The 144,179-nt window shown below is 40.9% G+C and overlaps 1 protein-coding gene and 1 long non-coding RNA gene across 10 annotated transcripts; one reads left to right on the top strand and one right to left on the bottom strand.

The window, feature by feature from the left end:
* Positions 1–17,583: 17,583 nt before the first annotated feature.
* SATB1 (SATB homeobox 1) lies at positions 17,584–111,544 on the bottom strand. Of its 8 annotated transcripts, none has more exons than XM_056335319.1 (13): positions 92,308–92,786; positions 92,146–92,215; positions 89,140–89,375; positions 85,145–85,321; positions 84,186–84,312; positions 83,335–83,458; positions 65,304–65,415; positions 62,152–62,606; positions 53,278–53,490; positions 44,750–44,905; positions 22,491–22,694; positions 21,909–22,004; positions 17,584–19,293 (listed from the first exon to the last, which is right to left on the bottom strand). In XM_056335319.1, the coding sequence occupies exons 3-13, from the start codon at positions 89,348–89,350 to the stop codon at positions 18,817–18,819; spliced, it is 2,352 nt and encodes a 783-aa protein (XP_056191294.1). In that variant the 5' UTR covers positions 89,351–89,375; positions 92,146–92,215; positions 92,308–92,786; the 3' UTR covers positions 17,584–18,816. The 8 variants fall into 8 exon arrangements, with proteins under 8 accessions (XP_056191294.1, XP_056191298.1, XP_056191291.1 ...); XM_056335323.1 differs by lacking the exons at positions 92,146–92,215; positions 92,308–92,786 and adding exons at positions 85,959–86,058; positions 87,317–87,462 and having other exon boundaries at positions 89,140–89,268; XM_056335316.1 differs by lacking the exons at positions 92,146–92,215; positions 92,308–92,786 and adding an exon at positions 111,411–111,543.
* Positions 111,545–111,563: 19 nt separating this feature from the next.
* LOC130147731 (uncharacterized) lies at positions 111,564–116,620 on the top strand. 2 transcript variants are annotated; one of them, XR_008821311.1, is made up of 3 exons: positions 111,564–111,700; positions 112,682–112,863; positions 113,503–116,620. It is a non-coding gene; the product is annotated as an uncharacterized LOC130147731 (long non-coding RNA). The 2 variants fall into 2 exon arrangements; XR_008821310.1 differs by having other exon boundaries at positions 111,565–111,700; positions 112,682–116,620.
* The last annotated feature ends 27,559 nt before the right edge of the window (positions 116,621–144,179 follow it).

The following is a 144,179-nucleotide window of genomic DNA, read 5'->3' on the forward strand; positions in this document are numbered from 1 at the left end:
CAAATGCTAGAGGTTGCCGTTTGGCTGCAATTCATCTTAATGTCAGGATTTGGAGAACAGGTTGTACTTCAGCAGAGGTATCAATTTCCATAAGTCAGAATCAGAAGTTGTGTCACCTGTCTTGCCATCTAGCTACTAAATCTTTCAACCGTCTCTTACACGCATGCACACATGCTGCAGTCACTAGTTATGGCTGCAGTACTTGCTGGTTTCACTTTTACAGTTTTCCCCACCGCTGTGTTTGTGCCAGAATCAGCAAGATCTTTTTCAAATGACTCCTCATTCAACCGCTTTCTACTCAAATTGGTTTCCTCGTTATTAACCAGACTGCCATTGCCATCCACACTTCATCACGTGTGAGGCGCTTCAGTTTAGTCCAACTCCCAAAAACTTAGAAAAAGTTGAAAATGTAAGTAGGACTGACAAAATTGACAGCATAAACCTCCGCGTAGTCTTCTGTTGGCTGTTTTTCTTGCTGTTTTTCTCTTAAGAATGCAGTGCATGTAGACTGCCTTGTATATCCAGACAAATCCAGACCTGATGAACAAGCAGGGCTGTAATGTGAGAGGTGAGTGAAGTGAGTATGAGTAAGTGACTAAATCTGTAGGAACTGAGAAATGTTCCCACTGGCTGAGCTACCAGCAAGGTGTGAGATTTAGCATCGTTGGAGAATGACTGCCTTTAAACTAGCTCAAGCCCTCTCTGAATGTGGCTGGAGGTCTCATAGAGAAGCAGCTCTGGGGGTCCACAGACCATACCTGGTCTTCGCAGGTCACTGCACAGATTTTGTTCCCGGACACGTGCCCTGCACCATAGGGTGAGCAGTTCCTGTGGTGCTACCTTCCCTGTCCTCTGTCCCTGCCTCATCCTGGCACAGACGCTCACTGCCCTGCTCTGCCACTGCCCCCTGCAAGAGCCCATCCTCCAGCGGGCTCACCACAAAGACCAAGTGCCTCCTCCAAAGAATTCTGCTGGGGTTTTTTTTTGTCTGGTGTAACCTTTCATGAAGAAATAGAAATACTCGCCGAAATGAATAAGCTGTACACTTCACAGAATGTTTCTCAAGTACAGCTTTCTCTACTATGGCCAGAACAAGAAATACTGAATTCAATGCAAAATTAATTCAGCTGTTTTTCAGTCTTTCTTGCTTTTCTCCTAACAGGTCTTTGGACATTAAGTGATGTCCTTTTGGGACAGACCTTAGGAGATTCCTTCTTGTAACTTCTTCATAATCTTCATAAGCTCAAATTTCTTTTCTTGAACATGAAACTACACATATTCTGATCCTTTTTTTGTTCTTTACCCTTACACGAATTCTTTTAAAATGGCTATTCTACATCTCTTGTCTTCTTCTTTTCTGAGAAAAGAAAACACACTGCACCAAACCTTATTCTACATAAAGCTGGGCTGGAGCCATCCTACTATTTGTTAGGGCTGATCTGTTCAGATTATTTATTTTTTTTCAGTTTATGAGCAATGTAATACCTGACCCATTCACAGACAGACATCCAGGCATCAGGCTTCATAGCCTCACTACCAGTAAATATATAATACAGTAAAAACTAAGAATGTAGCAAGATCAAAAGTGTAAGCAGAGTTCATAGTGTCCAGCTGAACTCATTAGTTGTATGAAGACAGATGCCCCAAACCATCACAGGAATATATATGCATGCAATTTAATTCTGTTACACAAATATTTTGAAATTTAATTGTGGCACTTCCTAAACTGAAATGTCAGTCATTCATTTTGGGGCTGTTAAGCAGTAAAATACCTGTGTGCTCCTATAGGAAACATAGGTACAGATTTCCTGGCTCATTTTCTGCTATAGATCTAGAAACCTTCCCTCCTCCTTATTTTTTCACATTTTTTTCTCTTTAGGTATGTAAGAAGCACATTTGCACAGCAGTCCAATACAGCCTGTGTAAATCAGCATCACTCCATCCAGACAAGCAGAGCTGCACTGATTTACACCAGATGAGGCACCAGCTGAAGATGGTCGTAAATTTTGCGGTGGTTTTTGACTTCAGACTTGCTCCTTTTTCAAGGATGTGTGTGATGAGATCTCTCATGTAGACCACGGACAACTGTACTATGTTGTTCCTTTTGAGAAGCTGTGTGTGTTTGTGCTACATATGGCTCCTAAAGATGTTTTTAACTGTCCTGGATAGTTCTACTAAGTTGGCAATTAAGCATAGCTCTGAAGAGACACAGTTTTCTTATTCTGACTCTAGTTTTCCATGCTTCTTTTTTTTGAGTATTGACAACCTTAATGTGTGACATGTTAATCAAATAAACACTACTTCAAGCAGTGCATAGCTGAACTTATTTTTTAAGGAAGAAAATTCTTCTCTCTTAAGCATCACTGAAAGCTTATGCACAGAAAAAAGGACAGTTATCTGCTGAACTATATCAGCATCCTCTGATATAGCCATCTTTAAAGCACTCCTTTGGGTAATAGTACTAATTAAATCCTGCAATGCTTATTCAGTCTTCTGTCCATAAAAACTCCCACTGATGGGATCTGAGAGTCCTCTGAAAAGCAGGGCTAACTTTATTTACGTGTGTAGATACGGGTGTGTAGATACGGATTCAAACGCCTAACGTCACAGTGTCTCTTGGAAAATGTTGGCCTCCATGCTCAAGTACTACAGAATAAGAAACTTCAGAGATGGACTAACAATCAAATGCAGTCTTTCTCGACCTTTTACCAGTATAAAGGTGCACAGTAAACTACAGCATATACTGCTGGGTAGAATTTCTTTCAAGGAAAAAAAAAAAAAAAGCAGCATTGAAACAATAAAAAAGGGAATCAATAATGACTGATTCCACAATATAGAAGGAATTTGTGGGACATAAGTTCAAGGTAATGCACAATTACAAGGATAAACTATTTCAAATATTCATACATAATGCTCTGTTCCAAAACATTTGCAACTACTCTAGAGAAAAGCTGTACGCAAAGCCATCAATACCAGAAAAAGTGGTTTGTTGAAACATTGTTTTGATTTAAAAAAAACATGGAAAAATTAACTGTACAGTAACGTGAGCTGGTCCTATTGTACATGGATAAGTACTTAAAACTTTGACACAGTTGGGTGAATGGCACATGACATAATGGAGTTTCTTCGATGACCTACAGTTAGATATCTAATGACCCGTCCTGTCCAGGTTTCTGTGATTTGAGCAGTAGGATTTTTTTTACCTTACCAAATTAGACCTTGTTGGGAAGGGGGTTATTATTTGCCTGGATCTTACCAGGTTTTGGGGGTGAGTTCTATATTCCCCATTGCTGTTTACATGCCAGTCATTGTCAATGTGACCTTCTTCAAAACATCTTCGCAATTCCACTTGACCTTGCCGGACCCTCGTACCTCTATTTTTGAAAGTCTAATGCAAAATCAGTGGGACTGTGGCTCCTAAGACACAGATCTTCAAAGCTGCCTGTTTACATTTTGATGATTTGGATTTCTAAGTCGCGAATGTTAAGCATCTAAATCCCTTTGGCCTTGCAAAGCTAAGAGGACTGAAGAGAAATGGGGATGGTTTCTGTATAGCACTTGGAAGAATATCAGGTAGTTTATTTTTGCCTGTTCATCCAGCTGCTCAGCCATTTACCATCCTAATAAGTCTAAGCAGGCAACCTTCTGTTTCCCTAAGGAGTCTAGATTGCCTGTGGCTACGTGGATTGGTCTCTAATAGACAAAATATCCTGTACGCAGAGGAGATTGTGCTGGTGCATTGACATTTGCTCTGCGAGAGGAATTTGCCATTGCTGTCCATCTCCTCAACTGTTTTGCAGGCCATTTTTGTCCCTTCTGCAAAGGCTGTGTATCCCATATGTTAGCCCCCCTCACCACCTGCAGAGGTAAGCCTTTCCGTCTTGCAGGTGTGTGAGCACTGTCATGTCCTGGGATGCAGGAACTCTGCACCGTGCCGTGGGATTGGGGCTGATGCAGCTCAGGCATTGCCCTGGAAAGCTGCTTGGCATGCAGTGTGCCTGCTGCGCTTGGCAGCCTGGTGTTTCATGGCTAATCAGCATGTGCTGGAGCACAGACAGCACAGTTTAGAGTGGAACTGACCCCCAAATGTCCCTTTTTGGAAAAAAAGCAAGGGTCAGATTAAAGTAAATCTCATGACCCATGTGTCTAGGCTGGAAGCTCTCTTTAGTCTTGCTCCCGACTCCAGGTGTCCCCTAGCATGGCAAAGGCCAGCTGGGAGACTGTGCAAAGAGAAGGGTGTCCCCTCCACGGCCATGCCACCCCTTTTCCACAGCCCTCCTGGGCTAGCTGGTGGGCTGGCAATCCCACAGGATAAACCATGCTCACCCCCTGGCCTGCCGCAGCTTCATCTCTGGGGACAGCAGATGCTTATCTGATGTCAGCTATAGCAGTTTGACATTAATATCTCAGCAATTAGTATCTTTACAAATCAGTCATGAACTGCAGTTTTAAACTGATTTTAACAACCAGAGGACACTGCCACTTGGAAATGAAAGCGAGTTTTTCAACAGTAATATTTTAATGAATAGGAAAAAGAACCTGCTGTACCTGCTGCTGAGCACTTTGTGTCGTGTTTTCAAGAAAACAAGACTTTTGTTGCATTTTCTCCTTTTTCCCTTCTTAGTAGTAGAAGAACAATTTTTCTGACTGGACACAACACAGTAGAGAAACTCAGGCTTGTAATTCTCTTGAATAGACAGTGAGCTTGCAAAGCAATTATGGGCTTCTGTGGATTAGGATAAATAACCTCTCTGAACTACGGTGTTGTTACATACAAAACCAAAGTATATCCTACAGCAATCTCTGCTGTGCTTTGGTCTAGCTTGAACCTGCCAAAGACTAACTCGAGATGTGACTTTTTTATAAGCTTAGCAATAAGTAGACATATTTACAACATTTCCAAACATCTAAAGCAATGCTTGCTCTTCCTCACTCCTAAGGCACAAGGAAGGTCAGTGGTGGTGGTTTTTCCTGCCAGGGGGTCCAAGGAGACACTGTTTTAGCATGATGCTGTGTTCTCAGGAGTACCTAGAAGGAGCTGAAACTGTGTCTGGGAACGGCAGGAAACCAGCGAGAGGAAAGCAAGAGGACATGAAAAATTCCTTTTCCCATTGAAATTTTGAAGGAGTTTTAGGAAAAACAAACGCCATTCTCAATATTTCCAGGAAGATGCCAGGGCATGTGATTAACTGAAGGTCCGCTTGGATCTTGGTGATGGGTGGGTACCCAGATGTCATACCCTTGATTCCTCTTTACCCATCTGTCTATCATGACATTGCTTTTATTCCCTGGCACAGAAAGAGATGTGCCCGTATCCTCTTTCAGGCTTTTGGGGGATCTCAGTGGCAGGGGTAGGAGGAAGGAGCAGATCTCATGTTTCAGTAGTCTTCAGGGGCTCCTGGCCTCTGGACAATGAAAATAGGAAGTTGGAGAGTTAAAGGAGGTAGAGGGTAGGCAGAAACAGAGTGCTCCTTCATGAGCAGCTTTTGTCCCAGGATCAGGCTCCAGCCTGCGGCTGCGGCTGCTAAGAGTGTGTGGGAATCCCACTGCCAGGCCAGGGTGCTTCATCTGAGCTCTTGTCCACTTACCATCATTAAAGAAACCACAATCTTTTAAACGAGACATGACTTAACCGTTACTTTCTGGTTATGTTCCAAATGAGTAATCATATTTTACACAGGTTGCACACTCTCCAGGGACGGTTTTTGATCTATACTTAGGATACTCACTATTAATAACATGGACCTTTGCAGAGGTAGGTGATAGCTCATTAACATTCTTCCCAGGACCTTCTATGTTTAGATGTTGTGTTGATAATGCTGTCTTCTGGTACAAGTGCTCAGAAATAAAACTCTAATATAATCGGCAAATTAGCTGCAGAATAATAAGCTTCATTACAGCTAGCCAGCTACTCCAGCCTTCTGCTTTTATCAATGAATTAAAAGCTCTTCATCTGCAGTTATTACTGTAACATGACACGGCAGCAATGCTGAACAGTTGAGAAGGCGATTTTGCTGCGATAAGCACGGTCCCCCACAGACCCTGTGGTTCTGTAGCATGCATCCCTAGCCATGGGTTTGTTCTCCATAATCAAAGATTTCATTTAAAAATAAAACTGTGCTACATCCAGCGCGCCTGTACAGGCAGCTTGTAAAATGGCCCTCCGGTGCAGGACAGAGTCGGGATGTCGGCGTGAGCCTGCGGGCAGGCAGGAGGTTACCAAGCCTCATTCGGTCACCGCAGTCCTCCACGTATTTTGCGCAGGGGACAATGAGAAGGGGCTCAGGTCCCTGCACAAATTGGAACCGTAGTAGTCGATGTTTAGAAAACCCCTAATTTCTCTTTGGACTTCTGGATTTCCCAGTGGCAATTTGTGGAGAATGGAGTCTTCACTGCCGTCAGTGTTTTTTCCTGGGATTTGTATTTGTCCTAGGTAAAGATTGTAACTTCCGATCCTTCTCCTTTCTGAGATTTAGAGATCTTTACGCTGACATTTTTTTTCTGTGATGTATTTCCTGTGATGTTTTCTAGAATCCCGTCTGGCCTCTTAGGGCTGGTATGACTGAACCAATGTACAATGAAAAACAGCTTGAAAAAGAATTTGAAAGAGAATTTAAAAGTAGTTGTCAGCTCAAAATCTGATTGGAAATCCCTACTGATTTCAGCAAGCGTTACCCCAGGCTTACGTCTCCCAGGTACCTAACTACAACTTTGCTCATTTTGAAAGGGGTCTTGTCACTCCCTGACTTTGGCGATAGCTTTGGCTACACTTTTCTAGGTGGAAAGTCCTTTGAATGGCGGTCACCAGGCGCAAGGACACGAGGGCCTTGTGGGAGTGCTGGCAGATTGTTTGCCTCGGGTGCTTGATGCCCAGGCCTGAGAAGGTCTATTTGAAGCAAGAAGTCTGCAAGAAGTTTGCAGAAACTTCTACTACATTTCTTCTATAGAATGTCTTCCTGCATTTCTGCTGCTCTGAGCAACGGCAGCAGCAATATGGCATGTTGATGGCTATTAAGGTTGGGAACTGCTGTGAGAAATGGGAGGAGAAGGTAAGCCAAGAAGAAGATAAGGGAGAGGTGTTATGTTGAGGCTGGACTACAGTCACACTCTCCCCACTGAAACTTTTCTCAGGTGTAAAAAAAAAAATAAATCACTAGGTACTGTAATAGCACACTAAGGAAACGGGCGTACAAAACCTTTTTCTGAGGAGGAATTCTCTTAAAAACCTCATTCTCCCACTCTCTCTCCAATAAATCTAGTAACAATATTTTTGTTAGTCTTCTCCCCCTTCTTTCTTAAACTCAGAAAGTGTTCTTGCATGGTACATTAGCTGAGGCACTGGAAGCAGCCTGTATTATAGCTAAGGACAACTTAATACTCCCTGCTGGCACAAATGAAGGGTTGACATGAAGGTGCAAATGAATATCCAGCAGATGCTCTTTAGAATGCATTACAGTTCAGGAAAAGTTTTATGTAGTCATATGTTATGAATTTAAAACTGTGAAAAACCCATCTCTTCAACATCTACAAAGTCTTTTTTCCTTTTTGGAAGTTTCCAGCCTTTAAGCTTCTTGCTGTAAGGATAAGCATATGCGCTGAGTGCACCCTATGGAGTCAAGAACTTGGAAGATTTTTACAAAGACCCTAAATCTTTTTTAAAATGAAAAACCTGAAAGCAATCTCAGCCTGAGTCTCAGTGGCTTTTGAATGCTTTAGACACGACTACACAGTTCAGTATCTGGAAAGGAATAGCTGCTTTTTTTTTTTTTTTTAAACTGAAAATTATATTTCTGAAATAAATGCTTTTGCTGAATTTGATTTTGTATCTGTGAGGAAAGCATCATTTTCCAATGAAAAAGTTCAGCTGTTATGCAAGAGTGCCTAAAGAAAATAAATATTTTTTTTTAGTTTGCATGACTTTTGTGCATGCATTTTGAAATACCACTTCAAAATGAAATGTAATTTTGAATTTCTTCCAGACCTTTTTCTACTAAAACTTTTTTTCCACCGATTATTTTTTTTTTCATAAGAAAATGTATGGGATTTTTGTTGTGTTTTGTTTTGTTCTAATGAGCTTTAATAATGATTCATACCAGAAATCACTTTATACTGGATCTTTACTGGCACATGCCACAGATAGCATGTATATTATACGTTGGCTCCAAAAACAACCAGTCCAATCCAGATAACATTAGCCTTTGCAGGTGCTGGTGGAAGGTAGGAAGGAAACGTTTTGCTCCTTGGACAACTCGGCTGCTCATTGCCAAGGAGCTGCTGCAAAGGGGGCCTGGTGTCGCCAACTAGCCAAACTTCTCCTCAGCTGAATCACTAACCCTGCTGATATGCCAGCATTTGTGGGCTTCCAGGTTTCTGTGGCCTTCCTGGTCACTGATATCCTGCGCTGGATGAAGGCCAGCTACTTTCATCCGGGCCAGGGCAATAGTTTTCCAAGGGATGGTCCCTCCAAGAGCCAGTTAATATCTATTGTATTCAATCCTTCAAGGAATTTTTATTCGGCTTCACTGGGGCTGAGTGTTGGTTTGATTTCTGTTGCACATTCGTCTCTGTGTAAAGATGAGGCAGGACTATTTCTGCGCCAAGGAGAGGCCCATCATTGCAGGAGACAAGAGAACAAACATTCTCACAGTATAATCAATCTTATAGAGCAGATGGATACAGTAATTAGAGCAAAAACAATTTTGCCAAGAATATTAACATTTCAACAGTTTATCAGAAAGGGGGTGTTGACACCGGTCAATAATTTTCTGATTATTGCAAAAACATCTTAAGTTGTTGACTATTTTGTGCAAAATAGGATAGACTAATTTTGGCCTCCTGACCTTGTTTACAGCAATGGGAGGTAACATTGCTACCAAAATCTTTTTTAAAAAAACAAACAAACAAACATGTGTTTTTCCATGATTTGAAGGTATCATAGGCCATAAAGATGTATGGGGTTTCCAAAGAGCATATTTATTTATATTTTACTCAGTCTCATGATACTTGGGTGCATGTTGCAAACATTAAACAACTGTTGCCAACAGTTAGCACAAGTCAAGCCTACCCATTCCTCCCCCTCTTCCCATGAGTAGATGAGATAAACATCATGCCTATGAGCCCAAAAGGAAGACTAATAATAAAAGAGAAAAGAATCCAAGTCCATCAAAGTTTAAAACACTCTCTTCACTGGGGAGTAAATAGCTTCTATTTGATTTCTACCCCTGAGAGAAAACCTGGCAAATATTTGTGAGACATGGGAGGAGATACTGGAATAACGTGCGTATAGATGAAGGGTGGGACATTTTACTGCCATTAGTGTATCGTTCAGCTATCTATTTGTCTTTTATTTCCCTTTTTCCTTCCTCTCTTTATTGTTTCTTCCATTTTTTCAGTCTCCAGGCAATCCTTCCTGTTCACGTTTCCCCCCCGTGCTGTTCCTCACTTGTTTCTGATGCTGTTCTGGTGCACTGAAACAATTTCCTGCCCCCATAGGCAGCCCTATAGCTCGCAGTCAGGTGTTGTGAAAGGACTCGGGGTGCGGATATGAATTATCTTTGTGTTTTGCTTTCCCTCAATGAGCCAGGCTCTGGCAGAGGCCAGGAAGAAGAAATCAGCAGGAGGAGGGAATTTCCGTGATGTCGGGAATGGCCTCCAGCCTATTTGTGAGACCACAGTGCTGGAGAAGTGTATAAAAGACCACATAGACAGGCAGAAAACTGCAGTTACAGCTGCTCTTCTTGCATGTTGCATAGAACTTCTTACTAGCAGCAGCAGCAACACTTTGCAGCTATAACTTCATAGCCCTAAACTATGGCGGTACAGATGGTTTGCTACTGATGAGCAGTACTTGCAGCAAAACCAAAGAGTCGTGGCCTTAAATCAAGTACTTTTAGGCCCAGTCTCAGTATCTGGTGATTATAATGGCAGCTCCTACCATAAGTCAGAGCAACAAAGACTCTTTCAAGTTTTGCTTGGTGGCCTCTGACCTCTGTGGGGTCACAGCAGAATAGAGGGCTGTCATGGCTGAGCCAATGTTTTGGCCACACGTATTTTTTTGCCCAAACACAATCTTATCCTCGGGGAGTGAAGTGAAGAGGTACAGTCCAGTGGCCAAGAGTGCGTCTTAGAAAGGGTGAAAGTTGGTATCAAATCACTGGATCCTCCTCAGCAGGAAAATACTTATGACATTTGGCACATTTGCTCTTTTGTTTTTCTTCTTGACATTATTCCAGTGGGTTTGGTGAAGACACACCCCAAGGCAGCCAGCGAAGTTCAGGAGGCAGGTTTGAAAGAGCCTGCCATAGATCTTTGCTCAGCAGGTAAGTTGGAAGCCAGGAGCTGGAGGATCCCAAGTCTGAGACGGCTCCAGATATCTTTAGGTTGTAGGTATATCTGCCCCAATGCCTCTTTAATAACAAGCTGAGGTGTGAAAACTAAGAGGCAGAAAGACCATTCCTGTTGTGTCTCTGCCTTTTACTCATTCGCTGGCTGGGTGCAAGGTAGAGCTGCCCCAGGCTACTCTATCTCATGACCACACTGGGTGGGAGTTGCCTGTGGTGTTTCACTTCCTTTCTTAGAGCAGCCATGAGTTTTATACCGTGCTGTCTAGAAAAGAAAGTAGTTTTTCCTCTTGCCTTAGCAAAGTAGCCGGAGACTGTCAGGAGAGCGGCTCAGCAGCTGCAGTAGAAAAAGGGCAGCTGCTACTCAGAGCTCTCGCAGCTGCTCTGTGCTGGACCCGGTAGGTTTAAAAGTCTGGACTTAGAAGTCCTTGTGAGAATAATTGTCCCATCTACTAGCTTGTCTGGCAGCGGTTGTGATCAACAGCTGACGTATTGATTAAACAGGGGAGACAATGGGTAAGCAGATAGACTTATATATGCAAAAATAAGAGCAAGCAAAACTGAAGCTAAATCACTGGAAAGCTACCCCTTTGAATTTCTAAAGGTCAGGAGTGTGGATCAAAGATCAAGCAGTACAGGAAGTGGCAGGGGAATAAATGCCCTGAAGGGCCTGAAACAGCCCGAGTTTTGGCCTTCAAGGTTTGTGCAAAGCGTCTCCCAAAAGGAGGTGGAAAGGAGGAGGGCAATCTGAAGCCAAGCCCTAGGGCAGATGGTGGCAGATGCTGCACGCTGGAGCAGTGCTCCACGGGACACGATGCCAGCCCGAGGGTCTGCCTGCACAGGAATGATACATTGGATTAGGCTATTCACCCTGGCTTCAGGAATGAGCTGTATCAAACGTGAAATGCAATCACATTGCTTTGATCTGCTTACCCACGGTGCTTTTTTTGTCCAACAGTGTGCTCGCAAGCAGTGTCATGCTCATGTGCTATGTGGCACCTTGGGGTGGCATCCCCAGCTATGACCGCCCCTCTGCTTGTGAGTCCCCTGAGTGTGTTGCAGAAAGCCCAGCGATAACTGCAGGAGACCTGGGATCAAACCAGCACATTCCTGTGACTCTTCTCCCAGCCATCCTGTAATGCACCCTAAAAAGCTTGGGAGTGATGTCTCATGAGGGGATGATGCAAATATATACATCCATTTTTTTTTTTTTCCCAATCATCCTGGAAGCCCTCACATACCTTTCCCTGGTGTGAACCTTCCCAGTGGGCTTTTGAAGAAAAGACAGGAACAGGTCAGCTAAACCTGAAAGAAGTGGGATGTGCTCAGGGAACGCTGAAAGAAAGGTGGTACCACATGATAAAAAATGGCCCAGTTTTTAGGCAAACAGGGTCAAAGGAGCCTTACTTTACTCCTGCTGCAACCAGAGCATGGTCGTGAATAGTGCCTGCACTGGTACCATGGCAATGGCCAAAATGATTTGGGTATAAATTTTTATGTTGGCATGTGTGGGAGGGAATGTTTTGTAAATATGAAGTGACATACTCCTTAATGAAATTATTCAGATAAGTTGTTCTAAAATCTGGCTAAGATCAAGATAGGAATAAAGTACACAAATTGCATCTAGCATACCTGACCAGGAACACAGTACAAATTTCAGTCCACTCAAATTCGTCTCACTTGTGAATATGGACGACTCAAAGCAACCATGTCCCTGGCTGGATGCTGGACACTGTCCATATGGATACCATCATTGGGTCACAGCAAAAAACCAGTACAGTGTAATCTTCACATGCTGTCCGGCACTACCGAGTGGAAAGCAGGCCTTGGCCTCTTTAAAATGAGGTCAGATCAACCCTTTGCTTTCGCAAATTCTTTGAACCTTTTGTAAGCCGTTTGTGCTCTTGGTATGAAGGGGTGCGTACAGCAGTGAGTTCGGCAGCTGAATGTGCAGAAAACTGCTCCTTTTTGCTGTTTTTAATCCTGCTGGTTGATAATATCAAAGATTGCCTCTAGTTTTGTTAGAAATTTTGCATTTTCTTTCTCTACTCACCTTCCATGCGCCACTTACAATTTTGCAGGTACTTGCTAAAGAAGCAAGCTGCCACTGCCTTTTTGCAAGCCTTCTATGTTTTGCAAGCCTTCTCTATTTAATCTTTCCTCTGAAATAACTCCGTTACTGTGTTTACTCCTGCATTTTTGCAGGACATCCAGTATGTGAACCACAAAAGTGCTCTTCACTTTGTTTTTCCTGGTGGCTAACTCAGATCCCCTTCAATTTAAACTAGTCTTGCACTTCTTTAGTCATCTCTAGGCTTAGCTACCCACAATAAGTTTTTATCTAGGTATTTCTTCTCACCTTTCCTCCTTTTCTGTCTCCTTCAGTCTCTCAGTTGATATTATTAGGCTGGGATACAGCATTTTGCCTACCAAGGCAAGCCAACAACAACACCTGTACTTATTTTGCAATCCAAGCTGTCATGCTGGTAATGATAAAGAATCACCTGTGAAAGGACATCCTGGTTTACCTTTCCCTGCCATGGTTTGTTCTGAGGTAAGTTATTTTCTAATTTGCTTTCCCCGGGTAAAAACCTTGTCTGTGGATGAAAGGCTGTGTTTAGGTTGAATGGCAGAGTAAAGAAGAGTTAAGCCATCTTGGGGCATGCTACGTGCAGGGGAGTCCCCTGAAGATGCAGCAAGAAGGGGTGAACAGCTGTGAGCATTGCTGCTAGTTACCAGGAGGTGTAACGTGGATGTGGAAGTGCAGCAGCATCTGTAAGGCTGGTCCTGCAAAGACTGTTTATTTTGTAATGTGAATAACGAAAGAGAGTGCTCTTTGCTTTAAATTCTGTTCTGGGACAAAGTCCCCTGCAAAGTTAGCAGGACTCTGCATGAATTTTTCTGGTCCCAACAATTTCAAGTAATTGCAACTGATGCTTTAAGATGATTATTGCAGTATGAAATCTCTCTCTGAAGCCTCTTGGGGCAACTTGCTCCAAAACTTCAGAACTGTGTGTGCTTATATAAGTCTATACACTCACAGAGGTCATGTTTTTCTGTTCTCTTGCACTATGATAAACATCTGGGCCATACAACACATTTGATTTTATTTGTTTGTAACTCCCATGGCCCATCTGGTCCAAGGAGGAGCAGGGCTGTAGGAGACAGCTCAGATAAGTAGGCTTGAGGCTGCAAACATACTGCTTGTGGTTGGATGTGATCCTTGAGGAAAATGAGAGGGTTTACAGCCTGGGTGTTGCTTTAGCACATTGTGTGGGTAAGCAAGTAAGCTGGAAAGAGAGTCTTAACTGCATCTGCCACAGTTGCTGTCAGTCTGCAGCTGATGGAAAGACTCCTGTGTGTCCTAGACACAGGGGCAGCATCAGAGGACAAACTGCTAGCAAACCTCTTTTGCCACAGACACCTGAGGAGGCTCTTGTGTTACCCTAGAAAGTGCCTTCCAAGGCAAATCCCCTGACTGGAGACCATTGTGCACTTCAGGTCAGGAGCATTTTCCAAGGTAGTACCTTGAAGTATTTCTGGGTACCACTGTAGCATGGCTTGCAAAAAGAGCCCATTCCTCCATGCCAGGGTAGCTACTGTGGTTTTACTGACGCTCCACCTTTCTCTGCCACCTTCCTTTTCCCTTTTCCTGCTCTAATCTGAGATGCATGTCCCCTAGCCCCCTCTGCTCCGTCAGTTCAGAAACTTCTTGCCTGCCGGTGGATTTGCTGCAGTTGTCACTCCCTTTCCGATGCAAGTGGCCTATTCTAGCAACTCTGCAGGGCTCACAGCATGAGTGGTGATGATAAAGTGTAGGTGACATCAGATAGATACAGTCCTTGCTGTCTCGTATTAAACTGTGGCACACACACCTAAGTGGTGCTGGCATGTAACCAGGCATGTAACCAGGGCAGGTGACATTTGGGCACGATGACCCAGAGCAGGAAGGCGCCTAGGCCAGGCCAATGCAAAACAATGTGGTGTGGGGTAGTGGGAGGAGTGCCAGCAGCAGAGCAGGCAGGCAGGCTCCTGTATGAACCTGAAAGCAAACAAACTCGCTGCCAAGTAGAGCTACTCCTGCTCCAAGGAGGATCACTTATTGCAGTTTGAATTATTAGCTCATTTGTTGTAGTAAAAGACTGTGTGGACACAAGGCACTGTGAAGGGACCAAAAATAAAATTACATCTGTGTGCAAAAAAAGGCCTGGGAGGATATTTCTATCCCTGCTTCACTATGGGACTGTTACTCAAAGCACGATATAAATTGTTATGTAAAAATCAAAATACCTTTGGTCTCTGCAATATACCTGACACCAAAGCACAAGTTCAGTAAGTTAAGCAGAACTGCTAATACTTGGTGCTCAAGCAGATCTTCTGTAGTATCTAATTTATACTGCTCAACATATGGGGCATTCGCTTTGGCAAACAAACTTAGCAATATTTGGTGCTTTCCCAGCACACAACTGAAGTACTGACTCAGTAAATCACTGAAACAAAATCACTGGTTTGGGGGAATTTTCCCTTCTTTCTTCATTTGCTGCACCTTCCCAACGTAAAGAAGAAAAACTAAGTGGAATAATTTACCTTAAAACCAGCACATTTTTTTTCTGCATCATCTGACCAATTTATAGTAGCTATACAGAACACAAATCTGAAATCCTGCATTGTAGGGAAGGGAGTCTTTATAATGATTAGCAACCTTTGTATGTGTGACTGGGGCTTGAGACTGTCCCCAAGCCATGGACTTCTTGGAATCTGGGGCCTCTTTGGTTTTCTTTCAGGCTTGAAAAACACACACTGGGGTCTCTAGCATATACACATAAATCTTGTCAGTTAAATATAGATTAATGGGAATCAGCAGGGAGTAAAAATACTCCACTTTTTATGGTAAACACCATAAAACACGGTAAATACTTCAGTTTTATAGCAAAAACTAAGTCCTGCCATTCCCACTCAGCACTCGGTTCCCTCTTTTTTAGGCATTTGGCTTGCTTTGCAGCTTATATTTTATTCCTAGTAAGCAATATTCTTTCCCCATACTTCCCCACGTATAAACGAAATACTCATTTTAGACATGCTCAGTGAAGTCCTACTTGGTGAGTTTTACTAACAGCTTCCCAACTAATAGTGTTTGGGTGTCTGAATTTGTGTTCTTCATTACAGAAGTTCAGTCTGGTTTCTTAATCTTGGCAGAAATAGAAAAGGGGGGTTTTGGGCTGTTGTTTTATTTTATTTTATTTTATTTTTGTAGGATTACACCAGATGGTGAGAAACAGGAACAGAAAAGGACATAAGGTAATTTTCTAGGTAGCCTAGCCAGTCCATGAGTCAAGGTGGCATATGCTTGCAGTAGCTTAACTCCTAACAGTATAAATCACTCGCATCCACGTAAAGTTGGGATCCTTAATACCCATAGCACCTTTGAAAATGCTGCTAAAGATTTAACAAAAGTGCTTTTGGTCACTTAGGCCAAGTTAAAAGACTGTACTCACAGCCCTCCCACTGGGACACAAAAATGCACTGATTCAACCCTCCGTGCAGGTAATATGTGACTACAGAGGCTGAACTACTTGGAAGATACCCTCAGCTATGCTAGGAGAAAGAAAAACCAAGATAATGGAAAAGAAACAGCTATAATAACCATCTGCAAGAGCACATGGCCTCTACTTCAGCACCCATAAAACTTAAAAGGATAAAAGAAAAGGAAATTGCTTTCAAAATGGAAAAGACAATTTTATAAACATTTCTTCTTATGCTTTTGTAGGGTGCTGGACTTGTTGCCCTGTTTCTGGTATTAGGAGTATTAGCTTTTAGTGCGGAGAGCTGTATTCCAGAAAAATCTTTCCTTCACTTTCCTTTCTGCCCAGCATAGGTACACATATTAGTTTAAAAGTGTTTGGTTTTGGTTTTGTTTTTTTTTTCCTTAGGCAGTCCTATTGCAATGGTCACTTGGCACTGCAGCCACCCCAAGGGTGCCAGTGGCATTGTCCTGCATCAAATCAGCGTGCATTGCCTGGGCTACATCTCATGCTGTCCCACGGCTGTGAATGGCTCCGAGCAGCTGTGTGGCTGTACAGAGCAACGATCCCATTTGAAATAAGTGCAGAAATCCAACGGTGACCACAGTGGCTTCCCTGGACTAGGCTTAGGTTTTTCCCTTTTGCAACCAGCATGGCTTTGGACTATCAATAGCTTTGTAGCTACTACGCATCCCTTATGCAAGGGTATAGTTTGACTGTTTTCCTTGGAATGCAACACCAAATTACACATCCCTGGTCCCTCCTAAGGCTCTTTTCTTTCAGCTGGACTGGATGCCAAGCCCAAATCATGGTGCAGCCCCAACAGTCCCTGGAGCAGCCAAAAGGTGCCACAGCTGGGAGCTGCTCAATGAACCCCAAGGGTGCTGAGGGAGGACCTAGGCAGCCTGCAGCAGTTTTGAATGTGTAGAATGAAAACCTGCTTCGGTGACCAAAATGTATTTTCCTAAAGAACTTAACGGACCTAAAATTAGAAATTGGCTGCAACCTGAGAGTCATTTGTGCCTTTGAAACTCATCTTGACTTTTGCAGACTTTTAGTCATTTTAGAAGAATCGAATCCCGAATCACACTGCGTGTAAGTTGTTTCTCCTCCAGGAGAAGAGAACAGTGTGCACTCCACAGCTTTCCACCGCAGACTTCTCTTTAGCCTAGAGATGAGCCCTGCATAAATTCAGACCTCACCAATTATTATGGCTTTATCAAGAACCTTATTAGTGATCATTAAAAATAATCTTGTTTAGAAGAGGACCGCTATGTGCAAAGCCCATCCTTCCTATTTACTTCATGATTATTAATGTTTTTTTTTTAATGTTTATACATTAGTGCAAGGAATAGTGTTAGCATAATTCTAGTGTAAAATAAAACCAGCTGTATCCATTATAAGTGCATTACTGCCAGGAACTGTAAATATGTTTATGCCTGATAGCCTTTTGACTCAATAATAACCTGCTATCTCTGTTGGGCAGGCAAGTTTTTAAACCAAGAAAAGACAGGTTATGATTTTCATAACCAAACTGTGTTCCTTTTTGAAGTATGTTATCTAAATTCAAATTTTAAGACGGTCATTAAAAAAATCTGCCTGTGATTTTAAAGAAGAACAACTGAAATGTTGTCTTCAAAGTGGTGGCAAGAAGGTACAATGTGCACTAAGAACAAGTTATTCCTCCCAGATACACACACACGCAGACAAACCCTGCCATATCATACCATACAAACAATTTTAATTGTGTAGTTACAGTCAATAACCACTCCTAGTCAGAACATTTCTGCATAAAGAAAATTGTGATACACTTATAAAAACAGCCAGCTGTAACAAAATAACTGGTGTTTTCATAGCAATAAACTCATAAAAAAGAAATACACCTTTATACAGAAAATTTATACAGCTGTAGCTTTAAAATTGATTGTAAACCAAAGGAAGACACATTGCAAACATCAATTATTTTCACATTAATTGCATAAGTTTCTAAGGTGATCTATTAGTTTTATTTACCTAAGCTTATTTGCATGATAGTAAAAATTGCATACAACAATAAGAGTGAAGCTTATAGTATGAATTGCTTGGATAACATAGAGCACTTTTTATAGGCAACTGTGTAAAGCACATTTTCTCTATTTAAAACTTTTAAGACACTTTGTTTTACTGCCCATCAAAATACATTTATAAATAGAAAAAAAAATCAGTATGATAACAAGAGAAGCAATATTACATTTAACGGAAACTTCCAAAAAAATTAATTACAACATGATGCTGCAGGATCTACAAATAAATAATGAGGACTAAATTGTGTTTCACATTTTCTTTTTCATTTTCTTTAAAACCATGTAACAATGAGAATGGAAAAAAAAAAATACAGTGACCTTTACTTCCAAAAGAAAACAAATCTGAATTACGGCAGTGCCATATAATACAAGGCATTTGTTGGCATATGTTATCTTTAAACTGCATTCCACAGTCTATAGTTCTTTTGTAACATACAATAGAACAAGAGTAACAAACTCTTTTTATTTTATTTTTTTAAATAAATGTGAGTTTCCAAAGATCAAGTGTGGAGTGCTACAGTAATAATTGAAAAACAAGAACAAAACAGAAACGAAAAACAGTAAATCACAAAAGTTGTAATGCTTGTCTGAAGGCTCCAGAATCAAAATCACTGGTATCATGCTTATTGGGTACACTCACAGTGTATCCAGTGAACACAAATTAATATCAAACAATCCTCAACGCTTCATCTGTTGCTGCGAAGCAGTTTGTAAAAGAGAGTAAAACATCTAGTGCAGTCTGCATTATCCTTTTTTCAACTTTTGTGCAAGTTTTGGAAGATTCATTGGCCAAACAATGAATAATAAAGGTTTTTGACAGAACACAAGATGGAATTTTCATTTCATTAGTAAATACCAGTGGCACTGTTGAAAGAAAATAATACTTTTAGATCAGTCTTTCAATTCAGCATTAATCTCTGTGTTCCCTTCTACCGATAACTCTTCTTCTAGTTTAACTGAAAAAAGCGTGTTTGCATTTTTGTCTTGGATGCTGTCTTCTAAATCCTTGAGCAACTCTTCTTCCTTATACTCTGCAACATCCACCTCCAAACCAGAATTGTCCTTCAGCTTCCCATGATGCTTGAGATAATATCGCTGGTTCTGAAAGAACTTGATAATGGTGTACTTGGGCAGGTCAAGCTGAGCGGAGAGAGTCTGGATTGCTTCTTCATCTGGATACAGGCCTACATCTTGTATGAAACTCTGTAGGATCCCTAGGGCTTCAACAGAAATCTTTGTTCGCGGTCGGGGTTTCTGACGATTTTCATCCTCAGATTCAGCTGGTGATGCTACTGTCGGTTGCCTTGGGGGTAGTCTGGGACCTGGTTGCTGTTGCTGTTGCTGCTGTTGTTGTTGCTGTTGCTGCTGCTGCAAGACAAAGCACAGCATTTTTTTTGTACGTGTATTCTTACTTACTTTTTGTGTTACCAAGAAAATCCGGGGGGCGGGGAGGGGAGGGAAATTGCAAAGCTATAAACAAAGGCTTAGTAAGTTTAAAGAACATAAAGAAAAAAAAAAAAGAGGGGGAAAAAAAAAGGCCCATTATTGCTGAACCAGAATTAAAATACGAGTTAGCAATTCTCCGTATACCTCATGTGTCTGCATGTGTGTGAGCAGAGATGGGGATAAAGGGATGGTGGGATACAGACCGAGAGGAAGAAGGAACACTCTGGCTTTGTTTGACTGAAAGCACCAATGACATGACATCGGTGAGGTTTAGCTGACAAATTTTAATGAACATACTCCACGAGTCAAGTGCAGACAAGACAAAATGCTAAGTAGATGATATAGTATAGGATTAACTTGACCAGCTTAGCCAGAACTGTAGCAAGGGCAAAGTGAGAAAAGTGCCAGATGAGGGCAAACGCACAGGAGCTCTGCCAGCAGCAGCAGCTGCTGCCCAAAACCACGGGCTGCAAATCTCTAGCAATAGCTAGACTAAGGGACTGAGGGGACCGGGGAGAAGGAGAGCATTTTAGCTAAGTGCGGAAATATCCCACTGCTATCTGACCCTTAACATGCACTGAAGTCTTGTCAAACTTGTAAACGTTACGACAGAACGCATTAGCTGGAAGTGCCTAACGTCACGCTGCCAAACCCAGCCGTGGCAAGGACAAAGGGATCTGGAGGTAGGAGATCTGTACTTTCTCTTCTGGCTCTGACCCCTCTCGCCCGTGGTCTTGGAGAGGGCCTGTCTTGCCAGCGTTCCAGTATCCCAATGTATAAACGGGGAACAAACAAATTTACCTGCTTCTGTATTTGTGCTGGGTATTATTTACTTAATATTTATAAAGCACTAAGATGCAAAGCTCTAAATAAGTTCCACTATTATTATTAGAAGGGAACATGCTGCATTCCAAAAACTCAGGCAATAAAAATGAGCCAGTGTGCACATCAGAAGAATAAGATAAAGCAAATCATGATGTAAATTATTAACAAGAGCTTAAAATGAAGTTTTGCAAGCATGGATTCAGAAACATTCTTAAAAGGTGAGGCACTGAGCCCTAGGGACAGAAATGTTTTTCTCGGTTACCACCAGAGTACAGTACACTGTAAGATCATGTTTAAAATCAAAAGTAAATTTATCAGCTCCTGTTTTTGTTGACAAATCTTTTGCTTCACAGCACAGGAAGCACCGGTTAGTAAGATAGTTTGGATCAGCAAATTTCTTGTCATATGGTACAAACCACCAGTTATTATTAAAAAACCAGCAGCAGCAAAACAAGCAGTCGCTATCACTACATTTCATTTCCCTCTGCGAGCCTCCCCTCAACAGTTTGGGGGTTTTTTTTGTATTGGTAGTGCTTTCCAAGCTTCGAGTTGCAGCTCACATGCAGACCCTAAGAAGCACAAAATACTGTATGAATAGTATAAATATCGGAGGAATTACAATTCTGTCCACTTTGCCGTGCCAGTTGTGGTTGTGGAAGACTTTGCATAGGTCTCAATACCTGGTTTAGAAGCCACTGTTTGAAGTGATCTTCTTCTTGTAAGACCTGACACAAATACTAGTGGAGTTAGGGCGCTTGCCTCATCCCTATTCACATCCTTTTGTGTCCTGTGGTCAGTGAGCAGTCCCGTTCAAGGCTTCAGTCCCAAAGAGATTCAAGACTACTCCCAGCACATTAAACTGTTACAAGATTGGAGGCTTTGTATATACAGTGTGAAAACTTGGGTCTTAGCTACGTATTTATGCACCTACAACAATTACCACGTAGAAGAGCAGAGACAAAACTCAGGTCCAATCTCCCAATCCTTACTCTTACAAGTCATATTAAGAGATTACAATGCAACTGCTTATGTGAATAATATTTGTGAGATCAAACACACAACTTTTGTCAACAAGGCAAGCAAATCTAAGTAAATGGCATAGTGGCTGAATGTTTATACTGTGCATAAGCTTCTCCTTTTATCCCCTTAAGAAGTGATTTTATTAAAAACAATGTACATTTTCAAACAAGTGCTGTTTTATTACTTAATATAGATCTTTCTCTCTCTTTTTGCTAAATCAAACAGCAAGTTTCCAGACTTTCACAATTATTTTAGTACTTGATATCCTAAGGGATTGTCTTATTCAGTTTGCTTTATCTTTAATATACACACGTGTTGTTTCTGGCTGCGAGATAACTCTATACTTCCTAGCTTTGTAAATATTTTTCTGTATAGGTAATACAAACGATACGCCGGGTCTCAGCTGAGGTTGGGAAAGCAGAGGGTAATAGCTGCCCTTTAAGAGGGAACAGTTAATGGGTTGACTTCAGGTCTTTCCTGAGAAAGGATCAGAGCCCCCAGCCCAGCGAGACGGCAGTCCGCACTGCTGACCTGAGCTGCAAGACTCAGCAAAGCAGCCAGCCGTGTGCGAGCCAAGGGGGGGTGCAGCCCCCCGGGGCTGCCCTGGAGCAGGGTGGCTGTTTCCAAGCCCCCAGGCGTGGGTCCTGCGTCCCCTCCTCTCTCTCCCTGACAGTGCCCTTGTGCCAGCTCACCTGCGGAGCAGCACCCAGCCAAGGTCCAGCGGTCAGCAGGCCTGGTAAGAAAGCGCCTCTATGCTCTCCTTTCCCAAGGGTGGTGGGAGAGGGGCTCTGAAGGAAAAACAAACAAACATTGACTCCCCCCAGTCTCAACTGGGGTTCAAGCGGGATGAGGAATCCCCTTCCCTTCATGCCTACCCGGGGCGAGCCGCTGCTGTTGGGGGTTTGAGCTTAGCTTTCCAGCAGCAGCACAAGGTCCTCCCGCTTCGCCGGTTAAGGCGTGTGACAACGGGTGCCAAATGCCTCTGCCTGTCGGTCCTGCTGCCCGCGGGGACGGCCGGCACAGCAGCTCACCCTGCCCGGCCCGCGGCCCAGCCTGTCCACGCACGTTTGTGAAAAAAACACCGAACCGAAACAAAACCCGTGGGTTGTCCCACGCTCTCCTTCGAACTCGGGCGGCGGATGGCAGCGCGCTCTTATCTCACACGGGGAGACCTGCGTTTAGCCTGGCCGGGAGGAAAGCAACACTAATTTCCTTTGCTACGTTTAAAGCTTTATTTACTTAGCGCTCTGTGGGATTGGCCAAGGTAAACTAACCTGAATCTGTTCTGCTGGCACATGGATAATGTGGGAAGGCCTGTCACCATGGTGATGAACTGCATTGCTTTCTTGTTCATAAATGGCATCGCGTTCAGGCTGAGGAAGACTGAGGAACCTTCGGATCATGGAGAGATTCTCCCAGAGGGTCCTGTTCTCTGGTGAGGGATCTTCTTTCCAACGTAACAGCTCACAGAGCCACCCCTTGAAGATAACACCAGCAAAACATTAGTTTTTTTCCTCACTTCACGAGGGGCAAAACGAGGGTGAAACGTGTACTTTAGAGGTGCTGCATTCTCTCACGCTCTCCCCCGGCAGTCAAGGGCTGTCGCTGTACAGGCTGGGCTTAAAGCACACCCTGACACGCCGGGAGGCTGCCGGGCAGTGTCACGGACCCTCGCTAACCCCGAGCGTTTCGGAAGGCACCTTCCCGTCGGTCCCGCACCACAGCACTGCCCTTTGCCTGCTTAGAAATGAGGCGGCTGATGAAGGCCGAATCCCTTAGACGCTCCCCTCTGCAGACGGGGGGGTCACTGACACCAGCATATTCTCTGTGCCGCCTGTTTGCTCTTACGCAAGGCTACACCCATCCGAGAGTATCGACACCGTGTTTCAGGAGCCAGCAGGTTGCTTGCTGAGCAGTTTTTAAAGTTTTGGTACTACCACTCAAACCAAGAAAGTACTTTGAATACCTGCCTTGAGTGTACGGCTGCCTAATGCAAATCATGGCAATTGAGGAGCTCCCTAATGTCCTTTCAAAAGACAGGAATCCTTTGACTAGACGCAGCCAAGTAACACCTCCTTCCTATCTGTTACAAGTAGAGCTGCCTCTGCAGGTGAACTTATTTCAAGTGATAGAGGATCATCTGTTTCAGGATTTTTCTCATCGACCCAGAAAAAAACAAACTCTCCGTTTTACCTACACTATTAGAGCTTGGGGGAAGTGTGGGGGGGTGGGGGTTGGAGCAAGATCCCCTCCAGCTTCGGATACACCCTTTATATACCATTTCCACGTCACAGGACAGCACGTTGCCTAAGAGCTTACCCACTCTAACGCAGACGTGGGTTTGGGATACATATTACAAAGTTGGCTACAGAATCCCCTGCGAGAACTGCAGCGGTTGCTAATCTGATTTTAAACGAGACATACAAGTTCATCTTGCAAATTTAACAATTGTTTTCTTACGTCTTCTTAAAATTTAATAGACAATTTTGTTCTTAATTGTGCACTGGTAGTTTTAAAAGAAGATGCAAACACTCTAGCTAAGCACAGTGTGTATCAGCAGCAATTTTTTGGTATATTAATATTTAGAAACAAAATATTACATGTATAAAACATGCACACTTCCTTTCTTTTAGCTTCAAGGATCTGTTTTCAAAACTAGGTCCATGCAATTTTATTTCTTAATGCTGTAGGAAAGATAATGTGACATTTTATTGAATCAACAAATAATATAAATGTACAGAAGCTTTTAGATCCTTTTTATATGTACTGGTAGTTGAAAATGGTTTATGCAGACTAGTTGACTAGTAGATACAATGGATACATAGATACAATATAGATATGTATTTTCTTGAAGACATTAATCTCTTTAGCTAAGAGTTAATAAATGCAGTGTAAAAATATTACCACGATAGGAAGAGATGAAAGTAAACAAATAATCTTAATGCATTCATATTGTATATGAAAATATTTAGTGAGGTGTATATAAAAATTTGAAGTATATTCTCTTGGATCTAAGTGGAAAACTGAACAAATGACACAGGAGGAAATGCCCCTGAGAAACAGAAATAATCAAAATGACAAATGTTAGAGAGAAGGTGGTAGCAGAGCTGAGAAAGCAAAAATTTAACTGGTGCCAAAACCTGCCTGGTGCTCACTAGGTGTGCTAGGGAGCGAGGAGAGAGGGAAGAGAGTGGTGGCAGCAGAAGGGTCCTGCTGCATCCCAAGGATGGAGTACACCCCGTTCCTTGACCACATGCTAAGGGCGGATGCCCACTATTGCCCCAAGGTTTAGCAAGCTGACCGTGAAATGCAGCCAAACGTCTTCATATAGAGCACATAACATACAGCCTGTCCCAGCTGGAATCGTATGGCATGTTTTTAAAACAGTAACAAGGGTCTGTGGATCCTCCCTCCCCATCAGACAGTACCCTGGGATATGATAGCATATACAAACTCTCCCTGCCTGCCCCTAACAAAATCAACGTGTTGCTCGTGGTTCTCTGCTGACATTGCTTCCATGGGGATACGTGCTGGATTAAGCTCAACAGCAGTATTAGTTTTCTGTGGTGAGTTAAAAAGAAGTGCAATCAGAAAGCATAGGTAGTTTGTTGGGGATGGAGGAGAGAAGATTAAGAAGAGAAATAAATCTAGATCTTTGAATTGAAAAGCAGTTATCAATCAAAAAAAAAAAAATCAAACAGCCCGCCCCTGAAGCATAAAAATTGTCCCTTGGTTGTCTGGAGTCTGCACTGCTTCACATCAAAACTGTTGGTCCTCTTTCTAATAGTGGTGAAACAGAGAGCAGAGATGGCTATCACGGCAATTTGGTGAAAGTAAAAAAAAAAAAAAAGATAACCTGTCCCCTCCCATGACACCCCTCCAAGGTATAGAGACAGACTGGAAAAGAAACTGCACCATGCATTTAGAAGCTGCACACATTTTGCCTGGTGACCTGTCAATCACAGATTTTTTTTTGGAAAAAAAAAAAAAAGAGTAGAAACTCTTTTAAAATGTCCAGTAGTAAAAATAATTTCTAAGCAATTACATTTTATGCTGATTAAACATATTTCATAACAACAGGTTTTGTTAAGTTAGAAATTCCTTCTCCCCTTACTGTCTTTTCTGTTTGTATATTTACTAGATCAGATCTTATTTTTATTAATTACTGATGGCTAATATATTTCCAGTATTTTTCTATCAACTTTTGCACTGAAATAATACTTTTAACTCCTTACCTAAAACTGATTTGATAAATTGTAACCTGAAGCACGTCTCTGTTAGCCTTTCAGGGAAGCAGCAATTTTGAGATACTGAAATCAGATGCTTCTGACACAGCACACAGGACAAACTGCTGATCTACCAAAATGTCTCGTTTCCATTGGCTTCATCATATTTTTAAAGGAGTAGACATACTCTGATGAAACATATGATGGGCAACATGGGAAACAGCCGATAGAATTCTTCTCAAATTAAAGGGTCAGAAATAATTTTTTGGTCTTCATGGTTTATTTTTGAAAATATTTGTGAAAGTTGATCTCACAAATATTCTCAGATGACATAGTGAATGGGCAGTAACAGAGCCTGTAGGGGCTTACTTCGCTAAGAGACTAAAAGCTTTGTACCAATATGCTTTCTTTTTGGTTCAAAACAAGAAACAAACCCATAAGTATTTCATCTAGTTTCTGGTTCAGAATTCTGTATACGACATAAAGCTCATTCATAAAATTCAGCTAAATGAGAATGTATGAAATGTTTTTGTAAATTTTAGGAAAAGTAATCATACAGACTTTACTAATAGTGAATTTTAAGTTCTGTAAAATTAGCAAGTTTTGGTTTTGTTTGATCTAAAGAAGTATGAATACTGTAGTTAATGCAGTTGAATTCACAAGCGAATGTACCAGAGTTGATTTATCTCCTCTTATACTCATTTGAGTCTAGAGCAATTTCTGTCTAATTCAAACAAATTATTCTGAAAGAGGGCTTGGGCCACTGGTATTTTTTTGTCTTTATAGTCTTACAGGAAGTGAAAAGGACCAGAAAACAACAAGGAAATATTTATAACTCAGATTAGATCACAATCGGTTTATACAGCATATATAGTATGTTGTTAAAAAAAACAGCCTGAAAATAATTAAGCTGATTTATCTATGCAGCAAGGCAAACTCCCCAAAACTCCACAATGACATTGGGAACAACCTTGATTTTAAAACAGTAAATTTGCCAGGCAACATTACACTGAATATAAAGAGAGTACAAAGCAAAATATAAACATTAGCCACATGTAAATATGTTTGGAGAACTTTCAGGATGTTACTACTTTTCAAACTGACAAAGTTTAATTTGACACCTTCTGTTCTAAAACCTTTGTTTCTATTCAAAATCACGCCTTTAGCTGCTATCAATCACTATGCTCTCCCTATTACTTAAAATACTGGCATGGGCCCTGGATAAGCTGAAAATGCCATGCAGATGAATTCTGAGATAATATGTTCAAACCTGTTATATACAACACAAATCCTGTAAAGTTATGTATTGTAAACCTACATTTATTGGGAACTAAAAGTCTTAAATCCATCTGCTACAAAGAAAATACTGTTATGCACTTTCAAGTAACCAACCACCATCTGCAAAGGTCTTGCTACAGTAAGCAAGAAAATGGCGAAAAAAAAAAAAGATGCTAAAACTAAGATATTTAAAATAAATAAGAGTCTTCTGTCTGGTTTTCTGAGACGGATTTAGTGAAGAAACATAAGACATTAGAGGAAAAAAACCTGTGAAAGCCGAACTGCCAAACCATTGCAGGAAAAGCGCAAAGAGGATAACTGCCAAACATTAGACTCTGCAAGACCCATGAACATGCTTGTTTTAAAGAAAGCATCTATGCATTTTATCTATGCATCCAAACGCTATTTTATTCAGTCTGACCTGTGCTGTGTCTAAATAAAATCTTCTGCTCTTTCACATACAGTTTCAAACAAACTATCCTTGCATGCGGGTATCTTTCTTATTTAAAAAAAAAAAAAAAAAAAAAAAAAGATATTTGAAATCTGCATTTAAGGTGTAAACACCAACCGTAACTAGATCAAAGAGGGCAGCATTACAATCATGAAAGATGTTCTCTGGGCAAAGCTTTCCAAATCGGCAACAAACACATCTCATCAGGGAAGAAAGGGCTTCAAGGTGAAGCAACTGAAATCTTTTGTTTGGTGAATTTGTTATAGTGATAATAATTTGCCACGTGATGAAGATTTCTCACAGAATAACTAACAAAGGCTCCAACATTTTTGAGAAGAGCTGTAATTTGAACCTAAGAAGGCAAAAAATTTCCCAGTACCAAGTAAGATTACGAAGAGGTTTTCTTTGGTATATCATATGTAAGATTATTTTGCATCATTCTCTGGGGCATACAGTATAATAAAAATATATGGTCTTAAAAGAAATCAGTCTAAATAGGGAGGTATTTGATACAAACATTTTAGCAGAAAGTGTGAATTGCATTTCAGCATCTACTGTGAACAAAGACTAAGTACATAATCCATTAAACAGTACTTCTAACTCAAAAAAATTGAGTATTGTAGACAAACTAAAGTAGGCATTTTGAATGAGCACATTTTCAGCAACTAACTATAAAGCTAGCAATTTATCATTCAGCAAATAATTTTCTACTTTTAAAAGAATCTGTAAGTGTTACTTATGCTAATGAAGACTGTTTTTAATCTGCCCACAAACATGCTAATAGAGGGCAATTTTTTTTTTATTTACAATGCTGAAGGCACTCCAGTTTACAGAACACAGATATAAAATTACACTTGGCAAAATGGGCTCTTAATTGTCTGAGCAACCCAAATCCCTCACCTTTAACACAAAAGCTTATACACAAAACAAAGGAAAAGAACTCACGGACTAAACTTTAAATATTGACTTTTTCCCCTTCAAAAGCCATCTAACTTGTTTCACAAATCTCGTTTTTGTTCCAAGTGCCTGCATTCATCATAGATATTTCCATTATTTTTTTTCAAAACAGAATCCATGTACAGAAGCAAAGAAAAAAGGCCGACATCACCACCACCGTATATGCATATAGTCTTAGTCTTGGGCATTAAACTTATAAGCTGCTCATTGCACAGAAAGGTTGCTTTTGGAAAAGTCATAATAGTTTGAATGAGATACATAATGGTAGCAAAGGAGTACTGAAAGCATTTTAAATTATTTACTAGGTTAAAAGGGTGAAATGGTACTTTAAATACATCAAATTTCATCATCTGGGCCATTTTTTGGTGGCAAAGTGGTATTGATCTTTCCAAATGCTTAAAATTAACTATTTCCAGAAGGTCATTATTTGATTAAAGGCATTAAAGTTGAGGGCAAGAAATGATGCACTTTGTCTTCTTTCCCATTCAAATAATCGTGTAATTTAATCAGAACTATCCCTTCATGTCCTGTAATAAAAATGTTTGTCTTAAGATATTGTTCTTTACCTAACATATTAACCTTTAAATGTTATGAAGTTCTTAAGAATAATCTCTGCTTAGAGAAGATTCTTCCATAATGCAATGAAAGGATCGCCAGCATTTAAATTGATAAGGCCAGATTTCCCCTACACATTGATTGGAAAACGCATTAAACCCTTCAACTGAGATTTCCCACAGTGTTCAACAGGATCGAAAATTCAGGGAGTTCTGAATCAGTAAGCTCATACATATAGCATTGAGAAGCAAAATAAACAAACGTCAGTTCAGCACAAACGAATATGACAAATAAGTAACAATGGACACTGCTTTAATTTATCTGGGAAATGTTGTTTGCATTACATTGTATTATCTGGAAAAATACAGCAGGGAACACCCACCACAGGGTAAGAACAGAGCATTTAATTCAAATTCACTTTCAGGCTGAGATTACTTAAATCTGCCTTCTTTCTGGGTGAAATACCTGTGGGTTCAGACATAGGAACAAGCCTAGATAACGACAGCGGTCCTTTTTAGCCTTAAATGTTCTTCTGGAATTTCCTGACTGCAGGAAAATTTATTCTGACTGCAGGCTTAGCTTTCCTAAAAAACATAAATTGTCCTGGTTATCGCCTATGCAAAGCTGAATACAGCTAAATGCTTCACAGAATTGAAGTCAATTAAAAGAAAGGCCACTGGATATTTTTATAAAATTTCAGGAAAACTAATAATGTACCGGACTTGGTGGATTATACTGACCAACACGTTTGCTAGTGAAAATCTTTCCAGCTTAGCTTACATTTGCAAATAATTTTAAGCATTCATTGACTTCTGTGAGGCACAAACTTTTGAGTAATTTTAAAAACTGCTGTGAATGTTCAGTACTTTGGGATTTTGTTATTTTTCTCACAGAACTTGTATCTTTAATTCAAGAAGCAAAAGCTGGTTTTCAGCCTGTTTCAGAAGATGAGTAGAGATACCAGAATATGAATGCCTCTTCTTGAGACATGGCCTAAAGTGATAAAATATGTCCCCAGAAAGATGGTTGCCTTAGTATTTTATTTACACTAATCAGCCTTAAGTTTCAGGCTTTGCCTTTGAGCATTCCCCTAAATCACAGGAAGTTTGAAACCTGAAGCTGTCCTTTATCTCCAGATATTTCTGGTTTATCTATTTTACGGGCTTTCATTCCTAGAACATTGAAAGTGGAAGCCAGATGTGAATTTTAAGTAAATCTGTATCTGCCATCATAATAGGTGGGATTTAGCAAAACAAACAAACCAAACCCCCCCCAACCTCACAGGGCTTTTCAGAAGAAAGGTAAACTTCACTGGCAGGAAAAACTTCCTTTGAAGAATACTGAAACAGATTATGCAGTTTCCTTAAATTTCTTATCCAACCTTATTCTATATCAAACCAATCTTATCCAGCTACACCATCTGCCTGTATGTTACCTCCACCTCTTCTCTGGGTTGTGAAAAACAAATGACCAAGCAGCTGGCAGTGGTACTGAGAGTGCTTCACCAGAACCTTTTGGTGGATATAAAATATCCACTATCTGGATATTTTAGGGGGAAAGGATTCTTAACATCTATTCTTTCCTCTGCCTTTTCTTCTCTCTTTTGTAACACTTGAAAATTAAATATATATTTCTATTCTTGTAAACTTCCAAACAAATAAATAAGAAAAGGAAACTTGCTAAAGCAACCTCTAAAATTCAGTGACAAGCAGCAAACGAGTACAGAACCAAAATGACCTGGAGAGCTACGGCCCTGCTCCCACAGCCTCGTCTGCTGTATTAGACCTCTCCTTCTACCTGGAGCCACAGCGAGTGGCTAAGAGGCGAAAAACATGACACATTAAGGTCCAAGGCTGTATCTAAACTGGTGGGTACTTCCTCGTGTTATAAGCACTTGAGGTGTCCTAACGACTCATGGGAAAAAAACCCACCACCCTAACCCCTAACTCTAAAACTGACTAAAAACATTAAGCATCATTGGTTTTTAGTTGAGTACAGAGGGAATTAAAAAAATCTAAATGAAGAGCTTCTCCCAAGCTTGGCTTCTCTGCTTTCAGCCTCTTCCACCTTTCCTTTCCCTTGTTCAAATGTATCCTTTTTACAGTATTGCCTTCAATCACCTAGCAATGACAGACAGGCACAATCCCTAACCAAAAACATTAAAACGCATGTCTTTAAAAACCTTACATAAAATGCAACTACATTCATATGTAAAAAGAAGAGGGAAAAGTAACAGAAGCAAAAACCCCGCTGATGAAGCTTTATTCTTCTGCCTTGCTCTACTCCATGTCCTTTCACACACACTACTCAACTGGCACTGTAAACCTGAGATACATGTGACAAAAATGGACTTAAAAAAAAAACAAAAAAAAAAACCAAACCAAAACCCACCACATCAAACCCCACCAACTAAACAAAAAACACCAACTGCTAATTAAGTAAGTCAGTCTTAGTCTGGTACATTGCTTTTTATAGTATAGGCATATAAAATGGGTCAGTGGGTTTCACAGAGGGTGACTGGTAATATATGGCCCTTTATCTGTTATTTAAGTAGAGAGAAGTACTGATTTCACTGTAATACCAATGTTTCCCTTGAAAGTAAATACAACTCTAAATCCAGCCACGATCCTTAATAGCCCATATTTATTTATTCTTAAACATGCAATCGATTTTTCTATGGCAGCTATATCTGCAGTTTAGTTAGAGAAGAGTCTTTAATAGAAAAAGCCTGGCAATTTCGAAAATCTTTTTACTACTATCAATTTACAAGTGAACAGCAAATGTTTATTATTACAATGCTTACAGAGATCTAACATTTGCTTTGGGGGAAAGACCTCCAGTAAAAAGGCCATAGGGCCAAAGTGTCACTTCCGTAATTACTTATATGTGTGTATATCAAGTTGTTAGATTTATTTTTTTAAAAAAAGATTATAATTTCCCAGAAGGAGTAATTTAAATCCATGGCTTCTTGTCATATGTTTTTTTTCTTTCCAGAATTCATTTTGAATCAGGGGAAGATCTACCACACACCGAGGAATCACAGGCTCGTAGATATTTGGACTTCATTGTAAATTCAGTTCAGCTGACAAGATGTTCCAACAAGCGAGATCATTCCAAAAAACACACAGCTCAAATCCGTTCTCAGACATCCCTTCACATTTTTATGGCCTAACTATATGTTTTCATATAGATTTGAATTAGACATTTAAACATTCTGAGACAAATTCTTTCAACTTGTCTCCTGCAGTTCAGCTGGCTTCTGTGGCTCTCAGCTTCATCCCGAAGAACGCTTAATGCTCTGATCATGCCAAGGGTGAAAGGCATCTTAAGGAAATTGGAAAGAAACTTCTCCCTGACTTTCCTCCAGATTTTGTTAACCACAGAAACGGTCAGAAAATGAATAATGCTCATTACCCAATGCAGTTTTAAAAAAATATTTTTAAAATCCACACCTGTGAAAGACCGGTGCCTCCTCACCCATGGGAAAATAGATGCAGTGAAGCCCTTGGAAAGCTAAAATGCCCTTACTTGTGGTATGGTTGCTTAGGGCATAGACTTAAAAGAACAGGAAAGCTGGATCAAATGGGAAGCTGGAGAGATCAGCCTTCTCCTTCCTGGGTGGGAACCAACACAAGACTGTTTTCAGGTAGTTTGCCGTCAGGATGGAACAATAAGGGAAAAGCTCCTAGAGAGGGCAGTTCTTACTGTTAGACTTCTCCTCACTGACCAAGAAAAGCACCAGCCCAGCTGAGCCCAAGCCAGGCAGCATCTTCAGCAGCAGCTCCTGCCCTTAAATCAGGCGCTGCATGGAGGCACGTTTCTTCCTGCCCTGATCCCTCCAGCCCATTGCCCAGGTGAAAAGGATCAATGCCTTTAGTTAAACTCTCTCCTCATGTTAAATAAGAGTAGCAAATGATTTCTCAGAGGTGAAGCAAACTGGCTGCCCCACAGCAAAAAGAAAAAGAATCTCATTTAAGCCCTTCATAGCTTTTTTTAAAAAAATAACTGTGTTTTATATAAACAGTGGAAAGCAGAGCTTTCTCTTGCATGTTACATATACTAGAGATGCTAAGCACCAGGCTCAGCATAATACCTAGTCACCTTAGTAAATCTATAGATGTATCTGATATGTTTGCAAATCTTGCTCAGTTGGGGTCCAAAACTTCAGGGAATTCTGCTACGGTCCACTCAGTCCAAACGCCTTTACTTTACAAAGATCCTGAAAACTATTTTCTTATGTTTCTCAAAAGCCATCCTGAAGTTAAGGGAACATGACACTGCACAGGAATAAAAATGAGATGACCACTGAATAACAATGTCTTTTGAGATAAAATCTGGCAGATTTGGAATTAGGTAAATAGTTGCAAACAGGAGTTTTCCCCCACTTAGCTAGCTGCGTGTTTGCCCTAGCCTGTTTGTTACATGCCAACAGTCTGGTGTAATTCCTAACCAAAAATCTGAAGTTTGACTTGGAGGTTAAATTTGCAGAAAATAAAAGAGATGGCCACAATGAGAAATTATCAGGAACGATGAAATTAAAAATGATGTGGAACAAAACAATGTATCTTTTCTCACCTAGCACCTAGAAATCCTGTAACATTCTTTCAGGAGTAATGTGTTTTAAATTCTCCAGTTTAACATTATGAGAGAAAACACGTATCTGTATTTCTTACTTCTTCCTTTGCCCAGCAACCCTTCACCTGAATCGCCATCGGTCACTCCTTTATCAAACTGCTTCTCGGACGGTTACTGTGTATTTGTGTTTGCCTAAGATGCCTTTAATCTTTGTGGCAACGTGTTTAGCAGCTCTGGGTTTTTCAGGAGGGGTTTTACTCTGTCATTTCCTGTTTATTTAGGGGTTCGGCTCACTGTTTGCTTGGTACCCTGCTTCCCCCCCACCCCCCTGCTGGGAACCCCGGGGCTGCTCACTGCCTCCTCAGCCTCCTCCTCCTTGGCTCTGCCACTACAGCTTTGTTTCCATTTCTGTACATCATTAACTCTCATACGGCTCACTCAAACTCCCCCACCACACCCCGCCACCCCTCCCCCCCTTTTTTTTTTTAAAATAGTGCTTTAGTTTCCATGTTAAAACACTGATATACTCAATCTTAAAAGCCTCCCAAACGGGCGATCTGTCCACAGCAGGCCCAAGCAACCTGAGAAACCAAGAACCCAGCTCTTCCCCCAGCTAAATCCATGTTGCCACGTGGGGAACGGAATGATATTCCACCCACGAAGCCGGCAGCGCTGGTGACCAGTGGTGACCAGCCCCCGGCTCCCCACCATGCAGCAAAGCCCCAGGGCACGGGGTGCCCACGCTGCGCCCTCTTACCAAGGGTCACTTCTGCAAAGTGACCGTGTGCGGGGTGCACCCGGGGTGGCACTGGATGCCAGAAGGTGGGAGACAGCGGTAGGAGCGGAGAAAGAAGCAGGTGGAGAGAGTGGATGGTGTGTACAGGAGAGGAACAGGGTGGGGAAAAGTCAAAGGAAGGCTAAGAGGAGCACTGTAACGAGAGGGATTAGCAAAGGTGGCAAGAAGAAAACAAAACAGAAGGTGAGGATCCAGAAAGCGGGAAGAGAGATTAAGAAAATCCATCCTGCCAGAAACAGCACCTCTAGTCAGGCAGACAGCAGGTGCTGCCTGGGGAAGAGCTGATTCACGCATCTGGAGCGAAGGAATGAAAACACCTCTACCTAAGAAAGAAAACCTAAAAATAAAAACGATTCGAAGGAGGTGGGAGAGGGTGCCATGCTTTTTTTTTATTTTGGCAACCCAGTGCCTTACTCCAGACTCGTTTTTGAGGTACCTGCAGCCATAGCACCTCCGGGGCTTCCGCTGCACCCTCAGGACGAGATTTCCCCTTTGCTCAAGGTCCATGAGGACCCCAGGGGAGTCAGTACAGAGGTGGCACTGCCGTGCCACAAGTGACACTAATGGCACACCTACGCCAACCTACTCCAGCCCAGCTCTGGGGGATTAGTAACGCAGTCAGTAACTGCTGGGGAAGTGGTATGAGCATCGCTCGTTAACCCTTTCTGCAGCAGTCTCTGGGGCCAAATTCAGCAGTCTGTAGCCAAATTTTCTCCTACAAGCTGTGCCTTCAGTGACTTTCAAAAACGATCTTACTTTCTTAGACTGACATTGAACATTGAGTCTTACAGTCTCCTGCGCTTTTGATATTGCTACTGCATCACAAATCACTGGCAATGGATAGAACAATCTCTTACTAAAGCTCCTTTTTTTTTTAAAAAACCTCCTCTGGAAGCCTTATTACAGATTAGATTTGATGAATTTCTATCAGATGCACTGCACCACTCCTCTCGCCTGACAATACCTGCAACAGCTTTTGGGGAATCTGCTCAGTTGCATTCTCACACTTACATTTTTTTCCTTGCTGTAAGAATTGTTTTAGAACCTTATAATTAAAGCTTTCTATTAAAATTGCATTAATTTTTTCTCTGTGTAGGAAAAGTAGCCAACAGTGATCTACTAAAGAGTAGATGGTTTCAAAAAACCCCCTCACTAAGTATTGAAGGCTGCTTAATTAGGGAAAGCTGAACAATTTAACTAAAAAAAATGGAATTACAAAAAAAGCAAGACAATTTACAGACAACATTTAGTTTTCTGAAAACTAACAATAATCTGTTTTCATAAGAAATAATGGAATGGTTTAATAAAAAAATTATATTTTCCATTTGCCAAAATTCTAGACACTTTGAGGATTCTTTTCTAAAAAGAATCTTTTCCCTGAAGGAAGAAGTAGAGGGAAGAGTTAGCAGAGAGACAAAATCCGTGGTGAAAAACTTTGGCAGAAAATGTTATTTCTACTAAATCCAGGTAGCAGTGAAGACTACATTTTTGGTTAGAAGCTCTTCTTAAAGTGAGGTGTTTGCTGGCATGTTATTTTGAAAAACAGCACAGTAGGATGACTCCTTTAATAAGCGGGCATAAAACCCAGAGACTGGAAAGTCGCAGAGAGAGAGACAAAACCCCTGTGCGATATTGGATTTCTTTGCCAAAGCAAGGAAGGTTTTTAATAAAGGTCATGGAGAAATAAACTCCAAAGACGGTAGTGTCTCTTTCCCCCTATATGTTTACTCTTTCATTTCACTCTTTTACAGCGAAAGGCAGACCTTAACATGCGCACACACACATGCACACACAAAAGGAAACAACAACCAAAGAGGAGGGGGGGTGGAAAAAAAAAAAGCGCCTGAAATTTTAGTTACACCACATGTGGTTTTCATTTGTGAAAAATGAACAAGCTGTTTGTGGTTAAACTGTCTAATCTGCTGTTATCAATCTAGCGCTGCATTCAAGATTTACAGGATACATCAGCTTCTGTGCCACATTAGCTGTAAAAGGGAGAGGGGGTGGGAGGAAAAAGGAGGAGGAGAGAGTTTATCCTGAGGAATAATATTTCCAATGCAGCCACACTCACACTACATCTGGTTGTGCTGGTAGCGGCAGTTAAATTGAAATATTTCACAGCGTGTGTCAGAAACATGCAGAATGGTAATTATGACAGATCTGATTAAGCCTGAGTGCCACTAGCTCCCTGGCCAGCTCCGGTTGTGCAGGTGTGACCTTGTGCGTGCCTGCGTGTGTAAATAAAATTAATTACAAGCGAGAGGGCGAAGGCTTCGGTGACATCACAAAGCGGAGAAACTCCCAAGGGGGAGACCTAATGGAATATTTTCCCTCAGTCTAATAATACAGTTCATATTGACTTGAGGTAATTAGTGGGATCATTAAAGCAGTTTTCCCGGCGTATTTGGCTGCCTGATCAGATTAGTGAAAATGTTCTTCAGAACAAGCCCTGTGTGGTCTGCCAGAGAAGGAGGAAATAAAAAGCAACAAAGCATATTTTGGAATGATAAGCAGCACTGGACTTTTTGCACGGCATTTTGCAGGGCTGGTCTCAGGAGCCTGGGCGCCCAACTCTCCTGACCCATTCTACCTTTCATCCCAGGCGCACGTGCTCCTGCCGCGCGTCATCTAAGACTTTTTAATTTTTGTTCCTCTATCCTTCAAAACCACACCACCCCTACCCCTTGCTGCTTAAAAAAAAAAATAAATCAGGTAGAAGCCTTGTGGAAGTGCTAGCCTTAGAAGAACTACTTTAGAGTAACCGGGGGAAGGAAGAAGAATACCTATGTGATCAGCTCCCCCCCCACCTCTCCCCCAAATGCTAACAGAAGATTGAAGGCACCAGTTTGAGAATTAGTAACATTTTCATTCCCTAACAAGCTTACCCCAGGAAAAAAAAAAGGAGAAAAAAGAAAGAAAAAAGTTTAACTATGATATAAAGTCTTCCACGGTAACAGAACACAGAGCCCTAATCAAGAAATGGACCATTTGTTTAAAAACAGTCTATTGAGCATGCTCTACCTTGCAAATGGAATATGCCAAGCTCTGTCACAGATGGCAAGCTTTGACAGTTCCCATCCGTAGCGTCGATACTCGACAGTTCAGCACAAGATCAGTGACATTCTGTCTCATTAGAGCCACGCTAATTATCACAGCTAGTTTCAGGGGAAACCATGTGTTGCAATGGTCAATTTGAAGGAGTCTGTGCATCAACAAACTGGTAATAAGGATCAGACACCTTATTATATGACAGCATGCTGCCTATGATCTGATTTACTGAATCAGAGGTACTGAGGCAACACTGAAGCCTGATGGGTTATAGAATGCGTGTACACAATGCGTATCTGAAATAGGCTTTAAAAATAAAAAGGAGCTATATAGAAACAAAACAAATAAAAATTTTTAAATGGTGAAGTTATAACAAGGACTTTTTTAATTTGTCATTAAGATATGCAGAGATGTTCAAGATCTTGTCAGCCAGTTTTATCTTTAATCAAATCATATAAGATAAATAATTCAAAATTAAAACTGTAAAATTATGGATTATGCTAAATTATAATTCATTCCATACTCTGATTTTTCAGTTTCAATAACATGTACCAAACATTCCTTATGTTGAGCCGTCTTGCTGCTTTAACAGAATTTTGTATTTTGTAAAGAGCTTTCTCTACTTGGCTCTCTTTTTTCATTTGTACATTTAATGACTTAAACTTGTACTTCTCCTTGCTTCTCCCACACGCTCGTTCTCCTCCCAGCAGACAAAAATCATGCAACCAAGAACCCCCCTTTGCTGCTTCTGGCCACCTGCAGGGCTGCATCCTGCCAGGTGCTCAGCAGTCCCAGCCCCAGCACCTCTCCAAGACGCACAGCAGGCTGAGGCCATGAAGGCGTTAAGGATTAACTCCTGACCAACACAGGGCAGGTGTGCATCACATCCCTCCAGGGAAGCCCTCCTCAGGGCTCAAATATAGCGTTTTCTGAAGCTGCTACCAGTTCTTTTAACAGCCTCTATGCGGATTGTGAGCAGCATCTGAACCGCTCCTCTGCCACCCACCTGGCTGGGAACCTCAGGCTGGAGCCACCCTGACCCCATGCGAGAAGCATGCTCAGGAAGCACACTTTGTCATCAGCGTGTCAACAAATCCATCCTTTGCCTTACGTGTCGAAAGGGCTGCCTGGCCCCAAGGAGCTGTTTGAAGAGGTCAGTATAATCCTCTTACCACTTAAGGATTTTCCATTCTGTACCTTTTTCTTTGGCTTGAACTATTTCACGTTTTAATGCTTTTTTTTTTCCCCCCCTCTATGCAGATTTCCATGGGCAATTGCACAGATACGAACCACCTCAGAGATTTTAAGGTTTCTCTTCAGCGCATCTTTGTTGACTCAAGAAGTTGCTGTCTACTTTGTACTAGAGGGAACCCAAAACTCCCTGAAGTCAACCCACTCCACCAAGGTCATACTAATAATGTGGGATGTGGCCAGGATCAAGACCAGCCCTTCTCCAAGTCTACTCAGACTGAGCAATAAGTGAGATAACTGAACTCAATTTTTCTACCCCCTTTCTGAGAATTAATTTTAAAAACTTCCTAAGGAAATTTCCTGAGGTTTTAACCTTTACTTCTGAGAAGAGATATGATGAAAGAAATTAAGACATGGGGCAGAGGAAGGACCTGGAGCGCTCTGAGCATTCATTTTGTTCCTGCAATAAAAACCCAACATCTCTGCCTCTGCCCCGGGTGAGACAGAACACACTATGACTCTGCAACACAGTATTTTGTGAAAGAAACAGATCAGCTCTATCTGCCAAATTTCACAGTCTCACTGAATGACACGCCGCTTTATGGGGCCATTCTTGATCACACGCAAAGCCCGTCTTGCTTTCTCAGTTCACACTCTTCCTCTCCCATCCCCACTGACACCCGATCCCATCCTGACTCCTGCTGCTCATGGCACCTCTTCAACTGCCAGAGCAATCACCCCCGCGTAGTGGAGGGGGGAGGAAAAGAAAATAAAACAAGGTAAAATAAATAAATAAAAAATAAAGTAAAATAATAAAAAAGAGGCTGTTGTGTGGTGTACTTCTGCAGCTAATGTTTTCTAACTCCTGCATCTTGCCTTCCCACCAGGGCAAGGGGTATATTTCCAGGTTGACCTGTGCAACAACAGCAGACCTCAGAGCACGTTTCGTTTCCACCTCGTGTCTCCCGTGCAGTGTCCCTCCCCGCTCCACAGAGCATCCATTGTACACCAAAGGAGGGGGAACGAAGGTTTTGAAGCCAAGATTTAAACCCAGGAAGTGACTCAGCTGCTCTGGGAGACAAAGGCGGACAAAGACTTGACAGAGACGCAGGGTGACAGTTGAACAGTCGAGCCCCCTCCTGCCCCCCAGCCTGGACCCCGCTGGGGCAGCCTGAGGTGCAGCGCCCTGAGGAAACAGCTTTGGAAATGAATTTCAAGACCCCCCTCTTAAAGCCACATTGTTACCAGAGGGTTACTCCTGGTGATAAAAAGGTTTCTTTTCCCCCAGCTGGAAAAACAGTTGAATAGGTTGTTCTATATCTGCAGTAATGGCATGTAACATCTTCGTGCCAGATCCACAATACCGTGCTTGTTCAGTGTGGGAAGCTGTTTAAAAATGACTTTCCTAATAGAGTATATAGCTTAGTCTCTAGATGGAAAAAGCCAGATCAAAGATATAGCATTTATAAAACTGCTGGTTAAAAAGATAAAAGTGAGATAACAGACATCAATTTTTTACTATAAATCTCTGGGTTTACTACAACATTAAAATTTCCAGTAAAAGCAGGGTTTTATATACCTGAACTCTAATGGCCTATTCTGAAAATATTTATGTCAGGAAAAGCATGGTATTTGCATGCCAAAAGCAATTTTAGTGCCAATGTTTAGCATTCCCTTCCCATTTAACTCCTTCCCATCTACTCAGGAGCGGTAGATGCTCTGCCTCGTGCCTCCCCAGGCAGACTTTCGGAGGAGGACGCTCCAGGTGCATACTAAGGCATAAAGTCAAACACTTTCTAATAAAATACCAACTGCACAAAATACTTGCCTGATGGCTTCGGATGGAGTCTCGAGCATGGTCTAAAGCAGTGATTTTCACCTCCATGCTTTGCATGCGAAACTACTCATTTCCAAGGGGCTAAGTGCCTAACCAAAGTGAATGAACGGGACAAGGAGGACTGGAAACTAGGCAACACAATGCCACAGCTCAGAAGTAATGGGTCAAAACTCTCTGTAATTAGGTGAGGTTTCTGGAGGTATGGGCAGTACTTCATTAGTTTTATTCTAAAGTAAAAATCAGAGTATGATTCTGTGAGAGCCAAGTGTCTTGCCTTCAACGTACAGGCATTCGCATTCGGTGAGAAGGGAGGGTGTTCAGCACCTACCCGGTCACACACAGAGCGGTTGGTGGGACTGATGCTGCAGAAAAGTATCAATTTTACCTATTTATTCTACTATAAACTTATTTAGGTATAACAATGCAGGCTAACAGCCTTACACTATAGTGCACGGGACTCTCAGAGGTACAGAAGTTGGTATTACTTCAGTGTTTGCAAACTTTAATTTCTTACATTTAAGAGAACTTTAGCAACGTAAGCTGATTTTCAGCAAAGTTTTGCTTTCTTCCCTGCTTCACACTAGCATGTGCAGGCCACAGCTTCTCAGGGTAAGCCGGTAACACAAATGTAACTCCTCAAAACAGAACAAACGTACAGATAACACTACAAGTCTCTACTTGCCTTATCTCTTGGGGCTCTTAAGTTCGGGGGATTTTTTGTTTGTTTGTTTGTCTTTTTTTATGGAATAAAATTAGATTTCAGCATCTGTCACCATCAAGAAAAAACCCCGTCCCTGGCTCCCACATGAAAACATTGTAACCAATGCACAGTTACTGAACCATGGTGCCTTAATGATCATTATACAAATCAACTTTTTTCTTGTTTGAAATAACAAAATTAAGAATGTGCTTTCGTAATTACTTGAATCGGACTGTCACGTTATAAATGTAATAAAACCCCAATATGATTAAAATGTAAAAGTAATGTATACCACAGAAATTTATAGATCTGTGGATTCTTTTCATTTTGACTTACTCAGGTGTGCTGATTGAATTTTAGTAAACAATATTGTTAGTATTGCCATTCTACGACTAAAAACCAACAACCTGGGAGCAGACACAAAGCACTTGGTAAACCTTTCTGTCTTCCTTTTGCACGCATTTTTCTAAAGCTGTCTTTTCAACATAATCTAACCAAAAAAAAATATGTAGGCCTATTAGGCAGACAACTTGCAATAAAACCATAAGATTTTAAATACTGACATTAGGTGTTATGCCCATTACAGTTCTAAAACTCCCCAAAGATAAGATGTATTCAAGCAATTTGAATTAGAATATCTTCCTTAGCTCCTTAGTATAGCCATAGTAACTTTTAAAGTGTATATTTTGAATTTAACAGAATTTTAATTTATTCTGCAGATAATATATCGAACCTTTAAAAACACAGACACTTTAAGAACATACAGAATGCATACATTCTTTTACAGGGAAAGAATTCAGCATTTGAAGGTATCGTTTAACTAAGTCCCCAAACGCGTTCAAACCTCTGTACCAAACAGTCCCTTTTCTTCGGAAGAGCCAACAAGCCACCAGCAAAGTGCACCATTAAACTACAAGCCTGCAAATTGTCACTCACCTAAGGCAGAGCACGATCGCCCTAACATCACTGCAACCTCTTCCTGCTCCCATCACCCCTCCCTCGCCCTGCGCTATGACCTGCGCTGCACCCAGCCCCGGCAGCCAGCTGCTCTGTCCAGCACCAGCTCTGTATGAGGTCCTCCGCCCATCAGGTAACTCTTGCCAAAGGCACTAACACAGCCCAAGGGAAGATGCTCAGCTTTTTACCTCGACGCTACCTAAAGAGAAACTTGTGTACTGCATCGTTTAATAGCTCTTCTGTACAAAGTGCTCGAGTCAGCAGAACATTATCTGCAGTCTCCTGGCTCAGGCAAGCCCAGCCACCTTGCAGATGCTGGCTGCTTAGATACCCAATCTAATGTTGACCCAAATCAGATCCTTTAAAAAAAAAAAAAATTTAAAAAAAAGTTGTTAAAAGGCTCTCCAGCAAACAACTATTTTTGTCCACTGGCAGAGCTGTTTTAGGTCACACGCTGTTTTATACCGTAACTCCAGATTACACTCAGGACTTAATCAAGTTTTTATACCCAAAATAAGATAAGAGCAGCAACGTTCAATTTTAGTGATTTGAAAACAAAACTGTTAACCAATGCATCACTTTCTAATATGCATCCTCCTAACTTTTCACTATAACTAGAAGTGATTATCCCAGGATTTCCAGTTCTGAGCAAGAAACCAATATCCCCACAATTTTTTTAAAAAAAAACAACAACCAACAACGGACCTCTCTCAAGAGAGGTTCTCTTGAAGAGTATGTTTGAACAAACCTCTTTTTTATGCAAGGGAGACTTCTTTGCCCCAAGAAATATTTCTCTGTACCACTGACAAGCTCCAATGCAGAATTTTTTACAATACAGGCATCCCCTTTAATATACATGGCTTGGCTATATATTTAAATCTTACTAATCATCTGACTAGTCGTCTGGTTAAAGAAGACCCAACACATCCAATTTATCTAAGAGGTTACTTCTGTGAAGCAGCTGTCTACTACAAATGGCACTTTGGTTAACTACAGACCTGAAAACTTGCTTAACACATAAATCAACATTGCATTGCCTAAATTGAGGAGAAAAATAACTTCCCAGGTAACAGGCATAATCTCCACAGTAACAGGGAAAAGAACCACGTTCGGTGGTGTTTGTTTTCTATACTTGGTAGCAAAGTTTGTAAAAGAATCTACATTTCATCCAAGACTCTAAAACAACTGCACCACATCCTCTGGAAGCTTTTGTGCTTCACTTTGATTACTTGTCCCTTTCAAAGTCAGCATTGGAAGAGCTGTCACACCTGGAAATTTTAAGACTACACACTAAAATAAACATACCATCACAGAAATCACATCAGATCAAAATTATGTGGACCAATAGATTGGCTTCATACCTTAGTTTTGCGGAGAACTGCAATGGGAAAGGGAAGCTGTAAAAAACGGACAGTTCTCTAACCCCAAGTCTTGACATGTAACTAAAGACATCTGAGGAGCACACAGGTTGGAAGCTGCTGTAACATTCTATCATAATTAGAAACGTTTTAAGAGCCCTGTAATTTCCAATCAAAATTACAGTAATTTCTGATATACAAGCCATGATTCATGACAGAATTTTTACATTCCATGGGAGATTATAGTGGCCTGATGTATGACACACTGAGTACAGCACTAACATAAACAATTCAGTTTAATGTTTAAACAGCACTTGGTGTTTAGAATCCCACAATAAAAGAAACATATTATTGTAGAAATTATCACTTTGACAGTGATTGAAGGGTAGGCAGGCATGTGGCCTATAAAGCTATAATTTTTACAGTCCACAGCTTGAGTTTAATCATTTTGATATAACATTTCCAAAATATCTCTTTAAATGCTCCTTACAGCATATAACTTAAGAAAAAACATCCTTTCTGTACAGTGAAGTGGAGTAAACTCCAAAACATGAGCAACGCAGAAGTCAAAAGTTAAAAAGAAAGCCAGCACTAAAATGCTGACAGCCCAAGAAACATTGATGTAGGTGATAGTTATCAGCTTCCACTGGAAGATGCTGTATTTTTCTATGAAGTAATTTTAGAAAAGTAAAGGAATAGTGATTAAGTGGATTTAACATTTAATCTAATGAGAAAATTCAACACTGCAAGCGTTGGTGCCTTTACCATTTCTTTAAGTGTTGGTATAATGGTGGTTCTAGCCTTTCCCATTTTTCTCTCAGTTTTTTCCCTTCCTTCTTGAGTGCCTTCCCATTTAAATCAATGCTTTTCTAAACTCTGGTGATCTTTCTCAGAAGACATGTCACTTACAATAATCACACCCAACAAGTGCTTGCTGATTTCCCTCTCTCACCACTAAACTTGACAGAAATTCTTCCGTTGAAGAAAACAGAATAGGAAACCACAGAACAAGGGCTTAAAACTGAATACACGATGTATATGTATGCACACATGCAAGTAACCAAGCAGCCATCGTATTCCACAAAGATCACACGTGTTTTCTCAGCTGTAACTCAGTATAACTGTAATTTGTTGAGTATTTTTGGGGGGTTTGGCATGGACGATGCTGCCCCACCTGCCATGCACAGACTCACTGCAAAAAACACCACCAGCATTCCCTCTTACAGCTCATGTAATTGCAAGACACCAAAGCCTCGAGATTAATTCGGCATCGATACATAGCTCACCCACAGCTTTTGCCACATCCACGCCAGCTAAGAACTGATGACTGACGCTTTCTGAGCTGCGCAAGACCCACAGGTGCACAGCGAAGGCATCTCACTGGCGGGGAAGAGGGAAGGATGCATCTCGGGAAGCCGCTTCTCAACCCTGCCTGGTCAAGGGTACCCAGAGGGTTACCTTTGACTCAGGAAGGAGCTCTGAGGTGTGGTAACGGGCTAGTGTGCTAAGCCAGCTGCTCGTTATAACGCACACAGAAACAGAGCAAAACTGGGGGAGGACATCATCACACCGCACAGGGAGACCGCTGCGCCCGGAAACTTTACCTGGCTTTTGGTTGCCGCAACCTTTGCAAACAGTGCTTGAGACACCTTAGCTCTCTTCATTTCCTGCTGAATCTCGTCGTAAATGGAAGCATTAATGTTCATGGAATTACTTTCTGTTTTTCCATTCCTCTCTGTGGCGATAGTAGCAGTTTTGACCTAGAAAATATATTTTATGAGACATTTTTCATTATAAAAAAGTTATTTTCCTCCTTTTCCCTCCCCAAGTAGTTCCCTTTCCATTTTATTCCTTTTATTCAATCTTGCTTTGATATTCTTTCAGTTTTTCAGAGACTTAACATTATTATAAGTTATCCATGGTTCAGGCAACTGGGAAACAAGAAAATTCAGCATATTTTAACAGGTGAGTGCATCTGCAATAGGAGTTATCATTAACTGACCGCTGCGAATTCCAACAACATAAAACAAATCAGGTGGAAACCTGTCAAAGAGCCTTGTAGAGACTTGTGAACCTTTACACGATTTCTTTGCCCCACGCAAATTAAGTGAAAAATGTAAGCGCAGCATAAAAGAATCTCTAACGAAATAGAGACGTGACAGATATATCTTGATTCATGCCTTATGTCCAGTACTCTCAAATGCATGATAACATAGAAAAGTTGTGGCTTTAGATTTAACTTTTAAATATTATCTTATCAGTTTAATACTCAAGCTGTTTTTAAGAAAGCAATAATTTAGAATAATATGTATTTTAACCACTAGAATAATATGTATTTTAACCACTCAGTCATGAAATCAAGATAGGGCTTTCTTAAATCAATTCTAGTTGCATTTCACTTACGTAAATCTAGTATTTATTCCTCTTGCAGTCCAGGTTAAAAGAAGATAACATGAAAACGAAACAGAATGATTATACTACCACCTCCGTGCTGCATCTGCAGCATTAAGGAAAGCAACAAAAAATGCATCAGTAGTAACATGATATTCAGAAGACTATCCTTTCCTCCATCCTCTGAAAATGATGGAAGTAATGGGTTTTAGTGCAGTTTCTGCAATACCGGTTGAGAGGTACAAAAAATCAGCAAGTACTCAGCTTATCCTACAATATTCTCAATAGTTAAGGATAACGACTTTCTTTAGCAGCTACTCTTGTAAAGTTTGCCCAAGAACAGCGGACCTAATGGAGCACTAATCCTAAAGCGGACTAGAAGAAAAGACGGCCTGTATTTCTGCCAAGAACCTACAAGATGATGACGCAAAATCAAACCTTTAGATTCCAACTCAAACCTACTGGTTCATGCTAAGGCTGTTGAGAGCTGAATTTAGCCATTCAGAAGTTACATGTCTAGTCTGAAGTTAGTCATTCAGGCTACCCCTCAATTTAATGGACAGAGCCTGGCGCTTCCAGGGGTGATTCACCCTGCTCTTAAGGAGGCGCCTAAACCCACACTTTCACTATCAGTTTAATCCCGTGCAAGTCAGCATTTTCCTGTGCTCTGAAGTCCTTTGAGGTTCAAAGGGAAATCATGACAACATGATAACTCACTTGCCAATCTCACTCTCTATGAGCTTTCACATGTCACAGCTCTCACGATATGAGAGTCAAAGGTTTTGGATGAGACACGTACTTAGGCAAATCATCGGCCCATTTTTTCCTAGAAATGTCACACTCAATTTGTGTTAACTATCTTCCATACTGCTTTTAAGATAAAATAATTTAGCCCAGAAACTGGGAGTGCATGCCACTTTAGCTGAGCCTGGTTTGTCTATCAGGCTTTTTGGGAGTTGTGCTAGGACATGCCCATAGGCTGCAAGGGGCGAAACCCCAGCAAGGACAAGGCATCCACGTACACTTCCACCTGCCTCCTTCTGGCAGGCATTAGATTTCTGGTGCCTGAAAACAGGAGTCCTGAATAAAAAGGGAACTGAAGAAAATGTGGCACACAGTTTGCTGCGTGATTTGCTTTCATCTGAAAACAACTGGTACTTTGAAACCACAACCTGGAGAGTGAGGCATTTCCTTTTCTGCAGTGTGACATTTTACAGACAACGCCACAGCAAAGGATGGCCAAGCCGGGGCCAACAGCTGCTCCGAAACATTTGAGACACCTGGCAGCAGGCAGCGTGAGCAGCAGCACCATGAACCTCCCTTCTTCCCACTGCAGAGCAGGCAAACACATGCCTCACACTGGGCAAATCAGCATGGGGCCGCAAGAGCAGGTGCATCTCCTGAACATCATACAGTGAAATCATTTGAAAATTAGGAATTCCATGGCAATTTTATAACCTTAAAGGACTCACTAAAAGATAACTGACAACCAATGGGGATGTTAAATATACAACTGGAGACAGCCTCCTCTGCTTGCATCTAAAACTCAGGCTAAGCTAAATTAGAAAATGAAAATTGATGGCTTTGTCAACACACCTTCTTGGACCTCGGGTTTAAATTTTGGCAAAGTTATTTCAGTCCTTCCCAAAGAAATATTTCTAACTGGTAACTAATCTTTGAAGGCCCTGAGGGGAAGATGAGAAGATGAAGGTATTCAGCTAGCCTACACAAGTCCACGGTATCTTTTGGGAAGGAAACGCTTTGCTCTTGTGATCCCGATCTCAACATCTTTTTTTCTGTAAGCACACTGCCTTTTTGATTGCTACTCAGCTTCACAAGACAGCTTCACACGGTAGCAGGACTTCATAGACCACTTAACTGACCTGTGAACACCCAGATCATCAAAACCCAAGACTCACACACCATGTTGGAGACATAATTCAAACTGTGCATTTTGGTCCACACTTTTCAATGCCCTATTTAATACAGAGATGCATTTAACCCAGTGGAATTACTGAAGATACTCATTCTGGTTGGCAAATCACGTCTATCTCTGTACGGGTACAACAAATTCAACCGCATCTAATACGTCACTGAAGTTAAAACAAACACACAAACTAAAAAATGTCTATTGCCTTCTGTTAATATTGAGTTAGGAAGCGAACAACAGAAAAAAATAACATCTGCATCAAAAAGCCATATTAGCGCAAAGAGCTTTGGGAGAATAAAAATCTTAAAACTATAAAATGATGAGTTTGGGGATTATTAAAGGTTGTTGTCCACAATCATACCCTCTCCCTTTCCAATTTACATCATTGGCCAAGTATAAAAATTCTTCCCCCACCTCTTAATAATTTCTTTTCAAAGATCAGGTATAGACTCTGGCTGGAGTCGATGGACCATTGGTCTGCTCTGGTCTGATGAATTCCATGCAATAATGCTAATTAACCTCTTGGAGAATATCCATACATAAAACTGTTTCATAATTTATACATAGCAAGCATCTAGCTTGTTGTGTTGAATTTAGAATTGAGTTCAAGACAGAGGCTGTTTGAAGCTGGGTTGAAAAAACACCCTCCTCCTCAAAAAAACCCAACAGAAAACAAAAAAGCCCTCAATGGTACAACTTCAGGACTTGGGAGAGGAGGTGGAAAAAGTATTCATTTTGGAGAGAAAAACAAAACAAAACATAATCTCTCATCTCATCCACACTTAAGCAGAACCTCCCACCCCACCCACGCTTACAGCCACATTTTCTGTTTAGGAACGAAACCACAGATCAGCTAAATTTTTTTACGGTAACCAGATTTTGCAAACATTAACTGAACAGGGGAGCATTATTCTACAAATGTAACACACTGAGAATGAGAAATTTGTTTGGCATCTTCCTATCACTGATCAATTTGGTCTTTTAAAAATATTTGAAAAAACCCAAACCACATCCATCCCCTCCCAACCTGCCCAGACATATATTCTCATCAAATAAGACTGATTACAGTAGCAAGAAGTTCTGGATTAATTCAATTTTCCAAAACAAAGGTTATAGAAGGAATAACCCATCTGAGGAGGTTTTCACAAACATGGAAGTTCGTTTCTTCCCCCTCAAAACTGAAACAAAAAAATCTTTTCTAACACATTCTCATAAGTACTGTTTTAGCTTGGGAACAAAAATCTTCTTTAATCCTGGTTTAGCTTTTAATATTACATTGTACATTAAAATTCATAAAGTAGTTCATTCCAGGCAAAACAAACTACTTTTCAGTTCTGCTCTGCAAATAGCACAGGAGGTACAATAAATGCTGTTGCTTTCAGAATAGCTTTTATCAGGACAAGGTTTACTACTCCATTATTACAGTGGCGCCTGGAAGTGCAGTTATAGTTAAGTGTCAGGGTTTCCATTAACTCTCCTCCATGGTGATTTTCACAGGGGGCTGAGAGGGTTGCGTTTATTATTTCGTTCAGTTTTACTTTCATTAGAATGCAACTTGGCACAAAGACTATCAACCTAAATCTCAAATTTTGAACACTTAAAATTAAAAATTTTGCTGGTGGTGACGTATGGTATGTGCATGTGGCTGAACTCCAGGGTTCCGCCGCCAGGTTTCGCGGCAGTTGGTGATATCCAGAGGTGCTTGCTATGGGGGGTCACTGGTCCTCAACCACCAGCAGAGCAGTGTTCTTCTCAAGCCCAGTCTTTCAATAGTGACAATCTCTGGGACCCAAGCTGAAATTATTTTACCACCACGGAACTGTAATTTATCTGTAGTCAGAGGGAGGCCAGGATTATATTTATGAAAATGAAGGTTTTTGTCAATTGATTACCCTGAACCATGACTCACGCAAGATTTATGGATACTTCTTAAAACACTGCCTTGTTAAAATTATATTCTCCTCTTGACGTGACACGTACTCTTTTTACACAGGATGATGATGGGCCCCAAGAGTTCGCACAAATTTTCTTTGGGAAATATGGGTAGCAAGAAGGATTTATTCCTAAGTTTTGCTGAAATAGAGACTACTTGCCCTGAGAAGGAAGGGTTCATGACTACAGGATGGCTAACAAGCTTTAACTAGAATATTTTGGAAAAGAAAATCTGTGACTTGGTCACCTGTCTCCATCTACCCTTCAAGCTGTATTAAGGAGGGCAGAGTCCTCTTTCCCCCACACCCCGAACTGCCCCAATGTGAGGAAGAGGCCATCCCTAGCACCTCCTTGGGAAATTCCATCCACCCTGAACATAGCTCCACACTCAGCATCCTCTAAAGTATCCCCACTTCCTCTCGCTCTCACACAACGTGTGACTGACTCATTCTCTGAACTTTACTTAGGGATACCCAGAAAGGACCTCTGGGGCGTGAGCTGCAACACGGAGGTGTTGAAGAGGGAAAAGAAAAAAAGTTAAAGGAAGGAAGAACAATAAAGGACCTTTTTTTCTTCCTTCTAGGTTGGAGAGGTTAAACTATGGCTCCACGAAGTACCTACCTGATGGATATGCTAACGTTTAGGAACTCCAGTGCCCCAGGGAAAAGCCTGACAGACAGGCTTCTGCCCCAGGAGATAGCAAGATGAACAAGGTCCAAGGAAAAATTCCTGCGTGCACTGTCTCCTCACGCTCAGTCTGCCAGTGTGGAAGATAGTAGCTGGCTTTTACAACTTGACCAGCGTAGAGGGCTATACATGTATCCCAAAAGCGTATGCGTTAGAGGCTAACGATTTCAATTTAAAAAAAAAAGTAAGATTTTGCTTTTTTGTTTTAAGTCAGAGAGAAAGGGAGAAGTAAGGGGGACAAAGAGCTTCTTAAAGGATTTCAAAAAAGAATTGGAAATAATCCAGATACATTAGCTCAAGTAGCAACTAGTAAGAATGCTGTAAAAATGAGATAAACTCAACACAGTTCCTTCTAACTCAGGCACCAGGGTTTATGCTTGGTGAGTTCTTACTATCCTCTCAGACCCCCAAGGTCCCGCTTTCTGTTTTTGCATGCAACAGTATGCAAAATTCACACAGAACAAGCTCAGCTGCTAAATGGTTAAGTCTGCTCTACTGTCTGGGCACCAGTTGGCAACACAAAAATGCAAAATAGATCCTTTTCAGGATGTTTATTTTCACATCCTTCCGAAACTGATAACTTGCAATTGCAAAATAAACCTTCATGTGTGGCATATTAGCTCCCATTTTTCATGGTTTCGTAGTTTAATTGTTTCGAATGTTACACTGGCCTAAAGATTTAACATTAAATATGTTGGCTCTTGTATAAATTCTGTTGTCAGGATAAACGGTCTGTTTTCCCTTTCAATAGTTATCCAAGAAGCTCACAGCTAAGCTAAAAAAAATATTATACTGTACTCCTGTATAGTGACCTTTAAATAATTGCTTGTAATAAATTTAGTAGTAAGGACACTAGTAGTTTTATTTCCTTAGTATCCAATATTGAATAAACTGTGGACATTTGACGGAGTATCAGAGTAGTAGTTTGCATTAATAATTTTGCAGTATCCTGACTATAATTTATTTCTGGTACAATTTTTCAAGTTATACTTGCCAGCTCAACATGTATAATAATTTCATCCTTATTTCTAGCATTAAGTATTGTGCTTCTGCTACACAGATATTTCCATTTTCAAACTTAGGGCCCTGAACACTTAGTAGCAGGTGGTAAGTACTTCATGTCTTTATATGTGGGAAATTCTAGCAATGTATAAAAAGGTCACACAGAATTCCAACTCAGAGGTTTCTACATCCTCAGTCCATCTACTAGGTAAAGTGCGTATCTTTTGATAAGTTACAGAGAATAACGTAACAACTAGAAAAATAACTGTTTTGTTCTGTAAACCTCAAGTATTAGTCTGTAAGGTTTCCTTATTAACCTGTTTTCCTTTTGAAAAGGATCAAAACAAAACCATATGCTGTTTCCACTTTGAACTGTCACAATTAGGTTAACTATACTCCTGACTCCCACTAAAAAAATGAAATGTGATTATGAACAAGACCACAGTAGAGACAGATAGATCCGCCCCGCCCCGACCCCTACATTTGGACTTACAGTACGTTTTGTCAGTTAAGAAAACCCCTAAGTCTCACTTTCATTCTGGCTGCAAGGGATTTATAGTTTAAAGTGTGAATTAAAACCAATACAAGGACTACCTCTGACTTGACATCCTTCAGGAAGGTCCTGTAATTAACTCTGTTCTTTAGCTGTGAAATTGCCCAAGACCACTTGAGACGGAGTGAGACATTACCTTGGCAGAACGAGGTAAGTTAAGAAGAAGGGTTAGCCTTTGCTCTGAATTACCTGGGCTGTGGGAGCAGGTACAGATATTAAAACAAACTCAAATGTTATTTTAAACACAGTTATCTATATTTAACTGTTTCCCACTAAAGCATTACTATGTAAATAGATTCTCATCCTTTATCTTGAAGAGTATCTACAGAATATTTCACAGACTAAACTCAGCTGATAAAAAAACTAGACCATTAGCACAGTCTGTTCTTTCTGCTAAATTTTTTTTCTGTTCTTGTGAAAAGTACTGCATCAGGTCAAAGTGATCTTCTGCCCTCCCTTTTCCTACGATTTTGTTATTTCTTACTTTAGTGTGGTCTTTAGTATCCATTAGCTGTAAGAAAATCAGGAAAATAATCTCGAGGAATTTATAGGATTCAGAATGGGTGTGGCATATAGTCATGGGCACAAGCCTAAGCCTGGTTAGCAAAAACCTGTGTTTACATACTCAACCATCACAAAATTCCCGCAATCCCAAGACCTTGCTTTGTACAGCAAATCTGGACTGTGTATACAGCATGATTCCCACATACCTGCAGATCAGTTTGTTTTGTCCTTGCATAGGTACAACTTTGAGCTACACCAATGCAGAGTATTTCAGAAAAAGATAGTTTTCTGGAGTGTTTCGTTCACAAGTGTTTCTTCCTCATGGAAATCCTATGCATTCCTATGACTCACACCTGTATTCCTCGTGTACCCTAAAACTAGCATCAGTTTCCTCTGACAGACACATCACACAGATCCTTTCGGATCCCACTCTATCAAACTTTATAATTTTGGGAGAATGAAACCAGTAGTCCCACTAGATTTTACAGAAATCACCAGGAGTTTCATTTGAACAAATACAAAATGAAGCTTTAATGAACATATCCAAATCTTGCAGAGCGATGGATATAGCAAGTCTGTTATGTTATCCAGTTGTTAGTAGCTCAACTTGGTGAAAGTGTGCCCAGAATTTTGGGATGGAGTCTTCTTAACTCCATCCCTTTAGTTTTATCTGTTCATTTTCCGGAAGATAATTTTTAAGGCATTACGATGTACTCTTACTTCTGCTTTCATTCCCACTCAGTTTAGTCGTCCAAATCCTTCAAAATCCCTGTTTCAACCTCTAACACTAAAAACACCACCTGAGAATTACAGGGGGGGAAAACAGCTAAAAGCCAGCATCTTCCAGGCCCAGTAAAGCTCATATCTCGGTAAAATGAGCAAAAAAAAATAACCTCTGTAGGGGCCATAACGGATAGAATTTATCTTAAAACTAGAAAATCGGTAGTAATAAACTGCTACTATCATCCATTATATTTCCTAAATTTAATTTGCGATATGCACTGCAAACAACGATCCTGCGAGCGTTTAAAAAACGCAACAGTAAAAGCTTTCCTCTTTTTAAGAAAGGTATCACCCAGCAGGACAGTGAGAAAACGCAACAAGCAAATCTCAAAGACAGAAGAGTGGTTTACTTGTGGAGGCCGGCTAGGTGGTGTGCTTATGAGAGGTGCAGGGCCCATTGCAGAGGCTGCGTTCAAGCTCCTTTCCCTTTCGTCCTGGTAAATGCGATCTCGTTCAGCTTCTGGCAGCTGCAAGAAGTTCTGCATAGCCCGAAGGTTTACCAGTAAGGACTGCGAGGCAGTCTTGGGATCCTCTTCCTTTCGGAGGATTTCTGAGAGCAAGCCCTGTAGGGAGGGAAAGAAAAAATATGCTGGAGAGTTAGCGGAGGTGAGCGCCTGCGAAACTGTGGTCTGCAAAGCCACTGCCAACCAGTCCTCTTTCTTCTTTCCATTGGGCTGAGAACGAGAGCAGTAAATGCACCATCCACTCCACATAGGAATATATTAATGGCATTTTAGGTAGCAGAGAAGACAGCCTCAATTGTACCCTTAATTTTATTAAGCATCTGTTTTACATAAACTGAATCTGTCTAATAGGTCTCCTTCTTTTGACCGGCTTAACTTGCCATGAAATCTTTCACAGTCGACAGACAATCACAAGACGTTCAGAATAAGTGAAATACAGATAGTCCAGAGGCCTGACACTGGGGCGTTCTCAGACAAAATGCATAGCCAACCTAAAAAAATATGGCTTTCCACATTTCTAGCAACTTGAACAGCTCTTTGAAAGGAAGTGATATTTCACAACTAATCTGAGATGATAAACTTGTAACTTTCCTAAAGTAGTGCTTAACTAACTCCGGCCCATAATTTTTAGAAGTCAGCGTTTTGTTCTGAGAGTTGTATATTGGAGTTTAACAAGTGAGGAAACTCGGTGTTGGACACTCCCCCTCCTTCACCTTCCTCTTCCTCCCACCCTCCTCTTCTCACTAGCACAACCCTAATCCTCACCTAGTCCATCATCTGGGCTATTTATTTGAGCACCTGCTGTGCAGGTCCTGCTTCCTGCGTCCATTTACCTCTGTTGTCCTTTGACCGCTTTCAGAGTCCAGCAACCACAGATAAAAACAAGCACTGGGAAACGAGAGGGAAACAGCATAGAGGGCATCTGCAGCAGCAAGCCAGAGACGGGCAGGCTGCAGACGACAGCACACCGCCACAGCCTGCACAGACCACACCAGGCTTCCCACACAGTCATTTCACCTCAGACCTCAGCAATGGAGCGTGCCTGGCGGTCTGGGACACCTTATGAACCTGTGAGTGCAACTACAACTTTAATGTCAACAGGTTCTTGAAACCTCCCCGCTGCCAAATTCTCCTTTTAAATACGTCAGGCGTACAAAATGCTCTACTGTGCTGAAGTAACAAGGTGGTGATAAATTAACTTTTGCAAAACGAAATGCTAACTTCTTTTTGGAATAAATGCTGTTGCCATGCTGGGACAAGGAGAGGGTTGGTTTAAGAGGCTTTTATTGCTTCTGTAACAAGGGAACAAGGATGTGATTTTAGAGAAATAAGACAACCCGGTGTTTCTTTTCCTAAAGAACTGTTGCAAGTTATTTGGGATAATGGAGGGGTGAATGGAGGGAGGGAGACAGGCAATGAAAAAGCTAAAACTATGAGAGGCAGTCCTGACTGAAGATACCATTCCTAAGGGAGTGCAACAGAAAGCTACAGCCCATGCATCAGCCTCTTCTGCAGGGAAGTCTGATGCTCACAGCACCTATAGGAGTTGTCACCTTTCTCAAAGGTCCTACCCTATCAGGCAAAAGCCCCTTACAAAGGTGCTGCAAAGCCACTGCTCTCAGGCAGCCACGCTTAGGCAGGGTCAGAGCCCACCCAGTACCGCTCTGATCTCTGCATTTGCCCTGTCGCCCCTCCATCCCTCCTGGGCAGTGAGAATGGAGGTGTCAGTCACCACACTGGGGCCACTGTGGTCCTCAAAGACCTCTCTGTGCCTGCCTAACTAAGAGGGAAATGAGATGGAAAACACAAACAGTCTTTCCAGCACTAAGCAGGAAAAATAATATGAAGAAGGATTAAAAAAATAAAATAATCCTGGGAGATACTTCCTTAGCGCTATTCTTCATCCCTCGTATTTTCTGGTATCCAGGCAGAAACTACTCAGAAGGTAAATAAACAAGTTACAGAAAAAGTGGCATCTGGGAGGAGTATAAGTTTTAAATTTTTTCTTAATGATTATTCTAATAGTAAATTCACTTATTAGCAAATATGGGAATCAAATTCTCGTCTACCATTTGCTTCCACTTCTAAGTACTCAAACCCACAGTTACCACTGTTTTGCCAGTGTTAGGGTTACACAACCCATCCTCCAAGGGAGGCAAGAAATGATTTTGTGCCATGGAGACAAGGCGAAGCTGTCTGCAAAGCACAGGATGTATACAGTAAATGGAACAGAATCGTTTAGGTTGGAACAGCCCTTTAAGGTGAGTCCAGCCGCTAACCCAGCACTGCCAAGTCCACCACTAAACCACGTCCTGAAGTGCCACATCAACACGTCTTGTAAATACCTCCAGAGATAGTGACTCAACCACTTCCCTGGGCAGCCTGTTCCAATCCTTGACAACCCTTTTCGGTGAAGAAATTTTTACTAATATCCAATTCAAACCTCTCCTGGCACAACTTGAGGCCGTTTCCTCTTGTCCTATCGCTTGTTATTTGGGAGAAGAGGCCCACACCCACCTCGCTAAAACCTCCTTTCAGGTAGTTGTAACACCTGATTTCTGACTGCTACTGTGCTGAAAAAAACATCATCAGGATTAAAAAGAAGAAAGAAAAACTAAACTCAGCTGGACTGATCATTGGCAGAAAAGGAGACACTTTACCAGCAGCCAGCCCACTGCCGGCCACAGTCAACGTCCTTGAAAAATACTTTAGCCCATAATAAAAAATATTTGCTCATATAAGCCTTTGCCACATAGCAGGCAGCTAAAAAAAGCAGAAAAGGCTGGTTTTCTTGTGTAACTTTCCCTGTCTCAGTGAAATAAGTAAACAAAGAAAAACGGGTTTTGTATTTTTCCAGCGTTTGTCAGTGTAACCATTGCTGCAGGACACCTCTTGGTGATTAAATGCCATTAAGTATTCATTCCCCTCTCCTTCCCCCATCACTTCCATGACTCTTTGCATGAGCTGGGAGCAGAGCACAGGAATGCAGAGCGAGGAGGGGAGATGAGAGAGCAGGGAGAAGGCAAGGAGGAGGTGTTTGCTTCTAGGAGCTTTGAAACTAAAGGTCAGAATACGTGAGGAAGTAACATGAAAAATAAAGTGTTGTACCAGGTGCAGGCAAAGTCTTACAATACAGTTTGCCTGCTTCAGATATTACTCCATTGCTACTGCCTCAATTTTCTAAGCATAAAACTTCAGCTAAAGATCATTAGATGATGTAAAATGGGAAAATCCTAGAAAGAGAATATCAGCTCTTGCATCCTGTCCCATGCTGATGTGCAGAGATTCACCATTTGTTTTACCAGTCTGGAACTGGTTTGCCAAGACGTAAGTCTTGGTGTGATCTCCCGATGTTGTACCTCAGGTCACATAGAAGTTAAATGCTGTTTTGCATAAATTATAAACACTGTTAGGCTCAGAGTCCTCCTCAGTGTTCCTCCCTTGTATTCTTTTTGCACTGGAAATATATTTTTTTAAAATGTTACCAGGTCCCATCAAAAAAAGGAAGTTTCCATGTCATCACAAGTATAATTCATTACTAACTACAAAAAAATGTTCAATAAATATTATCAGGGCTTTCAAAAGCTAATTATGAATTCTTTAAAGATGGAGATAAATGAAAGTGTCTGCCAATATGAACAAAAACGCTGCTTGTCTGGCCCCCAGTTTGTCTCCTCTTTGAATGTAATCACCGATTCGAGTAGATTTTATCAGCCTGATAGATCTTCAAAGCTCCCAGAAGAAAAATGCAATTTGCCCCAAACTCTCTGAAACATGCAGAACATCCCTGAACACTATCCCTCTCCATCCCAGGGTGCTCCCATCCCATGTCCAGGTGGAAGATTATTCGCAAGCTCCACCCACAAGCCTGGATCCCTGCCAAGTAAGTTATAAGCAGACACATTTATCTATGTCGCTTAGTAGCAAGAGGAGAGCTGTCATGATAGTGTAATAGCACCTTTTTACCTTTTATTCAATAGTGATATGGATAGTGTGCTTTTTCTTAAATTACACTACGAAGAATTATATGAATACAGTGGCAATTTCTGTTATACTTAAGCAGGCAAATTTCTCTCTACCACATAATTTACAGAACTCAAATTCAATAAAACATTACATGATGGTCCATTACTGTTATCAATTTTGAATAATCCATCTTCATTTTTCATTTTACTGGAAAATAAAGTGTGCCAAAGACAAAGTGGAAGGAAAAAAAATAAAAGTGCCTGGGAAGGTGGTTTGTGTAAACTTAGATTTTGTTTTAAAATTGCATGGAGCTGTTTCTTGCATCCAAGCATTCTCCCTTGAAATAGCAATTGCCCTGAATTTGCACAAGCACAGTCCTAAATACACAGAAGTTTCCACATATGAGAAAAGGCATTATGCATGAACGGAAGGCAATGTATTCTGGCAGCTAATATTTTAAAGCAGCATGGGGGTGAAGTAGAAAGGAGGGGGAGAGAAAAGGTATCTGGCAGAAACACTGAGAAGTACTCAAAAACCTTGAGATGAAAAACTATCACAAGTGGGAAGAAGAAAAATTACAATAGTCAAAGATGGCAAAAGCAGCAAAAAGCACTCCCCCTCCTTTTGCGAAGATGGAGCTGAGAGGTCATCTCCATACGGCAGCACCCGAGTCCATGCAGCAAATGTTACGGTTGAAAGTGTACACAAACAGCCAGGCAGCCCCGAGTTACGGTTCCAACCACAACCATGACTAACACGATTCCTCGCTCGCGCAGTACATACACGTCACCCTGCCCTGCGCCAGGTTAAGCTACACCTTCAAGTCAAATGTCAGCCTTGCGTGGGGGAAGCCAAAGCTTTGCGTTTCCTGACTCGTGTTTACATTGACAAACACAGGACAGAAATGGGTAGAGGAGTTTGTTTATTTGTTTAGGGCTCCGAAGGTGGTTCAGCTGCACAAAACACCAAAAGAAGAACAAAACAGAGTAGGCAACCTCCCAGTTTGACTGCAAATTTGCAGGGGCAGTCTGAGCCTGACTGCTGACGGGAGGCTGTGGCAGAGACAGTGGGGCACTGCGCCTTGGCGAGCTGCCCCCATGCATCCGTGCCATCACCTCGTGGCTGCGCCATCAGAAAAAATGCCATTTTCTGCCCAGCAGAGTGCAGGGAAATACTGAACTTGCCATTTCAAGAAAGCAGAGGTGTCTGCACAGTGCACTGGCATCAGCTGGAAGAAATGTTTATTAATTTGGTCAAACGGCAGCTGAAACAAAAGCAGCTCAATTTACCAAAATTACCCTAGCAAACAAAGAGACTGAAAGACACATTTGGTAGCCATGCTTGAGGTGAAACTCAGACCTGCTAGTACAAATCCTGACTCGACAAACTTCCATGGTGCACTACTAAGAGGTGCTAACAGGATTCAATCTGCTTCTCTGCAGTCAGCAAGCTGTGAAATTTCACGTGTGGAGAGGTGCTCCACCCTCTGAAACTGCTTCTGCTCCCTACAACAACTGTTCTATTGTGTCTGTATATATGTTAATTTTCTTTCAAGTTAGAGCTATCTGGACCCTTCTTTGATTAAACTTTGCGAGGCACATTCCTGAGAACTACACATTTTTGAAACTACCTTTCTGAAGTTAAGGGTTGCTGTTGAAGTTATCCAAGAAGATATTAAAGACATCCTTTCAATTTTCTGAGGTGTGGCGGGGGGGGGGGGGGGGGGTGTCTACCTCATAAATAGATGATAATTATTTAACAATAAAAGACACCTTAGTTTTCAGAAGTAATTTTACTAAATTCTTTCCTTTGAGCTAGGAAGAAGTAGAAATATTTCTAGTTGACATTTTTGCCCCCAAATCAAAAATTTTTGAAAATCAGAGCCAAGTGTTCAATTACCAAGTTGAACTACTACACTAAGCTGGTAGAACTCCCCTTCCCACACAAAAATTCCAGCAAATTCTGTATTCATACTGCAGAACACAAGTCTGTAAAAAAGAAGTGCCAACACCTTCAACCAATTACACCAAAGTCCATTTTTATTGCCAAAATATTAAGCTAGATTACTCTTATAGTTCACTTCCTTCCTTAACTTTTACACTGAAAGCGAATCTCTCCCCGCATCTGAGACCATATCTCAACATCAGGGGTTTTTTGCACAGAACTCCTAACCAATTTCAGTGAGATCTTCTGCCTTTAGAAACTGATGGCATGATATGCTCCCTGGACACGGCTCAAATATGCTTATGACAGTTTCAAAAATGTCAGTTGTAAGCCTGAGTTAGCTTTTCATCTCAGAAAACAGCAGATAAATTTAAACAAGCATTTTCACTTGCTCTAGACAAAAAAAAAAAAGAAAAAGATATTACATCAATATTAGAAAATAACATGTAAATAGCATTGGTTATTAAAGCACTGCCCTAGTTTTAGTTAAATGTGACATATCCTTAAATAAGCTGTGATGAATTCCAAAGTACAGCAAGCAGAACAAATGTAAATGTTTTCATATGAGAATCACAAGTATCTCTGCCTACGTTTATACTTGGACATTAGCTGCTACCATGGGTAAAATTAACAATTTTCAGTTCTGCAAAGGTGAAATGTGCCTACAACAAACTCTGGATTTCAGTGGGGCTTTGCTTCATATGAAAAGTATGCTGAGATATTTCTTGGCAACGCTGAGGCTAATATTGTCTAGGCTCCTAATATTTTTCCTTTCTGTTCCCTACGTTTGCCACAATATATAACAAATACTGGAAAGTCTTATGTAGCTAACTGCAAATACTATTTGACTAGCTAAGACTATTTGTAGGATATAGGGATACTACCCTGCCTTTTTTCAAGTAGATCTGGTTGACAATTGCCAAAATATATTATAGGTATATGTCGCATCTCTTCAGGCGATTTGTTTTCAACGTTCATTTTGGGGTTTCCTCCCAGTTTTGGGTCACTTTGAACATGTTTTACCAAGCTGGTTAACCACAACATCTGTGGATGAATTGAACTTCAACCAAATATTTAGTAACATTTGTAGTAAGAAAAATATATAGTAAGCAAAAATCAGTATTTGCATTAGAAACCTGGTTCTATAGCTGCATTTATCACATCTCAAAAGCATCCTCTCATATTGCATCACATAAATTCAATGTCCAGTCAGAATCAATCATCCTTGTATTTCAGGTAACAAATACTGCTCATGCACAAATGATAGACCAAAAGTTGCATGCAAAACTAGCTGACAAAAACTGAACAAATTACTTTGGAGGGGGAAGAAAGTGCAGAGAAAACAAGGTGATTTTAGGCATATCTGAATAAGAACTAAATATATAGTAAACTATTTTCTGAATTATTTGCTTGGATTTTTGTCCAGGTAAGATGGCAGCTGCAAGCCATTGCAACTTGAAGCTACTACTATTACTTCAGTACTTTATAGTATCAACAGTTAAAATATTAAACATTGTATTAAACAAAACTCTATGTCACTTACTTGTAAATATTACAAATGGTACTGCCTGGACCTAACTTACTTAAGTAATCCTTGCATGAGTTCATGTATCCCAAGAAATTTGGTACGAAAGACCCAGATCTTGAAAACCTCCTCTGCTGTTAAAAGGAAAGACACAAACACACAGAGCTCTACAGAAAATTCAGACAATGACTTTACTTTCTTCTAGCTAGAGGAGGATGTAAAAAATTTTAAGGCAATAATAATTCAGAACAATTACAAATGACATGCTTATTCAAATCTGGCATCAATGCATTTGAACCAGAATTTGTATTTTCTAAGGTATGAAGGGAGAAACATCAACATTGCAAGAGAAGCCCAAATTATGATTTTTTTTACTATATTCTACCATGGACTAATACTTGTTCATTAGGTTTAAAAATGTGGAATCTAAAGCAAACTTAACAATGTCTTTGTAAAATATTTTCTATTTACAAAACTGCTATTTTATTTTCTGTTAAAACAGAATACAAAGATTTTGAGATCTTATTATTTGCATTGGATATACTGTAATTTCTTCCATAATTTCTGCTTGATTAAATTCCATGCAACATGGCATTAAGTTAAATTCATAGAGCAGAATAAATTATAACAGGGTTAGCTTCTAAAACAGGTGTAAAAAATAACACATTTTAGTGTTACTTATCAGCTTTGCTAGGGCTAGCTTTTTCTGCATTGAAGAGCTGAAGTATATGTTCTGACGTGGACATCAGCAATCTCAGCAACTACTGTTTTTTGCAACAAACTACAAAAATACATGAAAAGAGTAGATGATCTAAAAATAAAGCTTTTAATTTTTAATCTTTTCAGAAGCCCGAGAAGATGTTATTAAGACTTTCACTAGAAAATACTAAAAAGAAATGGAAACAAGAATAAAAGACCGTCTCCATACACCTGTGAAAGAAGACAGGTTGTTCAGTGCATGCATGTGGTCAATACGCGTATACCTTTGCAACACAAAAGGCAATCTGTTGGGTGACTTTGTGAATGGTTCTGCACAGAGCTGCTCATATCCTTTCCAGAGAAGACTCAGCTATTCATAAACCATCACAACTGGAGAGGAACGAAGGTGTCTGTAAGAACAGCAGGTATTTCCACAAACCAATCACTGAAGATTTCTGTACTGTATCAACATGGACACTGGTCCTGCAAGGAAACGCGGTTCCTTCACAGGAGCTAAGTGACAAGGCAGAAATGAGGAGAGAGACATAAAAGGTGATAATGACTAAATAGAGAGAGAAAGAAAGGGAATCTTGGATTCTGAAAAAGTAAGGAAAAAGATGACTGACCTGAGTTCGATTAAAAGCCACACGTGCAAATACTGCCTGTGAGATTCCTGCTCGTTTCAGTTCGTCACGGACCCACTGGTAGATTTCGGAAGACACCTCTGTGTTTGTTGAGACCTGCTGCTCCAACGGCTTGTTCATGGATCTACTGACAGGAGGAGGGTGGTTCAAGTACTGTTGGTTTAAGGACTGCTGGGCTAGAAGTCTGTTCACTGCATACTGCTGGTTCAGCAACTGGGCCATTACCAACTGCTGATTTACCAGCTGAGGGCTAATGGGAGTAGATACAAGTCCAGGGTGCAGGTTTGGAAGCGGGGTCCGGACTGATGGTTGACTACCATGAGAAAGCTGAACAGGGGATGGAGGCTGTTCGGCTGTGTTCCCTGGGACTGGCTGCTGACCAAAGTTGACATGGTTGGCACCTTGCTGGGATAGTTCAGAAAGGCTATCCATCTCAACTACGGTGGAAAAGAAACATCAAAAAAGCTAGCATAAGACTGAAAATCACAAACTTCACACTCCTTGCAAGACATTCTAATAAAAATAAACACATATCAAATGGCACACATTCGGGATCAAGCTTAGTGAACTTTCAGCCTAGATCAGCAGGCCCATAACATCACTGTTGCGGCTATTTGCCTTCAAAATTTACCTACAAATACTGGCGTAGTAAATATTTTCTTAACAAAAAAAAAAAAACAAAAACAAAAAACCAAGTGCCCATCATCTTCACTGGGCCCTCGGAGGAACCAACAGAACATCAGAGGCAAAAGTCACATGCTGGAAGCCATGTACAGCAAAGGAGTAACTTCCCGTAAGCTTTGCCAAGGTGCAACGCAACCGAACGGCAAGCGCACGGCTGCAGAGCACATCCCTGCAGCAAGGGATGCAGGGACTTCAGACAAGGTGGTAAGCAACTAGAGAAGGGGCAAAGACATGACATGAGAAACCACTCTATGTGCTGCAGAAGATGCAGGTGAAAAGGCAAGTGCATCTGCACAAAGGGTAAGGAGGGCTGTTACGGGAAAGCACACCCTGACCAGAGAGAGAAGCCCCTGGTGACTGGTTTTGTTCCTCCCATGGTGTCCCTGCCATGACATCTGCAGTCCCCAGCCACTTGAAATCTGTAACAAGCAGGGTGGGGTGTGGACCTCCCCATGCTCTGCTAATTTCTAGATGCTGCATCAATTGTATGGGACTGCTAGGAACTAGTATAATTTATGTAAATTACACAGATGGGCTGCTTTATCTTGCAACCATGTATGCATGGTTTTTTTCAGTGACTTGCAACATGGTTGAATTTTTTTTCTTATATTAACTCATCTGCCTTGACACACCCTCCTTTTTAATTAACAACACAGTTTTTTAAACTACAAGAGTTTTTCCAGCTCCCCTCTTGTGCACGATAAGACAATATAAAATAACTCCAGGCTGATGTAAAGGAGTCTCCTTTTTATCAATGTATGTCACTTTTTCATTTTAAACAATCTCAGTTCTAGAGCTTTAGCAATGCTGGTCTGGAAATAGCCTTAAGAAAACATGGTTTATTTAAAAACCAAAACGCCAGTATCTTCACAAAAGTGTCGTAGCAATTTTTTTGTTATGCTAGTAAAGCGTAAAGCATATTTCTTAAAAAAAGGCAGTGTCTGAGCTTTTCATAGTAATTATGATCTCCACTAACAGTCATTCTGTGTAAAACCACCCTTTCCTCCACAGGAATGAGCGCTGGAAGAAGATATCGGCACCTGGATTCCCACCTGCAGCCCTGCCTTCCCCCTCACTCCTATCATGGGCAGAAATCTAAAAACCAAAAAGCAAGCCAGTAGTTCTGCACAGTGGTCTGGTGTCCGTAGCCTGGACCAGCCCCCCAGCAGAGCACCCGATGCTCCTCACCCACGTGGCATTGGGGGCAATGGTGCCTCTCCCGCCAAGCATTAGGATACACAGGAACAGACACACACACACACACACACGTATGTATGGTTCCTATGCATTGGCTTCATTGTCCCCTCATGAATGGATGGTGAACCTGTCCTGGCAGGTCATGTAAGGAAATTTTTGCAGGGGTTGCCCCATGCAGGAGCGCTGCTGCAATGGAGGTGGGAGAGGCTGCTGCGGAAAGGTTCACCCTCCCATGCAGGCACTCTGCTCCTCGCACAGGAACCACCCAAAACCAAGTGAAGCCTTACCACTGACCTCGGTGGTGTCAGAGGAAGGGTTTGGTGTTGCACAGAAGGTACAAAGCAGATAAGGAAAGAAGCTGCCTTTTTTTCACTAGCGGGAAGTAGAGATCAACCCAAGTGGGCCATTCACTTGGAATAGTAATTCAAGCAATTATCACAAAAGTGATGCATTGTCTTCATTACAGCCTTAAGCTATAAAAGGCAAGGAACCAGTTTTGGTAGATGAATGATTTTGCTTCAAATACGGAAAGCTAAGTCAAGCTCAAAATTCAATCCAAACTGAGGTACCATTTCTTCATTCTGTTGACAACTACATAGAAATTTTCTGACATAAAATGTTCAAAACTGTGTTAACAGGTTTAAGAAATAGTTTTAAAAACGGACAACGCAGAAAGACAAAAAGTATTACAGAATTAGTATGTCCCACTGATGGATTTTTTTTTCTCCATTATTTTCCTTGTGCTTACTACAACAAGCAAACAACTGTTACAACATCTATTTCTTAAAATGAATTGAAAATGGCCCCAAAGTTAGAGAAAGATAAGAATTTATAAAATTATAGCATTCTTCTTGGAAGGCAGTGATAGTTATAAAAGCCTGATTCTTTAAATATACATTAGCCAGCGCAAGAAAAAAATACACACATTAAAAAAAATCAGTCCATCACAGTTCCAGGAACAGGTTTTTTAAACAATTATTCTGGGTGGTAGAAGATCTCTAGATTTACAGAATGACAGCTTCACATCTCTGGCAACTCAAGTCAGTTTGGCTGTTTCAATAGCAAATATTTATTTAAATGAATTCTTTCACTATATATGTACTTTCTACATCTACTCATCAAAAGCATCCTAAACTCATCGTGAAGGGACCTGGCTTCTTATATGACTGTGACAGACCTCAACGTGACACATAATGGTATGTATCCACCATCACGGCTTTTTTTTCTTTTTCTTTTTTTTTTTTTCTGCTTACCCATCATATCTTTTGCCTTCTTGAAATGTTTATACCACCTTCCAAATTCCTGACATTTTGCTGCTGAGACATTTGCATAGTAAGTGCTGTTCACAATGGAAGAAATCATACTCTGTGTGAAAAGGGGAGAAGAAAAAAAATCTGTAATACAGAGCAGTACAAGTCAAAGCACAAATTATTTCAATTGTTGAAACCATTATATTTTTAGAGTTTGAGAACCATATTGCATTTTTAATCCTATCGTCCAAAGCTTTTTAAAAAACTTTGAGCATAATTGAGCATAAACCCTAACCAAGGTATATTGTAAATGGGAGCAAAAAAAAAAAAGCAGATGTACTAAGGGAAGAACAAAGTTATCGACCAAGAAATATCAGGCAATGGGATGGGCTCTGGATGGAAGACGCTAATCTTGAAAGTGCATTTTGTTTGTGCTATTTCTGCTTTTAAACTTGACTGACCTTTCACATACCCACACAAGTTTACAGGCATACAAATCCTGCACTGACTCCAAATATGAAAGCAATGCCCCAAGTTACCCGTGCCCATTCCCTTTGTGCCACCTATCACAGGGTGGACCCCAGAAAATCATAGGATGCATGTTAATCTGAACAAACTATTTGCAGGATAAAATAAGGGAGCTTATAGTAGAATAAAATATGTATGTATCAACCCAAAATGAACCCAGACTTGCTTTTCCTAAACAGGGTACTTTAAGTGATTCGCAGAAACAGGCTTATGAAAAGCACTTATTGTCAGGTCTAATTCTGTAACTGAGTATTAGCTGTAAAATAGACCAAAGGATGATAGAAACAATTTTTTCTCAAAGGTTCTCGAGATATCAGATAGCTACAGTGAGAAATTTACCTTCTGCTCAGTTTTGACCAATTTTAAAATAGTGGAATTTACAATGCATAAAACTTTCAGTTCCAGTACATTCTTTTACAAAATCAATTAAGACTAAGCCTTGCAAAAATGAGATAATGCTTCAACTTGAAAATTATACTCAGTATATGATGTATGAACAACAAAATTAGCAAATATAATTTCAATAGACTGAACTTTGCCACCCTTTCAATTTCTATGTGGAAAGTAGTCACTTTTAGCTTAACTACAGGAATTGTCCAGCGTATTGAGAAAACAATGACAGTCAAGAGGACAAAGCCCTGATTATTATGTTTCTTCACTATTCAGCATGTAACATTTAGCTATGTGCTGCTGTAAAATCGATGTATAGCATCAACCCTTTGTTACACAAACTGCAATAACCACTGGAAGAAAAAGTTGGGAATAAAAATGCAATAAATATTACTATAAGTCTTCTTTTATAAGGCTAGGTCAGCTTCTGAGTAAAAGTACCTGGATTATTGATCTTAGTGAAGCTCACTAAACCATTTTCTAACATATTACTCAGTAACAAGCTATTTGTGGAGGCTTAGAACTGCTAGAGTGAAGCAGTATTATTTATGTCAAACGTGGACACCCTCTACTCACCAAGCAGCTATTTTAATGTTTCTCTGAATCACCAAAATTCTTACCATTCCTTGATATTAATCTGGCATTTCTGAAATTAGCTTGAAGCGTTTTGTCAGTGGTATAAAAGGAGAATGAAATCTTAATAGACTACTGCAACTCTAGCCTGAATGACCTGAACCAAGCTCAGCTGAACCCAATTTCAATTTCCAATATAACACCAGTATCATTAATGTCTAATACTTCCAAAATTATTGTTTAAGCCCTTTTAAAGATTAAACCATTTTAATGGCACATGTTACATAAGACATGATTTAAAAAGTCTCGTGAATCTGAACAGGTAAATTCTGTGAATGCACAGTTACTGTATATGCAAAACCTGCAGATCCGCATGTGCAAAATGGGGAACTGCACATGTAATGGGCCACCATCCCATATGAGCTTGTGCATATTTTGTGGACGTCATTTAGACTTCCAGGTGGTTTTCTCTATTTTTCTCTGCCCCTTTCAGGTGCCTTCTCCTGCCCAAATAACATTAGGAAGTATGAAAACATGTGTATTAGTAATAATTTTAGTAAATTACCTATTATTGATGAAGATGTTTCTCTAGGGTTTCCTAGTCCACTCTTCCATGTCATTTTACAAAGAAGATATGCCAATGACATGGCAGTTTGTGACATCCCCTGCTTCTTCAGGAATAAATTTAATGCAGTTACTTTATTTTACAACCAGATAGGGGACTGGTGTGTTTAAATAACACTGGTAGGAATTTTAGCTGCTTTGACACAACATGAACGTCAGGCTCTGATGGCTAAGATTGGGGTTTTACTCCAGCTCTTCAAAGTAGATAAAATAAACCCCACAGAAATTATCAACACATTTAAAAATGAAAATTATCCTGCTTTTTCTTCAAGAACACTTCATGCAAACATTCAAGTGATATTACCTACGCTAAGAATCCTCATCAGGAGGAATCAATGATTTATTTACTAATTCACTGAAGGCAAAATTTTACAAGCCAGATAAAATATTACTACCTTGTTAACTCAGAAAATAACATGACAACATTGAATTTCATTGTTTCTATGCTTTATTTATTGTCATCAAACCTGCAGTCACATCAGTGCAGCAAGATGCACTTTGCTATAGAAATTCCTATGAAATTCCTATTGCTGTAGAATTCCTATATGTTTTAACAGCAATCTACATATATGAATGCCCACTATGTTTAGGGCCTAAAACTGAAGATCAACCCTGTGAGTTAGTGGTCTCAGAGAACCACGATCTAGACTGGAGGCATATTAAAGTTTTTCTTATTTCCCGGGTCATTACATGTGAGGAGCTCCCCATGTCTTGGCTTATACTTATCAATAATCAAAACGAAAATTATTATATTTGAGGCACATCATATTCAGGTACTACTGTACATAGGCATTCCTTATCTGTAAGGCACAGAGGCAGACGCTTTCCATGGACAAGGATGATGAATATCGATATATCATACAAATACTCAAATGCATCACATTCATCACTCATAATCTGATTTCTTTTTCACACGTCGCAAAGAAAATTGATAGAAGGCAAAAACTGGTCACAGATCTGCAGTCATAACGTATCTCCTAGAAGTTTATCCTTGAAAGCTGTGAGATTTCCAGATCCCAAATTTCCCTCTTTACCCCCTCTCCATCCCCACCCCCGCAACCACATCACTTGTAGTCCTGTTCTGAAAACCAGGAGATCTCATCTGAAATGGTGCCACCTTCACAGAAATCCCACTATTCTGGAATGATACCATCTGCTGCAGCCCAAGTGCTCTTTTTTTAGCCAAATAAGTTAATTATAATTAGGCATCCAAAAACTGTGTGGAGGTAGGGGTAGAATTCGTTCTGAAGTTCAGCTGAGGTTCACCCAGCATAGTTTGAACCAAATCCCAGTCTCTCAGCAAGACTGAATACCCGAGATTTGAAAATCAGACACCATCATCTCTCAAAGAAGTTGGGGAACTCCCTGGGGAAATACCTTAAACCTTAACCAGAACTCTTTTCACGTGCCCATCAAATAAACCCCACTAAAATGGCAGCACCCTTCACATTGCAGCAGAATCTAATGCAAGGGGCATCCTGCAAGACACGGGCAGGACCGAGCCTTTCGTGCCGGCTGGTCGCTGCAGCCACCGCTGCAGGTGCTACAAGGGAGGCATTTCTGAGTCATTGCCTCTAACACTGCTCTCCAACCAGGTGAAGTATTGTTCGATCATCGCTAAAAGTATACTGTTGTCCTTTTTGCAAAACAACAAAAACAATGTTAATCAGGTTAATTCAATCATCTAAACCAAAACTGTTCATGCTTTTCTGCCAAATCAACCAACCACAGCAAAATCTGTTATCAGTGATTGCTCAGCTTCCAGTCAAAAAAGCTTTTAACCCCCACAGTCCCAAAACTTCCCCTAAATAACCTTAAAATTATTTTCATATGGGCAGAATGAGGTTGTTTTCATGCCTCATGAAGGGGTAGTTGGGCTGCAGTATTTACACAGAACAAATACGTGCTAGAAGACTTAGCAGAGAGTAACAGACACAGCAGCTTCCTAAAACAACTCGGCTGAATTAGATATCGGGGATTCCTCTGCAAATGAAATATTTCCTTCAAAAGGAGCATTGTAACCAAAACTTCTTTAGGCCTTCCAGGTTGTTTAACTAGGAAAAAAAAAATCCGAGCTTTTTTGCAGCTCATTCATCGGTGTTTAAAGCTTCAAGCCTGCTCAGTGGAAGGGGCAAGGGCTGCAACAACTTATTTACACAATTATCTAAATACGATTAAACAGCTGATGGACAAATATTAAACTGGAAAATGTATAGTCATTTCAGCTTAATGTAATCCTCTTTCTGTAAACACCCAAGATGATTTTTTTTCAACCAGAACAGTCCTGACATCTCATAAGCCTAAGGGTGAATAGCAAGAGATTGTTTTTGATAGTTATAAATATTCAAAAGACATGCAGACCATCTGCTTTCATAATACAGGTAAAGCAAGACTGAAATGGTGACTGCTGTATAAAAATGGTTCTTTTAACAAAGTCTTCCTCTCCTCGAAAACTATAAAGACAGATGTCAAAAACTGTTTACACAGGGTAATCAGGAGCGTGCAAAATGTAATATTCCTTTTATACACAGTGCTTGCTAAAGAGATTTTTTTTTTCTTTTTCTTCCCATCTGTGTGTTGCAACACATTTCTACAAGTTAAAAACATTTTTTCAAACAGAGATCTCATGAATACCCAAAAACATGCTATCTGGTTTCTGAATGCTAATTAATTTCAACTAAGGAATCTGATTTTTTTTCTGTAGGAAGGAATGCATGCTTTTGAAATGGAGTACTTCAACAATAACAGACACTGAAAACAGAACACCCCACAAGTTTAATTTTGCACTAGTTTGACACTGGCTATTTTCACAACTGTTTTACATTCAAACCCGCATCTGCTAAATCTGGCTATAAGACAGACAGCAACTATTCTCCAGCTTTTCAAATGAGATTTTATTTATGTTTTACTATTTGTCAAGTTTTTCAGTATAAAGCCTTGTAACAACATAATGGTTTTGTCAAGTGGTAAGTAGAAGACACCTCATCTTCCAAGCAGAGTATGAACAGTGCTGCCCATAAACCCTACAGTCAATTTTCAGAGCTGAAACACTAATCTTGACAGTAACCTTTTAATGTATTATATTAATGGCACAGAGGCTTTAAGCACCTTTTTTATAATTCTCAATAAAATGAACATTTACTGAACAATCTGTCAAACTACTGGCTCCATTTTTTAAGGCCAAACTTTTAAGGCTCTATTCTATTTTCTCTTTCATAAATCCTCTACTTTACATCCCTAGACATCAACAGGGTAGCATGTTCCAATGCTGCAACCCTTAAGGAAAAGGAAAAAAAAAAAAAATAAAAAAGAAGAGAGACAAGCTACGAGGCTTTTGTCCCCAGACCTAGTTTGAATAGTGATAAAGTTGCAGAACAGAACAGAACTTAAAGATTGGGCAAGGGGGGGAGGGATCTTTTCACAAAGGACAGAGGAACTTTGTTTCCCCTATCCTAGCCACTATCACTGGCTTTTGTTTGCGTGGAAATCACAAGCATCAGTTTTAATACAAGCTGAACACTTAGGAGCGCTTATTTCTCAGGAGGTTCTGCGTTAACATTTTTCAAATGAGAAGGGAACATTCAAGCCCCAACCGGATAACACAAGATTATCCCCAAATCAAAAGATTTTAGCCTGTCGGAGCCTACACCAGCCCACGTACTGCAAAAACCCAACCAGGGCAGAATGTTGTTCCTAGTGTTCTGGTATGGCAGAGAATTATCATCTGCCACTCCGAATAAAAGCAGACCAAACATACCCAGCCACTAGCTGTTTTTTTGGATAAGGAATCACGAAATGGACAGTTTAATTGAGTATGAAGAATTATGTTAAATTCCTTGGTCTATTACCTTGAACTATAGCAAGTAATGCAAGGGAATTTGTTGTCATATGCCCTATAAACACGTAGGAAAGGGAAAAACCCACAGAGGAACAGAGAGGAAAAAAATTTTTATGCCTTTGGCATTGCACTTGGATGGTTATCTGACCTCCATACTGCTGCCAGAGTCAGGCAAAGTAAGGTTCTGCATGGCAAATGCTGGTCATTTAAGTTAAAATCACCTAAAGGCAGATTTAAAATGATGGCACAAGCTTTTCTTCCAATACACAAGCATGTCTTTCCTCCTTTCTCCTAACCTTGTAAAGCCTAAATTATCTCCTCCTCCTTTTCTGCCTTATGTTGTCTTTAAGTATTATAAATGTATGTATTAATGTAAACAAAGATACATTGAATGTAATGCGGGAAGATATAAAACCAAAAGAACCCAGATAAAATATACATCTATGAACATTTATTTATATTCGTACAGAAATATACCCACACACAAGAAGATTTTGAAAACCAGAAATGAGGATTCAGCATCTGAAGGAACTGATTCTTGCACTGATTATTTTTACCATTTTGTAATGTAAATTCCCGGTTGCTGCATGACAGAGCAGCATTCTCCCAATGTTTTCCAAGCATCTCCCACTGACAGATATAAATAAAGCTCAAGTAAGCTGCTTCCCAAGATACTAGTCTTATATCTACAAAGGTTAAAAGTCTAAAAGAGAGAAAGATAGGTAGGAGGGAAATGTTAATACAGATTTAAAGAACTTCATAACTGCTTTACAAGCTTTATGGCATAGTGCCTTAGACTTAAAAAAAAAAAAAAAGAAATCACAACCTCAACCTATGTAAGATAAGGACACGTAACACATTTTTGTCTTCATTGGCAGGTGTCCGACATGGATCTTTTTAAAAATCCTGATTTTTATTGCATGCTATTTGTAAATGGCAGGTACTTAGTACTAAAAGTCCTGGCTAAATCCTTCCTAAAATCAACCTGGATGAAATATAAACTGCAAAATAATCAGTATTTAGTAAGTTAATTCTTGGTTTACTTTATGGAATTAAAATGGTCCTATATTTTGAGGGGTGAATTACTGCACTCTAAGATTTTGATTCTGCAAGTGCCTTTGCCAGAAGAGCTCCGAAACCTTAGAGCTCCATGGGTAAGGAAAGCACTATCCATTTCGGCAGGAATCTGCTTGAAGAAAACTTGTGAAGTAGATTGCTTTGAACTGCTCTTTTAGCTTGAATTAGGAATGCACATTTTCGAGGGCTCTCCCCATTGCTCCTACTTCGGTGCCCATCACAAAGCTATCTTGGGGCGTACAGGCAGAATTTCTGCTAGACGAAGCCAAACCCAGAAGCTGCGCTCCAACCATGGCTGGACTTCAAGTCCACAGGGTAAGTTCCATCACTCCTTCTCACTGCCATAATGTGGAGACAGGGTCCTCAGCCCCTTGCCAGGTTGTTGCTGTTCCTATTCATGTGGCAATGCCACATGAAGCCTGTGTGCCTACATTCACCTCCTCTCCTTAGGACGCAGGGAACGTGAGTATGGGAAGCTGGAGCCCAGAAGGACAATCCAGATCATACGCAATGGACGCGTACAGGGCAAACCAGCATTTCATGTACAAGAATGGGGTAGGTGGGGCCTTGGAGATCTCACAGACTGATCCAGTAAAAATCCAGAGTAAGAGGTACTTCAGCCTTCCTCTTGGGTGGATTGCTTTTATTTCCAACTACTCTGTTCCAGCCAGGTCAGAGTGCTTCTGACTTGTTTCCTATCTGGAAACACTAATCCTAATGCACGTGCTTCCAAATGCTATCCTAATGCAAATGTTGTGTGTGATAAGGGGACATTTTAGCTCTATTAATGCATTACATTCAGCTGTAGGCACAGAAACCTCTTCCAAAAAAATGAAGTATATACATTCTGCTGATGGAGATGTTGATAATTGTTCTATCTTTAACCAGCCGCAATGGTTGTTTTAACTACAGTTTCTGTTAAAGACTCTTCAAAATTGCTTAGCATTATCCACCACGTTAAAGAAGACTTCCTTGCTGGGAAATAGGACATGATTTTCAGCATGTCTCTTCTCGGATTCCACTGTTCTGCTAGGCAAAGCATCAGATGTCTGGCATCAAGTTGAGCCCTAAGGCACAATGTCCAGACAAGAAGTCATCAGACTCAGTAGCACTAACAGTTGTCTTGCAGAATTTCTTTTGGCGTTCAGGATAAGCCTTTTCTTTGATCTCTTTTCCTTTTTCTACACAAGTTTTTGCAGATTTTTAAAGCCAAATGGGACCATTTTGAGCATCTGTTTGGACTCTATATAAAAGAGACCCTAGAAGCTTATCTAGGAATTTCTAAATTTGGCCAAGTTACCTGTGGCTGAGATAGAGCAAACATCTGATATTGATCTGAAGATTTCTTGTGCTGGATCTTTCACCACATCCCATGGTAACCTCTTTCACTAGATAGGTACCTTTTTTATTTTATTTTATTTTTTCATGTATGACTAGTTTTTAGTTTGAACTTCATTGATTTCTGCTCCTAGACAGTACATCTCTCAGGCCTCTGATTGCTTGCTTAAATACCCCTCTAGTGCCAAATGTAACAACCCTTGCCTATCCTTTGTTTAAATGGTTAAGTGTCAGATTTATTGTTCCAGGCCATGTGCCTCTTTATGAGCCACCTGTACATCTGATTATTCTTAACCACATAGACCCAAATGCTGTGAGGATATTTATGCTGCTAAAAGCACACAAACAAACTACATTCTGTCCCGAGAAAAACGTAAAAATTTGTCAGGAGAAAAATGAGTTACACTATGAAATTTGCTATGGATTCTTAACTTCTGCTAAGTAAAATCTTATGAAAGTGACATTTTAAGCAGCTATGTTAGCCAAGATACTAGTTTCACCTCTGTGTTGCTGCCTTTCACTGACAAGAGTTTGTCAAAAGTATAGATGCTCTGAAGAATTCATAAAAAGATGCAAGTCTCTATGAAATTATCACAGAACAGAAATATTCCTGCTAGCTTTTCATGAGGAATACGCACAGGCACTTTCAGGGTCTATTTATTAATTTTTTTTCTTAGTTACCCCTTATATTGAAATATAATAAATCTAAAAAATGTAGCTCGATCAGGTCTAGTACACAAAGCTCCTTGTTACAAAAAGTTCAGAATAAGGAACAGAGCTTTAAGAGCTTGGGGACATACTAGCTGGCAAGTATATATATATGTGTGTGTGTGTATACATACAACCCCCCACAATTCTGAAAAAGTCTAGATATACTGATTCAAATACAAACACACTACATAAACTTAGGGAACTGAAATCCCTTCCTCAACTCTAGAAAGGCCATTGACACTTAGGCCCTTCGCGTGTGCTTCAGTTTTTCATCATTATGAAACCCACCCTTCTCCATGAGTTCACTAAAAAGTATCAAATCCTTTGGAAAGGTGGCACAGTCAGGCACAGGTTATGCTTTAGTGCAGTTTTCCCCCTCTTCTGGCACAAGCTTACAAAAGAACTGCAACTCTCAGTGTAGGAAGTCTTAGTACTTCAAAAATAAAAATAATTAAGAGACCGGTGTACATGAGGAGAACCTTTCATCTGTTCCCACCCCTGGGGAACAGAACTTTCCCTTTTGAGTAGTTTGTTCCACGGCTTTAAGGCAGGTCTGAGGTTGCTGCTGTCCTGAAAAACCTGTCCTCTGATCGCTGCTGCAAGGCACCAGGGGAATCTGATAGTATTTGTACTGTTCTTAAAGAAGTGTCCGAGGAAAGACAGACAAAGCTCACCCTCACGTTAGGTTCTCTTACCATGTTTCTTGGAAATAAAAAGGAAGAATCTAATTGTTAATTAAAAAAGAAGGGGAAAAAAAAAAGCATTGGGGAGGGAACAAGCTCTGAGAGTTTTGCTCAGAGCCTGTTTAAAAAACACATCTCCTAAGTTATGATTAGAGTGAAGACACGCAATGAGTCTGGTCTGACAAGGCGAGGGTTGCTGCTCTCTTAGCATTGCCTCTCAATAAGTGGGTCCTGCTTTGCTTTCATTCCCGTCAGGTAAAAAATTATTACCAATTCAAGTAATTTTCTCCCAACACATCTTTAAGCCTACACCCTTGCATCCCCTAACACAGGCGTACCTCAGCTTTAAGTCTGCTGACAGTGACGCTACTGCACCTACAGCATTTGCTCAGCTTTTGGTAGGTTTTATAACCATGCTGATCTCCGTGCCTCCCACCACCGCTAGCAATAAATGAACCAGTCAGGGAAGGTCTCTGCAAACCAGTCGCAGCAGTGATTAAGATGTAGACATACATATCTCCTCGCCCTTTAAATAGAAGGCTTAATTGGCGATGTGGATAGCAGCTTCCTAATGGACAGAAATTAAACTCCATTTAATTCCTGAGCAGACACTTCCAATGCACAAGGTTTACCACACATTTGGAGTGAGGAGGGAGGGGGGAAGGAAGGAGCCGCACGCACAAGTCTCTCTACCTCTGACAATCACTGAGGAAAAGCAACATGAGGACCAGAATGGCATAAGTGTGGCAGGTGTGAATTGACCTGCACTGGCAAAGCTGTGAGCTGGGAAACTTGCAAATCACATGATTGTGCAATACTTGGCTCCAGTCAGTGCTATCATGTTCTTTATAAAAGAAAAAAAAAAATATCTTAAAGACATGTACATCAAGTTAAGGGATTAACTGTCAAGTGACATTACTGAAACAGAGACAATATATTTCTTTATTGTTAATGAAATTCAGTTAAAAGTGAAGGAAGTGATAAAGAAAGTACTGTTTTGTAATGTATTTTACATAAGAACGTAATATAGAAAGGGAAGTGCAATTAAATCTTAATGTGGACTTTTTTATTTTTAGTTTATCATCTGGTTTACATTTTGAGCCCCTTTGCAGCAGTAAATTATGCTGGCATTTCGTAGGGAATAACTGCCATGTTAATTTAGTTTAATAAAATAACTGACAGAAAAGGGGGAAAAGCAGCAAGAAGAGACAGTACCCCCACACACACGCACTCCTTATCTTTAGCTAAGTATTCAAATGCTTTCTCTATGAATTGTCCGTGGTCCAACTCCAGCACCATGTAATAATACAATACATTACAACACAGTACAATACAATCTTGGGTTTCTGTAGCGCCCTTCGTGCAAGCATCCCAGGGTGCTTTACAATCATTATGAGTTAAAATTAAAACTGAAGCACATACAATTCCTAATAGAATCATTTTAAAAATGCTAAACAGAACAAATAACTTTTAAGTCTAGATTTAAAAGTCCCAACAGCCAGAGCTTTCCTTACTTCAATTGGCAATGAGATCCAAAGCTAGGGAGCAAAGCGACTAAAGGCTCTCTCATGTTATGTTAAAGGATCTCTCATGTTGTTTATACTTGTGCAGTACTCTACAGCCAACAATTTGCCAATAAGAAGGGGAAAGAAAAAAAAATAAAAAAGAGACTTATTCGCAATCTTGCTTTAAAGGACACTGGAGGAGTGGCTTGTTAACCCTCTAATAAAGTTATGGGGAAAAAAAAATAAAAAAAAAAATCAGTGTTTGCACTTGGCCATGATTGCGTTAAGAAGTATGCAAGAAACATGAATGAATGAATACAGATTTCTGTAGCAGTGCATTACTTGACTGTTTCTTAACCCACTGAACGTAAAAATAAAAAAAAGCAGCGCATAGGTTTATATATATATATATATAAAGCAGAACATCATCACAAATATTTAAAAAGCAAGTTATTCTATAGAACATTCTCAGGACCACTGAGTCGAGTAGGGCTCAGTTCTACAACACGTGCACATTTCAGAAGCAAAATGTATCAGAAGATAATGTGCCCTGTTCCTTTTTTGTTCCATCACTTCCCTAAAACTCGAAGTCCATATGATGCAGATAATCATTCACATGACACAGTTCTCAAAATTGCTGAGATACAACCCCAAGTGGTTAGCACACAAAGTGGGGAGCACAGTTCCAAAAATGTTACTCTCTTAGAAACACATGAATTTTGTACTTTGTTCACAGGACAGCCCGGCAGAAGACAGCTACTTACATCCTCATACAGCTGACTTCAGGAGTGTAAAAGAAAAAAAAAAAAAAAAAAACCAACAAAAAACACTACTAGCACAACCCCTCTATTGGACTCCTCACTTTTTCAGAAGCAGAAACAAGGCCTCATGCAGCGCGGATACTACGGAACACACTGATGCTGCAGAGTCCTCTGAAGTCAGAAACTGCATTTATTTGAGAAACAAGGTATATTCCCCTCCTCCCCACAGCAAGTCCAGGCCCCATAAGTGGGGCACCCTCATTATAGTTAATTCTAATGAAGAGGCAGAAGAAAATAGCTATGTTTTTTCTCTTTTAACAGGGCACTGCTCAGATAAAACAGCTGCAGACAGACAGATAGAGCTTTAACACAGAGAGTTTAGGTCATCTAAGGAACATAAATCAATGATCAAAAGATCAAGTGATTGAAAGGCCGAGTATCCTGCCAATGTCCTCACACCACTCTACCAACACACGTATTTCATCTTCCCTGTCCCATCAACAATAGGCTCAGTACTGCCCATTCTATCTGGATGGCTAAAAAACATAGGCACAAATTTTAATAGTCAATTAAAAATGTTTTACAAATCCAGATACACGTCAGCTTGAAGAGACATCAGAGTGAATCCTCTCAAGCAACTGAGGGGTGGGTTGAAAGGCCCTACCTGCCAAAACCTGAGCCCAGGCCCTCAAGGATTTACTTCCTTGAAATAATTAATGACAACTTTAAAATCTGAGGTACAGTAACTTCTAAAGTAGAAAAGGAGCTGCATTCCTTGCTTAGGTTATTAATTATTGGGGGAGGGGAGGAGGAGAAGAGGAGAGAAGAGAATGACAAGGAACAAAGAAATCCAAGGGACTTGATCTCAGGTCTGGGCAGGTAAGGTTGAAAGGGGAGGGCAAAAAACACCTTTCATTTTTGTAAATCATCGGTTAAAAATGGCTCATAAAAAGCATGTATTTTGGCAACTCTTAATAGCTCATTCCTTGGTTATTTATAGGTCTGGAAATTTTAATTTTAGCAAATGCAACTTTTTTTGTTTGGGTTTTGAAGGGGGGTGGGTGGGTCAGAAGAGCAGCGAGGAGGCGCGTGCGGATTTCTGTTGCACTGCTTATTTGCTATGACGGCCAGGTGCCTTCGGATCAGGTGAACTGAGAAACACTGATGTTCTGAGCAGGCTTTCTGTCTGGTGTCTCTGCCAGATCACATAAAGTCTGCACAACATCTGCATAAAACAGCACGCAAACTCAGGGCAGGTTATCTGAAGAAAAAGGGAAGTATATGATCTATAGCATGCCCATGTCAGACACAGGCAATTATTCACTACGGCACAGAAGTTTGATCAAAATGCAGTCAGGATGGCTATATTTATCACAAGTGCAAAACTATTCAGACTTCGGTATCATACCAGCGCTTGTTTCTGTGCGTGCATACATCTCATGGAATGCAAGCGTATATCCCTCTAACTGAGAAAACACCATTCCCTCATCATCAAGAGCGAAATTATGTAAAAGACATTAAAGACATGGGGGGGTGGGGGTGCACACAAATATCTTCAAAAAAATTAAAACAGTAATGCGATATCTGTAAATGACTGTGCAAGTATCGCATCCTTTGGATATATTCCACAGAAATCTTGCATGTCCCCTACAAAATATTTTAAAAAATAATAAATCATGAGATTTGAGATTCTACTATACATCAAGGCCTGGAATTTCTCATCTGTAACGCACTGACTATTGGTTGCCCTGACAGTCAGGCTAGACACAAGCAGTTTCAAAGGATGACCAAAGGAAAAAAAACCCTAAATTCCACAAACAACAAGAAAAAAAAAACACAGCAAAAAACCACCTTCGCATTCCAGGATACTAGGAGAGAAGCAAAAGGATCCCTTGCTTCAGAAGTGCTTTTGCAGTGTTTTGATAAAGTGCCTGTTTGTGAACACTAATGACAATCGTTCAGAGAATCTTTTTGTAGAAAAAAAATAAAAATCAGGTGAGATAATACTAGTAGAAAAGTCAATGTCATTTGATCACTGCCATATTTTCAAAGCAGCGCCCAGATACTAATTAATCTGTACGATCTCTTCGTTTCGTAGGTGACTTCTTATCTTCCTTTCAAGGAAAAGGTTACAGGAACTCAAGATAAGGGGTACATCTAAATGTTCAAAAGCACACAGTGAGTTTGCTCCAGAATTATCAAAAGAATTTCCAGCCTTTTCTCAGGCCAATAGCCCATGCTGCTCTCCTCTCCCTCATAACAACTTATCTAACTATATTTATATATATACAGAGAGAGAATAATACAATAGGGACAAAACAAAACAAAAACTATTCATATCAGCATAAACACTGTCAGTAGTATTTCAGTTATTTCAACTGTGGAAGTAATAAGAGACTTCTGTGCTAAAAAAGAAAACAGAACACAACTATGGAAGTGAAGTATGAAAATGCTAGGACTAAGGTCAAGTAGAGGCATGAAAGAACTAACATTACACAAATAAATGCAACAGGCCAGCCTGCCTGCCTGATCACTTTAGAGCAGCTCCCAACAGACTGGAGTAGAGTAGAGCTTCCGTGCAAGGGGTTGGAAATAAGCATTGATGGTAGAACAATTTCTTCACAACCCTTTGGAGACTGAAGAGCCAAAACAGGAGGGAAATGAGATCTAGGCCACTCGCAAGATGCACCAATTTAATGGAATGCACAAGATTGCCCAAAATTGAGCCTCAGATTAAATTCCAAGTTGCCTTCCCCATCAAAAGAGGTCTGGAGAGGAAGCAGAAATTAAGCGAGTCATGCGAATCAAATGCAAAAAGTCTTTCACCTGGCATCTGCGTATGCTGCTAGTCTCTAGCAACAAAATCTGCAAACCCAAGGTAAAGAATGAAAATACATACTGCAGCGCATAATTCAGAACAGGCTTGGCTTGTCCATACAAAGTTTGCAGCGTCCTTTTACCTTGCCTGCTTGTTAGCAAAAATGTGAGACTAAACCTCTAGACAGATGCCTGCGATTCCATGGCAATTCAGAGCCATGTATTTGATCCAGTCTGTGCCGAGCACTCCAAGTCATGTTGACAGGGATTCCCTGTGATGCAGGCTCATACACTGAGCAATAAACCTGGCCTTCAGGGGTGGCCACAGAAGTCACAGAGCAAGACAATTACAGTAGCTTCAAAAGAGACTATGTATTCAACTCTCCTAATGAAAGCAAGATTCACAGTGGTGCTTTAGCAAGGGAAGGCATGAAGAGTTTAATCCTGTACACTTCCAAGGTTTTAGTTCGACAAGAAAGCAAATGGTAAAAAAACTATGACCAAAAAAAAAAAAAAAAAAACCTTCGGTAGATGATGCTGTTAAGTTTTCCAGACTCTATAGTAAAGACAAACTGGATCTCAAAGTTTGTTTGCTCACATATTTTCAAGCTATTAAATATATCTGCACTACAAAAAATAGTTTGCTTGGGGTTTTTTTGCAGTACATAGAATGTCAGTATTCTGAATAAACCTGAGTAATTTTTTAATACACAAAATGCAAGACTAATTATGAAAATACAGTAAATTTTAAGGATGATGATTCTCAGTTTTCTGTGCTTAGACGGGGCTTCAGAGATGCCATGCATTGAGCACAGCAACTTGAATACTTTGTAACAAATCCTTCCATATCTACACCAAATAGAGTACCGCTAACGACAGTGACAGAAAACGATAACTACTCTCATTCTCAATTTGAGTCATCTCATCATGTGGTTAATAAATGATATCCATAACAGTGTTAATAAGTTATGGTACGGTGTCATTGCATTAGTTTGCATTCGTGATGAAGCACTTCACATGGCATTACCTATGCCCATGAAGTACATAACAGGAGACACCACTTCTCTGCTCTCAGAAGACTCTCCCATGCTGGCATTTTGATGGACCTTCAAAGGAAGCATTGCCTCCTGACCTCTGCCTTGCCCTTACTTCTCACCTCTGTCACTGCAGCACGCCACTGCGGGGCAATTCACAAACTTTAATACATTTAATAGAACGCAGACACTCTTAAATCAGTGTCCCTTCCATAGGAGAAATATACGATGAGTTATTTAGGCAAATACGGGAAGCATGCAGATCAGTTTAGTCATGTGAAAAGGACACAGTCAGATCAACACGTCCTCCCTCAAGCTCCCGGAGGGAAATGGAAAGATTTAGACTGATGGGCTCTCGATCAACCGCTGTAACAGCTTGTTCTTCTAAAAGTTAAGAATAAATAAATGTATTTTAAGCTTAATGTGATTTGGTCTTTAAAGAAAGAAGAAAAGCAGAAGCTATTTACATTCTTGCAACCCAACTACTGCAGTGCCAGTGGAGACAGAGGTGACAAAAGTAATAAGCATGCTTTTAACAACAGAAAGAAGCTCACAGCTTTAAATATATAGTTTTACAAATAACAAAGTGCAAAACAGTAAATAAACAGCCCCAAATGAGAGTTCTGTAATCTGGGGTTTTGGTCATCTCAAGTGCTAACTTCAAGAGCTGTGATTAGGCAAGATGCTTTCTGTCCATTAAAATTATTATATAAAGATGCAGTATAGTTTAAAAATCAACTTTTTAAAAGAGTGTAATTATTGAATTGTCTCCGGTACCATAATACTGTCTCTAGTGAAGTATTCCTTTTAAAAACTTTTTTCTGCTTTACCACTGCATCACCTACATATATACAGAAGCTGCTACATGAAAAAAAATGTCCAAATAGAAATTAAATATCCCATCTCGATAGAATTTACTTGCTTTCTATCAGTATCAATTAAAACACAGCACTATTAGATTAAAACGGAGAAAAATCCCAAATTACCTGCAGCCTCCATAAGCCAGCAGTGCAAAACCTCACATGCTTTTATAGTAGGTATGTACAAGATAACTTTGCAGACCTATTACTGGAATGGTTTGCAACCAGTGAAGATAATTTTGATTATTTCCACTTCAAAACTTCCTATATTGGAGCCACATCACTGAAAACAGTCTAACCATAAGGGGAAAAAAAAGTGATGGGAAAACAACCTGCTAATATATCCACTGGAAAGACAAAGAGAGTAGTCCTCTATAGATTAACTGAAGTCTTTCAGAGACAAAGACTCCAATATTCTGAGCAAACAAAATAAAATTCCCATAAAAATCCCATGACTTCCTTAATTTCCTTTTCCCCCTCCCTGCAACTAGCATAATTTATTTGTATACTGGATTTGTCTCCACTGCACCACAACAAAACGCATTTTAAAATTTAAAAGGTAAAAATAAATATGATGTTCCCACCACAGCCATCACTGGACACAGTACTGCATAGAAAAAACAAGTTGCACCTTCACAGTTATTTCACAAAAGAATGACAAAAAGAACGGCAAAAAAGAACAATAAAACTAGGACTCGAGGAAAGCATCAGTTCAATTTTTAGCAATGCATAATTGATGTTTCATTTTTGTTTAGGTATATTTTGATTAGAACTAATAAATGACTGATTTTCCTTTGGTTGTTTGCAACAACAGCACATCATCCAAAGAGCTTTATTCTTTATTCCCTGCTCATATAGCATGCCGAAGACTGTCTCATTTTATGAATTAGCATTTAAAACTACTGTAGGTTATCTAACAAGCATTCAGACTCAATAGTACTTTTGACAGCAGTAAGTAAAGAGCCTTTTAACATCTTGAACACATGTGCTTGAAAAAAGTAGTTGCATCAAAGCAGTTCAAAGACTGAAGACAAAAACCAGTTAAAATCCAGTTTGCTGTGAGACAATTTTAGTGTGGTGTAAACAACCTTTCACGACTCCCCATGGGAAACATTGTAAGACTACGTTCAAAATGAATCAGGCATATTTATAAAGATCACAAAGTGGTCAAATGAATTTGCATTTTTGGCAGATTCACTCCACGGGTACTACTTGCTACAGTCTGTAGAAATCTCAAATCTCACATCAGCGTTGCCTATAGTGCTTTATTATTTATTACATGTTATGCTAAGTACCTGTGAAAGGGGACATTCCTTGGCCAATGAACTCTGGTTCATATCCTTCAGTAAGTCCTTCAGAGCATTTCTTACTGTTGTGTGAGACCATTGTTCAGGAGGCAAGTCTTCTAGTTTAGGGCAACTATTTGAAACACAGATTAGAAAAGGGATTATTACAAGATTGCATCCTGCTGCAGAACATTCCTTTAAGACAGACAGATTTCATTTTGCGCATCAAGCAGATGCATCTGGAGATTGCTCTCGGTCTCCTGATTGTTCCGATTAGTTAATTACTTTATACAACACATCTGCTGTATTGATGCATGAATTATACATCAGCTGCATGTGGCGACTATTTTTTCATGTTACTTCTACCTTCCTGCTCTGATGCGCTTGGTAAAACAATTTAAGGTGTAATGCTTTCTCACGACTGATCATGAAAAGCATTAATATATTAACCATTTTTTTCTTTTTTGTTACCATGAAATTTAAGAACCTAGATGGCAACAATAAGTGTGAGCAAGTCATTCTTTTACAAAATGCACACAGATGGTACTGTTCATGATATGCAAAAATATTTTTCTCTTAAGTAAACTTTATGTAAAATGCCTTCTTGTAATGCATCATTTAATTGACTAAAATGCAATATAGTTTTAATGAGATATCCAAAGAAAATCTATGTATCAGAGCTATAAAAGTTTTCTGCAATAGTATACTGTAAGTTAAAGAAGAATTAGAGTAACTAAAAAGGAATTTAGATAAGCCTTTGTGCTTTGAGCAGACAGCACAGTGGGAATTAAATACAAGCAATATTAACAGTAAGAGCAGACAAGTAACAGTTCACGTCCCAGAACTGGTATGCAGCTTACCTGTGTAACTGGATTTTCAGTGTGACCACATGATACACATCTTGCAGCATGTCTGCTACTGTAGCATCAGGGGCATCTGTCACATAGGAGAGTGGAACTGGATTCCACTTCCCAACCTGGATAAGCCCTGTGGGATTTTTGTTTTTTGACGGGAGGGGGAGTGGGCAAGAAAGACAGGAAAAATTGAAAAAAGTAATTTACCTGTTAATTCCTAGGGGCAAAAGAAATCTCTGACTTTAACAAGATCACCACCTTTGTTTCTAGCCTCTTAAATCCGGCAAAACAAAAGACCACCACCACCCAAAACCCCCACCCACACACTGCCAAGGATATGTGTTATCTATATTATGAAATTATACAAATGCACTACAGTAGAGATTTTTTTTAATATGTATATAAGTGTATTTTCCTAAGTTCCCATGAATTCAACAGGACATGATATAATAGTTAGCATCCCTCTTAATAAATTAGAAAGGATTTTGCAATGTAAGGACTGTGTACATAAAAACCCCACAACTTTGCAGTCTATAAAATCATCAGGAACAAAATACAAGAAACAGAGCTAGATATTCAGTCATAAATGCAAGTTGACTCTCAACAGTCCATCTGCTCAAATATGCTTTACACTTCCTTGTGGATCCTCAGTGGAGCAGATTATTAAGGTCAATAAGCATACTAATGATTCAGTCAAAGTCTTTTTTTTTCTTTAAACAAAAACACAAAAAAAAACCCACCAAAAAAAACACCCAACCAAAGAAAAAGAATTTACCTCCACATTCCCCATGAACAAAACATGTACTAACTAAACAAAATACATTAAGGAAAAAAGAAATCAGAGATAGAATCTGCAAGAAGTTTAAGTAGTAAAACCTGCATCACATTCCTGAAGGAAATCCTGCCCCTCCCCCAAGACCGCACAAAAAACATAATTCATCGTACAATTTCATAATCTTATTTACCTTTTGCTTGGGCAGCAGAGCTGTGAGAATATCCAAGTGATAGCAATGCCATTTCAATCAGTTGGTTGAAAAGCATATCCTTCCTCACCAACACAAATTCTGCATGCTCCTCCTTTGAATCATATTCAATGGCATTTTCATAATGTTCCACTACACAGAAAACTGGAAGCATACTTCCTATAAAAAAAAATTAAATTTAACGTATTAAACTTGAGTTATAGTAGAGTAGGTGGGTCTATACAGCATTATGTAAATAAAACCTGTACGAACAGGCACAGGAAGCATCAAGAATCATCACAAATATTTGATAAACATATTCCCCGAGTCCTTTCCCCTCACCCTCCCTAAAAAACAGAAAGTTCTACAAAACATACATCTCTGAAAAGCAGAAATGCCAATTTATCTCGCTTGATCAGATAGAGATTTAAAGAATTACCTTCTATAGAAATAACAAGGTTGACTGAAGAGAAGTTGATTCTCTCTGTCCTGCCTGATTTGTTGTGAGTAGCAGGCAGCATGAGAACCTAAATACATACTGCAGATGTCTTCACTGTAAGCCATTTTAGTACCAGCTACATAATTTTGTGCGTTAACATTAAAACTTTCTTAGCCCTGCCAAAAATATTTAATTGCCTTCAACATCAACAACAAATCACCTTGTGTGTCATACATTCACTCTGAAAAGAGTACACAAGGAAACAAGGCAAAAGTTAACACTAATTCGTGCTTCATTCACTGAGTGCACTTGAGCACTACTTTCACTCGCATCTTTAAGAATCAAATCATGATTTCAATGCCATTTTAAGAAGCGTACCTGCAGTTCACGCTTTTTTTGTTGTTGTTGTTGCTGCTGCTGTTGTTGCCTCCTGCCCTTTACATTCCACTTTCTGGTATCCACTGCTATTTTGATATGCCTGAAAGTAATTACTAATTTCCAGTTTTGTAGCATCACACGACAAACCCTTCCCTATGTTGCACAGAATATTAAGCAAATAACCTTTTTCCTTTCCTTTTGCCTTTTTTTTTTTTGTTGTTGTTTTCATTTTTTTCCCCTCCCTTTTGACAACAGACAGAGAAGTAACAAATGACTTGAGTTGTTTTGGGGACAAAGTCTCTCCCAGCAATCAGATTCCTAGACCTTGTGAAAACCCCTCCCAGCCTCCCAGCCGGACACCGATGACACGATGACCTCGGACCCGCCGTTTTAGGCCCCGGTCCTGTCTCACTGGCTCCAGCAGCACAGGTTAGGATCTCTTAATGATGGAAAGCAAAAGGGTTAAAAGCAGATGTACAGAACTGTCTTATGGCAGCCTGCCAGAGGGGTATCATCTTTAGCATAAATGATGACAAGGGTTATTTTAACAGGGCACCCAGGAACTCCAATTAGTCCTACAATGTTAATGCCTCTATAACCACTGCCCTCTGGACTTACGGAAACCTCCTAACCTGCTAAGGTGCACCAGACGTGCTGTAGTCTGAAAAGAAGATTTACTCTTGACAACAGATAAATGCTTTAAGACCGAGACTGTTGACTTGTGCTCTAATGTATAGCGAAAAATCACGATAAAAAAAGATACCTCTTAAGCACGTATATTTAAACTACATCTGTTCACCAGAGAGTCAATCCCTGGCAAACAAACCCCTTCAGGCTTGCTTGGAAAAGCTCACAAACTCACTCCAGTTTGCCCAATAGGCTCAGCATGAAAGACAAGACTAAAAGCTTGCCAATATTTATGTAGTGCAGGAAGGAGCTTTTTTTTTTTTTTTTGTCCTGTTTTTTCAAAACCTAAGTGAGCCTGGTCAGGAAGGGAGAGAAGACCAAAGCAAAAACAGTACATGCAAATTGGCGATTTCTTCATTGGTTTTAATTAAGCTGTGGAGAGCTTTCTAAAGCACACACACGCTTCATCTGCAAAAAGGTGGTGCGGGTGTTCCCCCCCCCCCCCCTTCCAGGCTCTCACAATTGATGTTTGACCTACTACCATCTGACTCAGAGTAAGGGTTCAAAATTCTTAAGTAGTTTCACAGTTAATACCCGAAGATGAAGTGTAAACAAAGCTTCATTTTAACAAACAGTGCAGATACACTCAAAAACAGCTAAAGCTTATTTGTTTTTCCCCTTATCAGTTCCTACAAATTAAGCCATGATCAGACACAAAACTAGCAACGCACAGGTACTTAGCTGCATATCAGCACACTTTTTGCCAGGGACACAGTCTCTTGAGTTGCAGCATTCTGGAAAATGTGGTACTTTAAACAACACGGGAGAACCTTCTGGCCAAATTGTGATGTACAGCGTAGATTATCAGAGGTGGATCCTGGTAGTGCGACACAGGTATCATCTGACTACAAATCAAGCCACTAAATCTTTTAGCAAACTGTCACTAGTGTCCTTCTGTTAATGTGAAAAATGTTATACAGGAGAGCACAATCTCAGCTGGCTGATCACTCCTGCTAGTACTTGGCAAGACTTCCAAGTGCAGCAACTTCATAACCTTCTAGTATTAAAGGGGAGAGCATTGGTCAGTGCTTGCTGCTAAAAATACAGAATGATTTAAACCTGAAGGCAGTGTTAGAGCTTTTGCTGAAGGTTTACGAGTCTGTGTAAACAGCACGTCTGCCATAAGGAGCGGTGAAGTCTGTAGAATCCTTGTCTAAAACTGTCCTGGCATTAAAGTTTGCTGTGCAAATATCACATAATACCAGAGACAGCTGAAATCTCCTATTTAGGAATTTATGGAACTTATATGTTTGCAGGCGTCAGAAAGTCCTTTTTATATAGCCCCACTGCTTCACTGTACAATGTTAATGCACTCTGCTTGAAAAGCCATAATAAATTATATTTTTAATGCTCTTACCCTGGCTTTCTTAAGATGCATACATTCTTGGCAAACAATCAATAAATAGGGTAATCATGAGCAGAGGCCAAAGAATTTGCTGAAGTGCTGTTTTTCCATTTTTAATAGATAAAGATCTAACAATACGGACTGCTGTGTCTGTTCATTTCAGGATCAATATATTCTTTGTTTTCACCAAACCAAGGAAAAAATAAATGATTGTACGATAAATGTTATGCATCAGACACAATGAAATTCCACTGCCTTCTAACTTTGTGCATTTAATAGTCTTGGTTGCATTTTGCACTTTGCTTAGCAAATGCAAGAAAAATCTGGACTATAAACATACACCGATTATACTAAGGAAAGTAGAGGCTGTTTTAAAACAAATGCCAAATTACTTGCAGCGTATTTTGATTTAAATTAGCAAGCCTGCAGGACATGGTCAAAAAGACTTACACATTTTGAGAAGCAAAATTTATAGATAATCGTCCATTAAAAGTATTTTCAGTGCAAACAAAAGCCATCCATATATAAACATCAATGATTCTAAATGTGCCTTTTCCTTGTGTAAATGTCTAATTACAGCAAACCAGCCACTGAAAAATATGACACCCAAGTTGTTCATTGTTCAATAATGAATTGTACTTAAGAAAATAAACTGCAAAGATTGACATCATAAATGACTTTTCCAATGTGATACCTAAAGATTTACACTCCCTCCTTTAAACCAACTTGCAACTGTTATGGAAATACTGCTGCCCTTCCAAGCTTGGACCATCATTAAGAGGGAAGGCAAAATTTGTTTTGGGGGTTCGGTATTTACTCTTAGATATTTTTGCGTTTCCTAGCCCAACACCTACTCAAAGAATTAATGCATTACATTACTTCTATTTCAATGTAGGAATTTGCTTTAATCAGGGCAGCTAGCCTTTACCTTAACAAAAATCAGACTCCACCCTGTAAAGCAAGATGCTCCACCCAAGCATGAAGCTTACATTTCCCAAATGTGATTTATATCAGAGTTGGGAATATATAGTATTTTAGAATGGAGATTTAATCCTGAAATATAAATGAAGTAGAGTCTGCAAAAGTATGCTTTCCCCAAAAAATATTATCATCCATATTTCTCCAATGCAGAATTATCAAAAGTGTTACCTTTTCTAATATTAGTTTTCATCAGGTGTCCAGAGTGTTTTAAAGGCACTCCTTGCATTTTAGTTCCTGTACTTCCAAGTCTTCCTCTTCCTAATGGGCTCCCATTCTGTTCCAAGCGCGCAATTTTGGCTGGTGGACCCTTCGGATCGCTTACATTGTTAGACATTTCTGAATGTTCTTTCCCCTGAGTTGCCTCGTTCAAATGATCCATACTCAGTCCCGCCTCTAAAGATCACCTGCCATGATTCAAAAAAAAAAAAAAATATATGTTGTACACGTGTGCGCATATGTATACGTATACAGCCTGCACATGTACAGAGATATATATGTATCATAAGCTCACAAAGAAGAATAAATAACTATTTTAACTGGAAAGAAGATGCCTTTTTTAAAAGAAACAAACTTACTCTCCAAAAATGACCTCATACCCCAGTTTACAGAGAGATCGCATCATAATCGGGTGGAATTATTTCTTAAAAGCCAACCAGAGTACCCTTCAAAAAAAAAATAATCTTCAGAGATATTCTATTAAATCTGAGAGAGACTAAGACTCATCTAAACAATGATGATTGTCAAGGTATGTGCTCCAACACAGCTATTGTTACAAATCTCACAGAAAGGTCTGTTATTAATCCCGGGTGTTTTTAATATGTTAAGAGGAAGAGAGAGAAAGAAAAAGATTCTAGTGAGATATTTCTCAATCTATTTGATTAAAAAAAAATGGATGCACAACAATAGAGAGACTGTTAAAACTTTAGTTGAGGGAGCAACAGATTTATCAGAGATGTAGGAAATTGTTCATTTACAATTCCTTCCCCCCCCCCCCCCCCCCCCCCTTAAAAATAGAAGTTAGAGGATAATTTAACTTCGGAAACCAGTGGCGGGATATGGTTGCTTTTGAGTTTCCTAACCAATGCTATACGAAGAGTTTATCAACTTTGCAAAGTTCAAAATATGTCTATGAAATTTTTCAGATGTTAAGCTTTAAGTGTTAAATGGAGTAATTTATTGAATTAAAAAAAATAATTGAGAAGAGCAGAGAGCATCTCACAAAACATAATGCTGGGAAAAACCCCACAATTTCTACAGCACTTTTGAAGCCCTTAAATATATTTAAAAAAAAAATACCAACCAAACCTGGGGGATGATAGCTTACGTGTTGGCACAGCTATTTGAAACCAAAACCCAGCAGTATTTTCAATAGCAAATTAAGGAAAGCTATATGTTAGCATGCTTATATTACCCTTTTTATAAACTTTTTAAACCTCCGTCCACGAATAACGATTCCAGTTAAATCACTAAAAATCTCCCAAGCCTAGAACGTAATGGATTAAGTTTAGAGGATTTTTGTCTCTCATCAGAATCTGTTTTGCTAATTATACTAAAAAACCCAAACAAACAAACACCACCACCACCACCCCCCAAAAAAAAAATAAAATCTGTTGCTGAGAACTGAGACGTCTTTCTGGTTATGATTTCATTCCTCAATACTGTTGTGATTGTTAGGTGTTTCACCCTACTTTCTCTAACTGCGAAAGGTGTGACTACACTGGTAATTATGTTATGTATATAATATAATGACTAAGGACAGGTGACTAGACATAAGTTTATGAACTAATATTTACATTAGCAAGTAAAAATACTAATACTGGGGAAGTCACATTTAGAAAGACTGGTGTGAATCTGCTAATTGCTACTTTCTTTCAGTTGCCTAGTAATTCAATACATTTTCTGACATTTCATAGCAAAGCTATTAAAGCCTACACATCTTAGGATTTTTTTTAATATATTTCTCTGTCATCGGTATATATGCCAATGACAATTCTGTAAACTATTTTTTTCTTGTTTGAAAATCATGCTGCTTTTCCCCGATATGGTGAAGAAAGAGGTAATATATTAATCCGAACATTTACAAGCAACCTCAAGAATGCCACTGAATAGCTGAAGTTCAGAAAATCATTTTCCCTTATGCTGTAAGGTGACAGGCTAAGGTTTACCATTCATCTTGATCCCACCTGTTTTAGGTTGTGTGTCTCATTAACAGTAAACGTGCCTATTTTAGCCACTTTTCGAAAAGATTTTTTTTTTCGTTGTTTAGTGTGTTAACTGCAGCCTAAGCAAAGAATTGCAGATTCAAATCATTAACATCTTCCGATGTTTCTGATGATGCTAACACGCTATAAAGCTGCTTTTCCGAGACTGGTCTCTCTCAAGAATAAGAATGTTAACAAAAAGAGGAAAAAAGGGGGAGCGGGGGGAAGAGTAAAACCAAACCAAACAAAAATGCCTCAAACAAGAAAATCCTTGTCACTTTTGGCAACTTCAGAAGTACTCTAAGGCACTGAGATTCTTTGCTACAAAAAGTATCTAGTCATCATGAGTCAGAATCGCACTACATCATGTACAGTGAATAAAAGTGATAGAACGCAGTTAAGTTAATGCACTGACTACAACCAAAACATCAAATGGGTCATTTTTGCTTGGCCTGAGAATACCCACCCATCGGCATCCTTTCACCGCTTAGTCATCTTGTAAAAAGCTTTATGTTACAAAGCAAAATTACATGCACATAAAACACCTAATTTACTCATTTAAACTCCATGCCCAAGGCTAAAGTTCACTGAAACCTCAGTTTGGAATAGTGATGAGCAACAACCAGCGTGGCCTGCCCAGGGAGAGGGTTGCAGAGAGGAACTATCACCTCCGCCGGTTCCAGGCCAAGAGTTTCCCTGGGTTTCGCGTTTAGGCATCTCTCACAACTACAAGTTTTCATCACAGGCATTGAGAGAAGAGCACAATTTCAAGGCACAGTTTCCCAGAGACAGCGTACACACGTACGGGCACACCGCGCAATTTCTGAATGAGAGTCGGTGCGGTATCTCCTTTTGTCGCGACGTAACGCCACCGGTATTATATTATTTCTTTCTCTCCTCCTGAATCAGCCCCCTCCCCATGCCTTTCCCCTCCTCTTCCCTCCCTCCCTCCCCCATAAAAACCCATAATCACATTTGAGAGAGGCTCCGCACTTATCCGTTCCATATGGCTCTCACAATCCAGGCCAAGCTTTCCCTGTGACCTTTTAAAGAGACAAAGAAGCAAAGTACTTATCTAGAAACAGAAACACTGCAGTTTTCTGAGTGAAATTAGCAAAACCGACCCGAAACTCACCACTTCAAAACTTGACAGCATATAAATAACAAAAACAAAGGAGGTTTCCTTTGCAGCCCGGGTTCTTGAAGAGGAAGAAGTTCAAGACTGATGTTTTCTAGGTCCCCCCCTTTTTGGAGGGGGGGAGAGGGGGGGCAGCAGACCTGAGGACTACTTCCCCTAATATTCCCTTATTTTTTTCTTTTTTTTCTTGTTGCTATTTTCCTCTAGGCGGGGAGGGGCAAAAATAGATAGCGAGAAACAGAGTAGCCATGAGCAAAACCGGCAATGGACAAAAAATACAGATTAAATGTCTTTTGAGAAAGCCAGTTTTCGAGGTTTAGCAACGGAAGGAGCTGAAGATCAAATTGATCAGACAAGTGTAACGCTCAAAACAAGGAATTCATAACAATAATAAATAATAATAATAAAATAAAGTAGCAGGTTTAAATGGAGGTGGAGGGTGAATTAAGTCTAGCTATCCTTTCAAAAATAAAACCAATGCGTACAAAAGCAAGTGAGAAAGGGGGGTATTAAGAAAAAAAAAATAAAAATAAAAAAAAAAGGCAGCTTTTCTATCCAGTGTGAAGAGCAGAAAGTCTACTTCTAGGTTGTCACTTACACTATTATTCTCCAATAGGCACCCAGAGGAGCTGCACACACAGAAGGCGCCCGCTCCCCTCCCCCTCCGCAAAAATACACACCGTAACAGCCCCCAAACTTTCTGCGGAAACCTCAGCCCCAGAGATCGCTACTGAAGATTAAAAAAAAAAAAAAAAAAAAAAAAAAGTGCAGAGAAAACTGCAGGAAAAGGCACTAAAATGCCACTTTTAATCTCGCCTTTGCGGTCCGGGGAGGGGGGGGGGGGGGGGAGGGGGGGAAAAAAAGGCAGAGAGGACCTGTCTCCTCTCATTTACCGGGGGCTGTTGTGCGAGTGAGGGGGGAGAAAGGGAGCGAGAGAGGAGGGGAGAGAGAAAAAGAACAGAGGGGAGGAAGGAAACACACACAACAAGGCACAGCACCACCACTACAAAAAGTGACGAGGTTTCACTCCCTCCGAGTCCAAAACCGGGAGAAATTATAATTAAAAAAAAAAAAAAATATCCCAAACCTCTCTATTCAAAAACAAAAAAACCCAAACAAATAAAAAAACCCACCAAAACACAAAAAACTGGTTCTGCTTCTGCAAAGAAGAAAAAAAAAAAAAAAAAAAAAAAAAAAAAAAAAGGAAAATCTGGGAACTCCGAGAAGAGTTGCTCACAAGAAGGGGTAAAAAATACAAAATAGAAAGGTTGCAAAAAGCCAACAACAACAAAAACCAAGCCAGCAAAAACCCAATAATAATTGAAAAAGAATAATAATGGTAGGCTTTGTTTTTTTGTCTTTTTTTTTTTTTTTTTTTAATTCTCGTTTCCCCTGGCTGGCCGAGTATGGTTGTTATTTAGGCCGGTTTGGTGGTTGTTGCTGGATGTTACATGGATATACGTGTGTGTGTGTGTGTGTGTGTGTGTGTGTGCGTGTGTGTGTCCCCGGACGGAGCTGCCTTGCTCTGCTCTCTCCCCCCCTCCTCTCGCTCTCTCCCTCTCTCTCTGTTTCTGTCCCCATTAAATTATTACTTGACTCATCACTACTCCTCCTCCTCCTGCTGCTGCCGCCGCCGTCCCCTGCTCACAGCCTCCTCTCCTCCTCTCCGCTACCGCTCGCTGCCGCTGCTGCCGCTGCCGCTGCTTCTTCTTCCTCCTCCTCATTTTAATACAAAATAACACCGAGGCCACCGGCTTTTTTTTTTTTTTTTTTTTTTTTTTTTTTACAGCCCGAGACGGGAGGAGGACGCAGCCTCCCTGCTGCTGCCCGGAGCCCTTCCCCGGCGGCCCCGGATCATCCGACGCGTCCTGGGAGAGAGAGAGAAAGTGGCAGTGGAGGAGGAGGAGGAGGAGGAGGAGGAGGTGGTGGTGAAGGAGAGAGGCGGGGGGGGGAGGGGAGGTCGGCGGCGGGGGGGGGGGTGGGAAGCGGGGGGGTCGGGAGAGGAGAGGTGGCAAGGGGGACCGCAAGAAGGCGCGGGGAGGGGGCGCCGGGCCGGGGGGGCGGCCGCCGCCGGTAGGTGCGCGGGGGGGGCCGGGGGAAGAGGGCGTGCGGCTTCCGGGCGCGCACGAATTTGCAGCCAGCTGGGTGCGGGTGAGGCGGCCCTGGCTGCGCCGCGCACAATGCCCGCCGCCCCGCGCGCCCCGCGCCGGCCGCGCGCCCCCTGCGCGCACGCACGCACATGGCAGATGGGGCCTGCGGCGGAGGGGGCGAGCCGGCGGCAGCGCGGAGTGAGGGGGACCGGGGGGGGTGGCGAGGGGAAAGGGGGAGGGGGGGGAGGAGGAGGGGCGGGGGTGAAGGCTGAACAATATCCTGCCGGCGCGCCGAGCGCGCCGCGCCCGCGCAACCCCCGCCCCTCGGCGCAGAGACTGCGCGGGCCGCGCCGCGGCGGGCAGGTGCACGGCGGAGGCGGCGCGTTGCCCGGCCGGTGTCCGCGCCGGGGCCGGCGGGGGGGCCCGGGCCGCTCGGCCCCGCGCTGCCGCAGGTGGGGGCGCGGCGCGCCGCGGGGGCAGCCCCGGGCCGCCTGGGGGGCGAGGGCCGCCCGCCCCTGGCAGCGCGGAGGGGAAGGCGCAGCACAGGGCGCGCTGCCGGGCGGCGGCGGGGGCCGGGAGGCGCAGCCCCCGTTCCGCGCAGGGCACCGGCCGCCAGCCCCGGCGGGGTGAGGCGGGGGGCGCCGGGGCTGGCCACGTCGTGCGGCCGCGCACCCCGCGGTGGGCGCAGTAAGTCGCTCCGTGCTCCTGCGGTGAGGTGCTGCGGGCCGCCGCGCCGCGGGACGCTACGGAGCGGCCCCCGTGTCGCCTCTGCGGAGCGGGACCGACAGCCGCCTCTGGAAGGGGAACGCTGGAAGGTGCAAACGTATTGACAGAATAAATAAGTGCCAGACAGACATGACTTTTTCCCGTCATGCACTTGGGGGGGGGGGGGGGGAAAGTAACCCAACTAGACAAACTTGAAAGCAACAAGTTTGTACAAGCTACGAGATAAGCAAAAAATTAAACTTCTTTATTGATAAAATGAACAGTGTTTGAATATGCTACGTCGAAAAGGAAAGTTGCGTCAGCGACCAAAGGAAACGTGAATTATTGCACAGATAGGTAACGAAAATATTTGGGATAGTAACTTTTTAAAAAAACAAACAAACCACCAACAAAACCCAAATACACGCACACCCCCCATACCGAACTGCACACACAAACTTGAAGCAGCAGCAAGAGTAGGCAAGTGAGGAGGCTAATACTGGTTCTTTAATACACAAAACAGCATGGCCTCTGAACAAAGAAAAGGTGAATCAATAAATCTATGAAGAGCAAAATCATCGCATATTACTATAAAAGAAGAGGATTGCATTGAGACTAGGTAAAGAAACAAGCTGACGTTTACCAAAACGAGCACAAACAGCGTACAGGGCATGCAGGAAACAGAAAATGGTAATAGGGTGAAATACATGAAATATTTATCATATTCAGCAATGCACAAAATAGATTATAATCTCAGAAGCAAAGAAATGCGGCGCTTGAAAATGAATGTGTTACATAATGCTATTATTCACAGCGGAGCAAGTGGAGGTGGCGCACAGAGGAAACGTGAAAAGTTGTGCCTGGGTGGCATGTCCTGAGAAAGGTTACTAATACTGTTACCGAGAGTGAGGAGAAGGAAAAAAGAAAACCAACCAAGAAACATGTTTCACAAAGAAAAACAAGGGAAAATGTAGATGACATCTTCCATAACATATGATGAAGGGATAACTGTCTGGTGGGTTGTTTATTTAGAAACCAATCTTTTTTCCAACAAGACTGATTATTATTCAGTCCCTCTAAAGGGGGGGTGGGGGGTGCGCGCGGAAAAAGAGAGAATTATTATTTCCCAATACGTTCGAATACTTGGAGGAAAAACGGTGTTAAATTACTTGAATTCAAACTTTGCGGGCACAATGGAAAACACCAACATTGTATCCCTTGCCGTCCTTCTCTGGAAAGGGTGACACAGTGAACCTGAGCAGTGAGCAAGGCTGACCACTAAAGAGACTCGTGAAGGGTGAGCGTTTCAGCTGGCAGTATGCTGCCTGCAGTGTGATGGGAGAAAAGGACGTTCAAGATAATTTGAGAAATGCAGAGCTGATTAGAATTAGAGCAGATATTTAGAAATATGATTTGGAACAAGATTTGGGACTAAACCACCCGCGATTACAGGGTATGGCAATAACAAAAAAAACCAGAACAACAACAACAAAAGATTAAAATCTGTTCTAAAATAACTCGCTTTGGTGTTCATAAACCATTCCCTTCATGGTCAAAAAAAGCCCTTAAAATGTCCAGATTAAAACAAAGTGATTAATCTAAAAAGCAGAGACAGTGAATTAAAGGAGCAGGGAGATAACAATCTGATAATACAGGAGCACAGAAGGCCTAATAATGATATTATTACGCACACTAACCAAACACTGACAAACAAATATTCTGTTAATTATATAATCATGCATATGCTTCCTATGCTTGAGATAAATGATAATGGAATATAACTCTCTTCTTGAAACTGCATGTATGTACTAAACCCTATAAACTCCCTACAACATGGATTAATCTAATTCCCATATATCACTTATGCCTGGCAAAGTATTTACTACAGACTTGGAAAGCTCAGCGTGGAACCCTTGCTTTGACTAGAAAGTATGAATTACTGAAGGCTGCTACGTCTTGACGTATAGACAACCATCAGATATCTCTTATCAATACCAAACTACTTGGAATCAATTCAAGATACAGATATCTGGTTTTACATTTGTCCTATTCCAATTTGCACTTCACTGTGTCAACTTTGATATTAAAATGTTCCACTAGAATAAAGAGATTTATAATAAAAACATATATAAAGAACAGAAGATGAATAGATATTGTCATGGATACATACGCAGGCAATCATTTAAACACGCAGCAATAGTAACATCACATTTTTCATAGCTTCTAGTCAACATACAGCAGACAAATATACGCTTAATAAAGCTTATTAATCCTTAATAAAGTTGTTGCACTGTGTTTATGATACGAACATGCATTTTGCACCAGGTTGTGTTGAAATAAGACAAATACTTAAAAAGTTGGACTGTGTTTTTTCAACCCCCTGGTGAATTAACTCCTGAGTAGCAGTCTCAGTAGCTGAAAAACAAAACAAATTCTCCAGTGTGGCAGGCCGGCCGCCTCGGTGCTTCCTAAGGTCTCTATTCCAATCTTTTCTTGTTCAAAATAAATTAGGAAATACGGGCCCAAATCTTGAGGCTTGGCTTTTGTGCAATGCAAACAGAAATGACCTGGCAGCAAAGCAAAACCAGCATGGCTGTGTATTCTCTTTTATCAGATTTCTTGGGGGAGATCAGGCTGATTGGGTTTTATACATACGTACTTCTGACAACTCTGTGGCCATTCGGGCAACTTGTAAGCACCAGCCCATGCTGGAGGGGATGCAGAGCTGTGCAGCGGCAGCAGGACTGCTGGGAAACTCACTTCAGTGGGGATTTGAATGCATTTTCCCCACTGCGAGGGGCGATGCGTGCACGTTTATGGCTAATGGTAACTGCTGGACAGCAAAGCAATGAAAATACCAACCCACGGCTTCCTGAAGGTAAACACCTACGGCTAAAAGGTGGATGGCTTCCCGATGGGCTTGCGCCTAATTGCCACATGGGTTAGACAGAAGTGTGTGTGAAGGGGCATGCACCCTACTGCGCAAGCCTCAGCGTAGTCACCGCTGCAGTGCGGATGCAGTCCCCTGGCCCTACAAGTTCTGCACCTCTGAAGTTGTTTTTCATTCGCCTCTGACTGACTTCCCCTCCATTTTTCCCTGAACAATAGTTGCCTCACACCACTCAAACCCTGTGACCAACCTGCCTATGGCAATCTCAGCCTATGTACGACCCGAGAATCCGATGCACACTGATGCGAACTGCAGCATTCTGTGACATCCCCCACGCTGAACTCAAAAGTTGCATACCAACCTAGATTTTTTTGACTGCAACCTGCCCTAGCCTGGATAGGATGCCTGTCAAAAAGCAAAAGTGCTATGAAATGAAATTCATAGCACTGAAAGGCATCGCACACAAGCTGTCGTCCCCTCTCACATTTTGCATGAGCAATTTCTGCTCGTTTGTGTTCTCTCACACACGATGTCCTGAAACAGTTACGTAAAATGAATATTTAACTTACGATAGTCAGCTGTATTGAACTGCACTTAATTGCTTATGAAGTGAAGTAAATTATCCTTACCATATTCGTCAGAGGTGAAAAACCTACATATATGGCTACATGTAGTGCATTCATTAGTTTACAGACCCCAAATCCCTTGGAAAGTATCAGGTACCTACACAGTGTCCCATGGTGCAGCATTTTGTAGTTGGATGTCTCAGCTAGCTTGCAGATATGTAAAATCATATACAAACAGACATCTCCCTATTGATTGCCTCTGTGACGAGGCTCGTTTACTCCTGCAAACGTTTTCTGCAGTGTATTTCAATCATGGAATCTTTTTAAAAATAGAGTTGAATCAGAATATGCAAAATGTGGTTTTGGATAAAACAAGTTACTTTTAGCAAACCACTGCACCATTTTACACAAGTCCCTTTCATAGCTCTATGTCTATTTTGACTAAGATGCTTGTACAACCGAAGGAAATACATACATTTGCTGATATGGCCCCAACAGCCATTTCAGTTTGCCCCTTCGTGCCAAATGAGTCACGGAGCGGCAAAATGCTGGAAGAAAAATATGAAGTAAAACTCAACAAAACTGTTTGGCACGATGAAGTGAAGGGTGAACATGACTGCTAATGAGAATAGAGAGTCTTTCATCTCTGGCTGCCATGAGAAATCCTAGCTGGTTGAAATTCTAATAGACAGGTGTCCACTTTCCCACAAAAGACCACACCAATGAATATTAATGGTTAATCACATAAATTTTACTCTGTACTTAGCTGCACAGGCTCTGCCTGGTACGTGAACACTCTGAATTCACTTCCTAAATGAACATGCATTGCAACTTCCACAAACATTATCTACACATTATTTAATATAAACCAATATTTTTGACGACTATGGATTTCAGAACTACTTCAAATAAAAAGCTTCAACTTCCAAAAAAGTGTTTTGTGGACTGTATCCTCTTCCATCCATAACAGCAGACTAGATCCTTGATGAGTCATGCTTGTAATTTCCATGTGGTAGCTACAGCCAACTGCTTCCACAAAAAAGACCAAATAAAGAAAACGCAATAGAACTTTATATAATAATATTTAATGCAATTAGGCAGCTGGAAGAAAGGAGGAAAGTGGCATTTTAGGATGAGCCAAGTTACCTGTGTCATAAGTGTATGTTCAGCAGCTCACTAATTTCACGGCTTTCTCCCCAGAGGTATAATTTTTAGGCCTATCGTGTGAAGATGTTTAATGTGGAACACTGGACATGGGACATGGGGGAGGTGAAAAAAAGAATGGTTCCTGTTAAACCCCTGATCGCTACAGTGCTAGGTAACTCCTAGTCATGAAATGGACATACAATTGTTACCTAAAGGAAGAGTTAGTGATAAGCAGTTATTTTAGCAATGTGTCTGAATAGAAACTCTATTAATTGAATAGCATGTGAGCCATGATCCCCAGACACATAAATCTGTAGTTTCATTTTTTTTAACTTGTTAAAAGCAATGTTACACCAAGTTATCTCTAAAGTGGTTGCAACCTTGTTGACTAATTCCGCTTCTCTTTCCTTTCCCAAATCCTCTTCCATCACATCCAACAACTGCATTTCTTTCCCGGTCAAGAAAAAAAAAAAAAAAGGATGCTTTTAGGAATACGGAAGTTTCATCCAGCAGTTCTGGGTGAGGATGAATTTCACACAGCCCAAGCAAAGCTGTCCATTATGGTAGAAAACAGTCCGAACCCCTGTGGTTAGCACTACAGAGGATTATTCAAGCATTATTAGCTAGAGCTTAGATGCTCATGCTGTCAAGCTGAAACCACAGTGACTTGTTACATAGAAATACCTAATCAACGGGGACAACCACCTTTTTCTTTTACTTGATAGTATGAAAAAAATCTACTGATAAAAATTGAAAACATGGAAGAATTCTAGTCTGAGGAAATGGTTAGAACTGATTGATGACTTGAACTATGTCAAACTTTCATTATGAAACCCAAAACCACATGAAATGTCCTGTTTCCAGTTTCACTGTTAACTCAGAACTCTGCCCAGGTTCTACTACACTTTTTCTAAGGTTCAAAACCTTTTAAATAACACTGTGCATCTAATTACAGCCAAACTTGACAGAAGTCAATATGCATTGTACATAAAATACATGCAAAATGTGTGGTTTTGGTGTAAAACAAATTGAAAGTTGGTGGTTTAGGCCGAATTTGCTTTTTCTTCTAGGGCTGGTTCCAATCTCAAACTCAGATGATTCCACAATAAGGAAGACTGAATGCACGAGTTTTTCACAGTTCTTTTCAGGAAGAAGTACCTGTTAATACACAGGCACTAACATAAAAAAAGGTTTAGCATATACAATGTCACTAACCTTGAAGGTCACTTACACATGCGTCAGGGAATGCTTTCTTTAAATGCAAACACCAGGCAAAAACAAGTCACTCCAAAATGTTACTCTAAGTACCCCATAAATGTTCAATATTAAAAAAAAAAAAACAACCAACAAAAACAAAGAACAGGAAAAAAAAACCCAAAACCAAAAGGGGGGCAAGGGGGGATTAACGAAAATGTATTCAAGTATTTAACGTATCTATTTGCTAAAACAACTACATTTCTAGATATCCTGCTAAGTAGCTCTAACGGAAACAAACTGAGATGGAGAACAGCAGTTGGGAACCCGCTAGATTACAATATTTTTAGGGCAAAATGAGGTTAATATTTATGATAGTTCATTTATACTCATGCAAGCACTAGAAGGGAATGCCTGAGTAAGTGTGTAAAAATTAGTTCCTGTTTTAAACACAAAAACTGGGGGGGAACGTTTGTATTTTACATGAACGTAAGAATAGCTGAGTAAGAAGAAACTGAGGCACGCACATGAAGTTACCTAGCAGAGCTTCAGCTGTGAAAGAAGAAATAACATTCGAAACTAATTATTTTCACAGCATCTGTGTTCATTTCCTTAGGATCTCTTCTATATAATTTGTTTCTGGCAGGTTACACAACAAACTCCTTCCTGTATTAGATTTTTTTTCTTCTTCACAAATGTTAATAAGATGCTCATGAGAAATTTTGAAATATTCTGCTCATGAAAAAGATGCGGTGCGTTCTCTCAACTCATTTTTCTTTATAGGTATACAGATGGAAAATCTCTCTGCACCACATAGGAAAATGTGCTGCTTCAAAGGTGGGTGGAGCCAGGTGAAGATATGCTCCAAATGATCGCAGTCATAGAAAAGTAATGTCCAAATCAAGTTACCCCTGTGTTTCTGAAACACGAGACACCTTCAAATACAAGAATCCCTCAACACGCTGGCATGAATGAACTACACAAAAAAACCTGTCAGCTCACACCTAAGCCTGTGCTTAAACCCCTTTTAAATATTCCTGTGTAAAAAGAGGAAGAAAACACATTTAGCTTTTCTTAATACCAACCGATTGATGCTGTGGGCATATCACAAAGGGTTATTGTATTTTTAGCTTGATTGTGGTCTGGGAAAATCTTTCCATGACCAAAAGAAATATTATGCCCAGTCCATACTGAACTTTTTAATAAAAAGCAATCTGCTTCGTTGTCAAATGATTGAAAGAAATTGAATTAATGCCTTTGGAGGGAACGCCTATATTAAGTATCACAATCACAAGAATGCGTGTATATGCACATATGAATATATATACAGTCACAGTCTACCCTGTTGCTTTAATGTCATAACACTATAGGCCATAAGCAGCTGAAGGCAGAAGTGAACTCACACAATTTAAAATATCATGCTGACACAATTCTAAGGTTAAACGATGTTGTGTAACTTACTGGAAGATTAAATGCTGGCTTCATCATAGGACAGTTTAGCCCTAGAAAAGGAAGGCAGTATAGAAATGCTAGCAGACAAACAAATTAAAAATAGTAAGTTATAAACAGGGGAAAATGAGTTTATGCCACACCAACAAAACCAAAAAGAAACAAAAAACCCCAAACCCAAAAAGCAAAAAAACACAAAGATGCTTGAAAAGCAGTATGCTATGTTAGATGTTTATCTATACATAAGAGACAGGTGTCACAAAAACAAAACAAAAAAATCACGAAGCTAAAGAGAAACTTTAACTCACCAGTTTCCATCTGTTATATCTGAATTCATGCATAATTGATTATCCATGACTGGTAAGTTCTTTTTTTTCACTAGCCTAACAGAGTTTTCTAAACATTATGTGTTAAATCACCACCAAAGTAAAGGGTGTTTGAGAAACCGTAAGGGCAGAATAAAATTTTTTTAATGAAAAATAACATGTCAGTTAATAATAGAGCTGACCTATGTTTAAGAGAGAAATTTTAATCATGTGCATATTAAATATTAATAACCTATTCTGTTATTGTTATAATAAGGTTAAGTAAGCTTCTCCATGCTTAAGGAAAGAGAAAAAGTAGGAATATGTAACAGTGAAAAAAACCACTGAGAAGCAGAGACATAAGGAAAATGTGTCAACAATAAACAAGAGGAAATGAGAAAGAAGGAAAAGATGAAGGTGGAAACTAATCTGTGTGTGTCATTATGACTGCCAGAGTACTGGCAAAGAAGCAGCATCCTTTTATTTCAATTTTAATCATTTCTGAATTTTAATACCCTGCTCCTTTTGTAATTCTCCTGGCATTCCCTATATGCATCCATCCCAGCCAAAACACCAGTGTAAATTAAATGGCACGCAACCACACCACTGATGTAGTTCTCCCAGCAGAACCAACTGAGTGACCAAAAAGCAGAGAAGGTATGACGACTTTGTGTCCCCGTAGACCACTGGCCAATTAAGTGACTTAATGTTCTTCAATTCCTTTAATTTTGAAAAGAAGGGCAGTGGTTAGGTAACCCAGCAATATAGAGCCATTAAAAAAAAATAAAGCAAGCCAGTAGTAATACAATAATCAGTGACCATCAGGGCCTGGAAAAATGAGTTTGCTCTCACTGGCACTAAGGAGCATCACATGATTATTTAATTACAGCTCTAATTTTTGTCTCGTGGATGGCAACATATCAACAATTAATAGGGCAAATAGAGGAGACTGCATTTTTAAAGAGACAGAACCTATATGAAATACAGCTTGGAAATGCAATTTATCAGACAGTATAATGTTTCTTAAGGCATATCTGTCATCATGCTACACATACAAAAAAAATGCTACTGGTTCAATTTTCTTGCACGGTATCTATAAAATTCTTCTGGAATGCTTAGAAAATAAAAACTACATCTATGAGTATCCTAACTGTCGTTTTAAGTGGCAATGCAGAAGTCAGTCTCTCACAGGACATGCAGTTCCAATAAAGTAAGCAGTGGAATCACAAGTTTTGAATATAAAAATATTATTATGAAATTATTACATCCTTATCTTAAAAATATCATTAAAAAATTCTTCAGGAATGGACAAAAGGTTATGGTATTCAGTGAGTCAAGTGAAGAAAAGAAAAAAAGAAAAAGTCAATAAAATACAGTCAATGGGACAGAGATTGATTTTGATTGATTGATTTTACTGTGAGATTTTCTTACAAAGCATACTGAAACTAAGGGCTCAACACCAATGTTGTACCATTCCTGCACGCTACTGCTAGTTAAGAAGTGAAAACCAGAACCCGCAAGAGGACATAAATATGATCGATCGAAAATCTCTGCTCTGAAATGGTTGGATGCGGTTCCATTGTGCCTCGTCCTGCAACGACCGCAGTGCAAAACACGGGGAACTGTGGGAAGTTCAGTATGTGGAGGAGCACTTCTCGCAAGCTGCACAATTATAGGAATCTGCAAATGTATCAAAAGAAAACCTCTATTTTATGCACCTGATCTTTCTTGCAAATGTACTCTCTTTTCCGCAGCAATGTGTGGACCAAGTTACAAACCCCATAAATTTACATTATCCAGAATGTGATTCTGACAATATTCAATATGTGACATGGCAAGCTCCAAATTTCCTCTAAGCACTAAGCTGTACATGTGAATAACCTACCAAACTACTCTTAGATTTTTTTAATCTTACTTCTCAATATAGAACTTAAACGTGTTTTTTTTCATTTGGTATTCTAAAATCTATCCTTTGAACAAGCAAAGAAGCACTGAGTTTGGGCCCTTGCACAGAAAAAAACCCAAACCTCAACAACCCTGCTAAAAGCCAGTTTCAGTATTATTGCAAAAAGAAGTGTAGCAGAAGAAACACTATTACATTGTGCCCCATTCCTCCCCAAAATTCTGTAAAATTAAGTTGTTTTCATTGAAGACATGAACATTCTGGATTGGAGATCTTAATCTATAATCTTAAAAAGAAAGCTGGCAAGCAAGAGCTTGTATGTAAAATTATATATCATTCTTTTTATGCACTGGTTACTATACAGATAACATGTCTCACAAAGACTGTAATTAAATGTCTAGTGCAGAACTAACACCAAAAAGCATACAGTATTATTATATTACAATGAACTCTTAGAAGCTAAAACTGTCATTTTTTAAGTTTTAAGATGCCTTTAATTATTCTTGAGACTTCTTACATTTATCAAGGAGGCCCACCTATGATGAGACGTGTTAATGATTTAAAAATCTTTCTAATATGGCTCTCCACAAAAATATTAATTTAATCTTTGATTATAAACATTTTAAAACTCACTCTGCAATTTCTCTCCACTTTGTTTTTTGCCTTTGGTCTTTCTGTGAGTTTGTGCACACACAGACTCTCTCTCCCCTCCTCTCTGTCTGTCTTTTATTCAATGCATTGCAATTGGGAATACAGGGCATGTATGATATTTAGAATTTTTCTCCTGCTCATTGAAAACGTTTTTGATTACTTGGCTGTTACAAACAGAGATATATTCTAAGCGCAGTAACTGAAAAGGAAATATCTTTGCTGTACCTTTGCATGTGGGTTTGAGTTTAGAGCAGCAATGCTTTGCACTTGTGCTGTACCATGCTTTCTGCTTTAGGACTGAGTTACAAATATAAAGAAATATTTAATCCTTCGGTGTTCTATGAAACATATATATATATATTAGTAATTTTATATGTGGATAAATAAGCCAGGGGCATATTGAGGCTGCATTTATAGAGGGACTGTGTGCTGCAGCTTCCTTTTCTTTCATATGAAGTTGTGAGTGCTAGGTATTTTCAAAATCAGGGTTACGGCATTAAGGATTGCAAATGTGGCGCGGTCAGTTTTTTACCCAAGATCACACATTTTTGTCAGGGCTCAACCAGAACCAAGAGTCCAGACACCAGAAAAGATTACGAGACAATCCTCCAGGCATACACGATCTGAGTGCACCACCACTTCTTCTAGTGAGCAGCAAGTGGGACGACACACAAATGATTGCTGCTGGCCAAATAAATCCTGTCAGAGCAGGATCCTGGGAAGATGAGATGCACTCGAGGTTTAAAGCACCTCCCTCATCTCCTCAGGTCATATCATGTCACACTGTGCCAAGGGAAAGAGATAGAGCAGATAGTCGCTGGGAGTTACGCAAGGCCAACACAGCCGATAGACAGACGTGGCCCATCCTGATGTTCTGCGCCCAGGTGCAGCTGGGGTGACTGAGGTCCATCGGCAGGCGAGCAGATGCTTCTTGCCGATCCAACCCGCAGTTCACGACAGAAAAGCACAAGCTGGCGAGAGTTAACTCCTGGGAACCTACAGCTGTGGAGACCTGTTTTCAGTGATGCCTTACCACAGCTCAGAGAACCTAGCTCAGGCTCTGGTGAAAGGGAGCCTCCTTACAGCCTGTCCTAATCCCAGCATACACAAATGCACACAGTCTCACAGGAAAATTGAGCTCCGAAGAGATCGCTGCGTACTGGTGTCCTAAATAAATGCTGAAAGGTGACCTTGGCATAAACAGAGTGGTAGCGTGTCCCTCCGCCTGTCTGAACACCTAACGCTCATCCCTTACAAGAACTGTAAAAACGAAGGTCTACCAACCTCGGCAGAGATACACCAGTGTGCATGGGAGGAAAGTCAGGCCCAGCAAGTTTAAAAGGAGATATTTACAATTCAGATGGTCCCTGAGGTGTGTTACTATGCTCTACTCCTGTACTCTACTATTACTATGCCGTTCCTACTACACTGCACCAGATTACGCAGATTGAGTAGATTACAGCTGGTGCAGGGCACAAGGACCAGAGCAGAACACATGACCAAGATCAGTACCGGTAAATCTCTTTAAAATTAATCTCTGTCATGACTTACACCTACTGAGAGCAATGCAGTGCAGAAACCATTAGGAAGTCGACATTTGCAGAGCATCAAAATGGACATCAATTAAGTAATGAAGCGTTGGTGATAACTGTGGTAAACGTAGATGCCACAGGATGGCAAATGTTGGAAAATACCTGCATTTTTTAAGGGAACATGATAGTATACCCTTTTTGAAGTGACACAAGTTGTGATGAGGGCTGTTGAGAGTTCATGATGCTGCTCACATGGAAACTGACATACAAGCTAACTTAATGTTAAGTATAATAATTTCAGAATCTGAGGAAAAAATGGGCCTCCCAGGTAGAGGTTATTAATGGAATCTTCCGACGGAGAATTTAGGGAAGCTTTCTGCAAACTGTAGGCTATTCTGACTGCAGCTATCTTCAGTTCAAAAGCCAGCTACTTAGATGCATTAGTCCAAGATTACAAGTAACATCAATAGCGTTTTCTGACACAGACTTTTATAAAGTTGCAAAATTTCCGTAAAACAAGCAATAAGAACTGGAAGTTACTCTTTAACCATCAAACTGTTTTACTTTTTTTTTTTTTTTTTTTTTTTTTTAGAATCAGTAGCAACTTTGTGACAACCAAAGTTTAAAAAATGCACTTGATTGCATAGTGACAGATTTGCAGAACATTTTTCATCACACACACATATGTGCTTTCAGTTATTAATAAAATGCTTCTGCCCTTAATCTGCCATTGCCTGAATATACAATTTCAGTGACTTGGATAGACAAATACTGTTAAGGAATTCTGTTTTCCCTGTTTGAGATGCAATTCAAATACACCAAGTAAAACTGAATGCTATGTCTTTAAAACTGGCTTCTGCATGCCACAGAAAGGAATACCGAATCACTTTTCTATTAGGTTCCTCTTGGAGTGGAATGATAACAAAACTTTCTCTTCTTCTCACCCCCCCCATTCCTTTTTTCCTCATTTTAAACAGGGAAGAGCCAGCTGCCCTGGATAACACCACAGGTAGATATTAAAATGGAGACAGTCATTATTTAGTGGCGACAGGAATACAAATACATGCACTAACCTATAAACTGGTGTTTACTTCAGGAAAGTAAGTCATATTTTTCCTCTGATTGCCGTGCTGTCAGTTTAATGCAGCGTAAATAAACAGTAGGTGCATGATAGCTTTAAGTAGAAAGTGTTCATTCCACAAGAGGAACAGATTACTGAATCCTGATGCTTATAATGGCAAAAGCAGAACTTCCATTTTACCTGAAAATATAGCCCCCCATGTGAAGAGACTTGTGGCTTTTCTATTAAATTAATTTGTCAGAATTCTATGAAAAATACTACGTACTCAAAGAACTTTACCAAAAACATTCATTTTTGCAGCCCTCCACTTGAACCATTTGAAAAAAAAACAAAAGCCAATCACTCCTCTGTAATTTCATCATCCCATCGCTCTAAATGAAAGCTTTATATAATCAACCTAATATAACAGAAAATAAAATGATATATAGAATTGCCTATACTTTGAGTTATTTTGTTCTTATAAATATATTCCCTGACTGAAAGTAAAAAAAATCCCCTTTGGAAAAAGCAATGATTTCAGAGAAGATTGTATATACACTCTACATCTATTAACATAAATTATAAGAAAGTAAAATGTTCCAGATGTGTTTAAACTGTTGTAGAAGGAAAGTTTGTGGCTTCACTGGATATATATTAAATATACCTAGAGAGAGCAATGGCAGTTATATACAAGAAGGCAATATAATGCTTCAGTAGTATCTATGGTAAAATAGCGTAGTTCCTAGAAATATGACTGAAACGTTTCAGAAATCCTATTTCCTACATTTCTAATCCAGAAATCTACTTTTAACATATTTCTTCTATATATTGTAAAGTATTTTATTAATAAAATAATCTCCTATATTTTCCCCCCCAAAATACAGCTGGAAACCTTAAGAAGGACTTCAAATTCATCTGATGATGTCTAGAGTAAAAAAACAGGTGACAATAAAAACAGGTGACAACACTTCCAAAAACTGAGTGGTTGATACAATTAAAAGATTTGGAGGTTTTTTTCCCTAAGAACACCAGACTTCAGCTGATCATCATCTAAAGGGCAGTCACACACATTTAAACCCTTCCCTGTCCCAAACCCGAAACGTGGGATGAGTTAGTGCTTATTCAGGACTTTCCTACCCTGCAGAGGTTTTTGCACGGGAGGGGTGGCCGTGCCCGCAGTGCGGGCAGGACTGAGGGTGGCGGTGGCCGTGGGATGCTGGCAGGGCTGCAGGCAGGGCTGCAGGCAGGGCTGCAGGCAGGGCTGCAGGCAGGGCTGGTGCTGCCTGCCCTGCCTTGGGAGGCTCGGCGAGAGGGCAGGTGCTCATCAGCTGACCTGCTGGGCCTAGGCTGCAAACCCCAAAGGTGCCCTGCTCGTGCACAAGCTCGGGCTGTCGTGACAGACCCTCTGCGTCTCATCCTGCCAAAGCACCGTGTCCCAGCAGCGAGTCAGAGATGGACTTGCCTGCCTTCACAGTGCTTTCTCAGGAGTGTGCAGCAGTAGGTTGGGACTCACGTGTATCACTAAAATAACAGGAGAGGAGAAACTGCGAGAGCTACTTTCCTATTTGAAGTATTAAGAACAAAGAATATAAAAAGGAAACGGCCAGTTTTTCAAAGTGTACGCACAACCAGCATTCCATTTAAATGTTTTTTGTTCCAGTCAACTCTTTTGCATACAAAGGGCTTATTTATTACATATTTGAACTTGTGGGAAAAGGGAAGGAACGCACTGATTCCTGAAATAACTCTACAGTCTTTTTGGAGACTTCACTCTTCTGTGCTCTTGTCCTACTCAGAAGAGTTTTATTCCAGGGATGCAGGAATTCCTTGGAGTCAGTTGTTTCTTTTCCACTAGCTGTTTGCATTCAAGTGTGGGCACACATAGCATACTAGCCAGTGTTTTTAATTTCTCCTCTGTTACCTTATTATGTGTGTGTGTGCTATCTGCTCAGACGCATGCTTATACATGAACACATTGCACTTGCTGCCTGCTTGTTTTGTTACCTACTCCACGTTATTACACATTTCTGTGCAAACCATTGCTTCGACTTGAAAAGCAAGGTAATACCAGTAACAATCTCACAGAGAAAATGAATGAGAAAATGAGCGTAGTACAAAATTGCTAAAGAGCATATAGGAATACGGGATTGAGAAGAGCACTCTCAAATTCTACAAACAGCGCTGCACAGTAATTAGAAGATAGAAATTGCAGAGAACATCCTACATTCACGTCTTTACGCTTACTGTTTCAAGTTGTTTTTGAATAGTGCGCCTGATTTGACACATTTCTATCTGGTGATTGTGTTAAATGCTTGAAGAGATAGTGAAATATCCAAGCATTCCTTGTGCTAACTACAGCTGAAATTTTACACTTATTGTAACCTTTTCTAACAATGTGAGAAAAACAGAGTAAATATATTAAATTTGTTTCACAACAGATGCTTAGGTTGTTAATATTTAAGATGCCTATTCATGCTATTCCTGTCTGCACATTTGTCAAAAATGTAAGCTTGAATGCTAATGTTTGCCAGCAGACTACAGCAGACAAATATATGAATGCACTGTGCCGAAATAATATAAAGTAGAAGTAAGGGACGGCCGCTAACTCCCACCCAAGTAGCAGGGACCGGAGGGAAAGGGGCACTACGGGCTCGTACGCCCGGGAGTCTCTGCGTCTGAATTTGTGAATTCTTCTCACAGAAGCGCTGCGCTCGGTGGGACCGGCGGCAGCCCGCGGAGAGCCTGCCTCAGCTTAAACTCATCGCAGCTCAGGAGCTGGTGCGAAGTGTCGCATCCAACTTGGTTTTAGCGAAGTTTCTCTCGCGGTCCGGGAAGCCCGAGGCTGGCGGAGGGAAACTCCGGCCCGGGCAGGTGCCCGTCAGGAGCGCTCCCCCGGGCAGCCGGCGCAGCCGGCGACAAAAGGACGGCGGTTTGAGGAAAACCTCGGGCGGCGGGTGTGGAGACGGAGCGGAAAAATCAAAAATAAAATCCCGGAGCACAGAGGCGAGTTCCTGGCACCGCTCCCCGCGGCAGCGGCGGGTCGTGCCGCGGGCGGCCGGGGGGGACGTGCCACCCACCGCCACGGGCGCGCCCCCGGCGGGGCGATCCGCGCCCGCCCGCGCAGCCCCCGCGCCCCCCGCCGCGGAAGCGCCACCCCGCGACCCCCTTCCCGCACCCGCCCCGAGCCGCCGCTTCGCCCCGCGCCCCCCGCCGTCGGGGGTGCTGCCGCCCCGCCGCCCCGCGCCCGCCGCTGCCGGGAGGCGCGCGGGGCCGGGGAAGAAGTTTGCCAAACTTTCCGGGGTTTCGGCTCTCCCCCGGCCCCCGCTCCCCCCGCTCCCCCCCCGCGTCGGCGGCGGGCGAGGCGGCGGCGGGCAGGGGAGCGGAGCGGGCCCGGCGGCCGCCCGCGGCGCGGCGGCAGGTGTGAGCCCGTGGCGGCCGGGAGGCTCCGGCAGCGGCAGCGCCAAGCGGAGCCCCCCGCCCCGCGCCTCCCCCCCGCCCGCCCGGGTCGGCACCGCCGGCCGCGGTAAATCACGGCGGCGGGTGCCCCCGGCACGGCCCCGTCCCCCCCCGTCCCCGAGGAGCGACGCCGAAGGAGCGGGACCGACTCACTCATGGGAGCGCGGCGGGCGAGGCCGGCGACACCTCCGGCTTCCGAGGCGCCGGCGAAGTTAATTGCACTGAAGTTCAAGTTGTCTTTTCACCCATCAGGAGTGGGCGTTTAAAGGAAGGAGAGCGAGGAGGAGGAGGGGGAGGGGGAGGGGGGAGAGTCTCTCTCGCTCTCGCTAGCTCTCGCACACACACACAGACACACACAGACACACACACACCCGCCCGCTCGGCTCCGCTCCCGAGCTGCCTCAGCAAGGAGGAGCCCGGACGGAAAACACCCGGGCAGCAAGGTACCGGCGTGGGGCAGCCCTGCCGCTGGCTGGCCGTGTGCGTGTGCGTGTGCGTGTGCCTGTGTGTGTGTGCGCGGGTGTGTGTCTGCGCCCCCCCCCGCCCGCTGCCGCGTACGGCCCTTTCGGGCGGGGAGGTGCGCGCTGCCCCCGGGGAGGGGGCGGCGGTGCCGTCGGGGCAGCGCGGCGGCGGAGGCCGCGGGGGGGCCGGGGGGGGGGGCGCCGCCGCCTGCTCCGCGCCTGCTGCCTCCCGCCTGCGCGGCGGCGGGGGGCTGCGGGACACACGCACACGCACACGCACACACACACAGACACACACCCCGAGCGGCGGCTGCGTGTGCGCCTGTGTGTGTGCGTGTGTGTGTGCGCGCGTGTGTGCGCGTCGTCCCCGCCCGCTGCCGGCCCCCGGCCCCGCGTGGCGGTGGGGCTGACTTGGTGGCACTGCCGGGGTGGGGGTGTGTGCGTGTGCGCGCCCCCCCTGCCGCCCCCCCTGCCCTGCGAGAGGGGCCTGAGCCCTCCTCCGCCCTCGCGTTTCATTCCCCGCGCACGGCGCGCCCGGCCCCCTCCCCGCTGCCCCGCGGGCCCCCTCCCCGCATCCTTCCCCCGCTCCTTTATGTCCACACCTGCCCCCCGCCCCCGCCGCTGCTCCCCGCGCCCCGGCGCGGGCCCCGCTCGGGCGGGCAGCGCCCCGCGGCCGCCGGCCATTAGAGGCGGCTGAGGCCGAAGCTCCGCGACCGCGCCGGCGGCCTCGGCGGGACGGGGATGCCCGGGGCGAGGGCGGCATCCCCGGGGGTCGCCGCCCGCCGCTGCCCCGGCGGGGCCGTGTCCCACCGCGCATCACCGGCGGCTCGCGCGCCGGTGGCACCACGTGCTCCGCAGTAACGCGGGCTGAGAATTGCCTTTATTCGTGTTAACTTCTCCTTGGGGAGGGACTTGTTCTCTCCTCTTTTGTTTTTAAGCCCTTTCCCATCCTCGCCGGTACAGGGTATGGAAGTGCAGTTCCCGGAGAGTGAACCTGGCGATGGAGCGCAGCTCTCCCCGAAACCTGAGGCTGTTTCGCTCCCTAGGAGACTGAGAAGAGGGGACCCTGGATGTCAGCCCAATCTCCGGGTTTTGTTTGCCTTGATTTGAGGCAGATTTCCTCATTCAGCTCTGGGAACTGACAGGTACTATTCCTGCAGGTGCTTTTGCATGTCTGGGAAACAAGACCAAGACCTTGAGGTCCATACCTCAGTGCTTTTCCTAGTTAACCAGTGGTACGCCCTTCCACTAATTGCTTTTAGAAAGTGCAACCTTGTAGCACAGTTATTGAATAATCATTAATCCGTGGAGGATACACAAGCCCAAAGGTTAATAATAGGAATAACAATTAATAATATTGACCTTGCCAGTGGGGAGAGTATTTTTGTTATAGTTATTAACAGGCACTCCTATTTATACTATATACGGTGGTGTAAATTTGGACCCCATATGCTGAGTGCCGAATTACTGCAGCAACACCAGAAATTAATTTACCCCATTATCTCCATGTTATCAGGCCTCTGACTTTTTCTCCCTTTAAAATGTATCATCCACTACTCTCATTTTAAATAGAAATGCTAAGTCTTTAATCAATTGTGACATTTCCACTAGAAAATAACATCGAGCTCTCTTATACAGATAAAAAATTATTTGCCTGCAGATGATTTGTTGTAGCGCTTTGGACCGGTTCATTTCTCAGAGAGGACTTAGCTTTTTATGGTCTTTAGGTACCACAGGGCAATAAACAGAAAGTCAGTACAAACGGGGCATTCTCACTTTTATAGGTCCAACTATCCGCACCCTAGAGCTGCCTCCTCACATAGCTACTGAGACTGACTGACTGACTCACCAGCATCCTTCTGTTGTCAAAGACCCATCTCCTTTATTTGTATCTTCTGACTAGCTGGTCAGTAAGTCCTAATAATAATCATGTTTCACGTCTCAGAAATCTAATAATCAAGTTACTCATTCTCATAAATTGCAGCTAAGCTATTTGTGTTAGTCACATTTTATTCCCACTTTAAAGGCAGGGAAACTGAAACAGGAAAATTAACACATTTGCCTGAGGCCACACATGGATTTAAGAGTAGATCCAGGACTGGAACTGAATTTAGACCAAGCTCCCTCTTAAAGATGCTCAAGTTCAATATGGAAAAGGCTTCTTAAAAAAAAAAAAAAAAAAGTAACATAAACCTTACTTTTTGTCAGTTTTGTATATTAGTCAAAATACACATCCCTTTTTTTAGATCACATTTCCTTTCCTAAAGATGAGATTTATCCAGCTTTTTTAAAAGTGTGGTGATACCTTTCAACTACATAGGGCCGTTTACTTTGGAAACAAGAAACATTTAATATGAGATTGTGAGCTGTAACAGGAACAGAATTGCTCATTATTAGGTTACTGTAAACAGTGTTTGCTGGATGTTATGTAGTTCCAGGCCAACAAAATATAATGAGCAGTCCATCATTAGTATAGATAAGGTGCTGTTGCTTACTTCGTGTGCTTCTGTTTTCACCATCATGCTCCTTCAGTGCTTTTGGTATCAAAATACTTAGCATGGGTCTAAACACTGAAAAACGTACGGGGCAACCACATACTGCTGCTGAGAGTTATGATTGATACCATTAAGCAGAGAGTTTTACCAAGCTGTGTCACTCAGATCAATGAAACAAGATGTATATTGCTGGACTTGTAGCTGTGGCATGTCATCAAAGCGATGTTATGGTATGACTGAGCGCAGGTGGCATGCCTAAAAAGCAGGTGTACAATATAAATTTCCTATTACTGACACGTAGATACTTCCTCTTCCGCAATGTCCACCCCCAGATGCTTGCTTGCCCAACCTTCTACAGGAACTACAGAAAGTCCTGCTCATCCTGCTCATCCCTGATGGCTGGAATTGTACAGTCAAAACCCTATACAGAATAAATGTTCACATATTTTTTTATGTATTTATGCTGACAGCTCCATTTTGAGCATTTTTAGAGTCCTGATTTGAGGGAAGTGGGTGCAAATCTTATTCAAATAGTCATTCTCCAATACCATTAGCATTACCTGCCAAAAATGAAAGTGCCATATGAATCACAGTGAGCCACTCATGAATTTGTGGATTAGAGCCTGCCAAGGAGCACCAGAAATCCACATGATTTCAAAGTGCTATGAGTTTTAGGGATTTGCACAACTTGTAAAAGTACATTTATCCAGGAACCATCTTATGGATGACCCATCCTATAAGGACTACAGACACAGCCAATTCAAGTGAACGACAATATTAACTGAAAATACTTCTGTTCAAATCTTTCTCTTTCAAGTGAGGTAGTGAAAGTTGTGGTTCTGCTAATTGAAACTGTCAGAGGCCCTTCCTGAGGTGCCCCTTACTGAAGTGCTGCTGTGACATAGAGATGTGGAAATACGCCTTTGTGTGAGAAGAGCTATCAGATCCTCTGGGAAATATCACAGATGCTTTCCAGTTCCTTTCAGACATGTAAATATCTTTATCTTTAGACAGGAGTAGAGAGGGGTGGGAAGTGCAGCGAGGAGTGGAGTGGGGTTAAAAGCACCCACATAAATCCAGGAACCAGATAAATACCTGTGGGGTTTTTTTTCTGTATCTGATATTAGCTGGGGCTTGAAATGAAATGTTCATTATTAAGAAGAAATGCTGCATGGACGTGTGCATACTTGAGAGTTATGTTGACCCATGGTTGATAGAGAAGGCCATCTTCTGCCTGAAATTACAGATGGCCAGCAGAGCTTTCAGTAACGCTCAGAACGCTTAGGTCATTCTCCAGTAATATGTATCTAACCAAGTATGGTTTATTTCCAGCTTGTATATGGCTAATGCTGTAGCAGTGAAAAACACTACATGTTTCTTCTTATGATTGCTTGCCTTCTTCATGGTTTGCTTTAAGCTAAGCACATCAGAAACTGAAAATAACATTTGCGTCTTTTTTTCCCTCTTAACATATAAAAACAGCAGCCTAAGTTTTGTAATCTATTTTTATGTTAGTACTTGTGAAACATAGCAAAAAAACCTGCTTACCAGCACGGGCTACACAGAGCTGTCTCAGCACCTTGATGAAATGTTAAGACTTGGTTTGAATAACTATATTCCAACAGGTATTAGTGTTATCTGTCAGATGAAAATGACGCTGAACGACTACAACGAGGCTGGAGTGGCTTTCTGTGCATGTTTTAAATGCAAGTGGCCATTACCACAGTGGTACCATAATGGTGGCTCAGTGGAAGACACTCGGATAACTTTTTCGGAATGTGGCTGCTACTTTCACTGCATTTCTGTAGTCTTTTGATTATTCTACTCTTTGTTGGTTAGACACCAATCTCCTGAGCTTAGGCCTATGCCACCTCACTACCTGAATGTTTTTCCTGAAAATGTGTTGACTGAAATGTGCATCATGTCAATAGTAACGAATTCATCTGTCTGTCTCCACACTGGCTTAAGTTTCTTCCAGTCATTCATTAAAGGTTCATGTTTACAGGCCCTGATGCTACACAGTACCTCAGTCCATTCAGCTTCTCTCCAAGGTGACAACTATTTTCTGCTCCACATCTCTGTTACAGGGCATCTTTTGATTACCTAAAATTGTAAGCTGCACCCTGTACGTTTCCTTAAAACATCTGCTTTACGGAAGAGAAGATCAACTTGTTGCAGGTTCATCAGTGACATCAGGCTCACTTCTCTTTTGCCTGACTGCCCTCTCCATCTTCTTTCAGTCTAAATTCATAACTTTTGAAAGGATTGAAGGAGTTGTTTTATTATTTGTGTGAACCACTTTTCCTGCACATTGTCTGTTCTGCTTTTCTCCTTCCTCTTGGTGTCTGGTTCGCCTTGGCTGCTTTTAAAAATTCTGTTGCCTCTAGTGAGGGACTGCCAGATTAAACCAGTGAAGAGAAACCAGGTGACTGTCTACTTTCACAAATATAGGTTGTGTATAATAAATTCAGGTTTTACATCTATGCAAATTAAAATCATCATATGATTCTGACTACATGCATTTTTTATCAAATATGGCATATATTTCACAAATTATATTTAACTTATAGTCATGTTGCTATTCTGAATACCTAACTAGGAGTTACAAGGTGTGCCACTAGATCTTAGTAAATGGGCTTATGTAAACAAGAAATAAGAGAAAATCACCTTTTTTTCTTGTATTCCTGCTAAGTGCGGTGGAAAGGCTTTTCCTGCTATTACATATAGAGAGAATATAAGCACCTCACCACTGAGTTGCTTACAGACACAAGTACCTCTTGTTATTAGAAGTGTAGAGATTTTGTAAAAGCCTCTGCAGAACATGCCCAGAATAAGGAAGTTTTAAAGCAATGTGTCTTTGGTCTGTAGTCTACCATATCTAGTTAGTAAGGCCTTCCACTAATGCTTCTGTATGGAGTGCAAGACATTAGTCACAATGTCAAACCAAACATTTTACTTACGCAAAATTATATCTTCACCTTAGGAATATTGTGAAGTGAGAACAGGATTTAGCACAATTCTTCCTTCAGGGTTTATTGACAGACAGGGCAGTTTTAGTTTAAAGCCCTAAGCCCTGCAATATGATTCCCAGCCATAGGTGCACCACACTTTGAATAATCAATCTGTCAGCTGAGCTATGACAAGGATTATGCTGTGAAGGTAACAACTCAATATTTTCAACGTTAAGTGTCCTCACTAACTGCTGCTGGTTGGTCGGGTTTTTTTTCATAAATAAAAATAAATTTTGGTGAGCGCAAAGATGTCTCTGTCAGTACTTGCATTTTGGTCAATAAGAGGGTCTGGATGGTGTGAAGAGTGGGGCTTGGGTAGAATTCAAGCATGTGAAAAAACAGGTGTGATTCCGAAAACCTCTGCCGAGCAGTTGCCTAAACCTCAAAGAACTACGTTTGCCTCTCATGATTCATGCCTTGGATTAATTCCTTTTCCACCTGGGACTCCTGAGCTCATGCGCAAGTCCTCTGGACCCCAGGACTGTGACATTCCTCCACCCAAGTGTCCCGGTTGGCTTGACCTCCTGGCCGTTCCTGGAGCATGCCACAGACTGTCAAGGTTCCTTGACAAAGTGCAGCAGGGTCACAATGGGAATGATGGCACCTACTCCCAGGACATTTTTGAGGGGGGTGTTGTGTGTATTCTGCAACAATTTAACAGAGCGAAGACAGAAATAATCCCAAGAAAACTCGGTGTGTGCCCCAGCCCTGGGAATAACCTAAACATTAGATTATGATCTAAGGAATCTTGAATTTGTTTGTGCTCAAGGGCACTGTTTCAGCAGAAGGGTCGAGACAGCCTTTTCTAAAATAACCATCAGCCTGATGGTCAGAGCCCTCCCTGGGGTGAGAGGAGTTGTGAATTGGGGCCTTTCAGGGCATGAGAGATGAATCCCATGATTGCCTGAGTGCTCTAATCACAGAGTCGTTATATTGAGGGAGATGGGAAGCTGGCTTCTCCTCCAGCTATGTTTTAATAAAACATAAGTTTTGAAGGAAAGATCACAGGAACCTATTTTCATAAAAAGAATCAGGGTGTAGATGCTGAGTGGATGGAGGCATCTCTCAGGACAGCCCTGGATAGAGCCCTGTCTTTAGAGGTAACCCTCAGGTAAAGCCCTGGCTTTAAAGGGAGGCAGGATTTTAGGTATGGGACAAACCTCATTTTTTCCCTGGTTAATTCCAGTCATCTTATGTCGAGGTCAAGGCATGCTGTCCAGGCCACCCAGGTGCCTCCATGTACAACGCAGGAAGTCGCGCTTGTAAAACATGATGCTGAATACCTGGTGGGGGACCATGGGCCAAAAAGTTCAATGTTGGAGCACCAAAGGTTTTTGGAGTGCCAGAATCCTTTATAGGATTAGGCCATAAAGCATATAAATCAGTATCTTTATTCATAACAGGTGATTTCATATTAACACCAATACTTAGCATCTGCTCACAACTGCTCTTTTCAGTAGAGTTTCTAGTCCATTTTTATTTTGTATCACAAAGGACAGCACAGGAAAACTGTTGGATTGCATATTATTTATAATGAAAATTCTCAGTGTGTTTCCCACTAGAAGCTGTAATGGTAGCATGGCTAGACACTTATATTGATTTGAGTCCTGTGAGATACAAGGTTGGAATTATATTTTTATGGAATTTAACTAAATTAAAAATTAAAATACATACTAAAATTTTGACCTGTTTTAGGAAAAGTATAGTGATATTCAAAGATGCTTATTTCTCCTTTAAAATTAAATTCATTTTACCTACTTGTAGACTTCCAAAATCAAGGGACAATGTATTCCTCCAAAAAGGTAACAACGTGCCAGCAGTCCAGTGCAGAGATTTCCCCTGCCGTGGTGTGACTGACTGCTTTTGCCACATGCAGGATGCATGGGCACAGTTCAGACAGACTGTCCCATGGATGTTTCCTTCCCCAAACCTGCTTGATACAACTGAAGAGGAGGTTACAAAGCTGCCCTGGAACCCTTCCACTTGTGATCTGCATCCTACAATAAGGAATATTCTAAATATCATGGGCTTTCCCTAGCTAACAAGCTGGTTATTCTGGCTATGCATGAAGATACAGATTTGGGTCTTAATTAACATCTGTAGTTTAATCAAACCATTTACGATCCTGAGAAATCTGAACTGTAGACTTTCTGGTTTTTCTGATGACAGACAAATACCATAAACAAAAAGGGACTAAAATAATGGTTTAGTACGTAAACTGTTTGCACCAGCTATGGCTGTGGTAGCTTTTGTGGAAAACTGGCAATTCCAAAGACCGTCCTTCCCGGTGTTTGACAAAGATTTCAAAGATAATAGGCATGAGAATAATACATTAGGGTCCTCACAAAAGTTTTTGGTATTTAAGTTTAAACAGCATTCTACTTAATTTTACAGGGCCTAACTCTCCTGCAGTGACAATGCCGTAAATCTCCAGCTAGGCCCAGTTTTACTACAAAAGAAGCTGGCCCAAAAGAGAAAATCTGGAATAAATTGCCATGAAAGTGGATTGGCCTGTTTAGTCTGGTGACCTAGTGAAACAGTGCAGGACTTTATAATCTTCAATGCAGACAGGTCTTCATTCTTGAAGGAAGCAGGAAGTGTAAAGAGGGCTGTAATTGCATATTCTTTAATAAGAAATATAATTGTTGCTTTCTCCAAACAGATCTCAGACAGATTTTAATAGTGTGCACACATTGAAAAGCCTCTGAAACACACCCTTCTACCCTAATTTGTTCATATACATTGATATATTCTAATGTATTTGTAACTTCTAAAAATGTAGTCCGTGTAGAGCATTTCTGATGTGCAGCATTCCTTACTCTTTTTTTCCCTTTAGACTGATTATGATGTAGAGAAATATAATGGAGCAAGATTCAGTAAGAGGAAAAAAAGGTCCAGTAGATGTGTTTCTTCCGATACATTAAGTTTCTCTCTTAAAATAAGGGCTTAGCATTGCCATGATTACAGAGGTCAGTCTTTACTGCCACGTCAGGACTATGCCATCATTCATATTTATTGAAACAGTTCCAGTTGTGCCGCATGTTTAAAAAAAAACACCCAGAAACCCAGTATTGCTTTTTGGTTTAGGAAACTTCAAATTAGGAAAGTAGATTTGTGAAGTAGTATAATTTTCTTTTCTGAATTTGAAGGGATCACATCTTTTGTTAAACTAATATCAATATAAATCTTGGTCAGTATGAGGAAAAGTGGTGTTGTGCAAAGCCTACTGTAACTGGTGAATATGAAGTTCAGCAAAAGCAGACATGAGCTTCTCCTAACACAGCATTATCTTTGGTGGCTGAAATTCAGGGTTTTTTATTTCTTCATGTTCTCGACTCTTGATCTAGCCATAACAAAACAAATGATCTTTTTAACTGGCATTAGGTGTACGGCTTCCCATGAACCATGGTAACTGAGGCTTAGGATTTATGAATGATTGTTCAGTTTTCATCAAACTCCCTCAATCTGTAGATCTAAGAAAAATCATGCCATATGTTGGAAATTATTTCAGTAGGGACTGTCCTTCAGCAGCTGTGCTAAATTTGTATTGTTCTGCAGCGCCATGGACAGCTTTTTTCAGGACAACTGAGATCACAGGTATATATTAAATTATTTTTTATTCCCATTGAGTAACATATTCTAAAAGCCTTCAGTTCTCCTTCCTGTCAAATATGAAGTTAGGAAAACAGAAAACACTAGCTTTTCACCCCAGGAAACTCATGCCTACAGTTTATTTGCAGAAAAGGTACACCATGGGTAGTGGACTTGCAAGATTCTCCATGGTGACCTGAATTTAGAATATAATAGAATAAAATAGTTCAAAAAATTAAGAAGGCTCAAAAATGTTAAAGATTTCAGGCTTTGTACCCATAAAGCTCAGGATTTTTTTGTTTTACTACAAAAAAAAAAAAAAAAAAAGCTGCATTCCCTTGAAATCTGATATTGGTTTTAAGAGTATAAAGGCTCATCCGATAGTAACTGATGTGAGTTCATCAACTCCTTGTATTATGTTCCACTAATCAGTCACACCCTGATAAAAGCTTCCATGACTCAGGTGACCTATGTGTGAAGTATCCCACTTCAGTCCTTGAGGGGTACTCCGTATCATCTACCTGATCAAGGAAGAGTAGGACAGTCTGCAGTATCTACTGATGAGATTTTAACAAAAGGGGTTTAGAAAAAGATTTTATTAAAAAGGGTATCTGCAGAAGAAAGAAAAGGAACACTACTGCTTGTCCTAGTTCATATGATTTGTCTTTTTTAAAACCGCATGTTATGGTAAGTTGTATCCATGCAAGCAGGAAAATGAAATCGTGGTTTGCTACTGCTTGGAAATATTCATGCACTGAGTCAAGTCAACAATACTGAGGTTGAGAAGAACACAAACCAAGGAGGTTGCCCATGCAAATGGTACATCCTGGTTGCTTCCTCATGAACTCTTCCATGAAATCTTGCTGCACCCATCTTGATTGCATATGCTAATCATGGCTTCTTAATTGACTCATAACAGATTTATCTGGATTTCCAACTTCCTCTTCTCTTTAGAATGTTAATTAAAAGAAAAACGATTACACTTAAGATATTCATGACAATAACAGAGTTTTCTGCTAGAGGTGTTCAGAGCCAAATCTTGCTTTTATTTATATGGGACTATTTAAAATCAATGAGCTTGAGTCTGTTTTGCGCTAGGGACCTTTTGATACCCACACAATAAAAAATGGCCTGAGCAGGAATGGAAGACAGTTCATAGAGTATATTTTCTAAATTTTACCTAATAGAGTAAAATTGAGGAAAAGCCCCCAGCTTTTAGAATAAAATATATATAACTAGTCAAAAGCCAGTTTGTTTGGATGAAAATGAGCACAGAAGTGCTCATGCAGACTTGTATATTCTCCCTCTCTTCTCCTAAATCAGTCACTGTCACTATTAGGCCAGCAGAACTAGGGAAAAGAGGGTTTCAATATTCTCTGCATGGAATATAGAGATTTTGAGTCATGTCCCTAGCATAAACAGATAGTTGTCCTTTGTTATTTCTTAAGCCAGATGTGGAGCTTGTTTATTTTTATTCAGGATTTAGGAACTCTTTAAATAATAGTTATGATTTTTGTCATATGGACAAAATGAGATTTAATTGAAGAAGGAGAAGTAGAATGCGAATGCTCTTTCTTCTTTTTTTTTTAAAAAAACCTTCATTCCTACTGTGGACTTGTACAGGGCTTTTTTTGTGGTTTTGTGTTTGTTTTTCCTTAGCAAGGCACTTTGTAGTCATACTTTTGCTTGGTACCCCACCACATTGTTGTTGGTGATTTTTTTTTTTAGTATTAAGTAGATTAAATCATACTATCCTATTTGGGATCTTCCCACCATTACAGCTTTTGCCACCCATAACCTTATTTTATGATCAAAGGAGAAATAAAGGGAAAGCAGTAATGATAATAGGCTTTCCCATGCAGTCTCTCTGGGAATGGTCTTTTTATAAGTGTCTTGAACTTGACCTCTTCAGAAGGCCCAAAGGTCCAACACACATTTTTAAAGTTGCATTTAAATTTTAATATTTTTATTCTGTGAAGCCATTTAAAACCTGGCCCTCAAAACACAAAGCATAAATCTTTCAGGACAGTCATACAGTAAAATTGATGTGTGCGGAAGAGAAGATCCGGAAAACCCCTGAAGCTCTGTTGCTTTGCTTTTCATGTTGTTTTATAGATACATTCCCTACAACACTACCAAATAATCAAACAAAATCCAATGAATAATATTGTGATTTCATCACTCTGGCATTTGAACTTGCAAATACAATTTAGCAATGAATTAGGAGAGGAAAAGTTTTGCATTGCCCCACCCTCATTATAAAAATGTTCTTCAGAGCCAAACATTTAAGGCATTAGAAAGATTTACAGTAATAATATAAGTAGCTATAATGAACTTGGGAACAAGGGAGTCTTGTAAGAGATTCTCAGAATGAGAGAGGTTTTGTAAGCAATTCTATCAACACTAAATAAATATTTAGGAAGATTTCTTCTCTTAGTGAGTCTGTATAATAATTGTAGTGCTAATAGGAAGTATATGATTTGGATATGAGAAGATACGTATCTCTGAGTCCATACAACTTGTTTGTGTGGGTGAATCTAGTTCTCATTAAAGGTACTGGTTTGACTGTCCTGATTGCTGCAGTCTTCTTTCCATGAAAATAAGTCAGCTTTGTCACCAGCTGTGCAAGGTTTCCAGCCATCCCTCAGTTCATCTGAGGGCAATCTCTTTTGTCTGCAGTCTCTGGTTTTGGGATGGTCAGCAAGGCAGCCAGATGTGACAGGTCAATTTGATAAGATACTTGGAAAGGAAAAGAGCACGTGTTAGATGATTGAACTTGACCTGTATGTGGGGGTCATGCCATTGCCCATCGCTGTAATGTCAGTGGGCACTCCCCAAGCTTGGTAACACACACAGCTCCCATTTAATTTTCCTTTCTTTACTTGTGCAACCTTCCTAGCGCCAACTGCTAAACCCAAATCCCTGACTACACCAGTAAACAGAGAAAAGTGGGCAACAGGGAAAGGCAGGGAATGAAGGAGGCAGGTGAGACAGGCTACTGTTCACCTCTGGCTCGTCTGCCCTGACACCTCGGTTCAGTGTCCTGCTGCAGAGGGAGCGGCTGGGATGGAGCATGACCTCTTGCTCCGACACTCGCCCTGGCTCCCTGTGTGCAAGGCTGAGCCGAGGATGTGGGCACAGAAACAGGGAATCCCGTTCAAATTGCTGGAAAAAAACTCTCATTAACTTAATGAGATTTGGAACATTACAAGGGAACTCCAGCTGGAACCAGATCTGAACCTGAGTGCGAAACATTCCTGAATATACTACCACAAACTTGTTTCAAGGAGAATATGTGCTCAGACATACAAATGGCTAGATTCTGATCTCAGTAACGCCAGCGTGAGTCTCTTGACTCATATAAACTGCACTCAGAGGACTATCCCTGAAGTCTATAAAAAGAAGACGCACACATGCCACAGGAGACCGTGAAAGGAGGGTGGAGCCGTGACGATGTAGCCACACACCTTGCTGGAACACCTTAAGACAGGTAGACCTGGCAGCAGTTGGCTGAGACGGGACTTTCATCCTGCATAATCACTACTTTCCATAATTAAGTGCAGAGTCTGACTGGGTTCACACTTCATTGTGCTGCAGTCTAGCTATGCTCAGACTCTCAATACCAGACTTCTTGCCCAGCTCTCTAACAAACACACTTCACTTCCATTTGTTTAAGATAAGTGGCTGAGCTGCCATGATGGTTGGGCTTCTCGGCGGGCAGAGGACTGTCTTGTGAATATCAAAAAGAGAGATGGAGGAGAGAAGAAACAGATTCTCTCTTCAGCATAATGCAATAAGGCAGCAGGCTGGGCTCAAAATAGGCAAAGGAAGTGCTGAGTGACCCAAGTGATGACAGGCTTGGTGGCATTCTCCTGTGTGTATAGAAGACACTTGTTTTGTCCATATGTCTCCATCCTGTAGCTGAGAAACAACTGTGGTTCTCCTGGAGTGATATTCAGACCACGAGTTTAATCTGAAGGGGAAGCCAGTCTGTTTCCATTGAAAAATGTCAGTAGAATAAAGATCTCTACATTAACTAGTCTGTATACTTTTCCATCTGTGGAAGTACCAAAAGCTCTCACTTTGATCAAAGTTAATATGAGTTTTCCTGGAATAAGAATCGGCCCTTGATAGAGCTTTGACTTGTCACCTATTTAAGAGTGTTTTCATTATTTTCTGATTACTTACCCAGCGTTGCCAAATTTAACTTTTCTTTATTAAGTAATTTAATACTCAGAGCTCACAGAAAACTTAACTTGTCATCCATCTCTTTCATTTTAACTGATTCAAAGCAAACTCCGTTTCTTAAAGTAGATGCTTTTTTTTTTCACATTGCACATCTGAACTTGCAATGAGAGAGACTAATACAACACAAATAAAAACTTTCTTTTTTGAAACTTTTGAACAAGTTAAAACACATCCAAAACTCTATTCGCAGTAATTGATACTAATTAAAATGCTGAAGCTGCATTAACAAGAAATGAAAAGGAGTATTTTGGGTCTTATCTTCTGCAACGTGAATGTTTTTCATGCTCAGCTTTTCATAAATGCGGAAATATTATACCTTGTATTATTTCCGTGGAAAATGCTATTGCTGTTTGGCATTTTATGGGGTGTGGTTTATAATTTTATTAACACCATCTGTTGTTTAAAAGATAATATAGAACATTTAAATATTACCAAAAATGCTGGTGTACACAGAATCAGGAGCAGCATTTGCAGTTTGCTCTTTGCCTGGCAATTTATCTGCACATAAAACTGATTCATATTGAAGCCAGTTGAATTTAACTCCTTATCGTTCATGTGATGCTTTAAATATCTGCACTGGACTATGCATTAAACACTATTAGTATCATGAACACATTCTTTATCTGAAACAGCCTTTGCTGCCAGAACTTCTTTAAAAAGCTAAAGGGTAAGGAGGGAAATGAAAGGGCATATTATGAAAGGACTGAGGACCCTGAAGATCACCTTCAAACGGAATTACATGTCTTTATAAGGGAAAGGAGAGCCAGCAAGATAAATGAGAAATGGATTTGTTTGCGTGACTTATGTTTCTGCTAGAAATGCTTAGACACATCTAAGGGCAAAAAAGAGTTTTTAATTATTGAATAAACCTTTTTTCCTGAAGCTGAATGGAAACACAGCATCATGGGCAGGTGGTTTTACACATTTCACTCCACCCACAGCCTGAGAGCAGAGCCAGTTAAAATACAAAGGCAGGAGAGGTCATAAATACAGGAGGTAAGGGATGCTTGAGTGAACTTGGAGAAAGATCAGTGATAAAAGACCAGGAGAGATGCCTGTGGTTGGCCCGTGTCTTGGCCAGGTGGAGAGCTATTTCAGCTTTGCTTAACAGGAAAACCATCATGGTCTTCTCTGATCTTTGTCTATTACCTAACTGCTTAAAATAAATAGCCAGCTGCATTTAGGGAGAAAGGAGAGACAAAACACTATTAGATCAGAGTTTGCTACTCACGATTTGACTCTTCCGGATTTATGGGGCAGAGACAATTGCTCTCTTTTGCTAGAGATGTACAAAAAAGAAGATATTTTCCAGTGTGATCCCACAAAATAAAATTTGCAACACTTTGGCTTCCAGCTATGGATTTTCTATCTGAAGAATATGCTGAGGAAGTCAAGTCCCCTGTTACCAAGGAACAGAAAAACCATGTCAAGGAAAGGCCCACCAGCTTGCTACTGGCTGCCAACACAAATATTTTGGACTGAGAAAAACTGCACTTCAAACTAACAAGAATCCAGGTGACAGACATTTTCTTTAACTCGATACCGTAACTTCATCTATAAGGAAAAATGGCCTAACATAGCTGTTCCAGGGGAAAAAAAGTATGTTCCGGCTATTCTCCTACAGTATTCATAATCTGGGGTAAAAAACCCAAACCCCAAACAAACAGACAAAAACTCCTGCATGGGTGTATACACTTTATCTGGAAATTAGACTGATTTTTATTCTAGAATAATTATTCCACTCACAATGCAGAGTAATTATTCCCAAATAAAGTCTTTTTTTTTATTGCAATGAAGTGTCCACAGGGAGCTATCACAGAGTAGTTATCCCAGAATTGCTATGCTGCTTAACTTCCCCTGTGTAGACAAGCCTTAAGAAATCGTATCCAAAAGATTGAGGAGGAAAAAAAAAATAATGTGTCTGTGCATGTGTTACAGCATAAAGTGTGAGTGCTAAAAGTTATACATTGTAATGTAGATGCTGTAAACCACACATTTATCCCAGGAAGGTACACCGCAATAGCAGCAGAAAAGGCTTTTGTGGAAACGTGTAATAAGAATTCACATCTTTTCATTTAAAAGTTACGTTCAAATATTTCAAATTGAGCTTTTGTCTTTATTCAATGCAGATGTACTGTTTACTAAACAATTTTATGGTATTCCCTCTCTGGATCTGCTGGGAAGCTGTGATGAACAGTGATGTTCAGTCTTTTGGAATACAGTAGCCCTGGTACAGTGCTGGGTCATAACTCCTTAAATGAGCTGAAATGCTCAACCTTTAGCGTGTGCCTCAACAGCAAATAAAACTCTAGGGTGAGAATAAGGAATGTTTTATTGGTTGAGCTGGTACACCTCCTATTCTATTATTACTTTACTGAGATGCATAGCACAGTCCACTCTCTCTCTTGCTTCAGCTTGAGTGATGTATAGTTGTAACTGTATTAATTATATTCAGGTCATGTTTTCATGCTCTTGGAACTTGTGGGGAAAAAAAACCCACAAAAACTATATGTAAGTCACAAGACTCCTGGAGTTTGTACTCTTGGCCAGGAGTTTGACTATCCTGCCACTTTATGTCACTCTCAAGGCTTTCTTAACTATGGGTGACCCAGAGGGGATCACCTCCTCTGACTCCTCTCATATCTTCATGAGAGAGGTGCCCTTATGGTATCCCTCGAGTATCCCAATCTCGTCCCTGGGCATACAGTGTGATGTGCTATTGGACTTGTCCCCACTTCCACAGTCACTGTGGTATCCCTGGCAAAGCCCATCTAACACTTGGTCCCATTGCGTGGGTCCCAACAATACGCACACGTGTTGCAGTATGTGGCCACTCACACGGTTGGAGCAGGCAGGGCGGAGGAACATAACGTTCAAGCATGAGGTAGAAAGTGCTAGTTCTGTTGGGAGCATCAAAAGCAGCTGACCAGGTGCTGTATCTACCGGCCAAGGCCCCTTCACAAGCACCGATGTTACCTCCATGCCTGTTGTGCAGCACCTTGCTGGTGAGAGCTGCCACCTCCAAGCCCAGGTCTGACGTTTCGTTGCTGCTCTGGTTACATATCACAAGCCAAATGATGCTGTAGTGGCCTCCCAGGCAGGGAACAATTGTCCCTGCGCCTGTAATTTTGGGATAGCTGGAGGAGCAGCACTGTTTTTTGTTTTGCCTTTTCATTTTTTTGCCTGGAGCAGGCAGGTCACCCATCCCAGGGCAAAGGCTGGTGGGTACTGTCTTCTGGAAGGTCACCAGGTAGCCCTCCCCAGATCGGGGGAGAGCAGCTTGTCGTTTGCAAACCCACTGGCCTTCCAAATTGAAGCAACTGCAGGGGGAGAGGGGATTCTGTAAGGTCTCTGCCATGCCTTGCCATGACCTTAGGTGCTGCCTCAGTGGACACGGCTCCGGCAAGGGGAGAGCCATGTGCAGTGCCATCTGGGCCCACGCTGGCGAGGTGACCCTCCCTCCGGCACTCCGGCTGTGGACACCTGTGCCTCTGTCTGCCTCCAGAGCCCCAGCCCCTGCTCCTCTCTCAGATCTCGCCCTGGGAACTGCTCAGACACCTCCCTCTGTCTCTCCTCTCTGCGGGCAATGGTGACGAGCCACTGTCCGTCCACCCCAGCTAGTCCAGGGCTCAGCAACATGCACAGTCAGGATTTGAATCTCCACGGTTCCTGTACCAGGATGGCAGAGATGCCTGTGCAAGCTCCTGGGACCCTCCCTCACCCCTGCAGCCACCACCAGGGACTGGCTTCTCTCCTGCCAGCACAGGCTCTTACAGCTCCCCACAGCAGCCCCAGAAAACTGAAAAACAGAAAAACAGAAAAACAGAAAAAAAGGGGCGGAAGTTTGCCTTAATGCACCTTTGATTTGAGTCAGTTTGAGAGAACACCCTCAGCAAGTAGGAATAAATAACATTCTAATGAGCAGTATTGAGAAGAATCTCTCACATTTTGTAAGGATAATTTCCTCAGTATGTGAACACTCTTCCTAATCTCTTGTTTGGGGGAATGCAGAAAAAACAATCCACCAAAAAAAATAGGGTTGAGAGGGGTTGTTTGTTTTTGTGAGTCTTCTAGCTCTTGTTGTGTTTTCATCTTCCTCAGCAGGACTGCCAGACCTTTCCCTTCACTTTTGATACTTCTTCTTTGTGATCTGGATGCAAACAGTAATTGCAGAAGCATTTGAATTTTTTAAAAACATTACTGAACTTTTCTTTAAAGAATTGTCAGTAAAGTTTGGGCTCAAATTTGAGAGCTGGCTTATGAATCCCATGCTAGAGTGATATTACTCCTATTTTTTTTTGGCACCAGTTACTTGTTCCTATTGCTTTCAACTATTTTCAGTCAGAAAAACAAAATATTTGTGCCGATTCTGATAATCAGCCTGTTATTGCACACCTTCTTAACTGTCATCTTGCTAAGGGTAATCTTGTTGCCCCTTCAAGCACCACGAGAGGATGTCACAGTTAATGACTTTGCAATAAATGGGGCAGTCTGTCCACAAACCGTGGAGGTATTCCCATACTGGCTTGCACTTGCTTTATGTTTTTCATAGTTTTTCTTCCTGCAGTCCTGATCTTTAACATTAGGAACATGAGACATGCTACAATCCAGGCTAATTGCCATGTTTTTACACATTTTAAGTAGGAGTAGTGCTGTTAAAACCATGTCAGCGGGTCACACGCTGATGGGACTATAACTTATCTTTTTCCTCTGTAATGCTTATATTACTGTCCACCCAACCCCTCCTCTGTCGTGTCCTATATATCTCACATTATTAAGAAGAGCATCAGCTGTTGTGACTCTAGTAGTAAGAATGTTAATTATTTAGCCATGGCTTCCCTGGTCTTGTTTTCCCTTAACTTTAGGGTTTCTCTGCCAATCTAAAACCTCAGAAAAAAAGTTGAACACATGTTTTTCTTTCTTTTAAAGCTTGTTTCTTTTTGTTCTGCTATAGGTAAGGGAAGTGTATCGTTCTGACACCTGAAAAGCCCAGGTAGTGCACAGACCTGCAAGATAATATGTGCTGTGGTTTTGCCTTGCATGACTGAAGGAAGGGTCTTTTTCTTCCAGCATATTCCCCACATTTCTGTAGGGCGTTCATTCTGCGAATGCAACTTCTGTTGGGATTCATGTCCACAACATTCATTTGCAGAGACGTGTAAAGCAATCAGCCTGACATCTCTGGCTCTCCAGTTGCATCGAGGGGATAGGGGTTGACGTATATGGAACGATCTTGGCCTCCTGAAGAGCAATGTAAGAATTGCAACTGAGACTGTATCACTTGTTTTTTTATTCTTTCAGAGGACCTTGTTGGTCTGAATCCTGTTTTGATCCTGAGATGAAACAGGTTAAGAAAACTTGGCCTGCATTTTCAAAGTGGGGAATGACTGGAGTGAAATAGGTGGGCAGGAATCCCATGGTGATGGGTTTCACACTGTTCATGTCAGTTCTTAAGTTCTTCTTGTCACTTGAATTAAAAAAAAACCAAACAAAACAAAACCAAAACCAACCGACTTTAATTATAAACTCTGATGTTTTTCCAAAAGAATGTGGTGACATGTAAATCTACGAGCCCGATGACAATTACACAGGCCACCTGTGTAACATAGCTGTGTGGAGACACCACAGTCCCTATGGACTGTCAGCCATGGAGCTAAAAATGAGCTTAACACTAGCATGGCATCTCATGTACAATAAAATATATTTGCTTTGGTGGAATGCCTGTGACAACCTTTATTCCTTATTACTCTTGATGTTTCACCTCCTGATACCGAGGTGTATCAGAGTATAAAAATAAGTCTCTTTTGTGCACTGGATATAAAGACAATCAATTTAAATGTGCCATTTCACTCTCACAGACCCAACAAAAAGTCTCTCAGCATTTAGGTTCATCAAGTGTGTGAACTTTACTCAAGACCCATGGTGCTGATATCTCTGTAACGTTCGGTTTACACATCAGCATGAGCCTCAAGAAGTACAGTTTAGACGTGGCTTGAAATATAGGACAGAAATTGAATGTAATAATGAAAGCATTTGATTTTCCCGTAAAACAAAGCCAATACAGGGTCAGCAAGTGAAAAATGAATATGCATATGACTATCAGTGCTTCAGTCAGGCTCCCAATCCAAAGCTTTTGTGACTCATCTATAAATATTTACCGAGGTGGCAAAATTGGCACCAGGGAGCTTGCACTTATGGAAGGAGGGTTTTTTTAAACAAACATTTTATCAGAAAAATAGGTGTTCCATCTTGAAGTTTTGTGAAATGATGTAGGAAATTTCTACTCTGAGGTGGAGTATCCTAATGCAGAATATCCATAGGGCTGCAAACAACAAATGCAGAAATGGACAGTTTTGCATTTAATTTTTTACATTTTTTTTTAAACCAAGCTTGGGTCAAAACAGAAGAAAGTAACCAGCTTTCGAATACTTAAGAATAATTAAAGCGTAATTCTAGTGTATTTTCAGGAAAAAATATACATTATAATAAATCTCAGAAGCATTATTTCACTTGGAAACACATTTGAAAGAACTGCATGTTCTCAGAAGTGTAGTCACATTAGAAGTAGTTTATTAAAGTGGTTCTAACTTTTTGAAGCGTGTTAAGTCTGCAGTACCTATTCATGTGAGGTAAAATTGCAGACTGAAAAACTTGTAGATGCCTGATAGTACAGAAGTTACTGTTGTTATAAATCAGTCTTTTCTGTGGTTAAATGATAGGGTGGAGAAGGGTAAGGGTGAAGCCAGTAACTATCTTTCCTCCCCATCTAATTTGAGGGAGCATTAAAAGATGAATGAGAAAAGGATTTTCTTAATTTTACAGCAGCTCCACGCTGAGTTCAGCTGCTTTTTTTTTTTTTTTTTTTTTTTTTTTTCCCCTTTTAAATTCCTGGTAAAATGGACCTGCATTGATGTGAAGCGAGGTGTGAGATACTGCCTTTTCACAGGCAGCATGCTCCCAGACTGAAGAAGCAGGATTTCCAATCTGCATCAGATGCAGTTTGGGAACAGAATTCTGCCTCTCTGCTCGGCCTCCCATATGTTGGCTGTTCGTGTTGTAGGACACTAATGAACACTAATGCACCTTAATGATAAGGAAGTTCGACTCAGACCAAAGGTATACACGGGGAAGCACCACTTCCTTCCACAGCAGGACAACAATCAGAACTGATGTGCAAATGGCCACTGGCAGATGCTTGTTAAAGATCAATGGCTTCTCGCCTGTTTCTTATTCCTTTAAACACATGATCCTCACTTTTAAAGAACGGCACATGGCCAGTGCCTCTGAATATTGAAATGAATTTATTTAGGTGTGTCTTTTTGCGAAGCTGTAAGAGCATTATCTGATTTACCATGATCTGTGAAATTGCTTCCAGGAACTGCCTAAACTTTTAATTTCTCTTTTTCTTAACCACTGTATTATTTATTATTTAACTGCTGTAGAGCATTTGGTCAAATAGTAAGTTTGTATTTACATTCCAGCAGTGATATGTTGCCTTAGCCAAGGATCAGGGCTGGATTATGTTTTTTTTGCAAGCTGTTTTGTTTTTGTTAATAGGAAAAAGATTATTCTGACCCAGCAAGTTTATAATCAGTCTACAACCGGATACAATAAAGGGCTGAGGCAGACAAATAGGCAGTAAACATGTCAAGAGGAAGAGGAGGAGGAGGAGGAGGAGGGGGAGGAGAAAAGCATATGTTTCCATAAGAAATAGTAATTTCCACCCTTTACCTGTTTGGTCACTGTTTCTTCTGGGATATAGATTCCAGTAAAGATTATTTGCAAGTAAGTCCTCCATCCTGCAAACACCTGTACAGGTGACTAAATCCACACATTTGCTTTAGAGTATCGAGGCTCCAGGGTTTTACACTTTTCTAACTTCAGCCTCATGTTTGATTCTGTTTTTTGATTACCTTCTTGTCTAGTGTCACAGTGACAAAAAGGCAATCAGGCACTTCTGCTTTTATATTTACAGTAACTTTGAGTGATCATATGGGGACTCATACAGGAAAGCATAACTAACTTTGAACCTCCTACCCTTTCCTCATGTATGGCTTAAAATAAGTAGGCACAGTTATCAAACTCTTGTCAGGACTTGTAACTTGTCTGCAATAACAAGGTTAACCAGCAATAGCAGTCTATGCTCTGTGGTTGCATGCCAGTAAAACACTGACAAATTGAAAACTGTAATGAGAATAAACACATTATGAATATACCAAGCACACTGACACTTTTACATTAGGAACTGCGGTCATGGTAAGTTGCCTTGTCCTAAACAACCCCTGCCTTTTGAAATAGGGCCCCATTTTAAACTTATCATATGCTTTAAAACAGTGGTAATAAATGTGTCCTGTGTGCCATAACCCTAGGTTTTCAAGACATGGTTTAAAATGATTTGCCTGCTTGGTGTATTCCTACTTCCCCCAGTAAACAAGATTGAAAGTTAATAACAAGAATGGTTTCATAAATGAAAACATAAATTGTCATGGAGCTGAATAGAGTTATAATTTATAGGCAATCAGAATCTTCAAGCAATAATTGTTCTATTATTTTTGTTTGGGTTTCTTTTAGTATTTTTTTTCCTGCAGATATGATTTGGCATGTGTTGATTAATAAAACATTCTCTGAAAATCATTTTCCAGCAATGAATTCTTCTAAAATGAGCTCAGTGATGTTCTGCAAATCATGCAGAGGATTCTATGGACAGAAAAGTGTGACTTCCTGGTTTGGTATATAGCATGTATACACGCGGTAAGGAAGTGAAGGGTGGGATACTATACACCAGGACTGAGAGCTATAGGTCTAAATTTGGCTCTTTGCATGTAAAAGTGGAGTGCATGCGGCTGTGTGATTCCCCTCTGCCACACGTATTGTTTCGGAGCGCAGAGCAGCGCAGGCACGGGCGGGCGCTGCTGTGGGCAGCCCTGGCATGGAGACGCGCAGCTCTCAGCAAGCAGGTGTGTCGCAGTCAGGAGCGAGCTACACTGGCAGTGCTGTGCGGAGAAGTCTGCGCAGCGATTGCCAGCACTGGCTGGAGCAGTCATTATCTTTCCACTTTGTGTGAGCCTTCTGAGTATCTGTTTAATTTCCCTCTCCTTCCTACCCCTCCGACAGGTGAGGCTTGGCCGGTACCTGTAGGGGATATATGACGCAGGAGAGGGGTGGTAGGGTAGGAAGGAAACTTTGGACCTGGAGTAATTCAGGTAACCCAGGGTGATGCTGCCAGTGGCTGGAAATGAAAGCGAGTGCGTTTGACTCTTGAAAGCTATTTGTGTAGTGGAAGATCTGCTCCCGGCCGAGCCCTGGCATGTGTGCAGGACCTGACAGGCTGCCTTGTGGGTGTCCTAGGCAGCCCGAGAACTACGGCACTAGTCTTTGTTGTCACTCAGATTTGGGGAGCAGGATGTCAAAAAGGCAAAGGAAGGAGGTGGGGCCATAGACCTATTATCCCTCCTTATCAGCCCATGGAGCTGGGCCAGGACCCGAGGGAACAGCGTGGAGCATGATTGCTCACCTCCCATGGAGAGAGGGTGCATGCCTTGAGACTGTAGCTGGGTGGTTTTACTATCCTGCCAAAAATTCAGAAATTTCCCTCTTTGTATCAGGATGAAACAAGTGTTCTAAGGCAACTCCAGAGAAGCCAGTAACCTAGAGGTTATTAGGACACTCACATGGAAATTAGAGACCCGTGCTGCAAGCCCTGATTTTGCTTCATTCAAATCGGACATTTGAACCTGCCAGAGGCCATGTAAAACAGATGTCTTCTTTTCACCATCCTAGCATTTTTTCAAGGGTGGGATTTTCCCCACCTCTCTGCACAAATCTCTCCTCCACCCTGTGTGAATTGTTTAGGCAGTCAGAGACAAGCCAAGCAGAAGAGGTGGCAGACACCAGCCTGAATTAAGACAGCCCGAACCTGCAGGCTTCAGCAGTAGGCAAAGTTTTGTCACTGCTTCACTTTAATGAAGTTCCCTCCTGGGGAAGGGCAGGTGATAGCAGAGGGAAAAGGACTGCACCGTTCCCCAACAACAGACACAGTCCCATCTTCGTTTCAATGGCAGGGGTGACAGGTCACTAACACCGAGGAGACGACTTATATTTGCAAGGGAGAATGGGCAAGGCTGTCTGCCTCTGTAAATGCTTTCCAAGGGCTATCATCGTGTTGTTTAACTTTAGTGCCCTGAACTAACCAATGCAGATGCCGACGTCTTCCTGGGGGCTATACAGAGAAATTAGGCTCTTGGATCACTTGCCTGAATGTAGGAGACCAGCACCGTTTGAGATACCCTCGTGTCACCTGGTGGCCTGCAGCAGCTGCAGCAGGAGGGGACAGCCCTCCTATAGTGCTTGCGTTATACCTGTGAGCCTTGGGCTGATATCTGGGCTACCCTGAAGTATTCCAAGCATTTGGTGCTTAATTCTGAACAAAGTAATTGAATCTTGGGCTCCTCCTTTTAATTACCTTGAATAGCAACTGTCTAGATGCCCGGAGTAAAGCGTGTCCACATAGGTAGCACAACAATGTCCTCTCTCCCAAGGGTCTGAGCAGGTCCCTTGGGAGCCCTAATCTTGCAGTCCTGGCACCCTTGGGAAGAGCGCAGACCTGGTTAGGAAAGCTCACGCAGGAGCTCAAATCAATACTGGGCTCTTCTGGCAGAGGTCAGATGGCAGGATTTATACCATGTTTCCATCCAATCTCTTCTCACTCTCTTGGTTTATTTTCTTATCTCTCCCTGGTGATTGATGGCTAACCTCATCTGTGATTCTGGGCTGAAGCTTACATTAATGCAATTTCTTGGATCACCTTCAGATTTGGCTTCTTCAATAGAAATATGGTATTCACTTTTCCAGTCAACAGACTTAAATACTTTCCATTTCAGTAATTTACAGATTCGGACGGCATTGAACTGGCTCTTCAAAAATACTGAATAAACCAGTTAAAAGTGTTGAAGTAATAGTATTCATTTTCTCATTTTGCTTTCACAAAGTGTTAAATGTAGAAACAATGCTCTAGAATCTAGAATAATTTTCTTTTGAGTGAGCTGAGGTTTGAGCTTTTACTCCAGCAACAACTTTCATAAGAAGACTGAATTGTTTTAACTACCAGTTCTGTCAGGTCATCTGCCATACTGATGTGTTTGGCACACATGTAATCTTTGTTGCAGCTAAAGAAACTTTTTCAGTTATTCTCTGCCTTTCTACAGCACTGCCTTTGGCTACGCTTTCTAGCCGAGCTAGGCAGACAGCAGCAGCACACGGAGCTGTGCAATAATGCAGAGCTTCACGGAGGTTGATATACTCTGCCAAATAGACTTTGGCTGAACTAGCCAATCGCCACCGTCTCCTATTCAATTTTATGTGTTTAGTCCAAAACTGTCAGTCACAGTAGGGACTGTGTTACTAAACTATCAATGCACCGTCAAGCAAAAAATGCTTCAGGTGCATGGCAAAGTGGTACCCACTCAGTGCTTGGCTGCAATTACATGGATGTAACTAACAAGGGAAAAGGTGTTATAAATCTTTTTCATCCCATCTTTCAATTTCCTCTTGTCTTTCTCCAAACTGTAGCAATGGCCACAAAAAGCCTGGAAACCAAATTAAAATAACAGGTGTTAAAATGCAACATTTATAAAAAAGAAAGTCCACCAGTAAACTGAAATGAAAATTGACTCTTTGTTAATAGTCCCTTTTTTTTGATGCTTTCCTTTCCAACATTTCAGATTATATTAGCATTTTGTAAAGATTTTTGATAGGTATGAATGTGGGAAAGAAATACTGCCAGAGTACCTGCTACATACAGCTTAGTAAAATCATATGTGTATTTATATCAGAAGGAGAAATATACTACCTGGCACCGAGGCAAAGAGTTTGCAGGAGACACAAGTGCTCTAATCTCAGTTCAAATTTTTTTTTAATTTAAATAATATTTTGTTCATGTTAGATTAGGTCTTAGAAGTTATGGCTGAGAACAAGACCACAATGAATATGCAAAGAGTAAAATGACACTCTAAAGAAAAAGTTTTTATTACAGTTCAGCAATAAATGATTTTCAAATGGCACTGGCATTTTCAAAAGTTATATTTCTGTTCCAGAAAAGGATGAACCATCATAATCTTAAACAGTGAAGCATCTCAGTTACTATATTACATCGTAGATAAGCTCTTCCGTGCTCCTCTTTTACTCTAAGCTCTGGTAGCCTTATAAAATTTCCTGCAATCTAGAAGTGTTCAGTAAATCCAAGCTTATTTTCTATCTTGAAAGATATAGAGCATTTTTCACTCTTCTAAAATCTCCCTAAAGAATGGTGGAGCTTCTCCCAGCACTAATTTTCTGTAGCCAAAGAAGTCTCAGCTACCTACCGTATGGGAGGAGAGGCTCTAAAACCTAAACAGGCTAATGCTGATAGCCCCGCCATCTGATAGGAATGAAGCTGAGAGAAAGCGATGGTTGGAACAGTGCTGGTGAAAGGTTGCTTCAGCTTGAGCAGAGGAGAAAAAGTTGTCCAAGTGAGTAAGTGAAATGGAGAAACAGATGAGAAAATGATGCTGAAGCTTTCTCAGCTGCAGAAATAAAAATGAAATTTCCTTGAATAACTGTTTTGTAACTGTGCTCTCTAATCCAGGAAACTATGCTAGACTGAAAGCAGAAATTGCAGTATTCTGGTTGAGGGCCAACCCCCAGCTCTAAGACTACACTTTCTATCAGGGCACTGATAAGGGCAAACTTATAATGATTTTTTTCTACTAACATCCGATCACTTTGTCTTTCACAGACAACTCTTTAAGAAAGCGTTTCAGCATAAATAGAACAATATATATTTTGGGAAAGTAACAGAATTACGATACAATGCATATTAAATAAATAATATAGCAAACAAAATTATACTGCCATTTTACTGAAGGAACTGTCCCATGACTTTCCATCTCTTCTCTTTTGCATGACATTGGGCACTGGCTTGTGAAGTTATCCCTGCCAAGCGTTTAGACAGACATTGATTATTAGGTAATCTGCTTATTCTCTTGTTCCCTGCTTCACTTGTATGAAATGCACACTTTTTCATTTCTATCATTTAGCAGGTTTTTTCAAAAATCTATTTAAACTAGGTGGGGACAGCTTTAGCAAGCAGCAGTAATATGTAAGTGGGGTAAATTTATCTTTCAAAAACTCACACTTGGTCTTGCATGTTTTCTTGTTATTAAGGTTAGCTCTCACTCTCTTTCTCTTTTTAAAATAAGCACTCTTGCATTTTTAGGTATCCTGCCAATATAGTAGGTTTAGTGTGTCAACTTTTACTTCTCACTCAAAATTTGATTCATTTGTTCTCCATGAACTTGAAATCATCTCCATAATGTTCAGTCCCTTCTGGCTGTAAAAAATCTATGAATTGAAAAGGCATCATGCACTGCTTTATAATGCTTAACAGTATGTTTTTCTGATAAGACAATTAATCATTTTTTATCTTATTTATTTTAAATAAAATAATCATTAAAATTGGTCTCTGAGAGCTCTGCAAGAGTAATACTTCAGTTGTAAGACAGTCATAAGAGTTATTTTTACTTGGATCATTTTGGGGATCTGGTTTATCTCACAACCCAACATCTAGTTGTGTCGGCACGACCAGGGGGAGGCAAACTGTGAAGTGGCGAGTGGGAAGGAGAAAACAGAAAGTTTCTTCACTGCCAACTCCTCTGTATCATTTAATGACAACTTGCATCCCTCCCTAATATTTTTGCACCAAAACCCTTCTACTCCCAAACAAGGGTTGATTTTGGTAAAATGCCCAGCTGGATTAACCAGGAAGGGCAGGTTAGAGCCTGGGTTCTACCTTCAGTAATCTTTTTGCAGTCAGGATGCAGTCTCTACCACAAGCGATAGGTGCTTTTTCACAGCTCTCACACATCCAGGTCAGATAAAGTTTTTCTCTGGTTACTGGGAATGAATCACAAGGTAGCCAGCTCATCACACTGAGACTCATTTTTTCTCTATAACTTTTAGCCATAAACACAAGGAGGAAAGAACAACCTTCATTTTTGTGTTGCTTTGCAATGTGGTTCTCAGAAAAGCATAGTTTAGTCTGGGTCGTCAGGTATTGATCACCAAGACCAATTTTGATGTGGCCTCAGGTTTTCCACCTCTCAAAGGTACTGATTTAATCACTATTCACCCTTCACAGACATTTGGAAGAGAAATTTTACAGTAATTTCTTTAAATTAATAATAAAATCTGTAAATATAAATAAATAATCTGTAAAAATAAAAAAATGACTCATAAGATGGCTTAATCAATATGTACGGCAACAGCGATGAGCATCACAGAAAAAGCCACATGTGAGACAACTGAAAATATCTGCTTATGGATCCCATTTTTTGCACAAAGGGGGACAAACAGCTAGTTGTTACACTATATTTTTTTCCTCATAGGTTTTTCCTTTTAAATTGTATACAAGACTTTGGATACATAAAGTGCTTTTACTACCACTGCTTATGGGAAGCACAGGAAGCACAGAAAGGAACAGCACAAAACTTAGTATCTGTAGAAGAAATAAACTTGCTGGAGTTTAAAGAGGCTGTAGGAAGGATAGCTTTAAATAAAGCTGCAAAACATTGAGGAAACTTTAATTTTATCAAGTGCTGATGACACTTGAAACTTCTTGCAGCAACTAGGGATTCGCAGGAAGATGCTGCTGTCTTTGTGTTGCTCCATGAAAAGAACATGTAAATATGCACATAGTTCATTACTTTTACAGTTTTGGCAACGAAGCAGCTTCTCACAAATATACAAACATTCAGGCATTTGCTTAACTTTCTCCAAGTATTTCTGAGCCTACCGTTTTTCAGCCTCTTTAAGTTAGTGGTGAGCCTAACAAATATTTTTTGGAAAAAACAAGGACTTCCTTGTGTTTTACCACTACCATACTTTCACTTAAAACCAAATAACAGTTAGACTTAACTGAATATTTCTTTACTATTACCCCCATTTTGATTGATTCCTTCCTTATGTAAGTGGAAGTGAATGTTGGTAATTAAATGTTGCGACAGCGTTACTGGCCCCTGCAATGCTGAGAAATGGTCTACATCACCTAATCATTTTCCAAACCTAGTGGTTGTGATTCACCATGAAAATTATTCAGAGAGTTTTCCCATAATAACTTCACAAGCTAGCAACATTATCACAATAGTAATAAAACCAGCTAGATCTGTTCTGGTTCCTATTGCTATAGCATACACATATGATATATATAGATACACTGTCTGACATTTCCAGCATAGTGTGATATAAGCGGCTCAACGAGATTCATGTTCTCCTGTGGCAGGTGAAGTACACTGCACTAAACGATCTGGATTTACTACCAACCGACAACCCAGGGATGTGCGCATGTGGCATGTCATGCAAAGGACATTATTCACTTCCTACATTCCCAAAACAGTGGAAAAGACATGTAAGGAATCTTAGGTCCTCCGTGCGTAGAGCGGGCCTTTGAGAGTGTGAGTTCAACACCAACAAGAACACGTATAGCCCAAGTAATACAGGAGACAGGTACAGATGAGGATATAGATGCAGTCTGGTCAAGGTAAGAATAGACTGACTGGGCTGTTACTGAGAGTGCATCAGTTCTCTTCCTCACAAAACCAACAAGCTCTTCTCTGACACATGCTGTGGCAAGCAGCTTTTTGATTTCTTGCAGTCTAAGGTTAATGCCATAAGTCCTTTCTAGTGGTTATAGCTCTTTAGCAACTGTAACTGAAATTTGGTCCTCAACATGTATGTGTAGAAAAGTGTTTTTAATGGTTTGACACCATGCATCTATAAAAGTTTAATATTCTATGTTAAGGTTACAGTACTAATAACCATTCCTATTTTTCATTGCCGTTGTTTATTCTGGGATGTGTGAAACTACAGGTTGATCCACAGCCTACTGAGCTCAGTAAGGGTCTTCCCTTGACATCAGAAGGCTTTGGATCAGTTGTGCCAGTTCCTCAAGACAGAGACCCTGGCCTTTGAATTTATCAGTGCAAGATTTACATTGTCAGTGCTCAGTAAATGAGGTGAGTTTTCAGGACAGCCTGTTGTGAGTTCATAACTGTTCTTAACTGCACAGTGGAGACCTTGCTCAGATCATGGTTCTATGAATATGATGAATAATAAGTGCAATTCAAACTCTGAAACTATGCAATTAATTTCCGTTCCAGAGAACTAAGAGAATCCAGCAAGAATGGGTTCTCAGGTACTGAGGTGACCAACATTTCTAAAATACACCAGCATGCAAGCTTTTGCTGAGTAAACTATAAACTTCCATGCTATTGCAGAATGACTGTCAGTTCCTGCCTCATAGAACCCAAATCTAACTTTTTTCAAAGAGTTAATCAAAGTACACCACCAAGAATAAGTCATTTCAAGAATTACCATCAACGAACTCATTTGAACCCAGCCCAGCTGCTGCCTGTAGCTTCAAACAGATGCACCACTTATTCCAGGCACTGTCCTGTTCCTTGTTGTCCATCACACCTCCCTGGAAAATGGGGAGAGCAACTGTTACAGCTACAGAGAAGCCTGCAGAAACATTGACACCAAAGATGTGTTTTTCCTTTCTCAATGTGCTTATTTTCTTTTCGCTTTTTCAAACAGTGGCTGGTATACATTTTGGCCGGCTTCTGCTTTTGACCTGGTTTTAGATCACCTATGGTTAAGGGCCATGGATATTACAATGAAACAGTAGTTTTGGTTTGTTTATTTTCTTTTGGACTCTTTATTAAATGAAAATCTCTCTGCCCACATATGAGCTGTAGTAATTTTCAATGGGAAAGTAACTTTCTGTCACTAGTTTTTTGTATGTCTTCCCTTAAAAAAAAACATGTTATGAAAAGAGCTGCAAACGCCACTGTTGCTGCAAAGAAAAGAAATTGTAATTGATTCCTACAACAGAGTAACAATTCTTGAATATATTTGCACTATTCACTAGGAGTTCATTAGTGTAACAACAGTGCATCCTGTGAATCACACCATAAAATTGTCAAAGCTTTTTATAGTGAAATAGACTAAGGGTAGAGGATTCATGTAAAGTGACAAGAATGTAACTAACACATTAGTCAATGATTGTGAATCAAAAATATTCTGGGTAATTAAGTAAGTCTGAAGGTGTTTAAGTACACTAAAAGAGAGCCAAGACAGTGTTAAAATACTTCTGGACTAAAGAAAGCATAAATCACACCAACTTGACCTAGAATTCGACCCAACCACTGCTTAAGGTACAGTACTGTGTAAATCCATAAAGCCGGCTACCACAGACTCTCAGTTTGTTGAATGTTTTAATTAAGGGGATTCTGTCAAGGTATTTTGCACCATTAGGAGAATATTGTATACGAAACAACTAGAGATAGGTGAACTCATTTTACCTCATTACAAACTCATTCAAAGACCATTTCTAATCATGAAATATTATTAGCTTCTTGTTCTTTTCAGAAGATGATCACATAGAATAATGATAAAATAAGTGAAGTAGAAAAGAAGAAAGCACCATGGGAAAACAAATATGAACATAGTGTGAAGAAGGATTAGGTAGTAGGGACTAAGGATCTGAAAGGAATACTAGTAGTAGCTTCCAGCCACGGTCCAAAGAAATATCTGGCACATTAGGTAGCTGTGCATTTTCCCCCACCTGCTAAGTTACAGTATAGTCCTAATTCTTATTAAAAAAAAAAAAAAAAAAAAAAAAAAGAGAGAGAAGAGTTAAATTACATCAAAGAAATGTCTGCAAAGTCAATCTAGCTCTGCAAGACCTGTGGACCATAACAATAATGTAAGATGTTCACAGACATTGAATTTGCTCAAGACTAATGATAATCCCTTGTGAAACGCAAGCTGAAATTTGTTTGCCTACCAAAACAAGGCCTTTTTCTTATCCCCCTTCCTATTCACAGATGCAGGCATGTGTTGGCTTGTTATTGTAGTTTATGAATGTTGGCCTTTATTTCTGTGAAATTAGCGTTATCAGCTCCATTTGACAAAATGTAAAATTACTGTAAAGCTGACAGACTTGGAAAAAATAATAAAAATTAAAAGGACATAAACATAGCTTTATGAAGCTGTGTTCTTTTAAATAGTTCTTTTACTCTGATGGGCTACATAGTTACACCGAGCCATATGTGTGTCTTTTTTTTTTTTTTTTCTTTAATATATATTCCTGAAACTGGACAAGTGCTAAAAGCACCGCTCAGGAGAATGACATCTATCATCCTGAAAGTTCTCATTATAGCTTACTTTATCAGGCAAAAAAAAAGTATGAAAAAAAATTAGCTATTAATCAGAATCTCCAATTAAAGTTTTAGTTGAACTTCAAATAATATTCTAAGGTCTGATCATAAAAGTGTGGGATTAGGCAAAAGCCAGCCACACTTGGTGTCACTTCTCCTTTACCTGGAGACCTACATCATGAATTATACTGTTCCCACATAGCACAGGACAGGCAGAATTTGAAAAATACATCACATAGCACATAAATCATACAATATTAAGTAAACACTCCATAGGTCATGGGTTTTAGTATTCTGGAATCAAGATTTCTTATGTCAATTGGTAGCTTTTTACGTTCTTCATTGTCTTTTAATAACAAGCTATTTGATCTTTCTATCTAATTGCTCTCATGTTAATAATTATGCAGGGTTAGGAAAGCTCTAAGTCTTAACTGTGCATATGGGAGGATGTGTATAGTTATGACATCCCTGTAAAATCTTCTTGAGAAAGACATGACCCAGGGCAGTGAGAAAACTCTCTTGGAGGAGCTGACGAGCTGGGCACAGTGTCACACCGATGTAGCTGCCCTGTGCTAGCTTGCTGTGCTGGCCCAGGTGGTCACCGTCCCTCAGAGCCAGAAATCCTACCCAGAACCCCTAGCTTGAGGGTCGCAGTGCTATTTCTCACTCCAGTGCTTTAATGGGCCCCATGTTGCCTATGTCAGAGTGTGTCACAGTCGTTTGATTACTTGCTGTCTCACGCAGGGAATCTGCTTTTAACAGGTGGCGCGCTCAGGCTCTGTGGGGCTTACAGGAATCTCTAAGGGTCACCAAGCAGGGACTTGAAGCCCACGTCTCTGTGTCTCACACAGGAACGATGGGAACA

Source organism: Falco biarmicus, chromosome 4, assembly GCF_023638135.1.
Source record: "Falco biarmicus isolate bFalBia1 chromosome 4, bFalBia1.pri, whole genome shotgun sequence".
Classification (NCBI taxonomy): Eukaryota; Metazoa; Chordata; class Aves; order Falconiformes; family Falconidae; genus Falco; species Falco biarmicus.

Coding starts and splice junctions, on each gene's coding strand:
- SATB1 (XM_056335316.1), bottom strand. CDS start 89,350: ATGGATCATTTGAACGAGGCAACTCAGGGGAAAGAACATTCAGAAATG. Junction 84,313..85,144: donor CTCTGCTGCCCAAGCAAAAG/GTAAATAAGATT, acceptor AAAATCCCACAG/GGCTTATCCAGGTTGGGAAG. Junction 22,695..44,749: donor TTGCGGCAACCAAAAGCCAG/GTAAAGTTTCCG, acceptor GTTATCTTCAAG/GGGTGGCTCTGTGAGCTGTT.